Here is a 144,179-nt window from a genome sequence, read left to right as displayed (position 1 = left end):
AATCAATAAACCCAACTGATAACACATCGGGATCATCCACCAACATGTTACATAAATCGGTCCATAACCTAGCTGAATAAGATAGCATTAGGTATGGACCCAAATCCAACAGCACCAATCAACAGGAACATGAACAAGATAACCAACAACATCCCGAAAGCCATCTAGAAGCCGCACCAACACCACTTATCACATGTATCAAAAGACCTTCAACAAAGCTTTGCCAATAGAACCCTTACCAGTGACCAAAAGGCTTACTAGAACAAGTGATAGCTCCTGAGTCATCAAATCTTGAACCAACTGATCGTGATACCCATCTGAATAGAATGAATGATAGATCTAAACCAAATCCATAAGTCAAAGCATACCGGATCATATTAGATCAATATTATAAACCAACTGTACTACCGGAACCTATTGGAAGTCGGTAAACAACCAAAAAAACTGATGTTGCCATCGATGACAAAACATCAATGCGATACATAATCAATTCCTCCAATTTCCAGCAATCTCCCCCTTTGGCATTGATGGCAACACTAGATGTGAAAAAAATCCAATGAAGTTAACAATGAAGTTAACAAACTCCCCCTGTGAATGATATCTTTGTTAAGCTCTGATCTCTCCCCTTGACTGATATTCTATTAGGCTCTTTTTTTCACATATATCTCTCCCCCTTTGACATCAATGCCAAAAATATGACATGAACATCAAAGAAAAATCCTGAATCCACTACACCACACAACTGACTACTCCCTTTGAGTAGTAGCACCAACACATCAATCCAAAATGAATAGTATCTTTGTAAGTGCATGCCGAACTGATGCCAATGAGCATCATTTAGGTCTTTACCGGAGGAGCAAAAACCCGTAATTTGTCTCTGAAGTACTCAAATGATTTCTTAGGAAAAGGTTTAGTGAAGATATTTGCAATCTTCTCTTTAGTATTCACATAAACCAATCTGACTTCATTTTCTTCCACCTTCTCCTTCAAAAAGTTATACTTGATAGATATTTGCTTTGTCTTAGAATGAAATATTAGATTCTTTGATATATCAATTGTGGCAGAATTATCACAGTGAATAAATACCCATTCATTACAATCCACCCTTGTATCCTTCAACATTTGCTTCATCCATAGAACTTGTGTATAGTTAGTAATAGTATCAACATACTTAGCTTCAACGGAGGGTAAAGATGTACATGACTGCTTCTTGCTGATCCAAGAAACAAGTTTCTTTCCAATTAAGAAAGCTCCATTAGATGTGCTCTTTCAGTCATCAACATCTCCATCCCAATCAACATTTGTATATGCACATAGTGTAAAATCATTATTTTTAGGATACCACAAACCAAATTCAGTTGTTCCCCGCAAATACCTGAAAATACTTTTCACCGCACTCTCATGATTCTCTCTAGGATCACTCTGATATCTTGATACAATACAAACTGCATTCTTTATATCCATTCTAGTTCGAGTCAGATATAACAAACCTCCAATCATAGACGTGTACCTTGTAGGATTTATTGGTGCTGATGCATCTTTCTTAGTCAACTTCTCACTTGTAACCATAGGCATACTAACTGGTTTAGAATCTTCCATACCAGGTTTATTCAAGAACTATCTATCATACTTAGTTTGATAGATGAAAATACCTCTATCAGTCCAAGTAATATACAAAACTAAGAAAAATTTAATTTCCCCAATCATAAACATCTCAAATTCAATCTTCATGTTTTCAAAGAATTCCATAATAACTTATCCTCACCTCCAAAAATGATATCATCAACAAAGACTTCAACAATCAATATGTCATCATTAATGATCTTATAGTATAAATTAATGTTAGCATTACCTTTAGTGAAACTAAGCTTCAAAAGATATTTATCCAATCTTGCATACCAAGCTCTGGGGGCTTGTTTTAATCCATATAAAGCTTTCCTTAACCTAGAAACCATGTTTTTGTCATCTAAAAGTGAAAATCCATCAGGTTGATCAATGTAAACTTCTTCTTCAAGATCTCCTTTTAGAAATGCACACTTAACATCCATCTGATAAACCTTGTAGTTCTTATGGGAAGCATAAGCAAGAAATAATCTCACAACTTCAATCCTAGCTACCAGAGCAATAGTTTCATCATAATCAATTCCTTCCTTTAGAGATATCCTTTACAAACCAATCTAGCTTTATTCCTTACAACTTGTCCATCTTTATTCAATTTATTCCTAAAAACCCATTTAGTTCCAATAACATTCTTATTTTAATGCTAGGGAACTAAAGTCCATGTGCTATTCTTTTCTATTTGATCTAATTCCTCTTCCATAGATTTCATCCAACTTTCATCTTTACATGCTTCAATTATTGACGCTAGTTTAATCTGAGAAATTAAACATACCTCATCAGCTGCCAACCTTCTTCTTGTCTTGAATGATTTGATCTTTTGAATGATTCAACCTTACATACTGAGGAGTCTTCTGACTTTCTGTTCCTCTCATCTGATCTTCAGTTACTGTTGATTTTTTTGATACTACCGGAGTAATTGGTTCAACATTCTATTCTGATGCAGGTGCTACTGGTTCAGTTATGATCATCTCCATTTCCGGTTCTCTCTCATAAGTTATGATTTGATTTCTATTTTGCTCTTCCACCTTGACATTAGTGCTCTCCACAATTCTCTGCAATCTTTTAATATAACATCTATATGCTTTTCTTTCATTAGAATAACCAAGAAATATCCCTTCATCACATCTAGGATCAAACTTCCCAATGGAATCATCTCTTTTGATATAGCATTTACTACCAAATATTCTGAAATACTTAACTATATGTGTATGACCGAATCATAACTCATAAGGTGTCTCATTTGATATGAACTCTATTGAATATGTATATCGTTGTGCTCACAACTTCTCTCCAGTAGATATGAGGCATATTAGCTTCCACCATCATATTTCTAGCCGCATCCAAGATAGTTTTGTTCTTCCTTTCCACAACTCCATTTTGTTGAGGTGTCTAGGGTGTAGATAACTATCTCCTTGTTCCATTCTTTTCACAATAACTGTTAAATTCACCGGATGTGAATTCTCCACCCTGATTTGACCTTAAGCATTTAATCTTCAATCCCGTCTCTGTCTCAACTTTAGCTTTAAAGATTTTAAACTTTTCAAATGCTTTAGATTTCTCCCTTAGAAAAGTAACCCGCATCATTCTAGAATAATCATCAATGATTGATAGACTTATAAAGCACTGAGAGGGGGCGTGGGGGGGGTGGTGAATCAGTGCCAACAAAAATAATACCACTTCAAACACAAACTGGTAAAAGCAAATAACCAATTTACTTAAAACTATGTAAGCAATCTAAAGTGATATTAAATCATCCACAACAAGTAAAACATCCACCATAACACATCTGTTTATACGTGGAAAATCCAATTGGGAAAAACCACGATGAGATGGGACTCACAAGTTAACTATCTGCAGAAATAGGTAATTGACCGGTTAAGGTCTACAAAGTGCTTTGCTAGGAGTGAATCTTGTTAAAGATCCCAAAGCCCTATTAGGAGCTATACCTGGTTAAAGGTAGTACCCTGTTAGGAGTAACCTCAATAGAGGATTTCAAACCCAAAATAATGGACCACCTGGTTAGAGGATTTGTACAATGAAGCTTGTTAGAGCTTACCCGGTTAGGGGATTTAATTGTTGTAGTGATTAGAAAACAACAGGATGGTGTGATCTAGAAATAGCACATCTTGCTAGTATAGACCCTCTTCTACTTACTCAATATTTCATCACTGACATACTGCAACTCCTTCAGTAAATCACATCAGCTCATCACTTGTATCTCACATCATGAAAAATAGTTCATCACAATGTCATTATATAGACATTAGATTTCATGTCGGCTCAGGAACCTCATCACAATTTCTTAGGTGCAGTGTATTTGGATAATATTACATAACACATCATATATTTCCACCAAACATGCTGGTTAGGGATAACTCATCACGATGGGTGATAACTCATCACACAATCAGTGAAACCGGTTGGAACACCGATATCGGTTAAGAGTTAACCTCTTCCAACTCATAGACCGATTGTCCTCCATTCACTTCCTTGTTGAACTCTACAATATCTCCAACCTGGTGTTAGTGAAAATGGCCAAAACTAATTGTCATTCCTGCATATATTGGTTGTCTACATATATCGGTTAGACACCTTCAAACCAGTTGGACTTCTTCTACAAATGATACTGGTTTTCATTACAAAGAATTAAGAGTAGTACCAGTTTGTCTTGAATAAGATGACTATGACAATGTGAACATATGTGTGTGTGTATATGTGCCATCAATGACAACGGATAAAGTCATCCATTACAAAAATCATCATCAAGCCAACAATCTCTGTCTTTGGCATTGATGGCAACACTTAGAAAATTTTACAACTTTACAACTAAGTGTGCTTACAAAAAATGTATATATATATTTCTACTCCCACTTAACAGTACATACACAAATTTTCACAACACATACATATTTCTACTCCCCGTTTGACAACAATGCCAAATTGAAAAGTAAAAGACATATATATTATATCAAAATTTGCATTAAAAAAAACTACATATACATAAATATAAGAGGTTTTCAAGGAGTGTTCACTGCAATTTTTAAGAAAATGTCACTAAAAGTAATCTTCATTTGAGTAAAATCATTATCCCATGTTTCCAATAATGTTTCAGTGATCTCAATAGTTGTCATAACATGTGCAACTAGTTCGTCCATTGCATCCAATGAGCTCATCTCTGAAGTCGCCAAAACCGCTTCTGAATCCTTGTAGGCTCTTTGCAAGATGTCCAATTTTGGACTCAACTGGTTCTTTAGTTCTTTCAAAGATCAGAGTCGCTTAGCCTGTTGAAAATCATAAACATCTAACCGATGTTGCAAAGAATCAACTCATTTGCCAAATGCTAAGGCTGAATCCTATAAAGGTATGTAAGCAGTACATATCCTCTTCAGATCCTTTTTTGTTTCTTCTTGCCTCTTCTTTAAATCACGATAGAAAAATGAAACGTTAGATGTATAAGCCAAAATCCTTCCTCTAGTTTCAACATCATTTCTCAAAAGATCTTTATTCAGAGATAAACCAATCTTCCCTTTATCAATATCTATCAAAAATTGCTCTCCCCTCTTCTTTTTGTAATTATTTTCAGCTAAGGTATGTGCTACTTCTTTAAGGGATTTCAATTGGTTAGTAGCATCAACAACCAACTGGACAAGCTTTCCGATAGGGGTAGTCAAATTGCCAGTGTCAGTCTCTGGTAGGAGACTTGACAGAATGTCAACAACAGTTTGTATAGTTTCTGCTTCTTTTCTTTTCTCTTTTAGCCTTTTCTTTTGAGCCTGAGATTGCATCACTGTAGAAATCTACATGAGTTCAGATGCACTGATATTATTTACATATATAGGTCCTTTAATGCTTATTGAGTCATCCTCATCATCAGTTTGTTGCTTTACCTTTGCCTTTTCCTTTTCATCTGTTTTCTATGCTATCTTCTCCTCTGTTTTCTCTTTCTGTTCATCATTTTTCTTTCCAGTATCCTTCTCTTCAACCTCTTTCTCTGGTTTCTCTTTCTCTGCCTCTGTGTGTTTCTCCTGCGTAGCTATAGTAATTGGTGGCAGTTGATTTTCAACTAAGAGGTGCTCTTTTTCTAGTGGCGGTTGAATATCCACACTAGGTTCGTTGACCGGTGCTTCAGCTACTTCCTGTGTATCAGTAATGTCTGGTTGCTGTACAGGTTCCTTAACTGGTTTAATGATATTACCAATTGTATAAATAGTGTCCTGGATTTCTTCAATATCACCTACAAAGAAAATAACTGGTGGAGAAGTTGTTGGCATTATGTGAACCAGTATGAGGACATAATGATATTATATGTTGTCATTGATGTCAATATGTGATATGAAGTGAACCGGCACATGTGAGAAGAGAGAACCGACATATGTGTGAACCGGTATATATGCCAAAGTGAAGCGGTATATTTGTTCATGGTGAACCGGCATGTCAAGGTGAACCGGCATGTTGTTATGAGAACCGATACATGGAACCCTTGTGTGACTACCGGTTGGTAGTGTTAAGGTTTCCGGTTGAAGTGCCTCAAGCCTATGTGACTCAATCAATAATCTTTGTGTGATGAGTTAGCATGGTAACGAAGAACAGATCATGCTGCCACGTAAGCCTTGTGCACGTGAAGAATCTTGCATGAAGAATACTATCCCTATCTACCTTGGGAATGTGTGAAGTTTGTAAACGATGATAACGCTTGATGGGTTATCAGCCGCCATGAAATCGGTGGAAAATGGACGATGGAGGAAGTCTTGAGATTGGATCAAGAACTGTTGCATTTAATGCAGTATGCTCAATGGTCAGGATTGAACCGTTTGAATTGCTTAACCTAACAGGTTTAGGGTTTAGGGTTTATGCTTCTGACCTGTATGTTTCTTATAAGGTCGATGTTGTGTTTCTTTCTAAAGTTGTTGGCAAAAGTTGTGTGTGTGTATCCAAGAGAAAGAATACGTGATTCTTGCCAGACCAGAGGAGAGAAGTGATACCTGCAGAGTGTAAGTGCAGAAGGTGAAGAGGAGCTTAAGCAGATCTGCATTGGCATTGAGTGCTATCATCAGATCATTGTTATACCTATTGATCTTTAACCACTTCAACAGTAGTGAAATCCCTTAATAGGGTAGCTTTAACCGGCTTGCTGTAAATCCTTTAACAAGGTAACTTGAAGCTATTGAGTTAGTGAAGTCCTTTAGCTATTGAGTTTTTGAAATCCTCTAACAAGGTAACCTTTAACAAGGTTTAACCCTTAACCAGGTATTCTAGCCATCCCTTAACCAGGTGATTCCTAACAGGATCAGTTCCTAGCAGAACCTATTGTAATGTCTTTAACAGGACAAGGCTCCTAACAGAGCGAACTTCTAAAGAGTTCAAAAACAAGCTTGTGGGTATTCATCCCCACCGTGGTTTTTCCCAGTTGGGTTTCCATGTGAAAAATATGTGTGTCATGTGTGATAATTTTATCTTGTGATGCTCTGTTATTGTCTGTCAAGCATGTGATGGTTCTGTGTTTTATGCCTGTCAATAAAACATGTTGAACTAGTTGTTATTATGTTTTTATGATAGATTACCTGTTCATGCATAAGGGTGAAATGGCAGTGTTGTTTTGAGTTGAGTGGAAAGCTAAGTGATCAACCGGTTTATGCCTGTCTCTATCACTCTTAGCCTTACCAGTTTCACTTTGTTTCAAATTGGTATCACTCTTTATCAGCTATTTGAAGTATCTGTTGTCAAACCGGTCTAAGACTATGTTTTTGTCTGTACTGATTCACCCCCCCCTCTCAGTACCGGTTTGGTACTATTCATTCATCATTGAGTTATCAGAAGTTGTGTCATCCTTATTTTTGATAGGATAGACAACATCCAGTGTAATAATCTCTTCAGCATCTAACTCTGGTGGAGCTCTAGTCTCTGTTTGGTTAAGTTTATTTTTATGATACTCTAGTTGCTCATTCATGCTTTGAATACCTTTTGCTATCCGGTGAGTATTAATTTCAATAGGTTGAACCTTTCCAACCAATAACTTCAATCGTCTTGACTTAGAATGTGTGAGATTTTGCCAAGATCAAGGGCACAATGAAAAGTATAAAAATAGAGACAAAAGAATGACAAGAACAAACTGTATTCTCATCAATATGAAAATGATCAACTGGATTCACCAATACAATGAATATAGGCCTTCTTATATAGGCAAGGCCATATGGATGTACAAGCACACAATCATGACATGTGGCTCAATGAGAAACAAGGGTAGGTAAGAAATACTAGGGGTAGGTAGGAGAAATAATATAATATTCCACAAGAGGTGGATGACCACCGAATGTGGAGTGTAACAAAAAAATAAGACCACAAAAGGTGGAATTTCTCCTACAAGCTCTATCCCTATGTGCACACTTCCCTAAGTGTCTCAAATCCAAACTACGAAGAAATGCATTATCCTAAGTTAACTTAAGTAAAGTGTAATAATATCCATAATGGATATTTATTTACACCAACACCCCCCCATAAGTGCAACTTAGGGGAATGAAGACTCAAGTCAACAATGCAAGATGGGTCCCGGCTACTAGGCCATGATAGGTACCCATGTACAATATGCAAATGCAAGCAAAACTATGCAATGCAATCTCTCACAAACGGAGAAAGGGAGAAAACCTAGTGCGAAAAAACTCCCCCCCAAAAGAGAGATGAATGTACAAAAGACTCTCAAAGAAGAAGGACAAAACCTCAAAGAGGAAAAAGTCCCCCCCATAAGAGAGGAAGGAAAAGTCAGCTGACCCCCCCTAATGACACATCCCGCACCCCCAAGAGAGCTCGCAACTGCTGGAACTTACTCTCGGTGAAAGGTTTGGTGAATATGTCAGCAACCTGCTCCGCTGTAGGACAATACTGCAAATCAATGACCTGCTCCTGAATGAGCTCGCGGATATAGTGCATATGAATCTCAATGTGTTTGGTCCGCTGTTGCTGGACCGGGTTCTTCGAGATTGCAATAGCACTCTGATTGTCACAATGTAGAACTGTCGACCGTGGAGTGGTGAATCCAAACTCTATGAGAATGTGCTGGAGCCAAATGGTCTTAGTCATTGCGTTAACAACGCCTCGATACTCAGCCTCAGTCAAAGAGAGAGCAATAGCATGTTGCTTCTTGCTCTGCCAACAAATGGGGCCTGAACCAAGGTGAAAACTATAACCAAAAGTAGACTTACGATCATCAAGATAGCTAGCCCAATCGGAGTCTGTGTAACCAACCAGACAAAGTCTTGTGCCTGCTGCATAGTGAATCCCTTAGTGATGTGTACCCTGGATGTAATGAAGGATGTGTTTGGCGGCTTTCCAATGAAGCTCATGTGGTTCCTGCATGAAGCGGGAAACCATGCCAACTGCAAATGAAATATTAGGGCATGTATGGGTCAAGTAGATGAGACTACCCACAAGATGACGATACAAAGTGACATCAACTGGTGGAGAAGAACACTGAGCCTCAAGCTTGACTCCTGAAAGAAAGGGAGTTGGGCAGGCTTACAATCAACCATATGAAAGCATGCAAGTAGATCAAGAGCATAATTGGGCTGCGATAGTGTAATCCCGAAAGGTGACTGTGAAATATTTATCCCAAGAAAGTAGTGCAAAAGACCCAAGTTAGTCATAGCAAATCTGTCATGCAAAGCAGATTTGACCCTGCTAATGATGGATGTGGTACTCCCTGTAATGGTCAAATCATCAACATAGAGCACAAGTATCAAGTGAGAGTCATCCTGTTGCAAAATGTAGACATTCGGATCGGAATGACACCTGGTGAACCCTATAGAGAGAAGAAAGGAATCCATCTTGGTGTACCAAGCCCTGGGGGCCTGCTTAAGGCCATAGAGAGATTTCCTTAGTCTGCAAACCAAGGAAGTATCCTGGATGAAACCCTATGGCTGCTCCATATAAATCTCCTCATCAAGATCACCATGAAGAAAAACACTCTTCACATCCATCTGATGTACAGCCCAACCATGAGCTGCAGTAAAAGCAAGTGTCAAGCGAATGGAGTTCATCTTGGCTACGGGTGCAAAGGTCTCAGTATAGTCAACACCTGCTACCTGGGAGAAACCTTTCGCAACAAGCTGAGCCTTGTGCTTATCCTCACTACCATCTGTTGCGTACTTGGCCTGATAGATCCACTTACATTGAACCATCTTTCTCCCCTTAGGGAGACGGACTAAATCCCATGTGTTGTTCCTCATCAAGGAACTATACTCTTCCTCCATAGCTTGGTCCCACTCAAGAACCCCTGATGCTTCCCGAAATGTTTGTGGATTGGAAGCAGTAACAATGAATGCATGTGGAAGATCCTGATGTTGTGATTGAGTTCTCCATGTATCTGAAGGATCCCCAACAAGAGAACCCACAGACTCAAGTGTCTGTCGAGCCCAACGAGGTCTAGGTGGAGGTGGAGAACAAGGCTCCTCAACTGCAAGTGGACCCTGCGGAGGTGTGACCCTGCGAGTCGGAGTTGAAGGAGTCTCATCATCTAAATCACTAACATCACTATCCACAATGGAGTAAGGTGGAGGAGGTAGAGAGGCTAAGCTAGGAGAGCTTTCCTCAAAGTGAACACTCCTCTCAATGAACACCTCATGTGTCTCAGGATCCATCAATCCATATGCCTTAACACCCTCAAGATATCCAACAAATATGCAAGGTCGACTCTGTGGCTCCAATGTCTTGTGTTTCTGCGGAGGTATGCGAGCCCATGCTGGACACCCAAAGACTCTGAAATGTCTCACAATTGGTTTCCTACCAGCCCAAGCTTGAAAAGGAGTAATACCTTGCAAAGCTTTGTGAGGAACCCAATTTTGGATGTGTGTGGCACAACTGATAGCCTCGGCCCAAAAGGCGGGATCAAGAGAACATGCATGAATCATACAACTAGCCATTTCTTTGAGAGTTCTATTCTTGCGTTCTGCAACTCTGTTCTGCTATGGAGTGTATGCTACAAAATGCTGAAGATCAATCCCCTCAAATGTACAAAAATCCTCAAGTCTCTTGTTCACATATTCCCTTCCATTATCTGTACGAAGAATCTTGACCACTTTCTCGGATTGCTTCTCCACACGAGTCCTGAAGTCGTGAAATCTATCAAATACTTCACTCTTATGAATAAGAAAGTAGACCCAAGTGAAGCGGGAGTAGTCATCAATGAAGGTGAGGACATAGCGGGCCTTACTAAATGAAGGTGCTGGAAATGGACCTGCTACATCGCTGTGAACAAGTTGAAGAACTTCTAAAGCTCTCCAAGATTTCCCTTTATCAAAATTTTCCTTGGGATGCTTGCCCATGTGATGTAGAGCATCATGGACCCTCCCACAATCACATTACAACTCATCATTCTTTCTTCTTGAAAACTCAACTCTTCTTGTTTCACCTTCCTTCACTAGGCTTCACCAAGATGCCCAAATAGAACTCTCAACCTCACCAACTTGTTCCAACACATCCTAGGGTCTCTACATACCCTATTCCACTTTACCCAATAGGCTTCACTCACTCTATCAATTGGTTAAATCACAAACCCTTACCTGGGTCCCTAAATAGGCCAATTCCCTAGTAGCCCTGTTCAGTGGGTATTCTAACCTTTACTCACAATAATACCATAAAAATTGAAAAATAAATGATATATCTAGATACCCTTTTGGAAGTTACACACCATATGTGAAAATCAACTATTGATCTTTTGGACGAAATACTCAGACCAGCACCCTGCTACACACCAACTAGGCCCAATTAGCCCTCTTTTTCAAAGAAAGTACCAACAAATGGTACGACCACAACTCCAAACCAAAAAAATGTCTTGAAAAATGTTCCAAAACTATAGATTTTCCAGGTTTCAAGACAATAAACATTGATTTGATAGGTTAGATACTAAACCCCCCTTTTTAGGCCTAGAAAACTAGAACCTCCTTGTTCAAACCCCAAAACTCACTTCCAGATCTTGAAACTTGTTATTCACCATGGATTTACCATCCTCTAACACTTTTTCACATTAAAAAACTACCTCCTTAAGGTAGATCTTCTGCTGCTATACTCATGCCCCCATTTTCATGCTTTTTCTCACTCAATCTCTTAGCCTAGGGTATCAACACTTCATCTCCACATTATTCCTTGCACATGTAAGGTTAGAGACACATATAATACAATATTACTGACCCATTCCAAAAGAAACAACCACCACATAAAGTGGAATGGGTCACATTTGCATTGTGACTCTCAAAACTTCCCAAAAACAATCACCTACAACAGATTTTAGGACAGCAAATAGAAGTATATCAGATTTGAATGTAAAACCTTCAATAATAGTATAAAATGATAGTAAAAACACTCCTCTACATTTCCAAATTCATTTCCAATAAAAAATGAAGCAAAGAAGAAGAATTTCAGACCAATAAAGTCCAAATTTTAGACCAAAATTGCAAGGAAAACCTTGTATTTTTATTGCCAAACTCCAAACTCTTACAATGCCCAGCAAATCCGACCCTCTTCCTTCATTTTGGATCATTACAAACATATTTAAACCTCTTCCCTTCATGGAAACTGAAAACCAACTCTTAACCACCCATACAACCACTTTTGGGTGTTTACAACTTTAATTTATTGTCAAATTGACACTTTTAGTTGTCAATTGACAAGTTTTTAACTTTTTTGCATCTTGAAACTTTCTAATCAATTTTATTACATTAATATGGTCACACAAGACCTTATGAAACTTAAAATTCTTATTAAAAACCTATTCTACCCATTCAACCCATTACATTACTCATTTTGACATTATTTGCCCAACATGGCAAGTTCGACAACTTATTACAAAATGACTCATTACATGAGTTTGATGACTCCAAATGGCATTATTATCCATGTTTAAAATATCAAATGGTCATTTTAACCTCATAGACTTAATTATCTCATAAATATTCATTATGGCCTCATGGTGGCCAATCTTGTCTTGGGTGCTCCTGCACCACCATGGAACAACCTGAACATACACACTCTGAAAAACTGATTCGAGGTAGACCTGTGACCATGTCTTTAGTGCTGAGCTATTGAAGATAGCAGTAGTTGAGCTGACCAAACCGGTCATTCAATAGCTTACTTTCTAAATTTGAATGAGTAAGCAAGGCCCTAGAAGGTGAACTTGGCACAAAGTGGGATAATGAATAAAGCCTTGAGTTGTCATTGACTTGTCCCACAGCTACCAAGGCATCATCATCAAGTTCCTTTACCACAACTGAATCTGGTGTAAACTCAACCTTTTTCCCATTCCCATAGTGAGTGATTTGGTAGATAGAGAGAAGGTTGGTAGACAAGTTAGGAACATAGAGAACATTCTCAAATGTTCCATCATCCATGTCAACTGAACCTTTCCCTTCAACCTCTACTTGTGTATCATCACCTATGTAAATGTGAGGTACCTTAGATGGCTCCAATGAAGAAAACTGCTCCTTTGTAGAACCCATGTGATATGAGGCACCTGAGTCAAGTATCCACTACTGTGAAGAACTTGTTGTAGCCACAAATGCTTGCCCTGTGCACCAAAACCAGAAAATAACCACCCCACTGCGAAGAGCACGAAAAATTAGCCCAAATCAAAAAAAAATTGCACCCAAAAAGGAACAAAATTGAACAAGTTATGGGCTTCCAAAGTTGACCCAAAAATCCAAACTGCTCAACGGAGAGGGGTCTAAAAATTTCCAAAGAAAATGCTGACTAGGCGCTGACTGGGTGCTGCTGACTGGGCGTTGACTATGCATTGCTGACCAGGCAGAAGGTACAGATCCCAAAAATAATTTTCAATTTAAAAAAAAGAAAAATTCAAACTGGAAAATAATTTTCAGAAAAAAAATAATAATTTTTTTTTTGGAAAAAAATCTGAAAATTTCGTACCGTACTGCCCGAATTGGGCAGAAAATTTCCTCCACACCTAAAAATCGATTTTCGCCAAAATAGGTTGAATTTATACTCGATTTTTATGGAAACAGCCTCCTGGATGCAATGGTGAGGTAAAAAATGCTCCAAGATGCCTCTAAAAAGTGCAGTTCCTCAGATCCGAAAATAGAAGCCTTCCACAATGTCTCCAAAAACCAATCAATGAAGGCCCAATGGCTTTGATACCATGTGTGATTTTTCCAAGATCAAGGGCACAATGAAAAGTATAAAAATAGAGACAAAAGAATGACAAGAACAAACAGTATTCTCATCAATATGAAAATGATCAACTGGATTCACCAATACAATGAATATAGGCCTTCTTATATAGGCAAGGCCATATGGATGTATGAGCACACAATCATGACATGTGGCTCAATGAGAAACAAGGGTAGGTAAGAAATACTAGGGGTAGGTAGGAGAAATAATATAATATTCCACAAGAGGTGGATGACCCACCGAATGTGGAGTGTAACAACAAAACAAGACCACAAAAGGTGGAATTTCTCCTACAAGCTCTATCCCTATGTGCACACTTCCCTAAGTGTCTCAAATCCAAACTACGAAGAAATGCATTATCCTAAGTTAACTTAAGTAAAGTGTAATAATATCCATAATGAATATTTATTTACACCAACAGAATGAAACTATCCTTTGAACTTTTCAATCAATGCTGATAATTCATCTCTAGATAACTCAGGAAAATATTGAATGAAAACTCTATAAATAATTTCTTGATCTTGTTCTACAACCATTTTCCATTGATTTGCAATAATAGAATACAAAGAATCAGAAATGTCCTTTTCAATATCTTGAGGCAACCGATTGTATTTGTTGGCATATGTGCAGAGTTTGATGACATGATGATATTGTATTATGTCATTGATGTCAATATGCTGAAGTATGAACCGGTATATTGAACAAAGCAAACTGGCAAGAGAACCGGTATGATGGTAGGAAGTGAACTGGTATGATGATGTGAACTGGTATATGTGAAAAGGTGAACCGATATGTTGGAATGTGAATCAGTATATGCAAAGTTTGTATCGGGGTTTTCATTTGATATGACTACCGGTTGGTAGCCTTGGCTTTAGGGTTTCCAGTTGATGCATTTCAAGTCTGTGTGATTCGACTGACAACATCCTGTGATGAGTTAGCATTGAAATGAAGATCAGATCATGTTGCCACATCAACCTTGTCCGTGTGAAGAATTTCCTTAAGGATATTGGATGAAAGAGATTGATCCTATCTACCTCGGGAATGTGAGAAGTCTCAGTAAACGGTGGAGTGCATGTGATGGGTTATCAGCTTCTAGAAGTGGTAAAGAATGAATGACGAAGAATGTCTTGAGATTTGTTCAAGATTGTTTTACATTTTGCAATGTGATTGAACGGTCAGGATTGGACTGATTGTATTGATAACCTAGATGCTTAGGGTTTTAGGTTTTGGCTACCGACCTAATTGTTGTCTATAAGGTCGATGATGATTTGCATTGTGAAGTTGTTGGCAAATAGTTGTTTGTGTATCCAAGTGAAGAGATACTTGATTCTTGCCAGACTGGTGTAGTGAGTAGAGACCTGTAGAGTATGATTGCAGAAGTAAAGGAACTAAAGTGGATCTGCCTTGGCATTTAGTGCTATTATTAGATCAGTGTTTTACCTATTGACTTCTAACCATTTTAGCAGTTGGAAAATCCCTTAACCGGGTAGCTTTAACAGGCTTTTTGTAAATCCTTTAACAGGGTGACTCAAAATCATTGAGTTCTTCACTTCCTCTTGCGAGATAACCTTTAACGGGGTTCTAAACTTTAACTGAGTATTTAGCCATCCCTTAACAGGGTGATCCCTAATAGGATCGGTTCCTAGCAGAACCTGTTGTAAAGTCCTTAACCAGACTAGGCTCCTAACAGAGCGGACTTCAGAAGAGTTCAAAGAACAACTTGTGGGTATTCATCCCCACTATGGTTTTTCCCAGTTGGGTTTCTAGGTGAAAAATCAGTGTGTTATATGTGATGCTTTTTCATGTGATGTCTTAGTGTTTTCTATTAAGTGGCAAAGCATGCTGATCCAGTGGTCATTATATTTCTGATGATGTATTACTTGTCTAAGCATATGGGTGAAGTGGAAATGAGATATTAGGCTGTGTGAAGATCTAAGTGTTACCAGTTTATGTCTTTCACAGTCTCACTGTGTTTTACCGGTAGTGCCTTGTTTTAGATCGGTGATACTGTTTACTAGTTAGTGCAGTCTTTGCAGTCAAAGTGGTTTAAGGAAGTTTTTGTCTATACTGGTTCACGCCCCCCTCTTAGTATTTGTTGAGTACTTACTGTTCATCATTATTCATCAGTATTGACACAGATGGTTGATTACCTCCTGAACAATTTGTTGTTTATGTCCTTCATCAAATGAATCAAAATACTCTTTCACATTATGAAACCATTTCCTCCCTAATGTCTTTAATGTACTCTCAAAATCAGTCATAGGTTTGTATGATGTAACATTGATAGGAGTACTTTGCTTTGAAATGTCTCCTACTAGTTTGGATTTCTTACTAGTCACTTTCATCTTCTTTGGTTCCTCTTCAGTGTCAGTATCCTCAGATTCTTCTTGAAGAACAGGTTGTCTACCTCTCTTCTTTGTTGCAGTTTGCTTCTTTGCATATACTTTGGGTACCTATTCCTTTTTAACTTGAATACTTCTTGTTACCCTTGTACCAGTGGTCACTGAAGGTGCTTGCTCAAATTTCTTCTTCTTCTCTTTGGCACTACTAGGTTGAGAAGGTGCAATTCTTTCTTGGTAAGTTCCCAGTATTTTCTTCTTCTTAGCCTTAGGAGATGCCAAAATTTTGTTGGCATAACTGATTAATAAGTCATAGTTGACTTCATAACTCATTTCTTCCATCTTTTCTTCCCTGGGTTCAACGACCTCCATAAGGAAAAAGTCAGTGGTTACTGTGAAACAAATGTCTTTTTCAAAGTGTTTCACCACTTCATCAGGTAGCCTTAACCTCATTCTCATCTTCTTTTAAAACTCATTAAAATATTTGTTCATGGCAATAGGAAATGTGTTCTTCACAGCCTTAATACTATTCTTGATTTGATCTATAACCAGTATGTCCTTTGACCATTGAATGTCACCAATTCCTGGTAGGAAATTCTAAAAAATAGAAGAATAGACCAATCAACATTTGACCATACTTGAAATTTTGACTATTGTCATTCTTGATTGATTTTAAGTTCAGTATCAGTTGGCTCCTCATTGCCTCGCATAAGTCATAGTCTGCATTCTCTACAATCATCCTGTAGGCTGCATGCACAACAATAGATGACACAGTGTTCATCATATTGGAATGGAATATCCTATAACCAATGACCATAGTTGCAAATTTGACTGCTTGATCTGCAATGTTCTTGATCGATATTGCACAATCATCAGCGGTGGTCTAAGTCAGTGCAATCACAATATCTTTTGAAATTATCCTCAATTTTGGTACTTCACCGGTTTTCCAGAAACCAGTCACTTCATGAATTGCTTCCTTCGTGATTGTGTGCAACCTATCAAGATACATATTCTCTCCATGCACATGACTAAGGATAATCCTAACATGCTCTTCCTCAAAATATTCAAGAAAATATGCCGCATTGTGAAAACCCTTTTCATAAACCCTAATGTATTTGGGTTTGATTTTCCCGCTCTTATCACGCAAAGATTTGAGTTGTGAATAGATTGACAGTGATCCTAGATCCTCAATTTTATAGTTTATATAACTAGATAAATCACCTTTGATCATAACACCATCAGGAAATTGAGACAATGCATTATAAGATTCTATTTTGTTTGATTCTATAGACTCCATAGCTTCAACAGTAATCATAAGTCTCTTTGCTTGTGTAGACGATGATGCCATTCTAGATAATCTTGATTTGAGAGAGATTAATAGAAGAATACCTTATTCCCTTCATGTTGGGCAGGGTTTCTGGTTGGTCTCTCAAATGCACGCCCATTTCATCTTCTCTCATCTTCGAATTCGATTCAACTTTCGATCTGCAACACAAATCCATTCACAATCAACTAACAATTCTCTTTTTCACTCTGCAGGTGCTCAAAAAATATTCTTTGAATGTAATTAGGGTAAAAGTACCTTAGTAAAACTTTCTTTTATAAGCTTACCCACTGCATTAATTGCACAATCGATAAGGTAACAAACCCTAATATATCTCTTTTATAAACTCACCTATACTGATAGGTATATAACCAGTTGGTAATCATATAGAAAACCGATAGGCAATGATATCAAGAATTCTCATAATACAACTCAAAATTGTAAACGTCTCTTACCATAAACTCTTCAAGGGGTCTGGAAGTAGATTTATTGCTATGCTCCCCTTAGGCTTGTTGAAAAAGCTCAGTTCACTAGTGCAGGATTCTCCTCACTAGGTGAAGGGTTATATTCTTCTGCTGTCTTGTCCTCACTCTTCTTCTAGATTCTGTTCATCTCCACTCTGGTTTCTTCAACATCGACCTTCTGCTTACCTTTCTGATCTTTAGAGTGGTTAATCGGTTTGATCTTCCCAGTTCTACAAAACTTTTCCATGTGTCCCGGTTTGTGACAATGATAGCAGGCCATCTCAGATGCTCTCCAAGGTCTTGCATTACCTCTTCCAGTTCTCCTTTTGCAGTTCATATCCACATGTCCATAATTATTGCAAATTGTGCAGATCATATTTGTTACCTTTTCCATTTCATATGGACTAAACCGGTTGACATAGGGTTTCTTCCAGTACACGTAACTCTGGTTTTCATAGGTACTTCTCTAGTCACCGATAGGTATTGGATTCATGTGAGGTGTCAAATTGTTCACTCCATATTTGCATTCATCTGATCTATGCCCATACATGTTGCATGTGTAACAATGACCTTCAAATCTTCTAGACACATATCTAGCATTAGCATTATAGCTCATGTTCTCATTAGGTCTACTTCTACACACATTAGCAGTTTGTCTAGGTTTGTGATAGATAAGGAAAACAAGTTTGAAAGCTTTCTTACCAGTAGGCTTGTTATCCTTAGGAGAAGTTTTACCTTTGTGCATGTTTCTCTTGGTATCAAAAGATTCTCCTTTCTCAGATGTATTGAAACCTAGTCCAGATGTGTCACCTTTCATTCTCTGAGATTGGATTTTCTCATCTAGCATATAATAACTCTTATTGAACTTTTCAAGCTTCCCATTAGCCTCAGTAATCTCTTTGGTAAGATCTTCATTGTGCTTTGTCAAAGTCTCTCTTAGAGACATTACCATTTCAAGATCTAACTGTAAAGATTCTTTCTCTTCCTTCTCCCCATGTCAATGTTCATGCAAAGTTGCATTCTCCTGTTTGATCTTAGCAATCTTATTATCTCTCTCTTTGATTAGGTCTTCATCTTCCCTCCTTGCTTTAAGTTCTTGGCTCAAACAGATTGTTAGGGCTTCAAGTTCTCTCCTTAGATTTAGCTTTTCACCATTAATTTTTTCCACTTCTTTAGCTAGTGCATCAATGTTGGCCTCATCTAAAGAACTGTTGTCAGAGATATCCAATAGTTGCTCAGTTAGTTCTCTCCTCTTAACTTGTGAAGTGCCATCAATGACAATAGATAAAGTCATCCATTACAAAAATCATCATCAAGCCAACAATGATTAGCATAAAATATCTATCACCCTGAAAACTTTTGATTCTAGCAGGACCACACAAATCAGTATGAATAAGATCAAGAACATCATTAGATTTGTCTTGTATACTTTTAAAAGAAGTTCTTACTTGTTTTCCCATTTGACATTCCTTACTATTAAATGCGATATATTGAGGGAGAAAAGTTGTAACAGATCCAAACAACTTGGAAAAGTGCCCTTTCCTAGGGCTTCAACTTCAATTTCCCATTTCTTCCAAATCCACCATGGGAAAATTATAAAACTTGGTGAAATGGAGGATTTGGGAGTTTATTTTTATATCCAAAAGGTTTCAAATTGAAAGGATGCATTTTGGGTGATATTTTATTAAATTTGGCCAGGCATCTCTATGTGACTGGTTGTGGGAATTGAATAGAATTCATGGACAGTCCCCATAACTTTAGTTTTAATGCAAACCAGAAACTATAACTTGGTATTTGGTGATAATTTGGGTACCCCAAGGTGTTCCAATTTCTTCCCTTGATAAATTGCAGGTTTTGAGGGTAGTTCCTTTGTTAAGTGCTTAAATTAGCCCTTCTAGTCATATATGAGGGTTCTTTAGTAATGGTACTTGCAAGAGGTTCCAAAACTTGTCCTTTGGTAGAAAGTGCTGCCCCAGGTTGGTGTTCAGTAAAATCAAATAATCTTGGCTTGTCCTTTGGATTTTTTTGGTGGGAAGCCAAAAAGTGAGTTTTGAAGGCTAATAGGTCTAAGGCGCCAATTTGCACTTTGTGACTTTTGGGACTTGAGCAACCAAATCAGAGGATTGTTTGGCATCATTTGAGTTTGTAGGAACCTATCAAATCTATCTTGAGCCTTTGTTGGCCTATAAAACCATTTGGAGGGGTTGTGAGCAATTTGAGCCATTTTGAGCACTTTTGCCTGTGGGGTTTGAAACCAAATATTGATAACTGTAGACGTATAAAAATGACCATATTCCTAAATGAATATTTTATTTTCATTTCTCTATTTAATTAAATCTAATTTAATTGAATCACCCACATTCTTCTATTTAAATTAAGTAGATTACTCAATTTATTTAAATTAAATTCACTAGACTTCTTTTTACCATTTAATGAATAAATCAGTTTATTCAATTAAATCCCTTGTATCCACTTTTAATTAAATTCAAATTTAATTAAATAGTTATCCTAAATTGAATAAATCAAATTTATTTAATTTCCCCAAATTGCAACCAAATTGAAGTAAATTCATTTTATTAAATCCTATTATCCCTCCATCCACTTGCAAAATCCTACATCTCCCACTTGCCTCCTAAATCCTATTCCTAACCCCCTTCTAGACTCTTCTAAACACTTCTAATTAGCCTAACCCATCTACTAAACTTTGTCACATCCCTAAGCAAGTTGAGGTCACTTCTCAAATCCTCAAAGTCTTTGAAAACCTTTAAAGGCTTCAACCACTTAACTTTCCAAGTCTCCCAAACCATTAATGGTTAACTCAACCCTCTAGCATGATTAAAGAATTTCTTCTAACTCAACCTCCATGTAACCCAAGGGTCTCATGAAGAATTCATTGCTTTGACCATGGTTATCCCTTAATCATTTGCACAAGAGTTTATCCTTTGATTAAAACTTAATCCAATGGGTAACCCTAACTTAAGCTTAACCCTTATCCCCTAGGATAACCATGAGGTCTTCTCAAGCATTTAATGCCTCCAACACCTTTTCTCAACCCACCCTATGTTGACATTTGTCACCATTTCATTGGTACCAATTACAAACATGGATCCCCAACTTTCAAACTTAGCCCTTGATTAACTCTTTCAATCCTGACCATCCATTGCCCTGTTTTTGCTATAAATAGAGCTCTCATTCCTCCATTTTAAGAACTAAGTCTTTAGCATCATACTTATGCTCAAATACATTCAAGATTTCATACCATTTTATGCTCATAATTTTAGCCTCTCTTTTAGATAGAAATTATTCTAAATATGCATGTTTAGAGTACTTTCTTTATCATTTGGCTTAAATCAGGGACTAATATAGTATGCTAGGATAGTCTTGTTTGCTAACCTTGTCATCTTATAACTAGTTTATTGCATTTATAGGATCATGCATAGCTTAGGATGCATCTCATCTTAAAATCAACAAAAGCATCCCTCGTTCTTGCATTTGTCATCCCTAATAATACTGGCACCATACCCCTTTCTCAAGAAGAGCATAATGCAAAAGATAGACCTCTTGAATTTGGACTGCAACATATCTATGACGCCAAGGAAAGCGAACAGAAGCATTATGAACAATTCTATATGGAAGATAATACCATTGAAGACCTTGACGAAATCCTTGACTTCTTTAAAAACAAAACCAATTACGCTGAAACCTCTGTCTTGACACTTATAGTAGCAGAACTTGATCCACCAAATGATTCCTTACCACTTGTCTTTCCTGACCTCGTTGACTGGGACGAACCTGAAATACATGATATACCATTTTTCCCAGATGATAAATCTATTATCCATTACCTATGTACCGTTAAACCGGAAACAGGTTCTACCAATGAACAAAGTAACGATGTCTGCAAACCAGAGAGTGCCAAGTCTCTCAATCGCAAAAATGAACCAAGTAAAAGATCTGATGCTGAAAACCAATCAATTGTAGCTCTAGATCACAAAAAAGTAAAAATAAAGGACGCATTTGAGGGTGAAAACCTTTTCAAGGCACCTAAAGATGGGAGACTTGACACTCTTCAAGAGCACTTTCATGAGCAATCACCCATATTGATTGAGCCCACTCAATCAATCAACATTGGTACCACAGAAGCAGTCAAAACATACACCTGGCAGAATCCCTGATAGAAGAGGAAAGATAGGCATTTATCCTTTTTTTTAAAGAAAAGCAAATTAATTTTGCCTGGTCATATGCCGATATGCCCCGAGTTTATCCACACTTAATCATGCATCACTTATCCATCTCTCCAGGAGTTAAGCCAGTCAAACAAAAGCTACGAAAGATGAATCCACATGTTGCACTCATGGTCAAAGCTGAACTCAAGAAGTTATTAGATGTTGGATTCATCTGACCCATTGACTATACAGAATGGATTTCCAATATAGTACCAGTATCAAAACCAGATGACAGTATCAGAATCTGCACTGATTTCAGAGATGTCAACAAAGCTTGTCCAAAAGATGACTTTCCTCTTCCCAGTATCGACATCATCATAGACCTCACAACGGGCCATGCAATGCTCTCACTAATGGACAGTTTATTAGGCTATAATCATATCAAAATAGCCCTGAAAGATCAAGACAAAATAGCATTCACCTGTCCTTGGGGAACGTACTGTTGGAATGTTATGCCTTTTGGCTTAAAGAATGTAGGGGCTACCTATCAGAGAGCAATGACAACAATCTTTTATGACATGATGCACACATTCATGGAAGACTACGCAGACGATCTACTAGCTAAGTCATTCACCAGAGCAGAACATCTCGACATCCTAACAAAGATCTTTGATCGATTGGAAAAATTCCAAGTTCGGCTCAACCCTAAGAAGTGTGTCTTCGGGGTTACATCAGGAAAGTTACTAGGCTACATTGTCTCAGCTAAAGGTATTGAAGTGGATCTAGCAAAGGTACAAGCCATTATGGAGATGCCACCACCAAAGAATATTAGTCAACTCAGATCTCTACAAGGATGACTTCAATCAATCAAGCGATTCATTGCTCAATTAGCTGATAAAAGTTTACCATTCAATCATTTGCTCCATAAGAATGTACCTTTCCAATGGGAGACCAAGTGTGCAGAATCTTTTTATCAAATCAAACAGTATCTGATGAATCCACCAGTTCTAGTACCACCAGTAGTAGGGAAGCCACTTATCCTCTATATTTCAACAACAAATGTATCATTGGGGGCACTGTTAGCACAAGAAAATCAACAAGGAAAGGAACGGTCTATTTATTACATCAGCAGGACATTGAATGGCTATTAACTCAACTACACATTCATTGAGAATGCTTGTCTAATAGTGGTCTTTGCATCTCAGAAGTTCCGACATTATATGCTAGCACACACAATTAAGCTAGTAGCAAAAATTGATCCTCTCAAATACCTACTCAGCAAAGCAGCTCTTACCGGATGATTGGCTAAATGGGTCATGATTCTCAGTGAATTCGACATCCAATACACAGAAAGAAGAGCCATCAAAGGAGAAGTAATTGCAGATCAACTAGTTGAAGCACCGCTACCAGGAAAACAAACTATGGAGATTGAATTTCCAGACAGGGACATTCTTGCTATTTCTACCATGCAATGGACTCTATACTTTGATGGATCCTACACCCAACACGGTTCAGGTGCTAGCATTCTTTTCATCACTCTTGAAGGACACACTATACCAAGATCATATAGGCTTATGTTCCGATGCACGAATAATGTGGCTGAATATGAGGCATTGGTTATAGGCATCAAAATGGTCGTAGAATGGAAAATCACAGAGTTAATGGTCTATGGAGATTCACAACTGGTCGTCAATTAGATCAACAATGACTATCAAACAAAGGATGACAAGCTACTACCCTACAAACAAATGGTGGATGACTTCAAATAGTATTTTGTACACATCACCTTCGAGCAGATACCAAGGTTGAACAACAAAGCAGCCGATGCCATGGCTACTATTGCTTCATTACTACAAATTTCAGAGCAACAGTGTCGTTACGAGTTCCTGGTAGAGCAACTGTTCTCCCCAGCCTATGACCACTCTGAATCCCATGTCATCTACACTTTAACTGGTTCGGATTCTCCTTTATATGGACCGATATATGATTATCTAAAGAACAAAATCTTACCCATTGACCTATCCCATAACCAAAAATGTAATTTTATCCAACAAGCCGCTCGGTATACCCTTACTGCTGATACTTTATACCATCGAGGTCTAGATGGTACTCTTCTTCATTGACTTGATCATAATGATTCTGATTCTACTTTACATGAGCTTCATGAAGGTATTTGTGGAACACATTCAAGTGGGACTACTCTTGCTAAAAAGCTTCTAAGGATGGGATACTACTGGCCTATAATGGACAAAGATTCTTACCACTTCGCCAAGAAGTGTCCTAAATGCTAGATCCATGGCAATCTGATACATGCACCAGCATAGGAACTGTATCCATTTACAACATCCTGGTCCTTCTATCAGTGGGGGTTAGACTTGGTTGGCAAAATTCATCCTTCATCTTCAAATGGACACAAGTTCATTATAACTGCAACAAAATACTTCACCAAGTGGATAGAAGCAGTCCCAATGACCACAGTAACTGGAAAGCAAATTGCGTCTTTTATCCTAAACCATCTAATCTGTAGATATGGTATTCCAAGTTCCATCATCACCGATAATGGACGCCCATTCAAAAACCAAGATATCCGAGAACTATGTGAACAATTCAAAATACAACATCGGCTCTCTACACCATACTACCCACAGGGGAATGGTCAAGCAGAAGCATCCAACAAAACCATACTGAAGATTCTCAAGAAAACAGTAAATGATGCAGGCAAAGATTGGCATATCCAACTCAACCTAGCACTTTGGGCATACAAAACTAGCATCCGTACACCTACAGGAGCAACACCTTTCTCATTGGTCTATGGATCCGAAGCTATTTTACCATTGGAGGTAGAAATTTCATCTCGTAGAGTCTCTTTAAAAGGCTTAATCCCAGATGAAGAGTATCGGGTCAACCGACTGCAAGAACTAGAACTATTAGATGAAAGACATCAGGATGCTTACACTCATCTCAAAGCATATCAGCAATGCATGTGCAGGAGCTACAATCACAAGGTCATCCCTCACAACTTCAAAGTTGGTGATCTAGTCCTCAAAGAAAATCCAAGAAATCAGCAAGATTGAGAAAAGAAAGGGAAGTTTGAACCTAACTAGTTGGGTCCCTATGTCATCATCTTAGTCTATGGATCAGGTACCTATCAGCACACAACTTAGAAGGAGATGTGCTTGAAGAACCAACTAACAACATTCATCTGAAGAAATACTACACTTGAGTAGTACAAATGTACAAAAAAAAAAAGAAAAAAAGAAAAAAGGGGTACAATAAAAGCAACTAGTGAAGACCTAGTAACAGGTGCTATTGTGAAAGGACAACTCCTCTATCTATATCCACATACTTATCTTCGCAATAAAGCACTATCGGCCATCGCCCAACACTTAGCAAATATCCATTCAGGACATACTTAGTGTAGTCATTATCCTGGTCTATCCATATATCCTTTTACCACATTCCACCATGACTTGGTAATCACTGAACGTATCCACATCAAGAGGCACACTCAGCTAGGGGCAATAAATTGTCAACACTTGCAACACGTTCAAGACATCAAAACTATTTGCAAAACTCAGAAACATCACATCCAGTGACCAAAACTTCACTCCATTGCAGAGCAAAACATTGGATCACTAAAACAAGAATCACAAACATGCTAAGATGGATGATTTTCTGAAGTACTAAATGTTGCATTATCGCATAAAGTCTTGACTATTTTTGCATTTGAACTTTTTCAATTATTGGATTCTCTACATTTTCTCACTAAATGCTTCAAAGCTAGAGATCATGGGGAAACTCCAATATTTTTCTTAGTCTTCTGTCTGGGAAGCGATCATTTGTACTGTGTAAATACTTGTCTCGAGACGTGATACATCGAATATCACTGAAGACATGATTCCACTTTACGCCTACAAATGGTTTAATCTTGTCTGTTTATACACAATCCGCACTCTAGTCGTCCTGGTTCAATTATACCTTGACGCTTGTGCTATCTTACAAAATCAAAAATCATGTAAAGTTTTCTTAGGTCATTATGGTTCAATTATACCATTATGCTTGTATAAATTTTCAACATATCCCAAACAAATCAATGCTCAATGATGATACTTATCTCAAAAGCAAATAACATATGGTTATATCAGGATGACAAATGCAGAATGAGGATGCTCCAAAAACATAGTTGCACATCATTATCATACATCTCATTTTCAAGATACATCTCATAAATAAAGCATCATAGCACATATTCATCATGCATTTACATCTATCAAAGCATTAGATCATCATAGAATAAACAAATATCATATAGAAAGCATGAATCCATAACACATCACATGAAGATCAAGGAAAATGGTGTCGTCTATGTATATATATATATCTCCAAAAATGATCACAATACAACATATGTCATGTCTCTATCAAAAACAAATACAATGATCAAAATACAACAGAGACAACATCTCTCAAGTATGACTATCTCCTGACGGAGACAGTCTCGCTACAGAAGTCCCCGCCCTTGGATCTCTAGGAGGATCATGTCTCGATGGCCCTGTCACACCTTGGCTCCCTGACTCTGACCCAGTCTCTTGAGATCGACTGGATCTCGACTGTGTAAAGCTCTGTACTCGGTGATCCCTAGGTACCACAACCTCATAATGATGATGGTAGTACTCTGCCTCCTGAGATCTCAAAGAAAGCTCTCTCAGGGTGTCTCTCATCGGACCACTTGTTGCTGCCCTTGCACACTTGCTGCAAGCTCCTCCGCTCAACCCCGCCGCTCTATCTCCATGTCTCGTTCAGTGGTCAGCTAAGCAATCTACTGCTGATGCGTCAGTAGCTGTGCCTACAACTACTGTACCATCATTTGTAGGGTCATAATCTGTGCGTCCTCCACATGAGTAGGGATTCGGACCCGTATGGGTACCTGCAAAGAGGTATCCCCTCTCCCTCTTCCTTTCCTTGGTGTTGGAGGTGGTAGCACATCAGTCCTCCTCCTCTGAACTAGCCGTGTCACCTCGTCAATCCCTCCCACTACAACTATCACCTCCCCTACCATGCCCTCACCACCTGCTCCGATGGTCAACCCTCCTCTCCCTCTATCCATCACAGCTCATCTAACTGCTCTCTCCAACCCTCTGTCTCCTCTCCTCCCTTTGTCTTTTCTCCTCTCCCTCATTGTCCTCCTCCACCATGTCCATCATCCTCATCATCTCCACCTCCCTCATCCTCATCATCATCAAACGCAGGCCGCATCTCCTCCGGATCTGATATCCTCGCCACCACCTGCGCTGCAAACAATCTGGCGAACTCATCTGTCATCCTAGCATCCAAAATCTCTAGGGCATATTCCCATATCTGGCCCGCTAAGCTAACAAACTCCTCTACAACCACTGCACTGTCAATAGTCAGACCCCAATCTGATATGTCCTACCTCCGACGTGCATACAAGCAAGTCTCCTGTGGTATACCCTGCTGCTGACCATATTGCGGTATACCAGTCTGGTGACCACGAATCTCTCAATCACAAATAGGGTCCTCCCTATCAGGTATCGAGTCATAAAAACATAGGGCATCTCCAGCCCATCCTCCGCCCATACCTTGCAACCTGTATATGGTCGCCAAACGACCGTATCAATGTCGTCCAAAACCCTCCTCCAATGCTCCAGTTTGCCCAGCTTCCGCTAGACAACTAGACCCCTGTAACCATATGCATAGGCATGTCCAATGGGCCTATCTCTTTCTACTAATGGCTTAGCTGAAGGAATGTGCTCCCAGCACCATACCTGTAGGAGCATCATGCCAGCTGACAAACTGCCGTAACCTAGGTATACCACCTCATGCAAATCCCTGTACAGATGGGCTAGCATAGCCGATCCCCATGCAAACCTGCGGCCCTGTGTCACCATATCCTCTAGTACCAGTCCCCATCCCATAGATAGTCCCTTCGACCTGTGGTCGAGACATAGAAAACCACCTATAAACCCTGCCAGTACTGATGGAAGAGGTGCATAATCCAAGTCCAAGAACTCCTGCCAGGGGATCTCATATCCACAAACTATCTCATCCTGGAATATACGGTGAAGTGCCTCTGTCCCGCCCTCCTCTGACTGCTCATAAGGTAGTAGTGAACCTACTACTGGTATGCGCAGGATCCTGTAACAGTCCTCTGGAGTAACTGTCATCTCCTCGATGGCAAAGTGAAAGGTGTTCGTATCGCTGTGCCACCTCTCTGTGAGCACTGTAAGTAGACCCTGGTTCACAGTGAACCGGGGCATATCCAATAGCGAAGTCAGGCCGCATCTCTCAATAATGTCAAGGTCAGCCTATGCCAACCGTGGTATCAATGTCCAAGGTCGAGGAAACCGCTCGCGTGACTGAACCACTCCTAATCGTTCCTATCAAATAGAAAAACAAGTCCAATATCAGTTTCCTCATCAAAACATAGATATCAAAAATTGAAATCACAAAAACTTGAACACTTTGAAAATCTAATCAAGTTCTACATCATTTCCAATCCATATCAACTTGTAACACAACTCAAGTTTTCAAAAATCATATCAAACTTGTAACACAATTCAAGTTTCCACATCACATCAGCTTGTAAAACAACTCAAGTTTTCAATTCATATCAGCTTGTAACACAACTCAAGCTCCACAAATTCATATCAATTTCACATTAATATCTATGCATAACTTGAAATATCACAAATCAAAACAAGTTATATCAACACTCATATTGGACAAACTAACAAACACCATGACAACAGACACAACAACGAACAAATTACACCTATCCTAACAAAACTGGCCTTATCCTATCAATTTTTCTCATTCACAAAATCACCCTATCTCACAAAATTTTTCTTGATGCGCTAAAACAGATTGTCTATGCGTTAAAACACATCCACGCACTAAACTGTTTTCTTCATGTGCTATCCTATCCACCCTATGCGCTAGACTAACTCTACGCACTACCCTTTTTTCTCCATGCACCATCTAACCTATCCTATGCACTAGGTCTAACCTACGCACTACTTCCCCCTACCCATGCGAGCCTCTGTGTAGCCTATGCGCTAGGTTAACCCGACATGCTAACCTTTTCACTTTCTGCGCTACACTGTGTCCCTAATGCGCTAATCCATGACCATGCACTAACCTAATAACCCAAGGTGCTAACCTAGAAAACAGATGCGCTACCCTAAAATTTCGGACGCACCCAAAATTTAAACCCCCATGCACTACAACATTTTTCGTATGCGCTAACCTAAGACCCCTATGCGCTAAAACGTTGAAACCGAATTTCCAAAATAAAAAACTGACCAAAAATGACAAAACAAAAAGTCAAGAAGGGGTCAAAAAGGTTGACTTACTGGTGGTCCATATGCGGCAGGCCTCCAATACCTCCGAATGTGCTCAAAACGATGCCTGGAATAAGGAATGGGCATTTTTATTTCTCTCCAAAAATCTCTTTCTCAAAAGTCAACAATGCACAAATGAATCAAATCAAAACACTTTTCCCCTTTTATAGGAGAAAAATGAAATTAGGGTTAGGGAAATGAGCATGTAATTTGCTCGCGGTCTCCCTCATACCCTCAAGCACGTCAATTATCAGGAGATGAATCAATTTACACATTCCACCTAGTCAAAATTTTACAATGTAAAACAATTATCAAATCTAAAACAAATTTTCTAATTTTTTTTTTTTGATTCATCTCTCGAGGGGGCATTATCTACATCAATTACCAAAACTGGGGCATGGCATATCTAAAAAGGACATAAATTTTTTATTTGATCATAAATCACAACGACACATCATTTTATTTGAATTAACATGTGCACACACGTCACTTCAAAGAGGGGCAAAATGTAGACGTATAAAAATGACCATATTCCTAAATGAATATTTTATGTTCATTTCTCTATTTAATTAAATCTAATTTAATTGAATCACCCACATTCTTCTATTTAAATTAAGTAAATTATTCAATTTATTTAAATTAAATTCACTAGACTTCTTTTTACCATTTAATGAATAAATCATTTTATTCAATTAAATCCCTTGTATCCACTTTTAATTAAATTCAAATTTAATTATATAGTTATCCTAAATTGAATAAATCAAATTTATTTAATTTCCCCAAATTGCAACCAAATTGAAGTAAATTCATTTTATTAAATCCAATTATCCCTCCATCCACTTGAAAAATCCTACATCTCCCACTTGCCTCCTAAATCCTATTCCTAACCCCCTTCTAGACTCTTCTAAACACTTTTAATTAGCCTAACCCATCTACTAAACTTTGTCACATCCCTAAGCAAGGGGAGGTCACTTCTCAAATCCTCAAAGTCTTTGAAAACCTTTAAAGGCTTCAACCACTTAACTTTCCAAGTCTCCCAAACCATTAATGGTTAACTCAACCCTCTAGCATGATTAAAGAATTTCTTCTAACTCAACCTCCATGTAACCCAAGGGTCTCATCAAGCATCCATTGCTTTGACCATGGTTATCCCTTAATCATTTGCACAAGAGTTTATCCTTTGATTAAAACTTAATCCAATTACAAACATAGATCCCCAACTTTCAAACTTAGCCCTTGATTAACTCTTTCAATCCTGACCATCCATTGCCTTGTTTTTGCTATAAATAGAGCTCTCATTCCTCCATTTTAAGAACCAAGTCCTAGCATCATACTTATGCTCAAATACATTCAAGCTTTCATACCATTTTATGCTCATCATTTTAGCCTCTCTTTTAGATAGAAATTATTCTAAATATGCATGTTTAGAGTACTTTCTTTATCATTTGGCTTAAATCAGGGACTAATATAGTATGCTAGGATAGTCTTGTTTGCTAACCTTGTCATCTTATAACTAGTTTATTTCATTTATAGGATCATGCATAGCTTAGGATGCATCTCATCTTAAAATCAACAAAAGCATCCCTCGTTCTTGCATTTGTCATCCCTAAACCATTTTGCTCAGTGGTCTGAGAGAAAAAACATTGGTTTGAGGGACCTTGTGAGATAGAGAACCATGGAACTAACCTTGGGAAGCTGAGCCATACTTCATGACTCCATAGCTTGCACCAAGAAGTTTTGTGGGTGTGTGGACAAGTCTCCCTAGAACTCCATTTTTCACATTTTTAGTTCTATCCACCCAATTTTCCCGCATACAATAACTTTGCACACTGTCCCATTGTGGGGTTAAGGGGATGGAAATAGGTGAGATGGGATGTTGAATTTATGCTCGTAAAGGTGTGAGGCTTGGTTGGAGTGAATCCTTAAAAAGGAGGGTTTTTTGCTTGGTTGAGCAAGTGAGTAACTTGGAACATTTTCAAGTTGTTGGAACCATACCTCTACATCAATTGGTATTAGAGAAAGTGTGATCCTTAGGAGAAGGATTGTTTCATTTTAGCCATGTTAGGGGAAGAAGAAGAGGGTGAGTTGTCCTGAAGGATGACTAATGCACAAATAGAAAAGTTTTTGAAGGATCAAAACTTGGTTCACAAGATTGATTCCTTGCAGAAGGAGGTTGATAGACTTAATGGGGAACTTCATAAGAAAAGTGGTGGAAAATATGATGTTGTTGAAGAGGGGAGTGATGAGGAACCCCTTGAGCAAGATGAGGAAGAAGAAGTGCCTGCTGATTAGAGACTACTTGTGAAGACCCTGAAGGCCATGGAGAGAAGGACCATGTATGTTAGGTTGGACCTACCTTCCTATGATGGAAACTTGAATCCAGATGCTGCTGTGGATTGGATTGATGCCCTCACAAGCTTCTTTGAATGTGAAGACATACTTTAAAGTCAGAGAGTTAAGATTGCTAAGTCTAAGTTGAAGGGACCAACCCTTACATGGTGGAATTTCACTTAAGATGATAGGGTGAAGGAGAAGAAGAATCCAGCGACCACTTGGAAGAAGATGGTTGCATTGATCAGGGATACATATGTTCTTGATGATTATGAAGTCCAACTGCATAAGAGGAGAATGAGTTTGAGGCAAACAGAGATGAGTGTCTCAGATTATACTCAAGAGTTCCATAAATTGGTGATGAAGTCCAATGTGGTGGAGCCTAAATGTGTGAAGCTTGCAAGATATTTGCAAGGGTTGAGAATTACCATTCAAGATGAACTTAGTCCAAGCAGCCCTCCCACAGTCCAAAAATGCTTTCAACTTGCTTTGAAGGTTGAGGAGAAACTGAAGAGGAAGAGTGATCAGAGTGGTAGAGGGAGAGGACAAAAAGACTTTGGAAATAGGGGCAAAAATATGTCTCAAGGAAGAGGACAAGGTTCCAAAGACCTTGGTGAATCAAGTCAAGGAAGTGAACAAGGGGAAGGCAGTTCTAGAGGATCTTTCAGAGGAAAGAGATGAAACTTTAGAGGAAGAGGTGGAGGAAGAGGCCTAGAAGGCATAAAGTGCTATAGATGTCATCAAATGGGGCATGTTGCATCCAAATGTCCAGAGAAGGAAAATAAACAAGGTGAAAGGAGAGCAAATTTGGTGAGAGATGAGGACACACATAGTGTTCACTCTCATGGATCCTTTGTGTAGCCTGAACAACGAGAGATCATGATGATGAGAAGGACATTGATGAAAGCACCCAGTCCACCAGAGCCACCCCAAAGGAAGGCACTTTTTAGAACTACTTGTAGAAGTGGTGACAAAGTATGTAGTGTGGTGATTGATTCAAGTTCTACTGATAATTTTCTATCCATTGAGGCAGTAGAGCAACTGAAATTGAAGAGGATTAAGCATCCAAGACCCTACAAGGTATCATGGCTTACAAAGGGGCAGCAAACCATCATTGAAGAACAAGCATGGGTGGAGTTTTCTATTGGCAAGTACAAGGACAAGGTACTTTGTGACATTGTACCCATGGATGCATGCCATTTGCTGCTTGGAAGGCCATGACAATATGACATGAAGTCAAGGCATGATGGTGAGAAGAACACATACACCATCTGGTATAAAGGTGAGAAGGTAACTTTACTACCCCTACCTAACAATGGTGAAGAAGAAAAAGACTCTAAAACCATGTTTGTAGGTGAGAAAGAGTTTTTAGAATGCTTGAAAGAGGAGGATACTCCTTGTTATACTTTGGTTGTGTTGCCAAAAAAGGAAGAAAAGAAGGTGCACAAAAAGAAGGAAGAATCTAGGAGGGTAGGACCAAAGGAGGTGGCTGATTTGCTTGAGACCTACAAAGACATTGTAACCAAGGAGTGACCTGATTCCTTACCTCCTATTAGAGAGATTAGCCATAACATTGATCTAATTCTAGGGGCTACACTTCCCAATAAGGCTGCCTATAAGTTAACACCCCAACAGAATGAGGAAATGGCAAGAGAAATCCAGGAACTCTTAGATAAGGGTTTGATTTCTAAAAGTATGAGTCCATGTGCTGTTCCAGCCATGCTAGCACCTAAGAAAGAAGGTGCATGGAGGTTATGTACAGACTCAAGGGCCATTAGCAGGATCACTATCAGGTATAGGTTCCCTATGCCTAGGATTGAGGACTTGTTGGATCATCTAGGGGTTGCAAGGTGGTATTCAAAAGTGGATTTGAAGAGTGGGTACCATCAAATTAGAATAAGGGCTGGAGATGAATGGAAGACAACCTTTAAGACTAATGAAGGCCTTTATGAGTGGAGAGTGATGCCATTTGGCTTGTCCAATGCACCTAGTACATTCATGAGACTCGTGAATGAAGTTCTAAAACCTTTCCTTGGTAAATTTATTATTGCTTACTTGGATGATATTCTTTTTTTCAGTAAGAATAGAGATGAACATATGAAACATTTGAATTTGGTCCTTAAGAGATTGCAGGAAGAAAAGGTCCTAATCAATGTGGACAAGTGTCTTTTTATGTAGGAAGAATTGGTGTATCTTGATTTCATAGTTTCAGATGGGAGCATCAAGATGGATCTTGAGAAGGTGGAGAGCATCTTGAATTGGCCTTCTCCAAGGTCAATGACTGAAGTTAGAAGCTTCCATGGCTTGGCTTCCTTTTACAGGAAGTTTATAAGAGGTTTTAGCCAAGTTTGTGCACCTATCCTAGAAACAATCAAAGGGGCGCATAAGTGCAAGTTTGTCTTGACCAAGGAGGCTGAGGAGGCTTTTCAAAGTCCCAAACAAAAGGTAGCAAAGAAACCTGTACTTGCTTTTCTATATTTCCAAAAGGTTTTTAAAATTGAGTGTGATGCATCTAATGTTGCTATAGGGGTTGTTTTGAGCCAATAGGGTAGGCCCATTGCATTTTTTAGTGAGAAACTCAATGAGGCAAAGAGGAAGTATTCCTCATATGATTTGGAAATGTATGCCTTAGATCAAGCCTTGAAAAAGTAGAGGCATTATCTCCTTCCAAAAGAATTTGTTGTTTTTACTAACAATCAGGCACTTAGCTTCTTGAATAGCCAGGAGAAGTTGAGTCACAAGCATATGAAATGGGTAGAATCTATCCAAGCATATACCTTTACAATCAAACACAAAAAGGGAGTTGCAAACAAGGTGGCAGATGCCTTGAGTAGAAGATCCTTAACAGTGCAAGAGGTGAAGTTGCAAAGTGTGGGGATTAACTCCTTGAAAGGTATGTATGAAGGTGATGAAGACTTTCATGAAATTTATAATGTTTGTTCTGATTTTTCTGAAGCATACCATGTTGAATATGCTGATTACTTGATCCAAGATGGTTTATTGTTCAAAGGACATCAACTATGCATTCCTAGGTGTTCAATGAGAGAGAATATTGTGAAAGAAAAGCATTGTGGAAACATGAGTGGACATTTTGGGTTGGATAAAACACTTGAGCAGGTAAGAAGACATTGTTTTTGGCCCAAGATGCAAAGTGATGTGAGAAAATTTGTTGAAACATGCACCATTTGTCAAAAGGCCAAAGGTACTTCCACCAATGCAGATTTGTATCAATCATTACCCATACTTACAAGGCCTTGGGAAAGTTGTAGTATGGATTTTGTAATGGGATTGCCTAGGACTCAAAAAGGCTTTGATAGCATCTTTGTTGTTGTAGATAGGTTCAACAAGATGGCACATTTCTTGCCATGTAAGAGTACAAGTGATGCAACCTATGTAGCAAATTTTTTTTTCAAAGAGATTGTAAGGATACATGGACTTCCTCTAACAATTGTGTCCGATAGAGATGTGAAATTCATTAGCCATTTTTGGAGAACCTTATGGAAGAGGTTGGAACAAACTTGAACTTTAGTTCAGCCTACCATCGACAAATAGATGGGCAAATTGAAGTTGTGAATAGGTCCTTGGGAAACCTATTGAGATGCTTGACAAAGCAATATGGAGAGAAGTGGGATGTTGTACTTCCACAAGCTAAATTTGCATTCAATGATTCTGTGAATAGGAGTACATGAAGGAGTCCATTTCACATTGTGTATGGGCAGAATCCAAGAGGCATCTTGGAGTTGAGAGACCTTCCACATGATGCGCAAACAAGTGCTCATGGTGAACAATTTGCTGATAGCATGAAGGAAGTGCATGATCAAGTAAGGCTAGCCCTCCAAAAGAGTTCAAAAAGGTACAAAGAACTTGCTGATAAGAATAGGAGGGATGTACAATTTTAGATTGGTGATATGGTGTGGGTGTACCCGAGGAAAGAAAGATTAACAAAGGGAAAGCATACAAAGTTACTCATGAAGAAAGTGGGTCCTTGCAAGGTTTTGAAGAAACATGGGTTGAATGCCTATGAGATATCTCTTCCCTCTAACCTTGGTATTTCTCCTATCTTTAATGTATGTGATCTAACACCCTATAAAGGGCATTTTGTTGTAGGTACAGACTTTTAGGTGGAGGAGATTCAAGAGGACATTGTTGATATACCTCCTCATGCACCAAGGAAGCTTGAAAAGATCATTGATGAAAGGGTCATTAAGAAGACCAGAAATAAAGAATACAAACAATACCTAGTGAAATGGGTAGGACAACCTATTGAAGAGGTAGTATGGATGGATGAGGCATAAATTCTGAAGCATGGTACTTCATTGGACCCACTTATCTCATGTGGAAATGAGATCAGCCCACCCTAGGAGTATGGTGCAGGGGCACAAGCCTCAATTTAATAATTTATTGATTGAAAAATTAATTTTTTTGATAGAAAGGTGTTGGGAAGGATAAAATAATCCTTTGTTTATGTTTTGTTTTGTAATAAGGTCCTAATTGTCCATTTTGTAAGGCCTAGTGGCCTAGGGTGCATTATAAACCCTATGGTCAACTATGGTCAAAGGGACTTAGGATGAGTAGATTCAGGGAGTCAAGGTTTTTTTGGTCTATTTATATCTATTTAAATTTGTTTAGGTCCCTAGGTTGATGATAAAATTAGTTTGAATGGCAAAATGCAAAAATTGTCAAAAATTGTCAAAAATTGACAAAGTTGTCAATTGTAAAACAACTTTTCAAAAAGTTGTTGTAATTGGTTTCCCAATGTTAATAACCATCTAAAATAAGTTTTAACATTTTGGGAAAACTATAAAATTCCTCAGCAAACTCGTGTGAGGGTGGTTATGGTCGAAATTTGTAAAACTTGATATTTAAAATCAATAAAAAAACTGTATTTTCCAGAAAATTTGCTGTTCTTTTGGTTGGTACAGAATTTCATGACCTCCAAACTGAAAAATTATTTCATGGGGAGTTAGAGGGGTGAAATAAATTTATTTTTAATCCAACCAAAGGTCTTGAGGTGGAGTATTGAGGGAGAAAAGTTGTAACAGATCCAAACAGCCCGGAAAAGTGCCCTTTCCTAGGGCTTCAACTTCAATTTCCCATTTCTTCCAAATCCACCATGGGAAAATTATAAAACTTGGTGAAATGAAGGATTTGGGAGTTTATTTTAATATCCAAAAGGTTTCAGATCGAAAGGATGCAGTTTGGGTGAGATTTTATTAAATTTGGCTAGGCATCTCTATGTGACTGGTTGTGGGAATTGAATAGAATTCATGGATAGTCCCCATAACTTTAGTTTTAATGCAAACTAGAAGATATAACTTGGTATTTGGTGATTATTTGGGTACCCCAAGGTGTTCCAATTGCTTCCCTTGATAAATTGTAGGTTTTGAGGGTAGTTCCTTTGTTAAGTGCTTAAATTAGCCCTTCTAGCCATATATGAGGGTTCTTTAGTAATGGTACTTGCAAGAGGTTCCAGAACTTGTCGTTTGGTAGAAAGTTCTGCCCTAGGTTGGTGTTCAGTAAAATCAAACAATCTTGGCCTGTCCTTTGGATTTTTTTGGTGGGAAGCCAAAAAGTGAGTTTTGAAGGCTAATAGGTCTAAGGCGCCAATTTGCACTTTGTGACTTTTGGGACTTGAAAAACCAAATTAGAGGGTTCTTTGGAATCATTTGAGTTTGTAGGAACCTATCAAATCTGTCTTGAGCCTTTGTTGGCCTATAAAACCATTTGGAGGGGTTGTGAGCAATTTGATCCATTTGGAGTACTTTTGCCTGTGGGGTTTGAAACCAAATATTGATAACTTTGCACACTGTCCCATTGTGAGGTTATGGGGATGGAAATAGGTGAGATGAGATGTTGAATTTATGCTCTTAAAGGTGTGAGGCTTGGTTGGAGTGAATCATTAAAAAGGAGGGTTTGTTGCTTGGTTGAGCAAGTGAGTAACTTGGAACATTTTCAAGTTGTTGGAACCATACCTCTACATCAAAGAGGTCAATTGTGATAAATCTAAGATGCCCCATAAGGATGAAAGGAAAATTGTGAGGGACACTAGATGTTTGCTACTTGAGGGATGGGACCTCTTCTCTAGTATTGTATTACATGCTATCATAAGAGATTCTTTTGAGTTTTCACAACTTTGTCATTATGGAGCAAGCCGATGCAGATGCAAGGGTTAGACTCATAAAGGTCAACTCAACATATGAGCTTCTCCAAGAAAATCCTTAATGCAACTCACTTGGACATGTTCATTAGTTTTCCACCATGGTTCATTAAACAAGGCTTAGATTTATTTCTCATGAATATTGGATAGCGAAGAGGCTTATCATAGGGTTATAATATAACTTATAGAGCCATGTGATGTTTTCATTTGGTGGTCTATAATATCCATTTCCAAAAACTTAGGACTACACTATTAGGATTGACAACTAGGAGACTTCCAATCCTTGGCAATCGGGTAAAAACAAAAGGTTATAGTTCCTAACCTTAATGTTGATGTAGAGTAATTCACAATGATAACCTAAATGTCTTAGGGAGACCTCAACACACTCTCAGTGCAACATTTCAAAAAGTGACTGTTCATTGTGTACTAGAAGTGGCCAACGCTGTCCTAAAAGGATAGTCACAAACAAAGACAACAAAATTTGTTTTAAACTTCAAATTCTAGAGGGGATGTGTCCCTAGGTATATTTCACACTACTTGTAAGCCCTTGAACAATAATTTATTTCTTCTACAACCTTGTTTGTAACATGTATATGAATGTTCATTATGACTGTGACAGTCAAAGTGTCTAGGACAATTACTCCAAAGTGATATTAGTCCTACTTGTTATGCCTCCCAACCAATTGAGAAAGGTTGCATAGGGTCCCCACACCTCTCAGCTAGTCACCAATCACTTGTGAAGGCCATCACTTTTTCCTTCAACAAATTCTTCAACCTCACTATTTTCCTAGGTCTAATATACTCATAAAATTAGACCAATCAGTCCTCATTTGCATGTGTCATTTGATTTTGGAGCCCTACAACCATAGATAAATAAAAGAAAACATTAAAAACACCTTCCCACCCATTTAGGTATTTTTTTTTATGGTGGGACGTGAAATTATACATTTATTTCTCTCTCAGCGAACCCTACATAGGTTTTTGACAGTTTTTTAGAAAAATGAAGATAACTCCTTCAAATCATGATGAAATTCAATGAAAAAAAGGAAACATTTCATGGATTAATTGTTATATCATGCAAAATAGGTTTCAAATGCAAACAAGAATAATTTCGTAGTGAAAAGTAATGAAAATTAGACTGCAACGCATTGAAATACACAAAAAACTCCAACTTCATTAAGAAAATCTTCCAAAAATTCATCAATCGAACCTTGGATGGTGTGAAAAAATCCTATGTATTCCCATCCAATAGGTTTTCAAGCTCCAACCACAATAAATTAACCTTTCAACCATATTTTCAAAAAGTTGTTGCAAGCTTGCAAAAATTGTCATGACAATAATGACAACTTCTTACAACTTTTACAATTTTTGCCCAATGGACCTCAAACCTGCACAATTAGGTCAAAATACATAAAAATGGACTCAAATGGCCTTAATTAAAAAAAATAAAACAAAAAAAACCAAAAAATCAAGTTTTGACCCTATTGGCCAAAGCTAGGCCTCTAGGGTGCTCCTGCACCATACTCCCAAGGAAGAAAAACTCAAGTTCCACTTGAGTTCAGACCTGCAATAGTACATCCATTATAAATAATATCATTTTATGACATCCAAGTGGCACCCTCCATGGTAAGACCTTTCCTCTTGACCAAGTATTGGTAGTAAATCTTCTTCCTTGTCTTTTTGAGCTCTTTTGTATCAATGATGGCCTCCAACTCCAAAGGTTTGTTGGGTGGGAGGTCCTTGACCCATTCTTCATATGAGCATTGAGGAACCCGCACTATCATCTTCAACAATATCCAATTTATAAGGGTATAGATCACATACATTAAAAATAGGAGAAATTGTAATATTGGAAGGAAGCTCTATCTCATATGCATTGTCTCCAAACTTGTGCACCACCTTACATTGGCCCATCTTCTTCATGTGTAAGTTATATTACTACCCCTTAGGAAACCTTTTCTTCCTCAAATGAGCCAAAACGAATCCTCCAACCTTTTAGTGAACATCTCTTCTTTTTAGATCAGCATGATACTTGTACTTGTCCACACTCTTTTGGAGATTATCTTTGACTTGTTGGTGGATCTCACTCACATCTCTGAGTTCAAACACACCCCTAGGGTGCAAACCATATGCAATGTCAAAAAGACTCTTTCCAACACTCCTATTCACCAAGTCATTTTAGGCAAAATCAGCTTGAGGAAAAATCACATCCCATTGGATTGAATGCTCTTTTGTGAGACATTTGAGAAGATTGTCGAGGCTCATAATAACCACCTTAGTTTGCCCATTAGTTTGGGGGTAATAGGAAAAACTGAAACTGAAGTTAGCACCAAGTTTCTTTCACAAAGTTCTCCAAAAATGACCAACAAACTTGCTATCCCTATCCAAAATAATATTCAATGGTAAACCATGAGTTCTTACCACTTCCTTGAAGAACCAACCTACAACATATGAGGCATCATTGGTGATTTTGCATGGAATGGAGTTTTCCATCTTTGAGAACTCGTCTACCACAACAAATACTGAATCAAAACCCCTTTGTGTTTTGGGTAACCCCATGACAAAATCCATACTAATGGACTCCCAAGGCCTATTTGGAATGGGAAGAGGATGGTATAGCCTTGCATTGGTGCTACATCCCTTTGCTCTCTGACAAATAACACATTTCTCTACAAACTTCCTTACATCATTTTGCATCTAAGGCCAATAATAGTGCCTACTTACCTACTCCAAGGTCCTATCTAGACCAAAATGACCTATAAGACTACCACTATGCTTTTCTTTTATCACATTATCCCTCATTGAGCACTTAGGCATGCAAAGTTGAGCCCCTTTGAACATTAAACCCTCTTTGATCATAAAATTAGAATTCTCATGAAAAACCCCATTAAATTGAGTACAAGACGTATGTATATCCTTGAAATCATCATCATCATCAACATACATACCTTTTAGGGCTTCAATACCCACAATTTACAATTGAATTTCTTGGACCATTAATACTCTCTTGCCCAATGCATCAACCACCTTATTGGACTGCCCCTTCTTGTGCTTGATGGTAAAGGTGAAGCTTTGCAAGTATTCCATCAACTTGATGTGTCTATGATTGAGTTTGTCCTGATTATTAAGAAATTGAAGAGCATGATTGTCAGTATACACAATGGATTCTTTAGGAAGGAGATAATGTCTCCACTTCTTGAATTATTTCACCATGGCATACATCTTCAAGTCATAGGATGAGTACTTCTTCTTGGCTTCATTGAGTTTGTCACTGAAAAAGGCAACCGGTATGCTCCCTTGGCTTAGGACAACACCTATGGCAAAGCCACTTGCATCACATTCTATGGTGAATGCCTTGTTGAAGTCAGGTAGAGCAAGGATGGGTTGCTTTGCAACCCTCTTCTTCAAATAATGAAAATTCTTATCAGCCTCATTAGTCCAAAACAAACTTTTTTCTTTTATCCCCATTTATAGTATCTATGATTGGAGCACACACATGACTAGAACCCCTTATGAATTTTCTACAAAAACTGCCAAACCATGGAAACTTCTTGTAGTCACATAAATCTGTCCATCTTAATTAAATAAATATTTCGTATTTATTTGATTAAAAATCCACTAACCATCAATTAATTAAATTAATATTTAATTAATTCATCTCCAAACATTCTTCTATTAATTAAATAAATTATTCAATTTATTTTAATTAATTCATTAAATCAAATTCCATTCAATTAAATAAATAAAATCTATTTATTTAATTAAATCCCCCTATTCCTCTTTTAAATAAATTAAATAAAACATTTATTTAAATCATTATCCCCACCCCACTTGCATTTTCCTACAAATGCAACTTGCACACATTTTGAAATAAATGAATTTTTATTTTAATATTTTTCCTCACCCACCAAATCCACTTGCAAAATCTAATCCCCTTCTAGATTCTTCTAACCCCTTCCTAATTAGCCTAATCCATCCCCTAAATATTGTCACATTCCTAAGCAAAGGGAAGTCACTTCTCAAAATCCTCAAAGTCTTGGATAACCATTAAAGGTTTTCAACCTTCAACCACTTAAATCCTCAAAGTCTTTGATAGCCATTAAAGGCTTCCAACTTTCAACCACTTAATCCCCAAAGTCTCCAATAACCATTAATGGTTAACCCAAACCCTCCCACATAGTTAAAACATTTGTTTTGACTCAACCTCTACCCAACCCAAGGGTCTCATTAAGCCTTTAAAGCTTTGACCATGATTATCTCTTAATCATTTGCACAAAGGTTTATCCTTGCATTAACTCCTAATCCAGTGGGTAATCCTAATTTAGACTTGACCCTTAGCCTTTAGATAACCATGAGGTCTTCTCAGGCCTTTAATGCCTCCAACCTCTTCTCTCAACCCAATCCTGTGTTGACACTTGTCACTATTTTATTGGTGTCAATTGTGCACATGGATCCCCAACTTTCAAGCTTGACCCTTGATTAAACCCTTCAATCCTGGCCATCCATTGCTCCATTTTTCTTATAAATAGAGCCTATTCCTTCATAATCCAGATCCTGAAAACTTGTATGCATCTAAGCTATAGACATTTTAGAGAGCATTCTTAGCATAATCAATCTAACATCTTATCATTTTGGTTAAAATATATCATGTTAGCATCACTAGCATAGCATTAGCTTTTTATTTCACATTCAAAGCTCAATACTACAATCTCAATCCTCCATAAGCATCCATAGTGCAAAAAGCTGCTGAGAGCTACACTATTTTGGAACTTGGAGAGGAGAGGAACAAGGGAGAAGAAGCTAAGGCCATGCTAAGAGGTAGTTGGAGATGTCTCATGATCTTTGTTTTACTTATTAGATATATTAGCATGTCTCTTTGTGTCTCTTTTGGAATGCCTTCATATGTTTAGTTTTAGATTGACTAACACTAATGTTTTGTGTGTTTTTGTGTTCTTTGATCTTAGACTAACCTTGTGCCATTTAGGAGGGCGTCACTTCTTACCTCAAAAAATGATTTTGGAGTAGGCCAATTCAATATGGCTTTGATCTTGCTAGGATCCATCTTGAGTGTTCCCTTGGTGACCACAAAACTGAGATACATCAACTTTGTCTTCGATAACTCACATTTATTCAAATTTATCATTAGCTTCTCTTCATTCAATCTCCTCAATACCAAATCCAAATAATGTAAATCCTCTTCCTTAGTATAACTGAAAATCAAAATGTCATTAAGATATACTACTATAAACTTACTAATGAAAAGCTTCGAAACCTCATTCATGAGCCTCGTGAATGTACCGGGTGCATTGGAGAGGCCAAAAGGCATTACCAACCATTCATAGAGTCCTTCATTTGTCTTGAAGGATATCTTCCATTAATCTCCTTGCCTAATTCTTATTTAATGATAGCCACTCTTCAAATCTATCTTGGAAAAGTAGGCTTCTCCACTCAAGCAATCCATGAGGTCTTCAATTCTTAGTATGGGGAACCTATATCTGATTGTAATCTTATTTATGACCTTAGAATCAATGCACATAGTCCATTCGCCATTATTTTTAGGGGCTAAGATAGTGGGAACCGCACAAGGGCTAAGGTTCTCTTTGATCAAGCCCTTATCAAGCAACTCTTGGACTTATTTCTTAATTTCTTCAATCTATTGTGGGGTCATCTTATAGGATTCCTTATTAGGTAGATTGGCTCTTGGTATGAATTAAATACAATGACTAATATCCCTCATTGGTGGTAGGGAGTTTGGGAGGTCTTCTACCACAATGTCCTCATACTTGTTCTCTTAGTGTAGTTTTTTTAATTTCCTTATGTTAGGGGGTATTTATGTTTCCTACACTTATATTATTAAGCTTTCTTAGGTTATCAGGAGTGGTTAATATGAGGACACATGTTGAAATACTTCACCCACATGTGTAAATATCCACCTCACATGGGTAGTTGAGTTACACACCCTCTTTTGGCTTGTTGTGCCACCTCTCATAACCATTATTTTGTCATTTCCTAAGTGGGTTATGGGGTAGTTGGGTTTCTCACCCACTTTTGGCCTTATGTGCCAAATTTCTCAACTCCTTTCCTATCTTCATGTAATGAGGTTATGCCACATGTTTTGGCATTTATCAAGAAGGTAAAACCTCCCACTTTTTATGGGGAATAGGAGTTAATGCACCCCTTGGATGTATATGCTATTATTTTTCTATATAATAAGAACTATACTTTCACCTTCACTAGTTCAGTGATAGCTCGGTGAGAGACTTCTCCAAAATTATCTTCTGTCTCTATTTTTTCTCTCTCATATCAGATTTATCTTTATTCATCTATTTTGATCTTTGATCATTTGTTGCTTGGAGTTGCATGTGATCTACGACCAACATCAGATCCTATCTCATTTCTCGCTTCTCAAAGAATCTAACATTTTCAACAAATTTTGGATCTCCATAGGAAGATTACATTCCTTTTCTATTGTTATGACAGTCCTTGGTTTGATCATGACTTCAAATCCTACCTTCTCCTCCTTCATGGTCTTTAAAAACTCCTTTTCTCTTACTAACATCACACTAGGCCCCATTTGTTGTGTTTTGTCTTCATCTTTCAAAGGTGTGATGGTGTATGAGACTCAATATTTCTCTATAACATTTGTGTTCTTTCTCCCATCATATTTGGCACTCCTATTATATTTCCATGGTCTACCAACTATTAGACGAAAAACATCCATGGGAATGGTATTACATAGGACCTTATCCTTGTACCACCCTATGTGGAACTCCACCCAATCTTGTTCATTCACCAACACTTGCTGCCCTTTATTCAATCAATAGACATTGTAGGGGGTGGTGTGAGCCATCCTCTTCAACTAGAGCTTCTCTAAAATTTCAACAGAAACCAAGTTATCAGTACTACCAAAATCATTAACAACTTTACAACATTTACCCTGGATTTTGTATGTGGTCCCGAAGAATAAGTTTCTTTGTGGTGGTTCTTTCTCCATTGGCACTTTGATCAAGGTTCTCCTCACCATGAGGGGTTCTCCAACTTCTGGATCAACATTGTGTGATGGAGAGTTAACACTCGCACTATCTTCCACTTGTGTTATCTGATTTCCTCTTCGTCCTCTAAATGAAGTAGTGAACTAGTTTTTAGGGCATTGTCATGCTTGATGGCCTACAAATTTGTAGCACTTACCAATAAATCCACTTGATCCTCCTCTTTGACCTCCAAATCTGCCCCTATTTTTGGGTCTTCTTCCCCTAAAACTGCCCCTTGAATTTGATTTTTGTTCTTGGGAATCATTAGTCTCTCCTTGAGACCTTTAGAACTGTCCTCTACCAGCAAATGTTCCTTTTCCTCTGAAGTTTGTTCTTCCCCTACCTCTACTCTTCTCTTACTTCCTATGCAATTTGATTTTAGTCTTCAAGGCTAATTGGTAGCATTCTTCTATTGTTCTAGGGTTAGTGAGGCTAAGTTCATCTTGGAGGTTGTATCTTAACCCATTTAGATATCTTTCCACCTTGTTAACATCCTCTTCCATATGGCCCAATCTAATGCTTAATTTGTAGATCTCTTCAGTGTAGGTTTTTACATCCATATCTTTTTATTCGAGGTTATGTAGTTTCTGTACAATTGAATTGTGTATGTAGGAAAAGTGGTTCAATGAAACTTAAAATGAGAAAATTTTCAAAGGACTTGTCCACACACCCATGGGACTCTTGGTGCAAGTTATGGAGTCATGAGGAATGACTCAACTTCCCAAGGTGGGTTCCATGGTTCTCTATCTCACAAGGTCCCTCAAGCCAATGCCTTTGCTCTCAGATCACTGAGCAAAGTGACTTAGGGATGAATAATGCAAGAACGAGGGATGCTTTAGATTGATTTTAACATGAATGCATCCTATTTATGCATGATTCTACAAATGAGTTAAAATAGATTATAAGATGACAATGTTAGTAGCAATAATATCCTAACATGATATACTAGTTATATGATTTAAGCTAATGATAATAGAAATTCTCTAAAATGCTTATTAGATTAATTCCTATTACAAAGAGAGGCTAGATGTATGCTGAAATTGAGTATAAGTGTGATAATAAAATCTTGGATCTTTAAAATGGAGGAATGAGGGCTCTATTTATAGGAAAAATAGGGTAATGGATGGTCAAGATTGGAGGAGTTTATCAAGGGTCAAGATTGAAAGTTATCAATCCATGTTTACAATTTCCACTAATGAAATGGTGACAATTGTCAACATAAGACTGCTTGAGACGAGAGGTAAGAAGCATTAAATGCTTGAGAAGACCTCATGGTTACCTTAGAAGGTAAGGGTTAAGGTTAGGTTAGGGTTATCCAATGGATAAAGGTTTTACCCAAGGGGTAAACTCTTGTGCAAAGGTTAGAGGGATAACCATGGTCAAAGCAATGAATGCTTGATGAGACCCTTGGGTTAGATGAGAGTTAAGTTAGGCAAAAAGTCTATAACCATGCCACTAATGGTTAGTTAACCATTAATGGTTTGAAGACTTTGGGGACAAATTTGTAAGAGTCCTTCCAAATTTGGGGGTATTCAACAAGTTATCTTGTTGAAGGCATAAAGGCTTTAATGCCTTTGGAAGACTTTACTCCAAATTTGAGAAGTGACCTCCTCAAATTTAGGGAAAGGGGATAATTGATGGGTTTAGGCTAATTGATTAGGATTAGATGGGTTCTAGAAGAATTAAGGAAGAGGGTTAGGATGCAAGTCGGAGATGTAGGAAAATGCAAGTGGATGAGGGATAATAGGATTTAATTAAAATAAATTGCTTTATTTCAATTTGGTTGCAAATTGGGGATTTAAATAAATTAGATTTATTTAACTGGGGTGAACTATTTAATTAAATGTAAATTTAATTAAAAAGTAGAGAGAAGGGATTTAATTAAATAAAATGATTTATTCAATTAAATGATATAAAGGACTTAAGTGAATTTAAATAAATAAATTGAATAATTTATTTAATTAAATAGAAGAATGATGATGATTTAATTAAATTAGATTTAACTAAATAGAGGAATGAGAATAAAATGAACATTAAATATTCATTTAGGAATATGGTCATTTTTATACGTCTACATTTTGCCCCTCTTTGAAGTGACGTATGTGCACATGTTGATTCAAAGAAAAATGATGTGTCATCATGATTTGATTATGATCAATGTGATGTCATGTTGAGATGTTCATGTCATGCCCCAAATTTGATAAATGATGTTGATAATGCCCCCTTGGGAGATGAATCAAAAATTTGAAAATTTGGTTTGAGTTGATAATTTTGATTGCATTGTAAATTTTTGTCTATGTTGAATGCGATAAGTTGATTCATCTCCTGATAATGATGTTTAATAGGGTTATAAATGAGACCACAAGCAATTTACGCAACCCTAATTTTCATTTACCCTATAAAAAGGTAAAAAGTGATTTATTTTGTCTCATTTGTGCTTGTTGACTTTGGAGAAAGTGACACTTGGAGAAAAAGTCAAAATGCCAATTCCCTTTGTTTCTCATCGATTCAAGTGCATTCGGAGGTATTGGAGGCCCGCCACGTATGGACCACCGGTAAGTCATCATTTTTGACCCCTTTTTTATTTTTATTTTGTTGTTTTAGGCATGTTTTTGAATTTTTCCACACGGATTTAACGGTTTAGCGCGTCGGGTAAAAACTGTAGTGGATACGATAAGAAGTTTAGCGTGTAGCATTTGGTGAACTAGGGTAGCGTCTAGGTAGGTTAGGATAGAATAGGGGTGGGTTAGGATAGTGCATTGACATAGGTTAATGCATAGGGAGCACAGGGTAGCGCGTAGGGGAAAAAGGGTAGTGTGTAGGAAAGACTTAACGCATAGGGTTAGCAGGGGTTCACATGGGTAGTGTAGGATAGCGCGTAGGAATGACCTAGCGCATAGGGTTAGGTTTGCAGCGCAGGGCTAGGGTAATATAGTACATAGCCTAGAAGTAGCGCAAAAGGTATTTTAGGTGGCGCATTGATAGGATAGGGTAGCGTGTAGGTGTATTTTAGCGCCTAGGGTTAATGGTGTAGCGCATGCCGAAGGTTGGATAACACATAGCTAGCAGGTTAGCGTGTAGATAAATTAGTTTAGCTCGTGGGCAAAATTTTTTGGGTAAAGTAGGATTTTGGTGAGGATTTATGAGATGAAGAAAGATATGTAGGTGTTTTCCAGTTTTGTCGGGATGGGTGTGATAGTTAGTCTGCATGTCTGCTGTCATTTGTTTTGACATTTTGTTCAATATGAGTTCCATTATGGTTTGGTTGATAGATACTTGATTTGATTTGTAATGTTTCAAGTTGATGTTGATTTGATGTTGATTTGATATGATGTGGATTTTGATATGGATGTGTGATATGAACTTGATTTGATATTCATTGTTTCAAGTTGATAGATATGTGGAACTTGAGTTGTTTTACAAGTTGATATGAATGTGGAACTTCAAATGTTTTATAAGTTGATATGAATGTGGAACTTGAGTTGTTTTACTAGCTGATATGATTGTGGAACTTGAGTTGTGTTACAAGCTGATATGATTGTGGAACTTGAGTTGTGTTACAAGTTGATATGATTTGATATGGATCTAGATTTGATATGATGTGGAACTTGATTAGATTTTCAATGTTTCGAGTTGATATAAATTTTATTTTGATATAAATTGATATGATGAGGAGACTGATATTGGACATGTATTGTTTGTGACAGGAGCACATTGAGGTTGTTCAGTCGCGAGAGCGGTTTCTGAGACCGTGGTCATTGATACCATGATTGACACAGGAAGATAGGGATATCATTGAGAGGTGTGGCCTATCCTCTTTGTTGGAGATGCCTCTGTATATCATTAACCAAGGTTTGTTGACAACTTTGGCTGAGAGGTGGCATAGTGACACCAACACCTTACATTCGGCGACAGGTGAGATTACAGTGACATCTAAGGATCACTACCTAATTTTGTGGATTCTCATGGTAGGTACACTTTTACCCTATGAGTAGACCAAGGAGGGCACGATAGAGGCTCTTCGTTGGATATTACAGGATGATATAGTTTACAGATACGAGATCCGCTGGAAGGAGTTCATTGATCTAGATTACGCTCCTGTACCATCTGTGCTAGCAAGATTTATAGGTGGTTTCTTATGTCCCAACCATAGGTCAAAGGGATTGGTAGTAGGATGGGGGTTGGTCTTGGAGGACATGGTGACACAGGGTCACCGATTCCCATGGGGGTCTGCTATGTTGGCCCACTTTTACAGGGATCTGCATCAGGTGGTTTACTTAGGATACAACATTCTATCATCTGGGGTTACACTGCTACATATATGGGCATGGGAGCATATTCCGGCAACCAGACCACTTGCGGACAAAGATAGGCCTGCTGGGTGTGCTTATGCCTATGGATATAGAGGGATAGTTGTCCAGTGTGTTGGTAAACATATTTTTCTTTAACACTCTATTTACTTTGGATACCCTTAAGACCAAGAAATGAAAGAAAAATTTCACCAAACAGTTGGAAAATCATTATATTGATTAACCTCTGAATTAAGGTACAACTCCCTCTAGCAAATATTCAATCAACTTCAAATTACACACAACCAATATTATACTTTTCACCAGAAAGCATAGAAAAGGTTATTGCATTCACAAGTCAACACCAAATGAATGCAAGCATTGATTTATATATAACTCTTTGTATAAAGCCGACATACTTCACATGTACACTAAAACAAAATGAAAAGCTTATAAGGTGAATCCCGCTGGTAATTTTCTACGCACATAGAAAGAAATAACAGATCTTTACTTGAAACAGATTCTCATAGAAATCAAATTTTAGACATCAAACACACAGATTCAAAGTCAAAGATAATTGTTATTTGATTTTCATTCATAGATGATTATCAACCTTCCATACATAGAGTCTTTTAGCAAAATCCAAGAGATAGTTTTTCAAAAACTTAGTGAACCCACATAAAGTCATTACAAAACATATAAATAAGTCGCCAGACCAATATTTTGAACCAAAGATAAAATTAACTCGAATGAGTTAATGAGAAACTACCCTAATTGCATAACTGAAATTAAAACAAACGGCTAGACTCGCTGGCAGACAACTGCCAGTAGTGCTAGTCATGTCGTCGATTCCATCTCAGTTGGATTGCCCGGGTTATTAGTTTGAATCAACACCATAATTGCCTTTTCCACACTCCACTCTCAATGCACCTTTGAGAACTCCTGAATTACTATTACGTGCGGCAGGCTGATGTGTATTACTCTTTGCTTCCAAAGTTCTTTCTTCCTCTTTACCATCTGTATTTTGTCCCTGTGTGAATCCAAGTGATCCAGACAAACTGTGAGCATCAATTCCACTTTGGAAATCCTCGTAAAATATTCCACAGCCAAGGATTTCTCCACTTTAATTTGTTTAATGTGGCTGCTGAATTAATTGATCATCTCTGCAGTATCTTCCAAAGTCTTGCTATCTTCCTTAAGCAATTAAACATCTATGCAATGCAAATCCTTTTGCATGGTTGTTCTTAAGGCTGTTAGTTCACCTCGCAGATTGGTGGATTCGCTATGACCTTGTTCAATGATTTGGTTGCGCCACTCTATGCTTTCCCTGCATATAAACATTATGTCCTCATTCAACCCTGGCACTTGTCTTTCGACAAGAAAATTCATCAAGCCATAGTGCTGGATATCACGCATTTGCTTTGAAATCACCACCCATTTAGCCTTTTCTTTTTGCCATGATATTAAATCGACATCTAGTTCCTTGGTAACTTCATTAGCATCTTTGAAAATCTGAACTAAATCTGATATGTAATTGGTTCCTTGATGCACGATCGAGGTGAGCCATTCAGAGAAAATCTCTGCGATCATCTTGTTTCGTTGAACCTCATCAAAGAACTTCTGATTCCCTGGGGATTGTGAACTAAAGGGGATTGAGCTCTGAGACATCGACAATGAACTGTTCTATAGAGCATGAATATATTGGGCCATTTGCATTAAATTTTGCTTTAACTCAGCCTTGTCCTTCTCATCCTTCCAAGTGTGGGAGATAATCCGTTTGGTCGAAGTCTCCAAATGTTTCACATCAACTGCTCTGGTTCTGACCCCCAAATCAACTCGCTCAATGGTATAATCTACCTCTGAAGCAGTGGCAGCATCCTTATCAGATGTAGGTTTGGCAATGTTTGCAGTCTAGTGCTTTGTGGCTTCGTCAAAACCAATCATTGTCTCCATTTTTAACCTCTTTGGCTTCATGGATCTTCCCAAGAATTTACTTACAGCATCTTCCATCGACACCAAAATAGGAACCACATTTCTTTTCCTGGTAATTGAGTCATTTAACCATTTAGGAGCCAGGGTCAGTTCCTTAGATTGCATAGCTCCTGAAGGTGGTTGTGTAGCATTGTCTGCATTAGACCGGATATCAAGCACATGTGAATCTTGAGCAGTAGTATCCGAGTCAGCTAAGACCTTATTAGCATCCGAAAAAGGGGTTTCCATATCACACTATACTTCCTCGACATCCAAATCAAGAATGAGATGAGAAACAGGTGGCTGAAAGTTCTTCTTGTACCTTGACCTGGTAAGCCGACCACCAATAGAAAGTGCACCTTCAGTGTCAAGTTTCTCTTCTTTAATCCTAGCCTGCCTTTTTCCTGCAATAGAAATATGGATGTTAGTTAAAATAGTAGCTTTGTTTGCAATCTTCTTCTTTCCATTTTTGTTTCTTGAACTGGTTGCCCTCGTCAGATGAAATCGGAGACTCCTAAGACAATTTTCTATTATGTGAATTACGCTGAAAGTGCATGTCTGAATGCTATCTTCCATCTTTTTACTCCAGTCAACTTCTGGGAGAGGTTCATTATGTACTCATCTCATAAACTGTGAATCCAATACATCTTCATTATTAGTAGTGACACCTGAAGTATCCATTGGTAATTTCATGTCATGAATCTGTTTCAAAGTCAACCTGGACCAACTCCTCTTTCTCACTTCAAATTCATTTAGGTAATCCTCCCAATAATCCTCCAACTGGGACACATGTTGATCAGGCACTATCTTTTTCACAGATTGGGCAATAAAACCTTTACTATCAAAGTTATCCCTTTTCACAAAGGTTTTCAAATGAAATCTCTTAAACTCTAACTCAAGATTTAGTGCATCAGAAATAGACCTACAACTATAATGGCCTAAATCAATAGGAAAGATTCCACTTGTGCTAGAGTCTTCACCATAATCCTTTGCAACATAGGCTAGCTTCTTGGAAACTTCAATCAAAATACAAGAGTCTGAAGCATATCTAGGTAACCTAAAGGGTTCACCTTTAAAACCTCCAACCCTTATGTAAGTGAAGTGATTAAACTGTGTAAAGAAACTACCATATATTTTTACTAGTTCAACCACTTCTGCAGACATTCTCCTATGCAAGTTATCTTATAATTCAAAGGTCAACCTCCCAGCAAAAATGTCATTCCAGCGAAGGTAATTATCAACACGTCCTTTTAAAGTCAAATGGGGGTGATACTCATAAATTTTAATACCTTGAACCCATTTAGCATTGAATAATCTAGGCCACTCCCTTATACAAGCTAGCATATATAACAGGTATGAAGACATGTAGAAATTCGGCATCCCAAGATAATTGCTCAAACCCTCATGCAATCTTTCTGCAATAACGGTTCCCCTGTCAATGAATCGATTTTTGTCTAGAGTGACCTGGATGAAGAAATACATCCAGTCTTCCCAATAGGAGTGTGAATTTCCCTTAACTCTTCTCAACAATATTACCAAATCTCTGATTGCAGGAATCAAATGCTCACGGGTTAAGGGTCTTGGCAGCCTTGAGCCCCCTTTTTGAAACCTCAAAAGCCAATTTTGCGTAATAACGGTTCTGTAATACTGCTTTTTCTTAGAATAAATTCCATAAGATTTTCCAATAGTCCAATCTTCATAGGGTCCCCGAAGTGGGATACCCACGGAAGCCATTACCGTCTGTCTATCAATGGACAACAAAACCTCACCATTATTTTTCCTTATGCATATGTTAACTTTATCATAGTGGTTCATACATTCTAAAACCAATTCAGGGCAAGGAGTAGTTGTGGGAAATGCAACTGCTTCTAATAAACCGCTCTGTGCGATATCTCTCATCATAGGATCAACAATTGGGTTCCGTACTCTTTCTAGGAAATCATCTAAATCTAGTTGAACCAAAGCTGTATCACCCAACTCTAGTAAGAAAATTACAAGGGAAGAAGAGTTCACTAATTTATGCAGAGTGGGCCTCATGCTTAGCTCGTGATTTTCTCCAATCAACCTAGACAAAGAAGAAAAGGGAAAACAGAAACAAACAACTAACAAAATACCCAGATCTTTTCTAAAACAAACTGTAACAATTAGGAAATTTGTTGAACATACCTTCCTCTATCATCTGCAAACCCCTGTCACAGTCTATTTCTTCCTTTCACAGTCTATTTCTTCTTGCTCCAAAAAATCTTCTTAACACTTATCCAAAAAAATGATAATCTCGACATGACAACTACTCAATTTAAAAGCCGATAAAATCTTACCCATGATTACCATGAACTGTCCTCATTACTCTTCACTCATGCGACCTTACTCTGAAATGATCACATTTGAGCATGCATTAAATGCTAAGTTACTTCATATCTGACAATACGGATCCCCACACCACACTTGCTATAAACGACAGATTTCAAATCATTAAAGAAAGAATATTCCTCTTCTCTGCTGCCATTTATCATATCTTAAAATCCATGCCGCCACCTCATTCCAAGTCACATGATCTCCAAGAAGCCTAAACATCAAACTCTGAATCTTGAGGAACAATCACGACACAAAACATAAACATGAAAAATCTTGAACTTTGAACCTTGAACCAAAAAGGTTCAAATTCAAGGTTCAAACAATGCTAAACACCGACAAGGACTAGGGAAGACTTAAAACTATGTGGGAGGAACAACTTTTAATACGACGCCCGTTGAACTTTGAACCTTGAACCAAAAAAAGGTTCAAGTTCAAGGTTCAAGTTCAAGGTTCAAGTTCAACACAATGAAACTTAAACAAGATAGCAATGAATGGATTACATGGGGAATTCTAAGCAAATGACTTGACCAACGAACTAAATGGGGGCATAACTCAAACAAGGAGACATATAGAATGGAAATTTTTATATGTGCCACCAACAGTGGCTCTACATGGGGACTAGAACTGTAAAGTACCAAGCAAAGAACCTCATAATTTTTGGTTTCGCAAAATGACTTAAAACAAAGGCTCGACTCACCACAAAACTGACACACCTATACTAACACAACAAAATTGTATGTACAAACTAACAGGGGATGCCTGTTTACAATTGATACAATTTTAAGTCCTGCCCATTGTAGGATAGGGGTAGCTCAAAGCCATCCTATTAGGCAAGTTTAAAAGAATTGGGGCCCCTTACTTCATAAATTACATAAGGTCCTTTCCACAATGACCCAAATTTGCCATGAGCGCCTTTCAACTCTCTCCTTTTATCCCATAATAACACCAGGTCACCTTTCATGAACTTCTTGGGTCTCACCTTCTGATCAAAAATCTTTTTAACTCTCATCTGATGTTCCATAATCCTGTCAACCAACTTTTCCCTCTCTTCCTCAATCTTGGTTAAGTACATAACTCTCTTTTCAAAGGAGCTCTAAAAAAATGCATCTTCTACTATAGTCTGCAATCTGGAAGCTGCTAACTGTAAAGGAAGAGATATTTGAGCACCAATGCCATATACTAACTCAAAAGGTGACATCCCTATGGCTCATTTTGGTGAAGTTTGTTTTGCCCATAAGGCTTCATGTAACTTCTTGTGTTAGTCTCTGAAATTTTTATTAACCACCTTCCTCATGATATTAATCAAGTTTTTGTTACTTGATTCTGCTTGGCCATTACCTTATGGGTAATAATCAGAAGTGTGGCCATTAGGTCTCTGCAGTTATCAGTGCAGCATCTATAGACACAACTACTAGTGCATCAATGACAAATTACACACCTGACCACTGAGTGGGATACAAATTTGGAGCGATTGGGTCAAGCCGAGGCTTGAGCAGAGACTTTGGAGACAACGGCGTCAGGTGGCTCGATGAGAGACACCCTGAGAGAGGTGGCTTTGAGAGCCAAGGAGGCAGAGTACTACCAAAGGCATTATGAGGATGCGGTGCCCAGGGAGCGCCGAGTTCCGAGTTTCACAGCTTTGAGATCCAGTCGATCCAGGCAAACTGGGTTGAGGACAGAGAGCAGAGGTGTGACAGGGCTTGCTTGTCAGGATCCACCTAGGGATCCCAATGCTGGGATATCTGCTGTGAGACCGTCACCCTCAAGAGATAGTCATACCTAAGAGACGTTGTCTCCATTGTATTTTGATCATTTTGTTGTATTTATGGGATAGACATGACATATTTTGTACTTGATCATTTTTTGAGATATATATACGACACTATTTTCCTTGATCTTCATGTGATGTGTTATGGAGGATGCTTTCTAGATGATTTTGCTGCTTCTATGATGATGATGCAATGCTTAGATGTATGTGATTTGATATGTGATGAATATGATGTGTTAATGCATGATTTTGTGAGATGTATCTTGAAAATGAGATGTATGATAATGATATGCTGTGAGATGTATCTTGAAAATGAGATGTATGATAATGACATACTGTGAGATGTATCTTGAAAATGAGATGTATGATAATGATATGGTGTGAGATGTATCTTAAAAATGAGATGTATGATATGATATGCTATGCTATGAGATGTATCTTGAAAATGAGATATATGATAATGATATGTTGTGAGATGTATCTTGAAAATGAGATGTATGATAATGATATGCTGTGAGATGTATCTTGAAAATGAGATGTATGATATGATATACTGTGATATGTATCTTGAAAATGAGATGTATGATAATGATATGTTGTGAGATGTATCTTGAAAATGAGATGTATGATAATGATTTGCAACTAATTGTAAAATGATATACAACTAATTGTAAAATGATATGCAACTAATTGTAAAATGATATGCAACTAATTTGAGCATCCTCATTCTGTGTTTGTCATCCCTGTATAGTCACATGTTTTTGCTTTCTTTGTAGGTATCATCATTGAGCATTGATTTGTTGGGATATGTTGAAAATTTATACAAGCATAATGGTATAAGTGAGCCATAATGACCTGAGAAAAATTTACATGATTTTTGATTTTGCAAGATAGCATAAGTGTCAAGGTATAATTGAACCAGGATGACCTGAGTGTGGCTTGCGTAAAAATAGACAAGATTAAACCATTTGTATGTGCAAAGTGGAATCACGTCTTCAATGATATGCTTTGAATCATGTCTTGAGACAAGTATTTGCACAATACAAGTGATCGCCTCACAGACAAAAAACTAAAAAATATTGGAGCCCCCATGAATTTCTCTATCTTGATGCATCGTTGAGAAAATATAGAGGATCCAATAGTTCAAGAAAGTTCAAGGGGAAAAATAGTCAAAACTTTATGCAAGCTACAAATATTTGATACTTCAGAAAATCATCCATCATGTGTTGTGAATCTTTTTAAGTGATCAATGTTTTGTTCCCGTGATTGCTGATTTGTTCTGATTAATTGAAAAACAAGTTTTAAGGACCTGAAACCATTACAACATAGTTAAAATAAAAAGCTGAGAAAATATAGTCCTCATACAAAGCGAGTAGTCCAAAAAACCAGCAAACAGAAAAAACAGCTGAACAACAAAAAATAGCAAAGAACCCAAGGAGACACTACATAGTAATTTTCTTCAGCAGATCCTCTACCTTAGTCACCAGCTCATCATAGGTCGCCCCAACTACTTTTAGCTCCTCTAGGTCCTTATTCACTTTCTTTTCCTTCCTCTTTCCATAGGTGCAAGTTCTGGGACCTTGGGCTTCCCGAGTTCCTTCTACATCTAGGTCAATTTCCTGGGTTTCCTTTTCATCATCGAGCTTGCTGATGAGTGTATGGGTGTTGTTGGCTGAGATTTTCAGAATGCTGAGACTCTGCTCCATAATTTGTTTGTTGGATATGATGTTTGGAGTTTGCTGCAAGTTTTGATTGAAGATGAAATTTTGATAAATGCTACCCCTAGCTGAGTTTTCCTCTTAATGTGGATATGTACAGTGATTACCAAGCCATGGTGGGATATGGTGAAATGATATTTGGATAAACTAGGATAGTGGCTACGCTAAGTATGTCCTGGATAATGCAATAAAATGTTGGGCGATGGCTGATGGTGCTTGACTGTGGGTACAAAGGCTTGTTAGTAAAGATAGATAGAGGAGTTTTCCTCTCACAATAGCACCTATTGCCAGGTTTTCACCAGTTGTTTTTATTGTACCTTTTTATTTGTGTTTTCTTGATTTTTGATATATATATATATTTGATATTTTTTTATTTTTTCGTGCATTAGACTACTCAAGTGTAGTATTTCTTCAGATGGATGCTATTAGTTGGTTTGTGGAGCACATCTCCTTCTGAAGTTGTTAGCTGACAAGCGCCTGATCCATAGGCTGATATGATAACATAGGGACCTAACCAGTTAGGTTCAAATTTCCCTTTCTTTTCCCAATCTTGTTGATTTCTAGGATGTTGATTTCTAGGATTTTCCTTGAGTACTAGATCACCAATTTTAAAAATTCTAGGGATGACTTTGTGATTGTAGCTTCTGCACATACGTTTTTGATATGCTTTGAGGTGAGTATAGGCATGTTGGCATTTTTCATCTAGAAGTTCTAGCTCTTGAAGTTGGTTGACTCAATACTCTTCATCTAGAATGAGGCCTTTCAAAGATACTCTGAGAGATGGAATTTCTACCTCAAGGGGTAAAATTGCCTCTGATCCATACACCAATGAATATGGCATAGCTCTCGTAGGTGTGTGGATGCTAGTTCTGTATGCCCAAAGTGTTGGATTGAGTTGCATGTGCCAATCTTTGCCTGCATCATTCACTATTTTCTGTAGGATTTTCAATATTGTTTTGTTGGATGCTTCGACCTGACCATTCCCCTGTGGATAGTAAGGTGTAGAGAAACGATGTTGGATTTTGAATCTGTCACATAGTTCTTGCACATCTTGGTTCTTGAAAGGTCATCCATTATCTGTGATGATGGAACTTGGAATGCCATATCTGCAGACTAGATAATTAAGAATAAAAGAGGCAATTTGTTTCCCAGCCACTGTGGTCATGGGGACCACTTCAATCCATTTGGTAAAATATTCTATTGCAGTTAAAATGAACTTGTGCCCATTTGAAGATGAAGGATGTATTTTGCTGACTAATTCCAGTCCCCGCTGGAAAAAGGGCCAAGATGTTGTGAATGGCTGCAGTTCTTGTGTTGGTGCATGTATAAGATTGCCATGGATTTGGCATTTAGGACACTTCTTTGTAAAGTGGTAAGAATCTTTTTCCATTGTCAGCCAGTAATATCCCATTCTTAGAAGTTTTTTAGCAAGAGTAGGACCACTTGAATGTGTGCCACAGATACCTTTGTGAAGCTCTTGTAAAGAAAAGTTAGATTCATTACAATCAAAGCAACAAAGAAGAGTACCTTCTAGACCTCGACGGTAGAGAGTATCAGCAGTGAGAGTATAACGAGCGACATGCTGGATAAAGTTGCATTTTTGGTTTCAAGATAGGTCAATGGGTAGGATATTGTTTTTAAGATAGTCGTATATCGGTCTGTATAACAGAGATTAAAAACCGGTCAAGGCATAGATAACATGGGATTCGAAATGGTCATAGGCTGGGGAGAACAATTTCTCTACCAGAAACTCATAACGACTCTGTTGCTCTGGAATTTGTAGTAGTGAAGCGATAGTAGCCATTGCATCAGTGGCTCTGTTGTCCAACCTTGGTATTTACTCGAAGGTGATGTGTACAAAATATTGTTTGAAATCATCCACCATTCATTTGTATGGTAGCAACTTGTCATCCTTTATCTGATAGTCATTGTTGATCTGATCGATGACTAGATGTGAATCTCTGTAGACTTTTAATTATGTGATTCTCCATTCCATGGCCATTTTGATGCCTATAAATAGTGCCTCATATTCAATAATGTTATTTATGCATGGAAACATGAGCCTATATGATCTTGGTATGGCGTGTCCTTCAGGAGTGATGAACAGAATGCCAACACTTGAGCCATGTTGAGTATATGATCCATCAAACTATAGGGTCCATTGTTTGGTGGAAATAGCAAGAACATCCCTATCTGGAAATTTGATCTCCATTGGTTGCTTTCCATGTAGCGGTGCTTCAGCTAGTTGATATGCAATTACTTGTCCTTTGATAGCTTGTCGCTCTGTGTAGTGGATATCAAATTCACTGAGAATCATGACCCATTTAGCCAATCTGCCTATAAGAGCTGCTTTGCTGAGTAAATATTTGAGAGGATCAATTTTTGCGACTAGCTTAATTGTGTGAGCTAGCATGTAATGCCAGAACTTTTGAGAAGCAAATACCACTATTAGACAAGCCTTCTCAATGAATGCATAGTTGATTTCATATCTATTTAATGTCTTGCTGATGTAATAGATAGCTCATTCCTTTCCTTGTTGATGTTCTTGTGCTAATAATGCCCCTAGTGATATATCTATTATTGATATGTAGAGAATGAGTGGCTTCCCTGCTATTGGTGGTACTAGAATTGGCAGGTTCATTAGATATTTCTTGATTTTATAGAATGATTCTGCACATTTGGCTTCCCTTCTGAATGGTACATTTTTATGTAGCAAATAGTTAAATGGTAGACTTTTATCTGCTAGTTGAGCAATGAATCACCTGATTGATTAGAGCCATCCTTGTAGAGATCTAAGTTGGTTGATATTCTTTGGTGGTGGCATCTCCATAATGGCTTGTACCTTTGCTGGATCCACTTCAATGCCCTTTGCTGAGACTATGTAGCCTAAAAATTTGCCTGATGTTACCCCAAAGACACACTTATTAGGGTTGAGCCTGACTTGGAATTTCTTCAATCTGTCAAAAATCTTTTCTAAGATGCTGAGATGCTCTGCTCGGGTAAATGATTTAGCTATTAAATCATCCACATAATCCTCCATGAAGGTATGCATCATGTCATGAAAGATTGTTGTCATTGCTCATTGATAAGTTGCCCCAACATTTTTTAAGCCAAAAGGCATGACATTCCAACAATACGTTCCCCAAGGATAGGTAAACACTATTCGATCTTGATCCTCTGGGGCTATCTTGATTTGATTATAGCCCGAAAAACCATCCATTAGTGATAGCATTGTATGGCCTGCTGTGAGGTCTACAATTATGTTGATACTGGCCAAAGGAAAGTCATCCTTTGGATAGGCTTTGTTGACATCTCTAAACTCACGGCATATCCTGATACTGCCATGTGGTTTGGAAACTGGCACAATGTTCAAAATCCATTCAGCATAGTCAATAGGTTGAATAAATCTGACGTCTAATAGTTTCTTTAGCTCAGCTTTGTCCATGAGTGCTTCATGTGGATTCATTTTTCTCAATTTTTGCTTGACTGGCTTAGATCCTGGAGCAATGGACAAGTGATGCATGATTAACTGTGGATCAATCCCGGGCATATCTGCATATGACCAAGCAAAGTTGATTTAATTTTCTTTGAAAAATTGGACAAACTCTGATCTTTCTTCCTCTGTCAAAGATTAGGCAAGGTGTATGTTTTTGACTGCTTCTGCTGTACTAATGTTGATTGATTTAGTGGGCTCGATCAATATGGGTGATCGCTCCTGATAATGTTCAGGAAGAGTGTCAAGTCTCCCATCTTTAGGTGCCTTAAAAAGGTTTTCACCCTCATATGCATCCTTTATTTTTACTTTTTTGTGATTATTGCTGCCATTGACTGGTTTTCAGTAGTAGATCCTTTATTTCGTTCATTTTTGCAACTGAGAGACTTGGCACTCCCTTGATTGCAGATGTTGTTACTTTGTTCACTGGTAGAGTATGTTTTTGGGTTGACGGTGTACAAGTAATGGAAAATGGATTCATCATTTGGGAAAATGGGTATGTCATGATTTTCAGGTTCATCCCAGTCTATGAGGTCAGGAAAGATAAGTGGTAAAGAGTCATTGGGTGGATCAAGTTCAGCTGTTGTAAGTGTCAGGATGGAGATATCATTGTGATTGGCCAAGATATTAAGTAAGTTAATGATTTTATCGAGGTCTTTGATGGTATAATCTTCTGTGTAGACTTGCTCGTAATGTCGTTGCTTATTTTCCTTGGCATCATAGATATTTTGTGGACCAAATTCAAGTAATCTAGGTTTTGTGCCTTGTTCTTCTTGAGAAATGGGTGTATGACTGTCATTTGCAACAATATCTTCAGTAACATTAGAACAACTGCCCCATTCATATTCATTTGAATCAGTCCCAGAGGTATTATCCCAGATTCTTGTAGTGTTGTGGATTGGTATGTTGTAGGGTGAAAATAGGTCCTTGATGATGGATACAAGTTTGATAGTTTTCTCTGATTCTGTATCAGATCCTGCTTCCACTCTTTGCATTTTCTCATATACTGTCTCTCCTCGAGTAGGAATGATTTTATCAGGAGGTGATTCCTCTTTGTTGGTGATTGGTTCTTGAACATGATGTACTTCTACAGTAGACATTTCCTTCTTTTGATTGATGGGCTTCTCTTGATGTTGCTTTTGTTCTTGATATTCATGTTCTTTGCGTATTGTGTTTGCTGAATCAAATAGTGCCTCCTACCATGAGTCATCCTTGTATTTTTTCTTTGCCTTCCACTGAGGTTTTGTGTATTTTCTTGGTGTCTTCCTTGGTGGTAGAGTGTGTTCATAGCCCAATCCTATTTTGTTTTTACAGAATTGTGAAGGAGGATCTAATGGTTCTGTGACGTCTTCCTGACGTTTGCTGATAGGTCCTTTGCCACTGTATCCCATTTGTTGCATGATCAAGTAGCCTTTTCCATACAGGTGTGTGGGTATAGCTACTTCCATAGTAGTCACTCTGTCTTCTTCATCATCCATGGATAGCATGTAAAGTTCTGATGCCAATAGCTAACAAGATGAAAGGGGGGGGGTGAATCATACAAACTTAATCTTCCATAAAATCAACAGATTCAACCTCTGTAACTTATATTTCAGCAATATAACCAAAAACTACTAAACATGCTAACTCATAAACATATAATCATCATAACATATATAACACTAGATTTAACGTGGAAACCCAAATAGGGAAAAACCATTGTGGGATTTTGGACCCACTAAGAAATATACTCTTCTAGAGTATGCTCGGTTAAAAGAAAATCCCATTAAAGATTACAAACACATTGCTAGATGTGACCCAGTTAAAGGATTTCCCTCAGATCTGTTAGGATCTTCACTTTGTTAGAAGTGACCTTGTCAAAGGATTTCAAACACTCAAATAGAATGTTACCTTGCTAGAGGATTTACAAATAAGACTGTTAGGTCCACTCGGTTAAGAGATTTTCTGTCACTTTACAAAATAACACTAATACAAATATATCTATAACTTCACATCTAAAATGCTAAAGCAGATTCTTATTTGCTCAACGTTGTCTAGTCATAGGACTTATCTTGTCCCTCTGCTAGGCTCCCTACTCTGTTATTCAAATAGGTCTTCAAGCTTCTGTGCTCGGTAATCACTATGTAGCATCCCTATGCTTACACTTGCCCGCATCCATTGTTCATCAATAATTTCTTATTTATAAACAATTTGCTAACCATTGAATCTCCTTGATCACATTTCCCATGATCAATCATAGCCATCAGATCTTCAATCTTGACTAGGTTCAATGTATCCTTCGATCTGAAAAATGTTTTACTTCGCCTAGAAACTTGCATTCTATTCTTGGAACTTGTGCTAGGTTAAGCAGCTCAATCTGTGCTGTAGATCTAGCTCCTAAATTTTCAAAGCCGTAGATCCTTAACAAATTTCTTGCACGTCATATCAATCATTTAATCAACTCTAGCTAATCAGCTTCCTTCATTAAATAACACTTTCATTCCTTCAATGCTGTCTGACATAACTCGGTTGCAACTTGGTAAATACTAAACTTTACTTAGTAGACATTCCGCCTTCATTAACCGATATCGATAACCTTAGGGTTTACCGACTATGTTCGTTAGGGTTTACCGACTAGGTTCTTTGCTCGGTGACATAGTATAGTATTAACCTTACAAGCAACAATATATGTAGGATATCAAAACAATCTAAACATCATGATCTCATCATTGTCTAACTCGGTAATAGTTGCCCATTGAATAACTTATTTCTCTCCTTATTCATCACATACTTTCTGTGCCTTTTACGGACATCTTAATTCTCTTCAAATCATTCTTCTCAAGATATGGCAACATCATACTGAATCAAAATATCAATTTCATGACATCAATGACAAAATAATGTTACAAAGATAGTTATCATCCTTCTTCAGTTATATCAATAATCTTCAACAACCTTCTCAATATCCTTAATGAAATATCAACAATCTCCTTCTATTGAAATGCCAACAATCTCCCCCTTTAGCATTGATGGCAATACCAACTTTTAAATGGTAATACCAACAAGATATTTAAATTGATTCGGATTTAGATTGCTGTGGAGACTTCTCTTGTTATCCTTGAGTTGTTTTCTTCTTCTAAAGTCTTCTAGGTTTTCTCCCTTTTTCTCTGATCTTGCATTTAGTCTTCTCCCTTTTTCAGTAATCTTCTCCCCTTGTCATTAGTCTTCTGTTATCTTCTTCATTTAGGGCTTTACCATTTAGTCTTTTCCCCCTTTGACAACAATGCCAAAAAGTAAAAGAACTAAATCATTAACTCTTCTGCTTTGAAGTGATTGCTTTTGCTGAGTTACACATGCAAATGTAACATCTAAAACTCGATCAGAGCAATCTTTCCTTCAATACTATTTCCTGTATCATGTTCCTTGTTCACGTTCCTGCACACCTTTAGAAAACTTCCTAAAGTGTGTAAATCAGCATGAATCCACACATAATATTCTATAGATTCATCGAATTGATGCTTTCACCGAACTCTGTCAGTGAGTAGAAGATAGGGGTAGGACCCCTAACTTGCTTCAGAGATACTCAAAAGTGTCTCTTGGTAGTGGCTTTGTGAAGATGTCTACAATTTGCTGCTTTGTGCTAACATATTCCAACACAACTTTCTTTTCTTGAACTTCTTCTCTGAGATAATGATACTTGATAGAAATATGTGTTCTCTTAGAGTGCATTACCAGATTTTTTGAAATGTTAATGGCACTCGTATTATCACAGAATATAGTTACTGGCTCGGTAACCTTTTCATTTATACCTTCCAACAGTTGTTTTATCCATGCTATATTAGTGCAATTCAATGCTGTAGCAACATATTCAACTTCTGTTGTTGACTGTGAAATACATCCTTGTTTCTTACTAAGCCAACTCACTAGTCTTTCTCCTAAAAAGAAAGCTTCTCCACTTGTGCTTTTCCTATCATCAATGTTGCTTGCCCAATCAGCATCAGTATAAACTTTTAAATCAAAGTCATTTCTCTTTTCATATACTAAGCCATAATCTTCAGTGCCTCTCAGGTATCTGAAAATTCTCTTGATTGCTATCATATGGGTTTCTTTGGGATCTGTAGAGAATCTTGCAACAATACCTACTGCATGTGCTATATCCAGTCTACTATGCACAACATATTGTAACTTTCCAATCATGGATCAGTAAAGTGTCTCATCAACAAATGCAGATTCAAAATTCTTTGATAGTTTACAGTTGGTAGTCATAGGAGTACTTACTGGTTTTGAATCCTTCATTCCAAATTTCTTCAAGATTTCCTTTATGTACTTGGATTGAGTAATGAAAATCTCATCTTTCATTTGTAGTATTTGTAAACCTATAAAATACTTTATCTCACTGATTAGTGACATCTCAAATTCTTTGCACATTTCATTACCAAATTTTTTGCATAGAGAATCATTTCCACAAAATATAATGTCATCAACAAATATGGCTGAGATCAGTATTCCATTGTCTTCATCATTCTTCATGTACATATTGTTGTTTTCACTTGTTCTTATAAAACCAATCTTGATTAAGTAAGAGTGCAATCTCTCATACCATGCTCTAGGTGCTTGTTTCAGACCATATAAAGCTTTGTTCAATTTACATACTTGATCTTTATTCTTGTCTTCAACAAATCCTTCAGGTTGTTCAATATAAACTTCTTCTTCTAGTATACCATTCAAAAATGTAGATTTGACATCCATTTGATATACCTTGAAATTTTTGAAAGAAACATATGCCAACAATGTTCTTACTCCTTCAATTCTAGCCACAGGTGCAAAGGTCTCGCTATAATCTATTCCTTCTTCTTGAGCATATCCTTTGCAAACTAGTCTTGCTTTATTTTGAATGACCTCACCTTTTTCATTTAACTTGTTTATGAAAATCCACTTTGTACTGATTACATTTTTGTCCTTCGGTCTTGGGACCAGTGTCCATGTGTCATTCTTCTTGATTTGATCAATCTCTTATGTCATAGAATTTACCCAATCTTCACTGTTAAATGCCTCTTTTACTATTCTCGGTTCAAATTCAGATATCAAACATGTGTTCTGTCTCAGTTTGTTCCTTGTCATCACTGGATCATCCTTATCTCCTATAATTTGACTTGATGCATGATTCCTTTTGACATATTTGGCTAATACAGGCTCGATAGGCTTGGTATGATCTTCTTCATCACTCGGTAACTGGATATTCTCTTCATTTTCTTCAGTAACTCTCTCGGTAGGACTTGTCAGTTGAACATAGACAAATTCTTCATAATCTTCTGGTTCCTTGGAATTTCCTTCATCATTTCTTTCTGCAAATTCATCAGTTTTCACATTTGCACTTTCTACTATTAGGTTAGATGATTTGATCAGACATTTAAATGTTTTTCTTCTAGAAGAATAACCTAGAAATGTTCCTTCTTCACTTTTCTGATCAAACTTTCCATTTCTCTCATCTTTGTGTACAAAACATCTACTTCCAAAGATTTTAAAGTAACTTACATTAGGTTTCTTGTCATACCAGATTTCATATGGTGTCTTCAAAGTTCCTTTCTTCAGTTGTACTCAGTTCAGGGTGTAAACAATAGTGCTTATTGCTTCTCTCCAAAATTTTTGTAGCACTCTCTTTTCAGTCATCAGGGTTCTGGCACAATCCACAATAGATCTATTTCTTCTCTCAGCTATCCCATTTTGCTGCGGAGTTCTCGGTGCAAAGACTTGTCTTTTTATACCATGATCATTGCAGAATAAGTTAAATTCATCAGAGGTGAACTCTCCTCCTCTATCAGATCTAAGACATTTTAGTTGTCTTCCTGTTTCATTTTCAACTCTTGCCTTGTACCATTTAAACATTTGAAAGGATTCTGATTTTTCTTTTAAAAACATAATTGACATCATCCTTGAATAATCATCCACAAATAATATGAAATATTTATCACCATAATAACTCTGAACTTTCATAGGACCACAAAGATCAGTATGCACAAGATCTAAAATTCCCTTAGAAGTGTAGGACTTACTTGTAAAGCTTGATCTTGTCATCTTCCCATCTAGCATCCTCTGCATATAGCATTCTCAGGTTTCTCCAAACTCAGTAGACCTCTTACTCGGTGCTTCTTACTTATTTTGATCAGATTATCAAAAATTACATGACAAAACCTTTTATGCCATAACCAGGTATCATCTATCTTTGCATAAAGAGACTTGTTCCGAGTTGAGTCAACTTGAAATGTGTTACCTTTTGTTTGAGTCCCGGTAGCTGCTAACTTTCCATGCTTGTCATAAACTTTGACAATTCCTTTCTGAAATTCTATTTGGTAACCTATTTGTTTAGCTGTGCTACACTCAACAAATTGTATTTCAAACCTTCAACCCAATAAACATCATCACATTTTGCATTGTCAAGAAGTGTGATAGAGCCTTTACCTTTTACCAAACATGGTGCATCATTACCAATTCTTACATAGCCTCCATCATAATCTTCTAATTTAACAAATTTGTGTTTATCACCTGTCATGTCATGTGAGCATCCACTATCTATGATCCAAGAATCATTATTATTTATGTGAGATATTAAGGCTTTTTCTTCATACCTTTCTTCATCAGATCCATCCTTAATAGCCACATAAACAACTTCCTCTGTGTCCATTTCATCAGATTTATTATCATTGGATTCCTCATTGACAATTAGGCATGTCTTTCTATCTCTCCTTCTGAAATCTTGGTATCCTCTGTAGTGATTGTCTTTTTGTCTATCATCTCGGTATTCTCTATTTTCACTAGATTCTTTATCAGGGCAGTTAGAGGCCATATGTCCTATTTTATCACAATTGAAACATTTCAAAGGTAGCTTTCCTTTATACTTACCTTTGCCTCTCGGTAACCTCCTGGCCAACAATGCTTCAAACTCTTCTTGCTTTCTGATTTCCTCATACAGTTTGTGCACTTCTTCCATGTTCTTATGAAATCTTTCACTTTCTCCACTATGATTCCCTTCAGAATACTTACTCATTCTATCATTGTAATCATTAGATTCACCAAGATGAAAAGAACTGAATGCAGATTCAACTTTATTTACCAAAGACCCACTGTTATCAAAATTACTTAACTCAAATGCATGTAGCTTACCAATAGTAGCATCTAAAGAAACTGGCATGTTAGGTACAAACCTCAATTCATTGATTGCAGAGACTTGGATTGCATAAGCAGGTAGAAGGGTTCTCAATAACTTACTTGTGACATCCTTCTCTTCAATAGTTCCTCCTGCTCCTTTGATTTGATTGACAATTTCCTTTAGTCTTGTACTATACCAGGTTATGTTCTCTCCTTCATTCATCCTCATAGATTGAAGTTGTCCTCTTAAACTGTCCACTTTTGCTCTTTGTACATGTTCATCATCTCCATAAACAGATATAAGCTTAGACCACATTGCCTTTGTATCAATATATCCTTCTAGATCATTAAACTCTGAGTCAGTCAATGCTAATGATATTTCAATCATTGCTTGAGTGTGTTCTTGCTTCGCCCTTATCTCTTCCATAGTCATCGGGTAGGTGATCGGTGCAACATAATCATTCTCCAGATAGTATGTAGCATATTCTCCAATTCCTGATAGGTGCAGCTTCATCCTTTTCTGCCATGTGGAAAAAATTGACTTGTTCAGCTTTGGGGCATCCCTCTTATACATCTTCGAATCTTAACTCAAGTACCTTCAAACTTTTCTTCCAGAGTCCAAAGATCTGATACCAATTGTAAAGTTCTGATGCCAATAGCTAACAAGATGAGAGGGGGGGTGAATCATACAAACTTAATCTTCCATAAAATCAATAGATTCAACCTCGGTAACTTATATTTCAGCAATATAACCAAAAACTGCTAAACATGCTAACTCATAAACATATAATCATTATAACACATATAACACTAGATTTAACGTGGAAACCCAAATAGGGAAAAACCACTGTGGGATTTCGGACCCACTAAGAAATATACTCTTCTAGAGCATGCTTGGTTAAAAGAAAATCCTGTTAAAGATTACAAACACATTGCTAGATGTGACCTGGTTAAAGGATTTCCCTCAAATCTATTAGGATCTTCACTTTGTTAGAAGTGACCTTGTCAAAGGATTTCAAACACTCAATTAGAATGTTACCTTGCTAGAGGATTTACAAATAAGACTATTAGGTCCACTCGGTTAAGAGATTTTCTGTCACTTTATAAAATAACAGTAATAAAAATATATCTGCAACTTCACATCTAAAATTCTAAAGCAGATTCTTATTTGCTCAACACTGTCTAGTCATAGGACTTATCTTGTCCCTCTGTTGGGCTCCCTACTCTATTATTCAAACAGGTCTTCAAGCTTCTGTGCTTGGTAATCACTATGTAGCATCCCTATGCTTACACTTGCCCGCATCCATTGTTCATTAATAATTTCTTATTTATAAACAATTTGCTAACCACTGAATCTCCTTGATCACATTTCCCATGATCAATCATAGCCATCAGATCTTCAATCTTGACTAGGTTCAATGTATCCTTCGATCTGAAAAATGTTTTACTTCGCCTGGGAACTTGCATTCTATTCTTGGAACTTGTGCTAGGTTAAGCAGTTCAATCTGTGCTGTAGATCTAGCTCCTGAATTTTCAAAGCCGTAGATCCTTAACAAATTTCTTGCATGTCATATCAATCATTTAATCAACTCTAGCTAATCAACTTCCTTCATTAAATAACGCTTTCATTCCTTCAATGTTGTCTAACATAAGTCGGTTGCAACTCGGTAAATACTAAACTTTACTCGGTAGACATTCTGCCTTCATTAACTGATATCGATAACCTTAGGGTTTACCGACTATGTTCCTTAGGGTTTACCGACTAGGTTCTTTTCTTGGTGACATAGTATAGTATTAACCTTACAATCAAAAATATATGTAGGATATAAAAACAATCTAAACATCACGATCTCATCATTGTTTAACTTGGTAATAGTTGCCCATTGAATAACTTATTTCTCCCCTTATTCATCACATACTTTCTGTGTCTTTTATCGACTTCTTAATTCTCTTCAAATCAATCTTCTCAAGATATGACAACATCATACTGAATAAAAATATCAATTTCATGACATCAATGACAAAACAATGTTATAAAGATAGTTATCATCCTTCTTCAGTTATATCAATAATCTTCAACAACCTTCTCAATATCCTTAATGAAATATCAACAATCTCCTTCTATTGAAATGCCAACATAGCCAACTAAGGATGTCCTTTTCCTCTGATTCATGTGCTAGAGTGGCTAGTTGGATAAATTTGCCATCAAACTTGGTGATGGGCTGTGTTTCTTGATGTGTTGATGTTGTAGGTAATCCATGAGATTTAGGCGATCTTGGTAAGTTGGCTAAACACAAAGGTTCTAAAGAGTATTCTCCCATGCCTTTCTCTTTGATTTTCATTTTCTGCTTGAAATCCATAGATAGTGATTTAGACTTTTCTTGTTGAATATCTAATGATGAGGAACTTTGTTTTTCTCTATTATGTGGAACCAAAATGTCTTGGGCTGCCCCCATAGTATTACAATGTTGAAATGGGTTGTGATATGCTGATATAGAAATCTCCTATCCATTGTAGGGGAACTTAACACACTGGTGATAAGTTGAAGGTACAGATTACATTTCATGTATCCAAGGTTGACCCAATAAGATATTATATGTGAGGTCTATGTCTAAGACCTGGCACATAGTTTCCTTTTGTATTGGTCCTACTTGAATTGGAAATATTACTATTCCTTTGGATGATCTTTCTCCATCATCATATGCTTTGATAGTGATCTTTTTGCATGGATCAATAGATTGCTCAGAGAAGCCTAATGCATGGATAAGTTTCAAGGTACATATATTGAGTCCAACTCCCCCATCTATTAATACTCTTTTGACTCGATGCTTGTAGACCAAGACTTCAATGTGGAGTGGAGTATTGTGTTGATGGCTTAATGAGATATTATCATACTCAGAAAAGGTAAGGCTATGAGGCCCTGTCATGTGAGCCACCATGGCTTGGAATTTTTCAACATCCAGATCTTGAGGTACATTTGTTTCTAATAGTGCTTGTTCCAAGATATCTTTGTGTTTTGGTGAAAGTTTTAGCAACTCCAGTATAGATATTTGAGCAGGAGTTTTGCGCAGTTGACTAACTAGATCATATTGAATCTTGGGTATGGTGTTTGTTGTTGACGTATGCCCCTTCAAGACATATTTTTGAGCTCTGGTGGTTACATTGATGGATTCATGTTCACACTTGTCTTTGATTGTATTGATGTTTACTCGATTGTCCTCAGCTGATATATGATTGATGGTGTTATTGTATATGTGATTGGTACGAGCTCCACGTGTATCATTTGAGGTTGAAGCTCCATCCTTGTTGTAGTTTGGAAGAGGATTCTTGAAGGCTCCATGTCACCATTTGTCTTGAGACCATCGACTGTTAAATTTCCTCTATCAATCATGTCTTGAACAATGTTTTTTAGTCTCATGCAATCATTTGTTTGATGACCTTTGTTTCTATGAAAATCACAAAAGTGTGAGTCATTCCACCAAGTTGGTTTGATTTGTGGTTCAAAGTTGTTGATTGCTGGTAAGGAGATAATTTTGTTTTCCAGGAGTTCTCTAAATGCTGACTCCAATGATTGCCCTAATGGTGTGTAGACGTGTTTTGGAAAGTTGTTGTTGTTACCTCATGAGTTTGTATTAGGTCCTCGATTGTTGTTATTGCTTTAGGTATTTGTTTGTGTTGTTTGTGTTGAGATGATCTTGATTGGTAGTCGGTGCATAAGTGTTAGTACCTTGGTTAGCACCTTTTGGATTCTTTGTAGTTTGAGGATTTCCTGATAAAGATAACACTAGTTGCTTGGATTTTACATCATTTGATTCGTTTCCTCCTTCATTTCTAGTGTTTTTGTTTCTGGTCTAGAATCTTGATTTGTCTAAGTTGTTGTTATTTTGGTTGTTGTAGTTGGATGAATTTGTTCCTTCTTTGAAGAATTTCAATGTTCCTTTCTTGACACATGCTTCCTCTACTTGGATGCCATTTTCAATCAATTTGGCAAAAGATGGTATGCATTGAAGTTTGAGTATGTAACTCATCTCACTATTCAAGTTGTCGATGAGAATTTCCATCTTTTCCTTTTCGAGCACATCTCGAGGATATCTCAAAACCATACGTCGCCAACGTTGAAGGAATACCATGAATGTTTCATTGTTTTTTTGCTTGGTGTTACAGATATCTAGCATAGTGATAGCATGTCAAAGTCTTTAGGGAGTTTAACTCCTTTGCTTGTGAGAATGAGTAGGTATTTCTCTTTGTCATTTTCCATGATTCTTTCCACAAGTTTCTGAAATGAAGCGCTTTCTTGACACTCTTGGAGGAGTTCCTCCGAAATTTCAGTGTCTTCTAGATTTGGACATTCGAAAGGATTTGATAATCTTCGATCCATGCTGGACTCTGGTTGTGTTTCGCTTTGTTTGTTTTGTTGAGAGCGAATGACAATTGGAATCTAGTAGAAACTTTCTATGACAAAGGGAATGAACTCCTCTTCGATGTGTTGCTTAGGGGTTGGTCATTCAAATCAAGGTATATCATAAGTGATGCACACTTCGGGGAAGAAAGCCAGATTGATCTTTCCAACTTGATTTAGGCATTGACTGAATGCAGATTTTTGACATAATGGTCTACTCCTCAATGGTTCCTTGTCAAATTGATTTTTTTTTTCTTGAAGATACAAGCGCATATGACAGAGGAATGTTTGATGAGATTTGAAGAGTTGGTGATTGATGTATAAAAATCTATTTTGTTTGGAAAGTTTCACAGAACTGGGTTGTTGTTTCCTCAACTTAGTGTTATGATAAATACTCTTTCATCTTAGAATATGATGATTAGTCATGCACAAGTGATCAATGGTTTCCTTTTCTTTGTTTCGAATTTAGTTAGCTTGTTTGGAAACTCAAGTTTTACTTTATCAAATGAAGGTTTAGATGCCCCCTCACGACAAAGTGTGTCAAATGATATGGAATAGGAGTTTTCTTGATATGGAAACTCAATTTGACAACTTGGAGTTTAAAACAAGTATGTTTTTGGATAAAAATCCATTTGATTGAAGGACCTTTTGATACGTGTGATGATGTTTCCTAATTTTGATAGGAGAGATGTGCTTTATCTTGCAACTAGTTTTCAGATTTTGACAACTTTGTTTTACAAAGAACTTGACTTGGGAATAGTTTTTGATATTCTATTTTGATTTTCTATTTCAGGAAGTTCAAGGTGAGGAAAGAAGGCTTCCTAAACTGTTTTTAGATTTTTCAAAAATAGCTTCTGTTTTTCCCCCTGTTTCCTCAATTTCTGCTATGCGCTAAGCCAGAAACCCAATGCGCTACTGAATTTCTTCAACGCGCTAGAGAATGAACTCCACATGCTAAGCTGCCCTCTGTGACGTGCTAACTAGTTATTTTGAATTTGTTTTGGTCTAAAATGTTATGCACTAATATGGGCTGCCAATGCGCTAACTTTTGGTCTCGACGCGCTAATTCTTGATCCCCACGTGCTAAGTTGTTGCTTCAACATGCCAGAATGTTTCCAGAAAGCGCTAAGTTTAAACTGCTAATGTTGGATTTGATGATGTGCTAAATTTCACAATGAATGCACTAAAGTGGAGCTCAAGTGCGCTAAAGGATGATTTTGAAGTGCTAAGAAGTTTCTCTTACATGCTGGACTGCCCTGATAGTTTGATTTGGTGGTTTTCTGCAATTTTTGAACTTTGTTTTTAATAATGATGGATGATTTTCTGAAGTAATAAATGAAAGCACGTCACAAAAGAGGTAACCATTTTTCTTAGTCTAAACAATGAGTGTATGTTCTACAAGGATGTGTTCAAATCCCCAATGTTTTAACAGGTTTAGATACAACAACATACAATTCAGCTAGACTCTTTATTCAAGGGTCATAAGTAATACCATATCCCACTAGTCTCGATACTCCGTCAGCTCAAACAGCCTTGTCACCCCTAGGGGGCACCCACTTTTTTGCCTTCTACCAGAAATTAACCCAAAGTGAATTGCTTCACAATTGAGTAGTTACCTTGGGAGATATATGGTGAGCGATCTTGGGGGAAGATTCTTCCCCACCCTTGCACTATGATATTACAAATATTTGGATACTGACTTGGCTCAAAGTTTCTATGATAAAGTTTGTAATCAGGCTTCCCATTTGGCCGTCAGTGATAAACTCTCTCAGGAGGCTTCCCAACCTTTAGAACAAAGGCTTTACGTATCGTAAAGATTCTAGGGGAAGGCTAATCACTGCACGCAACCATTGAAAAGGACTTTCATCACTTTCCACTTTTGATTATAGTGGGTTGGAACACTTGGCGTCAAAGTTGTTTCCCACTTAGGTCATTCCCTTCACACCGGCCAAAGAATGGCTTTAAGAGTTTTTCAACCCCTTGAGAAGGCAAGCCTGCTAAAAGATTTAATGCAATAAATGCTGAAAGTGTAAGAGTGGTCTGGCTTTTTGATCACCTAGTTAAAGGGAGAGCATATTCCTTCCACTTTCGTAGCAAAGCATACAAGTGTTTGTTTTAACTTTTTATTACAATGATTTGGTAAAATCTATATGGAGATGTTGCTCCACAAAAACATGGTGTTCTTTTTATTTCTTCAAATCAATGATTATCTGATCTAGGAAAAGAACCTCGTCAACAAAGAAAAACTTCAATGTTTGGTCAACAAAAGAAATCGACTAAAGGGGAAGAACTTCCCTCTTTACCTTGAAACAAAAATTTAAACAAGCGTGGTTCTTTTTCCTTGCAAAATTTGAAATTTGATCCTTTTATGCACTATCTTCCACTTTTGTTATCTGATTTCTTCTTTGTCCTCCAAATGAAGTAGTGAATTGGTTTTTAGGGCATTGTCATGCTTGATGGCCTACAAATTTGTAGCACTTACCAATAAATCCACTTGATCCTCCTCTTTGACCTCCAAATCTGCCCCTATTGTTGGGTCTTCTTCCCCTAAAACTACCCCTTGAATTTGATTTTTGTTCTTGGGAATCATTAGTCTCTCCTTGAGACCTTTAGAACTGTCCTCTACCAGCAAATGTTCCTTTTCCTCTGAAGTTTGTTCTTCCCCTACCTCTACTCTTCTCTTACTTCCTATGCAATTTGATTTTAGTCTTCAAGGCTAATTGGTAGCATTCTTCTATCGTTCTAGGGTTAGTGAGGCTAAGTTCATCTTGGAGGTTGTATCTTAACCCATTTAGATATCTTTCCACCTTGTCAACATCCTCTTCCATATGGCCCAATCTAATGCTTAATTTGTAGATCTCTTCAGTGTAGGTTTTTACATCCATATCTTTTTATTTGAGGTTATGTAGTTTATGTACAATTGAATTGTGTATGCAAGAAAAGTGGTTCAATGAAACTTAAAATGAGAAAATTTTCAAAGGACTTGTCCACACACCCATGGGACTCTTGGTGCAAGTTATGGAGTCATGAGGAATGACTCAACTTCCCAAGGTGGGTTCCATGGTTCTCTATCTCACAAGGTCCCTCAAGCCAATGCCTTTGCTCTCAGATCACTGAGCAAAGTGACTTAGGGATGAATAATGCAAGAACGAGGGATGATTTAGATTGATTTTAACATGAATGCATCCTATTTATGCATGATTCTACAAATGAGTTAAAATAGATTATAAGATGACAAGGTTAGTAGCAATACTATCCTAACATGATATACTAGTTATATGATTTAAGCTAATGATAATAGAAATGCTCTAAAATGCTTATTAGATTAATTCCTATTACAAAGAGAGGCTAGATGTATGCTAAAATTGAGTATAAGTATGATACTAAAATCTTGGATCTTTAAAATGGAGGAATGAAGGCTCTATTTATAGGAAAAATAGGGCAATGGATGGTCAGGATTGGAGGAGTTTATCAAGGGTCAGGATTGAAAGTTATCAATCCATGTTTACAATTTCCACCAATGAAATGGTGACAATTGTCAACATAAGACTTCTTGAGAGGAGAGGTAAGAAGCATTAAATGCTTGAGAAGACCTCATGGTTACCTTAGAAGGTAAGGGTTAAGGTTAGGTTAGGGTTGTCCAATGGATAAAGGTTTTACCCAAGGGGTAAACTCTTGTGCAAAGGTTAAAGGGATAACCGTGGTCAAAGCAATGAATGCTTGATGAGACCCTTGGGTTAGATGAGGGTTAAGTTAGGCAAAAAGTCTCTAACCATGCCACTAAGGGTTAGTTAATCATTAATGGTTTGAATACTTTGGGGACAAATTTGTAAGAGTCCTTCCAAATTTGGGGGTATTCAACAAGTTAGCTTGTTGAAGGCATAAAGGCTTTAATGCCTTTGGAAGACTTTACTCCAAATTTGAGAAGTGACCTCCTCAACTTTAGGGAAAGGGGATAATTGATGGGTTTAGGCTAATTGATTAGGATTAGATGGGTTGTAGAAGAATTTAGGAAGAGGGTTAGGATGCAAGTGGGAGATGTAGGAAAATGCAAGTGGATGAGGGATAATAGGATTTAATTAAAATAAATTGCTTTATTTCAATTTGGTTGCAAATTGGGGATTTAAATAAATTAGATTTATTTAATTGGGGTGAACTATTTAATTAAATGCAAATTTAATTAAAAAGTAGAGAGAAGGGATTTAATTAAATAAAATGATTTATTCAATTAAATGATATAAAGGACTTAAGTGAATTTAAATAAATAAATTGAATAATTTATTTAATTAAATAGAAGAATGTGGATGATTTAATTAAATTAGATTTAACTAAATAGAGGAATGAGAATAAAATGAACATTAAATATTCATTTAGGAATATGGTCATTTTTATACGTCTACAAATTGCATAGTCACTAGGGAGGAATTTTCCCTTCAATTTGGCCACCATCCTATCCCATGATGTGATTTTTGGTTTTCCCTTCTTCTTCCTCTCATCTTGTGTGTAGTTCCACTATAGGGATGCATGTCCCTTTATTTTGGTCCTTTCCAACTTTACTTCTTTCCCCTTAGGTATCTCCTCTAAATCAAAATATTTGAACATATCTCTTATCCAATCTAGGATTTCTTCTCCATTCAAACTCCTTGAGTACACTAGTAGGTCCATCTTGATCTTAGGACCCTCATTCTTAACAACCTTGAGAAGTCTTTCCATCCTCAACTCTTCAACATCTCTCTCTTCCTCTTCTTCTTCTTCTTCTTCTTCTTGGTCATTCACATCTCCTGTGATCACTCCTCTTCGCTGATTGGTTTCAACTGCATCAAGTTTGGCTTGAAGGATTTCTGTCAACTCCCTCATTTCCCTCATCCCTCTAGCATGCTTCTCTTTCAACTCACTCACCTCTTTGGCAAATGGATTCCATTTTGGAGGCATTTTCACTTCTCTTATACCAACCTTTGATCTGATACTAATTTGATGCAGAGGAAGGGGTTAGACTCACAAAGGCCAACTCAACAAATGGGCTTCTCCAACACACTCCTTAATGCAACTTACTTGGACCGGTAAAAGTACAAACCCGTGTCACACTTTTACAAAGGAAAAAGCTAACACAACAATAACTGTTCAATTTCGTCACCATAAAAGTGTCATTTGCATTTTGAATTTGAAGATGAGGTAAACAGATGAACTGTGTAAAATTTGTTGAAGGTTAAGTCTACTATTTTTTGAAAAAAAATTGTCAATAATTTATATGTTTTTTTTAGCTTTAAAGTCCATTTTTTTATTGCTGAAAAACGCTGAAAAATAGGGGGTTTGGTTCCCACCTCAAAAGTAAATGTAAATCAACTTTTTTTTTCTCATTTTGATATCAGTTATAGATCACATATTTATATAGTGCATGAAAAATAAAAAATAAAAAAATTGATGTATATTTTCTTTGTAATAGCATTTGGAAGTCGAATACACCAGAATTTGATAGTTTTTGTCTCCCACCACAATTTGTCTATTCAATTTATGATAATCCAAAAACTAAAAATACCCTTTTGGAGAAGACTCTCTCTTCTAGTGAACCATATTTTTTTCAATTTTTTTTGAAGTGATTTGATATTTTTTTTTTGTTTTTCAAAGCAGACTCGTATCGAACAAAAGAATACCTAGTTGTAGTATTTTTAATTTTTTATATATTAAATATAATCAAAACATTAAAAAAATTAAATGAGTAGAATCGTGACTTCGATCTCTAAAAATGGGTATTTTAAATTTTTTAAATAAGTTTAATTTACCTATTGAATTTTATTGCTGAAGTGACAAGTTTGAGAAAACCATCATTTTTGTTGATGTGGCTGCCACTTGGCATTCCACATAAGCCGTTCCGGCCAACGCGACTGATCGTACAAGCGACCGGTCACTTGAACCACATATAAAAAAAATTAAATTTTTACATTAAAAAAACCAAATGAATCAAGTGCGAAAATAATAAGAATTATTTTTGCAAACAATCCTTTTTTTTTCCAAATAAAGTGGCATTTTGGAGCAAGTAGGAAGATTATAAAGGGGCAAATATTTCTAATTTTGTAAAGGGGCCAAGATTTTGAATTTTTTTTCGGAAGGTGTCTACCTTTTTCAAGTATGTTATTTGAAATTATTTTTTCAATCATGCTTAATTTAAAATATTAGATATTTTTTTGGAAATTAAATATTTTTTAGATTAACCATATTCTTTAGTCACTGCGATACGACGATAACCATTTCTTGGCCATATATCCAACACTATTTAATACTAAATTATATTATATTTTATTTCCTAATACTTGACTCAAATTCTCTATATATATTAGCTAAGTGATTTAAAACAATTAATGTTATTAAATCACATTCATATGTACATTGCATATAGTCAAATGGATCTAATTGAAGTGTACTCTATTTCTTACTTTTTATCAATGCTCCTAAATTTCTTGAGCTTTTTTTTTTCATTTTCTCAATTATAGAAATTGGACTTCAAGTCAAATGATCTAAATGGATGAAATTTACAAATGTTAAGTTTAAGAATGCAAAATTATTTATACATTTCACTAATTACATTTATTGTTAAGAACCGATGAGAAGTTATTAGATATATAACCTTTTTAGTTCAAAGAACTAAATTTTGAAGATATGCATATTTGCAAGTGTTGTTTTTAGGTTCAAAGCACAAAATTTTGAAGATCTAAATATTTTTTGCAATGGGGAATACGAGAACTAGATCAAGGTTGTATGATCATAAAAGGGACGATAAGATGAAAGGTCATACAAATGTAGTCAACAACAATTTGTTGTTGTTCAAGATCAACCTGGTGATGTTCAAGAAACATCTATTCAAGTACGAGATGATTTTTTTTCTGGTATGGAAAATTTGATGGAAATGGATGAAGATAGTCTTTTCAATGAAATTCCATCTAAAGATATGATACCTGAAAGCACATTAAAATTGCATTGTAAGAATTTGTGGGACGATTATTTTAAAAATAAGTCTATTGTTGGAAGAGCACAATTATTTGCTAAGTTATTTAGGAAAAGGGAAATGAAACCTGTTTTAGACTTGTTGGGTGTTGGTAATAAGAAAAGTTCTAGTGATACATTAGTAAAAGAAACTATAATTGAAAATTTACAAGAAGCATTGAATTGTATTGAGAACACAAGTTGAGGTGTTGATTTAAGTGTTGCACATAGAGCATTGACGACTATGATTACTAGTAAGGAATTGACTCGTAAAAAACAAGCTAATGCAATTTATCAATTAATGAATGTATCTAGAAGAACTGTTCAAAGATACATTAGGAAGAGAAATATGTTGGATGAAAACATCGAAAAGAATTGGGTAAATATCTGTAGGGTTCCTAGAAAAGACATAATTTCTGAAGATGTAAAAAGATAGGTCATTGATTATTGGACCAACCAATCTCATGTTTCTTCCAATAAAAGGGATACTATACAGATGATAGATGAAGATGGTAAAAAGATTACACATCCAAAACATTTCTTAGATACAACACAAAGTGAATTGTTTGAAGCATTCAAGCTAGAATTTTCAGATGTAAAGATTTGCCAAAGGTTGTTTGAGAGATTTTGTCTTTGCATTGTATGCATAGGTATGTGAAACTTCTTGTTGTCGAAATCATGTTAAATTTCATCTACACTTGCAATCATATAAGAAGTTCATGGCAACAATTAATCCAAATCTAGTCATTCCTACAAGTACAACACAATTTGTGAAGTCTATTTTATGTGATAAATTAGAATATTCCGATGAGTTCAAAATACAATGTATAAAAGGTGAATGCAATGATTGTGGATTTTTGAGTAAGTTTGTGTTGCAAATGGAGAATTTTGATATTCATGCACTAGTTATATGGAAGAGATTTGAATATGAGACATACCAAAGTAAGTCAGGAACTGAATCTAAAAAAATTATGTTGAAAGAGAGTGAATTGCCTTACATTCAGTTTATAGATAGATTTCGTAATATGATATATCCACATATCCAACATTGTCATGGTGCAAGATGGTAGGCTAAACAGTTTCGTGATTCAAAAAATTGTTTTCCACTAGGTTGTATTCTTTCAATTGTAGATTTCTTCGAGAACTATACATTTAGTCCTCACATAGAAATTCAAAGTCAATATTATCATTCCGATCAAGTTGCAATATTTGTACAAGTTTTCTATAGACATGCACAATTTCACGTGGATACTATAGAGAGTACTGAAAATGAACGCATTATCATCAAGGAGGTCTATTTCTATATCAGTGATGATACGTGTCATTATATGAGCTATGTAGCACATTGTTTTGGAATGTTTTTTGAAGATATTAAAGATCGTGGGATATAATGTACACAAAATTGGATTTGGTCGGATGGATGTGCTGGTAAGTACGTTAGATTTGAAATTGATTATTTAATTTATATATATATATATATATATATATATATATATATATATATATATATGATTTGATTGTATATAACAGGTCAAAATTTTAAATATATATATTTAATATATATGTTATTCATGTCAATACAATTTAAGTCTGCAAAATCTTTTAACTGGTTATCCCTACAACATGCTCAATGTAGCATAAAGTTTTTGTGGAACTTCTTTGAGAGTGGACATGGAAAAGGAGAGCATGATGGAGTAGGAGCATGTGTGAAGCATATATATATATATATATATATGTATGTATGTATGTATGTATGTATGTATGTATGTATGTATGTATGTAGTCTAATTTTCTAAAGAAAGAGCTTTTGTATAGGTAACACCATACGTAATTCTAATGATATTATTGAATGGTGTAAAAATCATTTTGTTGGTTGTGATACAACTTACAACAAGCGTTATTTTTGGGAAGTTAAAGGTATATATATATATATATTCTTAAACATTCTTGGTGTTCTTGAATTTTTTTAAAAATTCAAGTGTATATATATATGTGTGTGTGAAATGAACTAAAATTGACTAAATAATTTTTGTACATTATCAGATATTGATCAATCAAATCCTTATAATTGTCAATCAATTAATGGTATTAGAAGTTTTCATCAAGTCATGACTACGGGATTTAGCAAGCCTCGTGTTATTCTTGCAAGAGGAAAATAATGCTTTTGTATTGATTGCATTGCGAACAATAGAGATACTCATTGTCAAAATATTGCTAATGGATATGTTTTGCAATGGGATATGAAAGATTTTATCACAATGCCTCCTTAAGAAGATAGTGACATTATTGATATTCACGATCCTCTATATTCATCTGATTATGAACGAGTTTCTGATTTAGTTGTTATAGGTGCGTGCATGCATATTTTGTAAATTACATATATGTACATGTACAAATTTTTAAATTCTTCATTAATTTAAAAATGTGTAATGAACAAATATTGCTTGTAATATATATACATGCATGGTCTATTTTCATAGGTGATAATTTTGTAGTGATTGTTGATCCTTACAATACTGAAAGTGTAGATTATTATCTACTGAGATGCACACAACCAAAATGCAAGTTATTGGAATCAGTCAGTGATGACGATGGGCAACAATATCCCACTGGTTCAGTTATTGTTGAAGGCACCTATTATCAACAAATAAAGATAGATACAAATGGTGTAACATTCATTGATTATATGCTTGGCCAAAAAGTTCTACACTACAGTCACTTGGTAATAGCGACAAGATTGTAGTTGGAGACATTGCCAAAAAGAGGGCATGGCAACCAAAAGTGGAGGTTGCCTATTGAAGATCATGAATTTTTTTTAGAAATTATAAAAGATAGGGAGGATCTAGATTATATGTACCACAAGCTTTAAGTTCACTTGTCATGTTTGAACAAGTAAAATATATTTGATAGGTCAAGTATTTTGATAAACTCATATATATATTTAGATACTTCTAGACGTGTAGCAATTTGGATAACTTGTGGAAATTTAGTTTTGTTGATGCATTTATTTTACATGTTTTATTCATCTATGTATTCATTTAATTTTGATTTACACATTTTTAGTTTCATTTAATTATGTTGTATATATAGTTATGCATGTATATAGAGTTTCACTAAAATGAGCAACTAAATATGTTGTCTTAAGGTGTTTTAAGTGGTCTTAAGGGCATTTAAGGGGATATTTGTGTCATTGATTCTTTTTATATTTTTACACATGTCATTTTATTCATCTATGTACATTCATTTCCTTTATATTTAAACATATATATTTTTATTTAATTAGGTTGTTTGGATTCATCTAATTATGTTGATCTAAGGTGTTTTAAGTGGTCTTAAGGGCATTTAAGGGGATATTTACGTCATTGATTCTTTAATATTTTTACACATGCATGGATTCGTTTTATTCATCTATGTACATTAGTTTGATTTATATTTACACATATATTGTTTCATTTAATTAGGTTGATTGGATTCATCTAATTATGTTGATCTAAGGTGTTTTAAGTGGTCTTAAGGGCATTTAAGGGGATATTTGTGTCATTGATTCTTTTATATTTGTACACATGCATGGATTCATTTTATTCATCTATGTACATTCATTTCATTTATATTTACACATATATTGTTTCATTTAATTAGGTTGTTTGGATTCATCTAATTATGTTGACCTAAGGTGTTTTAAGTGGTCTTAAGGGCATTTAAGGGAATATTTGCATCATTGATCCTTTTATATTTTTACACATGCATGGATTCGTTTTATTCATCTATGTACATTCATTTCATTTATATTTACACATATATTTTTTCATTTAATTAGGTTGTTTGGATTCATCTAATTATGTGTGACCTAAGGTGTTTTAAGTGGTCTTAAGGGCATTTAAGGGGATATTTGTGTCATTGATTCTTTTATATTTTTACACATGCATGGATTCGTTTTATTATTCTATGTACATTAATTTCATTTATATTTAGACATATATTGTTTCATTTAATTATGTTGTTTGGATTCATCTAATTATGTTGTCCTAAGGTGTTTTAAGTGATATTAAGGGGATATTTAAGGGGATTGATTCTTTTATATTTTTACACATGCATGGATTCGTTTTATTCATCTACGTACATTCATTTCATTAATATTTACACATATATTGTTTCATTTAATTATGTTGTTTGGATTCATATAATTATGTTGTCCTAAGGTGTTCTAAGTGGTCTTAAGGGGATTTAAGGGGATATTTAAGGGGATTGATTCTTTTATATTTTTACACATGCATGGATTCATTTTTATTCATCTATGTACATTCATTTTAATTTATATTTACACATATATTGTTTCATTTAATTATTTTGTTTGGATTCATCTAATTATGTTGTCCAAAGGTGTCCTAAGTGGTCTTAAGGGGATATTTAAGGGGACATTAAATTTTTGAGGTAAGTTCATTAAACATGTACATAAACACTTAACTAAAATGAACAACTAAATTAAATTTTAATGACTAAATTTGTTTAACAATGAACAAAGTCAAAATAGACATAAACACTTAACTTTCACATACACATGTACAATTAACTAAATTCAAATGACTTAGATATTCTATCATTTAAACACTTAACTTTCAAAAACGTAATCTATCTATATATAAACGTGCAAAGTAGTATAAAATGTAGATCTATCTAACACATACACATATATGTCTATGAAGTGTACATCTATCTAACACACACACACACACACACACACATGAAATATGGAAAATAAATATCTAGTACACATACGCATATGAAATGTGTACAATACACATGTATGAAATGTCTAGTACACTTGTATAAATATATATGAAATGTCTATAAAATATGCACACACACACACACACACACACACACACATATAAAGAATGGGTCACTCGAGGCCCTGTCCTGAAGCATGTCCTGATCCATGCGCCTGCAATAGAGTATGCACGCATAAAATCATACATTAAACATTTAATTTGAATGTACTAAAGTAAAATATTTTAAGTAACATAGATTATGAGCATTTGTACGTAGAAAAACATACCTATGAAGAGTCTCTAACATCACCACCATGTGCATGCAGGATTATAGGATGTCTATGTGATGAGGAGCTCAACCTGCGTGATAGTGGTGCATCCTGCAATATTGAAATTTTGTTAGATATACATGTGTACACATATATTCATAACTTGCAAACTAACCCTTAAAAAATAGAACTGAAATATTTAAGATTCAATTAATTTAAAGTTATAATGTATGTACCTATGTCTCATGATGAACAGGGTCGATGGTAATGTGCAAATCCTCAAACATCGCCCCCTGCACTTGCAATATAAATTACACATGAACTTGAACATGTCCATTATTTAAACATTCATTATTATTTAAATATAATCTACTTGAACATGTACATGTACACGAGGTTGTAGATAAACATACCTCGGGGTCTCTAACACCTCCATCGCGAGCATGTTGGACTCTAGAATGTTTGCAAGATGAATGACTCATCCTACGCAAAGCTTGCTCATCCTAGACAATGCACACATTTTGTTGAATATATATATATATATATATATATATATATATATATATATATATATATAATTTTAACCGATCAAGAAAATATTTAATCAACACCTAGATATTCATTTAAATAGAACTTAAAAATGAAAAAATAATAATTTAAACTTTACATATACCTGTGTCTCCTGATGAACAACTGGGTTAGTGGCAACATCCAAATCTCCATACATCGACCCTAACATGATACGCTATATAGTTCAAAAAATACAATCCAATATATATATAATTAATTTAATCTATGCAGTTCATGTGTACAATCAAGTAGCTATATAAAATATCTAAATTAAAATTAGTAAATTATATATTATATAATTCATACCTCTCTTGCAACATGTAAGGCTCGTCTGATCCTGTTGATGTCAGAATCATGCAAGGATCCCACTACAACATGATCCCCCTCACTGTTTGGATCCATAAGCATGGTAGTGAACATCCCCGAAAATCCAATATCAGGTACTATGGTTCAATCAACTGATGTATAAACAGGAGGAGGAGGTGTATCCTGACCAACTGCTATATGCTAGGGCGGGGCAGTAGGATGTGCAGTAGCAGTAGGCTGAGAATATGTTTTCTCACAACCACAGCTAGATGCACCCAATCTACCAAGTGCATGCCTAACAAATGATGGGGCATCCTATAGTGAGATCCCATGATGCATAACAGTGACTTGATATGCATCCAAGAGATCACTGGATAAGCATGCGCTCATCTGCCGTAAAGGATCTATGTCATGCATGCGTGCAACATCCATCGACGATGGTATGTCTACTCGAACATATGGATCATCACTTGCTGATGCATCATGAATGCTAGTATGAGAGCACAACAAATATCCACCCACCCGATCTAATGTCATCTCATCCACCTATGTGGCTATAGTAGCAATACTGGAAAATATGGACTGTCGAGTGTTATCTGGCACACTATCTGCAACATGTGTTAGGTCTGCACTCTTGGGAAGAACCACAAGGTTTGGACCAATCAATACCCATTTATTAATGGGTGGGGGTGCACCTAGTCATCTAAACTTATTTGACAATCTGCCCTTCCCTTGCCCCACATGTTTCAAAAAATTGGTGTAATCAACATCATGCAACAAATGAAACTCTACAAACAATTATTTGCAGAAATAAAGGGGCAAATCATCCTTTTGGGGCCACCTATGATGAGTGGCTAACCATCTAGGATAGATAAATGGTGCTACTAGTGTATCCGTGCACCTGGAAGGCATTTAGCCTTTCACCCTACCAAAGGCCTGATAATGAGGAAACATGGTTTTCACATTAGCTATGGAAACCCTATCATTCACCGTGTCCCATTTCACAGTACCACGTACATTGCGTGAAAGGGATCTATAGAATTCCTCTACGTTGACCTCGTCATATGGATTATAATTGTCGATGAGGTCAATCATATGAACTAGCTCATGTCTAATAGTCTCACCCCTTTGTTTATTTGTGTGATCACACATGTTTTCCAAAGTGATATTTAAATGATCTAAGGCACATTGGAGTGCCTCAACAATCTGATTGCAGAGTTGTTGTCTCTCCTGTGGAGTTGTTGTAGACCTATGTGACGTCTGCTCACTCCCACGAGTATGAACACTAGGCTCAGAAGTACTCATGTTATATGATCCAGGCTCGTGAGACATGAAGTTCTACATTATATATATATATATATATATATATATATATATATACACACACACACGTGCATGTATGTACTACACATTAAACAATAATTAAAAATGTATACATACATTTAAATCATTTTAAACATATTTAAAAACATGTAAATTAAAGAAATTAGATACATACATTTTAAAGAAATTTAAACTTTATAAATGCATACTTGAGTTAAAATTTTCTAGATATAAAGACAAATTTAAGACAAATTTCTAGAGATCTATGCACACAAGAAATTTAAACAACTATAAATTTAATTTTAAATTTCAATATATGTCTAATTTACAATTACATATATTTCCATATACAATAATTAATTTGAAAATTAGTCAAATTAAGACCCCAAGTTAAGTCAAATTAATTTACAATTAAGTAAAATGAATTTACAATTAATTCATAATTTTGCATATGTACAAATTAATTAATAGGTCCTAATTTGGTCTTATGTGGTCCTAATAGGTCGTAAGTTTGGGGTGCAGGTAAATTTTATAAAAGAAACCAAGCAGGTCTACATTATCTTGAATGACGTGGAAACAAGCTCATTAGCTGCCCAGAAGAGAGCAATTGGAGAAAAGTAGAGGAAATTGTTAAAGGGTGATAACTACATGTATAGAGAGTATGCAATACAAACAAACAATGTCTAGAGTGTGTGATGTGGTCTCTAATTTATGTCCGAAGCCTGATTAACTGGTTTTGGAGTTGGACGGGGAAGCCTATTGGGCCACGCTTGGAGGAAATCAATGTGTTCATGCAAGGGCCACCTTTTTCTATAATGAGAATGATGCTTTTGCACTGAAGGATATTTGGAAGACAATATCCAAAAATTTCTATGGTGTGGAGCTAGAGTTGGTGGACTTGTTGAAGTAATTTTCAACTTCCAGAAGACCAAAGAATTATGCTTTCAAAATTGCCCTTCTATTGGGAGATTGTGTACATAGCCTCTTGGTCTTCTAAGATGCTGAAAAGTGTACTTTGATTCCACCAACTCTGGTTCCACACCATAGAAGTTTTTGGAAATTGTCTTCAAAATATCCTTCGGTACAAAATCATCATTGTCATAATAGAAAAAAGGTGGCCCTGGCATGAACACAATGATTTCCTCCAAGCATGGCCCAATAGGTTTCCTTGTCCAACTCCAAAACTAGTTAGTCCCTCTGGACATAAATTAGAGACCACATCACACACTCCAGACATTGTTTGTTTGTATTGTATACTCTATGTATTTATAACCCTTTAACAATTTGCTCTTCTTTTCTCCAATTGCTCTCTTCTGGGTAGCTGATGAGCTTGTTTCCATGTGTCACAAGGGGCCTTAAGTGGTCCTAAGGGGTGCACATGTGTTGCAAGTGGCCTTAAGTGGTCCTAAGAGGTCACGCATGTGTGACCCCTTAGGACCACATATGACCCCTTGCGATAACATTTGGTCTTTTGTGGTCCTAATAGGTCCTAAGGGGTGCACATGTGTCGCAAGGGGCCTTAAGTGGTCCTAAGGGGTCACACATGTGTTAGAACACATGCATGACCCCTTAGGACCATATATGACCTCTTGCGACAATATTTGGTCTTTTGTAGTCCTAATAGGTCCTAAGGGGTGCACATGTGTCGCAAGGAGCCTTAAGTGGTCCTAAGGGGTCACGCATGTGTTCTAACACATGCGTGACCCTTTAGGACCACATATGACCCCTTGTGACAACATTTGGTCTTTTGTGGTCCTAATAGGTCCTAAGGGGTGCACATGTGTCACAAGCGGCCTTAAGTGATCCTAAGGGGTCACACATGTGTTAGAACACATGCGTGACCCCTTGGGACCACATATGACCCCTTGCAACAACATTTGGTCTTTTGTGGTCCTAATAGGTCCTAAGGGGTGCACATGTATCGCAAGGGGCCTTAAGTGGTCCTAAGGGGTCACGCATGTGTTAGAACACATGCATGACCCCTTAGGACCACATATGACCCCTTGCAACAACATTTGGTCTTTTGTGGTCCTAATAGTCCCAAGGGGTGCACATGTGACGCAAGGGGCCTTAAGTGGTCCTAAGGGTTCACACATGTGTTCTAACACATGCGTGACCCCTTAGGACCACATATGACCCCATGCGACAACATTTGGTCTTTTGTGGTCCTAATAGGTCCTAAGGGGTGCACATGTGTTGCAAGGGGCCTGAAGTGGTCCTAAGAGATCATGCATGTGTTAGAACACATGCATGACCCCTTAGGACCACATATGACCCCTTACGACACCATTTGGTCCTATGTGGTCCTAATAAGTCACACATGTGTTGCAAGGGGCCTTAAGTGGTCCTAAGGGGTCACACATGTGTTGCAAGGGGCCTTAAGTGGTCCTAAGGGGTCACACATGTGTTATAACACATGCATGATCCCTTAGGACCACATATGACCCCTTACGACAATATTTGGTCTTTTGTGATCCTAAGGGGTGCACATGTGTCGCAAGGGGCCTTAAGTGGTCCTAAGGGGTCACGCATGTGTTCTAACACATGCGTGACCCCTTAGGACCACATATGACCCCTTGTGACAACATTTGGTTTTTTGTGGTCCTAATAGGTCCTAAGGGGTGCACATGTGTCAAAAGATGCCTTAAGTGGTCATAAGGGGTCATGTGTGTGTTAGAACACATGCATGACCCCTTAGGATCACATATGACCCCTTGTGACACCATTTGGTCCTATGTGGTCCTAATAGGTCCTAAGGGGTGTACATGTGTCATAAGGGGCCTTAAGTGGTCCTAAGGGGTCACACATGTGTTAGAACACATGCGTGACCCCTTAGGACCACATATAACCCCTTGCGACAACATTTGGTCTTTTGTGGTCCTAATAGGTCCTAAGGGGTGCACATGTGTCGCAAGGGGCCTTAAATGGTCCTAAGGGGTCACACATGTTTTCTAACACATGTGTGACCCCTTAGGACCACATATGACCCCTTGCGACAACATTTGGTCTTTTGTGGTCCTAATAGGTCCTAAGGGGTGGAAATGTATCGCAAGGGGCCTTAAGTGGTCCTAAGGGGTCATGCATGTGTTAGAACACATGCATGACCACTTAGGACCACATATGACCCCTTGCGACACCATTTGGTCCTATGTGGTCCTAATAGGTCCTAAGTGGGGCACATGTGTCGCAAGGGGCCTTAAGTGGTCCTAAGGGGCCATGCCTATGTTAGAACACATGCGTTACCCCTTAGGACCACATATGGCCCCTTGCGACACCATTTGGTCTTATGTGGTCATAATAGGTCGTAAGGGGTGCACATGTGTAGCAAGGGGCCTTTAGTGGTCATGTGTGACCCCTCAGGACCACACACGACCCCTCATAGCATGTCCTGAGGTGTATGTTTGTCCTAAGGCTTATATAATTATTTTATGTGTATTTATGTATGTATGCACGTATGTATCTATGTATGTAGACATAGGTATGTATGTGTATGTATTTTTGTGTATGTGTATGTCCTAAGGTGTACATATAATTATTTTATATCTATGTATGTACATGTATGTAGGTAGGTATGTATGTTTGTATGTAGGTTTGTATGTATGTGTATGTAGGTGTATGTATGTATGTGTACGTATGTATGTAGGTTTGTATGTATGTGTATGTAGGTGTATGCATGTATGTGTACATATGTATTTAGGTTTGTATGTATGTATGTATGCATGTATGTGTATGTTTGTGTATGTATTTACATATGTATGTGTGTATTTATTTTCTAATATTCTAAACTAATATGATAGAATATATACAAAATATATATATATATATATATATATATATATATATATATATATATATATATATATATATATATATATATATATATATATATATATATATATATTTTTAAAACTTAAAAAAAATATATTTTCTATTAAAAACGATTTAAAAAAACAAACAATATAAATTAATATGTTAAAATAAATACATTTAAAAAAAATTAAAAAAAGGTACTTACTACCAAAACCCTTTCGGCCGGATCTCTGAGACTTTTTGCACCCTCCTGCTTAACTCCAAGTTGCTCAATGCAAAATGAGCATCTTGGGTGGATTTTGACACCTATATAGGGCAAGGGGTTTCCGGTCGGAACCGTTTTGACTGGAAACCCCTTGCCACAACAACGCAATGTGGCTACCGAATGGGGCCAAATCGGTTCGGGCAGAACCCTTCCAGCCATAATAGGCATTGTTAGCCTAAAGTGTGACACAGATCTATATGATCACTCAGACATGTTCATTAGTTTTCAACCATGGGTCATTACACAAGGCTTATTTTTATTGCTCATGAATATTGGATAGAGGATGGGCTTATCATGGGCTTATACGATGACTTATAGAGCTATGTGATATTTTCATTTGGTGGTCTACAATATCTATTTCCACAAACATAGGACTGCACTATTGGGATACACAATTAGGAGTCTTCCAATCCTTGGCGATAGGGTAACAAAAAAAGGTGATAGTTCTTGACCTTAATGTTGGTGTAGAGTCATTCACAATGCTCACCTAAATGCCTTATGGAGACCTCAACACACTCTCAATGCAACATTCCAAAAGTGACTATTCATTTTGTACTAAAAGTGGCCAATGCTATCCTAAAAGGATAGTCACAAACAAAGACAACAAAATTTGTTCTAAACTTCAAATCTTGGCTTGTGCATTTTGCGTATTCAACTTTAGGTTGTATTGTGAGAGGCAATTACATGACAATTTGCAGGGGGTTTGAACACCAAACCACAATACTACTAATTGGAACTACAGACTTTCCACACACTTTCTCTATAAAACCAAAATCCTTTCTCATTGTTAAGGACAAGGAGCTCCTACATGCAGAAAGATGTCCCAATAAGGACACAAGTAAATATGAGCGAGAAAAAGAGATTAGTTGATGAGAGGAAATTGCAAAATAGTTGAAGGTAGAATTTTTTTCATAGGTAAGTATGAATAAATATTTGACCAAGAAATATTGCAAAATAGTTGAAGGAAGAAGAATTTTTATAGGTAAGCATGAATAAATATTTGGCCTAGAAATATAGTTGTTTACACATTTATTCATTTATTTACATTTTTTTATTTTTGATGAATTTGAATGTGAATAAGGTTTTCACCTAATTGCATTCAAACCATGGAGTAGAGGTTGTGATTGACCATGTAGTTCTTAGCTCACATTAATGCCACATCTTTTGTCTAAATTTCACATCAAGTCTATTGCTTATGGTTCAAAAGAAATTAACCCTGCATTTTGTCCCTCAAGAAAAAAAAGTGTTATATGGTAGTTCAATTTTTAAACTATTTCATGATATATTCTAAAGTGTCTACAATATTATTTTGTTTGTTCTTAAACCATAATTATTTTCATTCCATTTAATGATATCACATTGAATTATATATTACTTTAGTTCTATGAGTTTTGTTTATGTCCTCCTTAAGTAGATTGACACAAGAGGGTACTCCCCTCCAACACTCAACTTCAAAACTCAAAACACATAACTAAAATAGAGACTCTATTCTCAACGAAACCTTAAATTGCAACAAAGAGTGATAATTTTATTCATATCAAATTTTAAAACACAGTTTTGACATCATTGGCCAGTTAATGGCCTCTTTCGTCCTCAATAACAATTTACTCTCCCCTATTATGATTTACTCCCTCTACACCTTCTCACCTCTTTTCTCTTTCTACACATTCAAATATGAATTTAAAACTACATCATTTAATATTTTTAAGTTTGGTTTGGAGTCTCCACTTTTACATTCACATATCAATTTAAAACTACATCATTTAATATTGTTTAAGTTTGGTTTGGAATCAACACTTATAATGCTCTCTATTCACTCCCCTTGCAGCCACACACAATTTTCCATTTTTTTTTGTGTTAGCCTCTTCCTTGGTCGATGCTCAATATAAGGTACCCCCTCTCTTTACACAACCCTCTCTACATAATTGGTTGATTCCTATGTTCTCCCCTTTGTTATCTCTTAGTCGAACACCACCCCCCCCCCCCAATGCCACTTTGTTATATGACTCAAGTTTTTCTTAAAACTGTTTCAACTTCTTGCAATTCATTTGGCTTTAGTATTTGTAGACACCTAAAATTGTCTTTTTACTAAATAAATATTTATTAAATTATTTTATCCTAATATCTTCTATTAATTAAATAAATATTTGTATTTATTTAATTAATTCGTTATCATCTTCTTTCTATATAAAAACATATTTATTATTTATTTAATCCCATCTGTCTTTCCCAAATTAAATAAATATTTTATTTATCTAGCCTTTCCTAAATTAATGAAATAAATACTTTTATTTATTTAATTAATTCATTTATCTTTTTCTTCTTATCCACATGACAACACGTCTCCTTAAATTACATACTCTTTAATCTTATCCCTTCATTTCAATTCAACCTCTTAATTTTATTCGCCCTTGTCTTTTACCTTTACACCTCTTAATCTCTTCCCTTCATCTTTACCAACTCTCTAATCCTTTTGATTCTCTTTCATCTATTTGATCTTGGTAATTCATCTTTTAACCTCTTAATCTAAGCCCTTGATTCTCTTTGAAATCACTATAAAATAGGCTTCCTCCTCTCATTTTCCATATTAACATATCTTGAGCATACCTACATTCTATCAAAATCAATCTAGTGTACTTCATCACAAGCATACATCATCACAACCACATCCATTCTTCATTGAGCTCTTGTGCAAGTGCATACAATTATGAGAGTAGCATTATCGAATACAAGATCATGGAGGATAGGAGAACAATGGAGACAAGCCTATCATGAATGTGAAGGTATAATCTTGTTTATTTCATTTTATTTACATTGCATGATAGTTCTCTTTTGATGTTGTGTTGAGTTAGTTTATAGATATAGGTTAGTGGTTGGATCTCTTTAGGGTTTACAAATAGGATTCAAATTCAACATAAATAGTATCCACTCCCATGTGACATTTCATCTTTGTCAATGCCTATTATTTTCCAATATATTTGATTGGCTTCTATTTTTTTATTCGATGGCTTTATCCTTATAACTTCTCATCACATTTCATATTTTGCAGTTACATTGTTCCTTTTCTGTGCATCCATTCTCTCCCTTCATTTGCATTATCTCACTCACTTACAACTACACCCCCATATCTCATTCACTTTCAAATTGCACATAATTTTATGAGTCTTGTTCTGACTTTCCATTAGTTCCTCACATAACTTGATTTCCTCTATTTTAAGACCTTATGATTTTCACCTTCTCTTCCTTCCATTACTTACATATCACTTCCTTTAACTATGTACTCCAAAACCTTCCCTTGCTTGGTGTATATGTAGGCTTCTTTCATGAAGTTGAGCATCTTTTCTTTTGTAGCCAATCGAGCCATTAATGATGCAAATATATTACCAATAAAACTTATTGTGAAGTTGATGATGAGAAATCTTATGATACAAAGAAATTTTTTTCAGTCAAGATACTTCCCTCCTCCATTTGTCAATGCAATGACCATAATTTGCTTCCATAACCCATGATAAGGGACATAAACCGCAAAAGAATTACAATCTTTTCTTCAAGCTTGTTGTATCCAAATATCTTCAATCGCCCATCCACTTCATTAGAGTTTAAAATTTCCCTCGCACATCTAATATTTTCAAACACCTCCCCAATGGGTATGCTTTTCTTGTAACATGCCACATGGATACTTGTGAAGTGGTTGAGAATGGATTTCCACCAACCAATTGCATTTCCTTGATAAGGGATTCCACATAAACCCCAAAAATTTTACAATTTTTTCTTCGAGCATGTTGTATCCAAATATCTCCAATCACCTGTCCACTTAATTGAAGGTTTAAACCTTCCCTGGTATATCTAAGATTTTCAAACAACTCCCTAATTGCTATGTTTTCCTTGTATCAAGCCTCATGGATACCAGTAAAGTTGTTGAGAATGGCTTTCCACCAACCAATTGCATTTCCTTGAAAAATGTACTTCATGAGTCAACCATGACCCTAAGAATCAATGAGATCATTGAAAAATTTAAGAGGTTTAGGCATTGATTGCAAAGTTTAATGGAGAGATGCAAAAACTAAACAAACCAAAACTATAAACCAAACCAAAACTAGAAACCAAACCAAAACTAGAAACCAAACCAAAACTAAAGACAATGAGCTAAAAATATTTTTGGTTAATGTTGATCATCAACTCACTCAAGATGCTCCTACATCAGACACAATGGGTAGAGAAATTTTGTGAGTAGAACTCACAAAATGGATTTAGGTAGTAGAATTAGCCTTCTAGATTGTAAAAAATGTGCAATGAACACCATTGCTATGTTAGGTACACAAATAACTTATTTTTCCTTCTCTTCCAGCATCTCAGTAGAACAATCATCGTCCTCCTCTTGCAAATTTACTCACTACTCTTCTCTCCTCATATGAATTTTCATCTACCATGTATCATTCTGCTCGACCAAAGTCTATCTCCTCTACTCTTGTACTTTGTGGGATCAAACCCACCATTAACTGACCTCCTCCACAACATAGTCTCTCCACTCATCTCCTCTTTCGTTGGCTTTGACCCACCACCTCCACCAAAATCCACTTGTACTTTTCTCTATTGCTTCCACATGCAAACATGCAACCTTCAAACACCAATCTACAAAATCCTCTTGTACTCTCTCCATAGCTTCTAGATGCACACATGTAATGTTTACTTGTACCAGGTCATTCCTATTATTCTCTTTTTCACAAAACTTAGGAAAATCTATAATTACCTTTACTGTAACATCCTCTTCAACTTATTTAATCTTTTTGTTCTCCTTTCCAAGAAACACACCATATTCACCAGGCCCTCAATAAATCTCTATTGCAACCTCTACCTTTTGAACCTCTTCCTCTTCTACTACATCAACCTCTGAGATAATATCACCTCCATCACATATTTTGAGTTCATTCACCAATTGATGGTCTTCCATAACCATTATCTCCTCTCTTCTCTCTTCATATATCACCTCATTTATTTAATTATTTTCACTAGTGTGGGCTGCTCTCACTTCTTTCAATTTATGGCTACAACTATCCTTCTTCAAAGGATTGTTCCACATCCCATAACTTTCTTCCCAATATCATTCAAAAAATGAAATCATCACAAGTCTCTTCATGACTCACCTCATCTTCCTCTTCAAACTCACCCTCTTCTAATCTATTGAAATTCTAGACACCTAAAATTGTCCAGCCTAATTTAATTATTTTATCCTAAGCCTTCTATTAATTAAATAGATTATTTATTTATTTAATAATTCATTAATCCTCTTCTAGCCTTTCCTTATTTGAATAAATATATATTTTTATTTAAATTATCTTTTCCCTAAATTAAAAAATTATTTTATTTATTCGATTGGTCCCACTTCCTCTATTAATTAAATGATTATTTATTTATTTAATTAATTCATTATCTTTTTCCCTTCTATGACACATGTCATTTATATTTTAATTTTCCTCTACCTACCCTCTTCATATTTTATTATTTCTTCTACCCACCCTTTAATCCTAGCCGACCATTTATTTATTTCACCTCTTATTCTTATCCCTCCATTTTTTAAAGTGTCTTCTATATAAGAGGATACTTTCATTCTTTCACAACCTTAGCTAGCTAATGCATCTATCAAGCCTTCTATTGATCAAGCGACTTCACAACCACAATCCATTCTTTGTTGAGCTCTTGTGCGCATACAAAAATCTGAGAGAAAATATATCAAACAAAATTAATGCAGATAGGAGACAATGGAGATCAAACCCTACTTGGCATGTGAATGGTATTATTATTTCAATTTGTTAATTTGTATGTTCTTAGGTTTCTTCATTGGTGTATGGTGAATGTTTTTAATGTAGAAGTAGGGTTTGTTGTGGTTAGATCTTTGTGGTTTTGCAATAGTTTGTGTAGACGCCTAAAAATGGTCAATGCTTGCGGAATCATACTTTAACATTTGTGCATTGCCTCATTTTAGGTTTTTGCATCGTATTAACATTTCTCCTATGTCACGCACTTGGTTTTTATCATTTGCGAGCATCGAGTCATTCTTCTACATTCTTCATTCATCTCACCTTCGAATTTGGTCTTGTCGACAACATTCTTCAGTCATGATTTTGGTCAATCGTATCCTATCGCATCAATGTGCATGCTCATTTGTCATCATTTTGGACATTGTCAATCCTAATTAGGGTTTTGTCCTCTTATCAATCTTATCATCTAGCGATCGATTTGTCATCAATCCTTATCATTTTCAATCTTGTCGTTTTGTGATCGATTTATCATCGATCGTGGTCATTTTTCAATCTTGTCATCTTGCAATCTATTTTGTCATCGATCCTTGTCCTCTTGTCAATTTTGTCATTTTGCGATCAATTTGCCATCAATCGTTGTCTATCTCAATTATGTCATTTTGGATCAATTAGTCATTGTTCCTCGTCAGTTGCCACATTTATCAATCAAATCATTTATCACATTGGTCCTTTGTTAATCAGAACCATGATCGAGTCAATTATCTTCAATCAAGACCTAATTGTCATTCTTGCATTGCTAATTCATCTTCTAGGGTTTCGTGATTTAATCATTTAACCTTGTATGTCATTTCTTCCTCTAGGATTAATAAATTATTTATTTATCCTAAGTCTTCTCATCGCAATTAAATGTTCATTTAATTGGCTAATTATTCCTCTTTTTGTGAATTAATTAATAAATGACAAATTATTAATTAATTTACCTAATTTTCTAATTTCCTAATTTTCATCAATTTCTAATTCCTAATTTCTTAATTTCCTCATTTTCTAATTTTTTAATTTCTAAATCATCTAATTTCAATTCTCTCCTATTTTCCTCCTAGTTTCATGGGAATGACATAGCAATTTGTCATAATTTGTCATAATTGACAATCAATCAATTTTGACATAGAAATTTGTCATAATTTTGTCATAATTATCAATCAATCAAATTTTGCATAGAAAGTGCATAATTTGTCATAATTGACATTTTTGATTTACAATTTCCATTCGAATTGAATCATGCTAATTTGATCATTTCTCCAATTTGTCTATAAATTGGATGAATTTCTTCAATCCCAGCTAATAATCACTCTTTCTAATCACTTTGTCGAATCAATCACACTTAGAGTATTCTTGCACCACTATCTTGTCTACTTGCTTTCATCTCATGTGTATGCACGTGAAGGTGAGATCCACAAACAAAGGCTATTTGAAGAAGAAAGAAGGACAATGGAGCCGCATGAAGGAAACATTCAAATCTGCATTTGGTTTGCTTAGTTTTTAATCTTGAATGTTTTGCTTTCATGTCTTTATTGAGTGTGATTAGGATTGATCATTGCATTTGAGCTTTTGTGATTGAGCTAGATTAGTATTTTGATTTGCGTGTGATGATTTCTGATTTCCTAGCTACATTAATTGGTGAACCCGACGTGAACTAACCATCTAACCATGTCTTGAGTGCCTTTTGAGTTGATTTGCAGGTCAAAAACCCAAGAAACAGGGTAATGCAGGGCTTTCTGGGAACTTCTGCGCTTGTGTGAGACAATCTGTGCCTATTTCAAGCATTCTGCACCTGTGTCAAGGACATTTTGTGCCTGTGTCAAGCATTTTGCGCCTGTGTCATGCATTCTACACCTGTGTAAGTCCAGAAATAGAGGTAAAAAAAGCAGTGTTTTTACTTGAAAATTGTTTTGTTTTGCATTCTGTTTTCTGCTTTTTGTTTTTTTGGTACTGATTCTCTATGTAGCACCTTGGCATATGCATGGCAAAGACAACAAATGAAACTACTAACATGTTTTATGCAGGTTCGATAGTCAAAGACTAAACATATCAAACTTCTGACTTGGGTTTTGCAGGTTGCCTTGGACTACAACTAAACTTTGTGTTTGCAATTAATATTTAGGCACCTAGTATGATTTCTAAATAGGTTGGAATGAATGTATGTTTTCTTTGATTGTTGAGCTTAACATTGGAGTAGGAGAGTATGCTCTCATCCTTCTTAGGGTGATCAGAAATCCAAATCTTCGATACCATGGTCATGTTTTTGATTGTGTGTCACCTTTAGAGGGCCTACCTTCCCGACCATTTGCTTTTGCAAGCAAGTGATAATCGTGAGAAGGGAATGACCCAAAGTGAGTACGGCTAGAATACCTTGGCATTCTAACTCACTATAAATAAATACCTGATGAGCGAAAGCTTTGAAGGAAGGGTTACATGGGAATTGTAGTTACTTGGGAAGTGATGACCCTTGAACTCTTTCTCATATCAACATCTAAGTAGGACCTCATAGTCTAAATTGTGCTTGTGTGACTACATTTGTTTGGTATCTTGGTGGGCTTAATGTCTCAATCACGCTTGCGTGACATCAAGGAGTAACACTTAATAGAAATCCTTACTAAACACCTTGTTTTTAGAGGCCAAAAACCCTTCTAGTTTCTTGAGAAGGACAAGTTCGGATACTTGGAAGAGATACTAAGTTCGCCATGGGGATATTTCCATGGGGACTGATGCTTGGCTGCCTTGATAAGTGAGTGCCATGGAGGGGAGCCTGTGGGGTCAAGCATCTATGTATTCTCCTTGAATCTCATAATGAGTCTACCTCTCAAGTACCTACTGTCCTTACCTACCATAAGAAACATGTGAATGAGCATGATTGTCTTGAGTCTAAGTTGAAATATCTTGTCTTCTTTGCTTGTCAAAAGTTGAGTTGTGTCTCATTTCAAAAACAAGGCAAATTGATTCAAAACAAGGTTAAACCCAAGAACATTTCATCCAACAAAGTTCAAAAAACCTTCAAACATGGTTGTCAAACATTTTTCAAAATCTTGTCTCAACATTCATGTCACTTAGATTTAGGTTCATCCTAGGTTTTGCATTTTGCAAATTCATTGTCAACTACCAAGGTTAGGTTTCATCTAGGTCATACTCCTTTTCATATCAATAAGGGTCATCCATTTTGCATGTGTCCTCTTGCATTAGAGTAATACCATTTCATAATTCAAACTTAGGTTGACATTGTCATACATTTGCATCTGCATACCCTAGGTTTCTTCATTAAGCTTAGGTCATTATCATATCATATTAGGGTCACTTGCATAGTAATTGTCCCTTAGCATATAGTGTCAAAACTAGGTTTTGTCATACTTGAGTAATCCAAATCTTTGATAAACCCTAAGTCATTGTTAGGAGGTCTAGACCTTATCAAACCTTTTCTCTTTTTGTCATCAATGTCATTTGGTCAAACCTAGCTTAGTATCCAAGCATATAGGGGAGACATTGTCATTTTGTCCTTTTGTCACTTGGTCCTTTTTTCCTTTGAGGTCTAGACATCATTTCAATTTCCTAAGGATCTCATTTTTAGAATTGCATTCATGAGTTTGTCAAAATCTTGAAAAAGAACAAAAACATTAAGTTGCATTGTCATCCTTTAGGTTGCATTTGTCAATCCCATTAGTTGCATTGCATAGTGACATGTCTGTTGAAATGAGGTCTCAACCTTCTTACAAAGCCATGTCATCACAATTGAGAAATCAATCATGTCAATCCAATCTCTACATGTCTCAGAACTTGGATCAAACTTTTTATGATGAAACAAGTCTCCAAATACAAAAAATAGAGGAGAAACTTGCTCAAGAAGAGGAGATATTGGAACAAAGAGTGAAAAACATTGAGAAGAATAGATCACAAATGTCCAAAATGTTTCAAAAATTTCCAGGTCAAAATCCAAAGATTGAGCCAATTGATGTAAGATCTCTTCTTGAACGATTAGACATACCAGCTCTCCTCCCACAAATAGAGATGATGAAACAATTTCAAGAAAAGAGACAACATCAATTTCAACAACATTATGTGCCTTCACAACAAGAACAAGAAGGTGTTTACTATCAATCATATTTTCAACCATCACAACCAATTGTTCAACAGTTCGAACATTTCCAACAGACACAACCAACACAACCAATGGTCCAATTTCAACAATATGTCCAACCAACTATACAATGTCAACAAATAGTTCAACCAATGGTGGAATATCAATGTCAACAACTACAACCAAACATTCAAAAACAAAGGTTGCAGCACACACCAACCCAAGTTTCAAATATGTCAGAACAATTGAACCAAGTCCAATATCAAAACATGACATCAAACCAAGACCAAATTTTTGCCAAACAAGTTCAAATTCCAGATATAACTATGTCAAAACCTCGAAAGAAAGGTGGCTTTATTGCAATGATCTTAAGGAAATTACCAAGTGAGTTCTTTGAAGAAGATAAAGATAATACACTTCTATCTAGCAATGCCTCATCCCCCCGCAAACAAATTGACTATCTAGTGGCATCTATCCCTACACCTTTAGAAGTTTCCCAAGAACCTTCCACATTGTCCTCATCAAACAATACACCCAAGGATGAAATTATCCAAGAGCTATCCATAATTGATTGCCAAGATAATCCAATTCATGATGCACATCCTTTTCATGTTTCAGAAATACAAGACCCAATGCAACCATGCACTTTATTTCCATTACCTATTCTAGAGGACCCCATTCGAAGTCCCTCTTCCTCATGTTCAAGCATTGATTCCTTGTTAGAATCCATCACAAATGTTCAAAGTGCATTTCCTTCATGCCAAAACATCGATTCCTTGTCAGAATCCTCCATGCATATCCAAAGTCCAACCTCATGTCAAGAGGATAGTTTAGAGCATGAAGAAACGTGTCTTGAAACAGATCAAGATCAAGATCCTGAAACCTTATCATCCCATCCAATTGTTGACCAGGATCCCATTTCCCCAGACACTCGCAATGATTCCATTATTCTTGTCCATCCTATCCAAAGACCTATTGACACTCCATTCCCTGAGCAAGATCAAGATATCCTAGTCCATCCAATCCCAAATGACCCCCTTCCATTCCAAGAACACAATATCCTTTCAAATCCCATTGACATTCCACTTCCTAAGAAAGGTCAAGATATCCCTTCCATCCTTTCTGATGATCCCATTGAAAGTCAAGAGCAAAGCACCTTTAAAGAGGATTCCAATGATCTTCCTCCTTGTCAAGATCAAATTATTCCTTTAAATCCTCCACAAGATCCTTTTGTTCCTCCATATCCTTGTCTTAATGCTCCATATACACTCCAAGATCGTGTTTCTTTTGATGATCCCATTATTTCTCCCATTCCATCTCTTGAAGAGCTTGTCATTGAACCATGCCCACTACACAATCCTAGTCCCCCTCATGATCCTAATCCCCTTCATGATTCTAATGTGTCAGTGCAAGATGTTCATGAACCCTTGACATGCATAATGGGTTCTTCCACTTTGGTGCAATCCGATCCACTTCAAGATCTCATTATTCCTCTCATATCATATCCACCTCATAATGGACTCGCGTCTTCTTCCCAAAGAAAAGAGTATCCTACACGTCAAGATATTCATAAAGGAAAAGGAGTAGATCTTCATAAGCAAGAATCCCTTCATGTTAAAGAAAATATTAAGGGTCATGTCTACACAACTCACTCTCAAGACGTTGGTATCCCTCCATCAAAATCAAAACATACACCTTCCCCATCATACTTTCCATCCATCTTAGGTCCTTATATCCCTTTGTCCTCTATGCAAGGTCATCAAAGGCACACATTCTTGAGTAAATTTCATCCATGCAAAAGACCTCCACTTCATTCATATCCATCCATGCATTCCTTTCTCCCTCCAAGCAATTTGGATGCCAAATATAAAAGTCATAAGTCTAGAAATCCACATGTATTCAAGGATCAACATGTCCAATATAATCAACATGTCAAAACAAAGAAAAATTTGATCTATAAAGAAAAAGAAATATCCAAAAGGCCACAAAGGCCCACTGAGCAAAATAAAGCAAAGTCAAAATATATATGGGTTCCTAAATCCCTTGTGCAAGCATTGCACTCCAAGGAACCACAAAAGCATGAAAAATCAAAAACCATGTGGATCCCTAAGCGGCTCCTTGAAGCACAAAAGCCTAAGGAAACATCCAACTTGGCATCCAAAGTTTCTATTCTTCCATCCAACCCTCCCAAGTCTATTTCTCCACCACCTTCTTCATCCGTTTTGGGCCCTTATGTCCCAAAATCCATAGCCTTCCCTCCGTCAAAATCTCAATATCCAAAATACATCTTTCCTCCATCAGTCCATCACCCCTCAAGGTGTGTGCCAATGTCAATCTTGCTTTCACATTAGGTTTATGCACTTGAAGGTGAGATCCACAAACAAAGGCTATTTGAAGAAGAAAGAAGGACAATGGAGCTGCATGAAGGAAACATTCAGATCTGCATTTGGTTTGCTTAGTTTTTAATCTTGAATGTTTTTCTTTCATGTCTTTATTGAGTGTGTTTAGGATTGATCATTGCATTTGAGCTTTTGTGATTGAGCTAGATTAGTATTTTGATTTGCATGTGATGATTTCTGATTTCCTAGCTACAGTTTGTAATCATCATTTTTCACTTCACATATTTTGGCACACTCGATAGGACATGGATTTCTATTAGATCTATGTTTTTCTTGTTTTGCATGGTTTTTCTAACCCTATATTGTTGTTTTGTAAAACGATTTGGAGAATAACCTTGTGCAACTAGAGTTTTAGACACAAGATTAAGATTTTGGAAAGATTTGATCAGATCTCACAAACAATTGGGAATTTATATACCGAATTTGTTTTGAAAGTTGAAAATGGTATTAGGAGTGTTCAATCCGAAATTCAGATTTTTTGGATCAGATTTGAATTATTTATGATTTTTCATAAAAAATATAATTTTGAGAGAAAATTAACAATTTTTTTGGATTTTCTTATATTTCTGGAAAGGTCTTGGAATTATACATAGGGTTTATTTTTTATGATTTTAATTTGGATGCAAAATAATTCGCAAAAAAATAGATCTTTGAAAATTAGGGTTTTGCAATGATTTGATCAGATCTCACAAACAGCTAGGAATTTTTGTATAAATATTTTTTGTAGGTTAGGAATGGTATCCGAAGTGTTCAATCCAAAATTTAGATTTTTTGGATCAAATTTGAATTATTTATAATTTTTTTATGATTTTTCATAAAAATTTAACTTTGGGAGCAAATTAGCGAATTTTTCAGATTTTCTTACATTTATGGAAAGGTCTTAGAATTCTACAGGGGTTCTATTTTTTATTATTTTAATTTGGATCTAAAATAATTCACAAAAAAATATATATCTTTGGAAATTAGGTTTTTTCAATAAATTTGCTTTCTAGGGCTCAAATCAAGGTATTTTCCTGCAAAATTACATTTTCAGAAAGATTTCAGAATTTTAGCAGGGGTTTGTGCTTTGTATTTCAATTTTTGAGGTAAAAATAATTACAAAAAGAAATCAACATCTTGTTGAATAAAAAAAAAAGTATTGTCGAAGGCCCCCTTTTTCACATTTGGATTTGGATTTTCTAAAATTAATCTAATGAGTGTTCTTGTAGGTGGGGGTAATTTATCACAAACTACTAATCATTTTGTTGCAGGGGTAATCTAGGTGTGTCTCTTTGCATTTATATTCCTAGTCTAATTAGGGTTCACATCTTTTTCATTTGGGGTTAAAGAACTTGTTTGAATTTTTTGGTGTGCTTTGCACGCTTTATGTTTATAACCCTATAGGTGATATCAAAATTATCCTCTCCCCTCACCTTCCATTGGACCTTGGGTGTAAGATAAATTTGTATCATCTTCTTTTAGGTAGGAGGGTCTGTCTTCTGAGTAGCTCATAAGTCCAAGTGAGAGAGCACGACCTAAGCGGTACTTTCCTTTGCCCACTATATAAATTAATATGTTAGGTGAAAGCTGCAATGATTTTGTGATGTGTATCTACACCGATGGTTCTCTCTAGTATCCATATTGGATGCGTTAACAATCCTCTTTGAGGATTAGAAGTGGGTTCTCAAATGAGCCATCACCACATGGGTAGACACTAAGAACCGTAAAAGTTCCCCCAATAGACACATTTTATGTTAGAGGCAAAAAATTCCTAGATTTGATGGTTCAGGGAGTGTGGATCATACCCCATAGATACCCCTCATGTACCCTTTCATGTTGAGACATGAATCCCTCATTTGATCTTTGGTCTTTTGAGGTAAGAGAATCTAGTATGCCCGAGAAGTGAGTGTCATGTTTGGGGAGCCAGTGCTACCAGAATCTCTAGTTGTCTGCTTGTTTGAGGTATTTCTAAGTTGCAGGGGGACCATTGAATGGTTTCTCTTTCTATCCTAGGTTGCACCTATTTTCAAGTGTCTTCGATTTGTGTTATACCCGTGAAAATATTTTGAACATACACATAAAATTTTGGACAAAACACCTTCAAACATTGTGTCTTCATTGTTTGTTGTGTTTTCTTGCCATAAGACATTCAACAATAAGATCTGTTCACAATTGACAAGTGAAAAATCTGGATAGATTATAAAACTTTGCCAAAAACACATTTGTGACAAATGAAATTATGTCTTTTTTATTGAAAAGTGTCACTATTAGCAAGAAAAACACACTTGTGCTTTGAGATCATAAGAGCTTCTAAGGCATTTTCATATAAGGCTTCATTTTTAGTCAACCAGTCTTTATCACGACTTTGTCAATCATTTTCACTCATTTGCAATCCTTCATTCATACCTTCTAAGATATGAGTCAAAAGGTTGCTTTATGGTCCTAATCATATCTTGCAAACATACTACAACATATCACTAGGTGGTTCCCACATCACATCGATCATCTTAGGGTCCCACTTGATCCTCTTTAGTCAAGGTAAACTTACCTCATTGAGAGATCTATCATCTCTTTGGAAGTCACACCTTACTTTAGATCACACAATTCTTGGACTTACATGTTTGGACATTGCAAGACAACCCTAGATTCATTCCATCTCATATTGCTTCTTGGTCTTTCATATTCTTCACATTTTCTTCAATCGCTCATTTTAGCCAAGGTTTAGTTCACGGTTGAAACCAGTTCATAAAGTTCTAGAAGAGAAGACGAGGAATCTCTAAGATCTCTCAACATGAGTACCTATGAGGTTGATGGAGATGAATTTTATAACCCATTTGAGAATAACAGTAATATACCAAACAATGACAATGAGAAAATTAATGATAATGGCAATGCATCTATCACTTCCGCAAACATTGAAAAGACTATCATAGATCCAAGGTTCAATACATTGGTTGAAGAAATTATGAGAAGACATAGACAATAATTCTTTCAAGTCATGGCACAAAGTGGAATAATGGTGGTAATAAGAGAAAACGCATCATGCCTAAGTCACCCTCATCCTTATTTAAAAAACCATAAGTAACCAACACTCATACTCAAACCAATTTTGCTAGGAACTCTCATGAACAACCCCGCAGTCGTCCTCTTGTGTGGAGAAGAAATGCTAATACACATGATCATACTGTGAGCTCAGATTATGGTACCTACATGAGAGAGGAAAACAACACAAACACACCAATGGGACATTATGTTAGAGATCAAAGTCATTAGAATAATAAATGGAGTAAAGATCTTAAGCGTGTCTCATTGTTCTCTATCTCCAAGGATCCCTCAAATCAAGGTGGCTCTCAGCTTGGAAGAGCACTTGACCTATAGGATGACAACCAAAAGAATGAGGGATATGTGATGATTCTAAGATCAAAATGGAAATGCAGTTAAGATCTTAGTGATGATTTAGATATGAAACTAGATGATGGTAGGATGCAAGATATTGATATAAAGATAACTAGCATGAAAATGATGATATTAATACTAGCATATAAAATGAAGCTAACATGATATTGCTAAATGATCTAATTACTATTATTAAAGAGATTTTAACAATTCTTGATTAAATGAGACTATAAGTTTGATGCACAAAGACTTGGATATCTGAAAATGAAGAATGAGAGCTCTATTTATAGGAAAAATAAGGCAATGAAGGGTTGAGATTGAATAATCTCAACAAGGGCTAGGATTGAAAGTTACTCAATCCATGTTTACAATTTTCAACAATGAAATAGTGACAATTGTCAACAAGAGGTTGCTTGAGAGGAGATGTAAGAGGCATTAAATGCCTGAGAAGACATGAAGGTTACCTTAGGAGGTAAGGGTTAAGGCTAGGTTAGAGTTATCCATTGGATAAAGCTTTTACCCAAGGGGTAAACTCTTGTGCAAGGGTTAATAGGATAACTAGGGTTAAAGCCATAATAGCTTGATGAGACCCTTGGGTAAGATGAAGGTTAAGTTAGAGAGAAAATCTCTAACCATGTGGGAAGGGTTGAGTTAACCATTAATTGTTTGGAAGACTTTAAAGGTTAACTTGTTGAGGACATAAAGCCTTTAATGCATTTCAAAGACTTTGAGATATTTTTGAGAAGTGACTTCTCTTAAGGAATGTGCAAATGTTTAAGAGATGGATTAGGTTAATTAAGATATGATTATAAGAATCTAGAAGGCTCTAGAAGAGGTTTAGGAGGCAAGTAGGAGATGTAGGATTTTGCAAGTGGGTGGGGGAAAATAATTAAATTTAAATAAAATTAATTTATTTTAGTTTTGGTTGCAACTTGCATTTGTAGGATTTAAATAAATATTGATTTATTTAAATGTGATTTTTAATTTTGCAATTGGGTGCTTTTAATTAAATCTAAATTTAATTAAATGGGCTAGGGGAATTTAATTAAATGTGAATTTCATTAAAATGGCTAGAAGGAGGATTTAATTAAATGTGAATTTAATTAAAATGGCTAGAAGGAAGATTGAATTTAATTAAAAAGGGTTAGAAGGGGGATTTGATTAAGTGTGAATTTAATTAAAAATGGTTAGATAGAAAAAGGGAAATATTAATTAAATATTTAATTTGATTAATGGTGAAAATAGAAGAATAGGGATATTAATTAAATCTTAATTTAATTAATTGGAAGAATTAAGAATAATTAAATGAATAAAATTCACTTAATTTGTTGAGCAACTTTTAGGTGTCTACACATACCAATGCATAAAATTACATTCAAGGGAACATTCAAAATCATGACACAAGGAGACCCTGGGGCAATATCCAATATCATTATTATGATACCTCATAGGCCATCAAAGGCTCCAAGAAAATACACTTTATTGGGAGAGTTAATTGAGACAACATTTAAGAAATTGGTTTCAAACAATCTTATAACAATACCAGACAATCCATCTTATGAACCAAAAGTGAAACCTGCATGGTGGAATGATGACGAGTATTGTGAGTACCACAAGAGAAAAGGGTATACAACTAGCAATTTTCACATATTGAAGAACATTATATAAGACCTTATTGACTAGGACAACATAGAAGTTGATGGTCACACTTCCAATGAGGAACATGCGATGTTTAAAGAACCATTTCCTAAACATGATAAAGGAAAAGGCAAAGTAGATAATCAATCTAATTATGCTAAGATGTCCTATGATTATGATTATACCATTAACCACATTCCAATGGACAATCATGTTTTTACTATTATTATAAAGGACAAAACTCCTGAAAGTTCTACCAAAAGGAGTAAAGTTGTTTTGAAAGGCCTTGGACCATCATCTTCACCATCCCCCGAATGCAATGCTACAACTCGGTGAGGCAAAGTCACCTTGGAAGGTGTTCCATACAAAACCACAACCTCATCATCTACCAAAAATGAGTATGACCTTGTATATCAGTTAGGGAAGACACTCGCCCTCATTTCTATAATTGAGCTTTTGCATATATCCCCTTCACATAAGGCTATTCTTGACAAAGCATTGAGAGAAGCCTTTGTTCCCACTAATCTAAATTTGGACCAGTTTCAAGATATGGTGGGATATCTTTCCACTCCACATTTCCTTACATTCACAGAAGTTGATGACGCATCTCCATGCCAACCACACAATGCACCTCTCCATATTGAAGTATTTCTCCTTAAAAGATGCATCAAATGAGTCTTGATAGATGGAGGAGCTGGTCTAAACATTTGTACATTGAATACTATTAAATAATTGGGATATTTCAAACAAACTATGAATTCAAGAAATAAGATCTCCATTAAAGCATATGATGATGAAGAACACTCATTCAAAGGAACAGTCACGCTACCTCTAAGAGTTGGGCCAATCATGAAGGATGTGGTTTTCCAAGTCCTTGATCTAGATCTCACATATAATATACTCTTGGGACATCCATGGATACATGAAATGAGAGTAGTACCATCAAAATATCACCAACGTATTAAATTTCCACACAATGGAGTTGAAGCGATAATAAAAGGTGATCCAAACCCATTCATATATTGCAACATCCTATGATAAAGAATAGAAACAATAGTCTTAGTCAATTGATAGGATATGCCTTCTTCAACATATGTTGATCCTGAATCCTTGAAAGCTTCTACATCAAAACAAGTAGATCTCAAAGAAAAATTCAAGGTTAAAGACATGGGATGTGGTGAGTATATCTTTCATGTTGATCAACTCCCATTATCTCCTAAGACATTTAGTCGACAGGAACAACCTACAAACAATTTGCAATGTCAAGGAATTCAGTGTGAACCACCTAGTGTTGTGGCTACTAATTTTGAATGCAAATCTCTTCTAGTGGTGCAAACATCTCTTGATATTAATAGTCCTAAGAGTGGTTCCAACAAAGAATTTGCTGAATATATTGCCAACCCTTTTCAGAATTCGTATATTCTTACTATTTCATCTACTTATTCCATTTCCACTCCGCTCCTAGAATTGGATCAACAAGAATCACAAGCCCTTACTCATTGGGGATAAAAAATCAAGCTTTGAAATTAATAGAAAAATCTAAAAGTAAAAAATAAAGAGAAGTCCTTTAGTCCAAATCAAAATAAAAAGCTATTGGACTCTACAAAATCAAAGTCAAGGATAAAAATCCTATAGAGGAAAAAGAACAAGAGTTGATCTCCCCTAATATAAAAATAACTAGGGGAAAAACTTCTAAAATTTTAAGTCAAAAGTTATACTTGTTGATCCTATGTCAACATCATGCCATGCTACTGTCACTTCTTTTTGCAATCATAAGCCTTCATCCCTCATCCACTTGTTCCACACATCCATCCCCTTTTGGCAATATATCATATGGATGGACCTTTATTGGAACTTCCTTGAGGGACTTTGTTGTTAGGGTTGCCCAAACTTCTTTAGGTGCCTATGTAGTTCACACATTAGTAATTATACCTTAGTTCCTTCATCAAGGAAGAAAATCAATGGAGCAACACATCATTCAATTAAGGAACGAATGAGTCAAAGATATAATCACAAGGTAAAGCCTCACACATTTAAGGTAGGTGACTTAATGCTTAGAGAGAATCCTAAAAATCAGCAAGATAGAGAAAAGAAGGGTAAGTTTAAACAAAATTGAGAAAAATTGCCTTTTTCGAGGAGATGGCATGAATTATGGTGATATTTTGAAAAAATGGTGATCTTTTTGGATTCAATTTTTTTTTTTTTTTATTGTTTTTTTTAAAAAAAAATTTTGGATTTTTTTGGATGTTTAAAATTTATCGCCTAATAGATTTATTAAAAAGGATATGGAAAAATGGAGTGAAGACCATGTGGGTATAGTGCGTACATGCCCCATACATCCACTGAGGCATCACAATCGCTTGCGTCAACATGGGTTATATAAGCCTCCAAGGGTCTATTTCTACCTCATTTGCACACTTGTCTTGGGAGCATTGGAGCTTGGAGGAGATAGAGGAGATGGCACCCTCTATCACTGTGACCGTTTCGAGTGAGTTCATCGATTTGAGAGGCCAACAGAGTATGGCCCACCAGTGAGTTTGATTTTCTAACCCTGCCTTTTAAATTTTTAGCTTAGGTTTTAGGTGTTTTTGCAAGATTTTTTAATTTTTCGGGCTAGCTAGGGTTTTCACACATTTTTTTTTGCCTATGTTTTCGCACATATAATTTTTCTTTTAGTGCATGCGATAAATTTTATTGCGCATTTGACAATTATCGTAGCGCATTTGGTTTTTCCTTTTGCACATATGATTTTTTGATTAGCGAATAGGAGTTGTAGATTAGCTCATATGTCAAATAGTGTTGCACATATAACATGTATTTTAGCGCATTTGATGAGTTTAATCACGCATATGATGGATCAAATAGCATATTTGATGATTGTTTTGGTGCATATGAGACAGTGAGCGTTTTGTGTGGTTTTTGAAAAAAATTAACATGTGCAATTTTGATTTTTTATATTTGTTATAAAGTTTTGCACCCTGTCAAAGTGTCATTCGGAATCAAATGTGTTGATTTCGGTCATTAATTGATGTTTATCATTATGAGTCTTTTGTGTCAATTTGATTGTTGGTCTCGATCAATCTAGGTCAAAGTCGATATGGTTCAAAATCAATATGAGTCTGTTTGCGATATGAGTTTGATTCGATATGAGTTTTTCTGTCGTTATGAGTCATTTTTTGTTATGGGTCAATTTTTTCATTATGGGTTAACTGGTCGTTATGGGTTAACTGGTCGTTATGGGTGAACTAGTCGTTATGGGTCAACTAGTCGTTATGGGTCTTGATTCCATATGGATCTAATTCAATATGGGTCTGATTTCGATATGGGTTTTGATTCGATATGGGTCTTGATTCCATATGGATCTAATTCAATATGGGTCTGATTTTGATATAGGTTTGATTTTGAAATGGGTCTTGATTCGATAAGGGTCTTGATTCGATATGGATCTGATTCGATATGGGTTTGATTTCGATATGGGTCTGATTTGATATGGATCTAATTCGATATGGTTCTGATTTCAATATGAGTCAATTGTTGTTCAATATGAGATGAATTTGATTGATCTGTGATATGAGTCTGGATGGATTGGAACTTGATTGATTTGTTTTTGAGATCAATTATCGTTATGGAACTTGGTCATTTGTAAAATGGTATTTGATTTTTGATATGTGTGTGTATGAAAAGTGAATCAGTATCTGCAAGTTGTAAGACACAACACTTCAATAAACCATTATTTGCATGGGTGAGTTAATCAAAAATGACAAAATAAAATCCATTGCAAGTTGACTTATTGCCTTCTAGTAGATGCGAGTTTAGATTGCTCATCAGATTGCTAAGCTATCTAGTGACTAGACAACAACTAAACGAAGGATTTTTATCTATATGAGCATAAGATTGAGCTAAATGAATGTAAGATTTAAGCTAGATGAATGCATGATCTGCAAGATTTAATCTAACATGATTTAAGCAATATATGAATATTTAAGCTAAATGATGTAACAAATATGCAATAATTAATATGCAATATCTCAATGCAAATTCTCAATGAACCTAGAGCAAAAACAACATAATAACAATATATTCTCTCGAATCTTTGATTAGGAGATGAGAGCCCGAATTTATAGAAAATTTAGAAAGAAACCAATGGCTGAGATCAAATGATGATGAGTGGTCAAGATTTTCCCAAAAGAAGGACAATCTAGGTGAATTGATGTGATTGGCTTCTTTTCTCAGTTTTAAAAGAAATTGAACTAAAATTAAGATAAAATCAGGAAAACACTAGTTTATTCTCTATTTCATTCAATTTTGAGATTTAATTATTTTAATTGCTTTTCTGAGATTTTTTTCAAAATTTTATTTGATTTTCAAGATTATCTCCATTTGATTTCTTTTCTCAATTTTTAATTTTTTTTTCTAATTAATTTCTTTTTTTTATTTGTTTCCATTTTTGAAGATTTGTGCTCATAATTTCCAATTCCTATTTCTTGATTTGTTTCCTTTTTTGAAGATTTGTGGCAATTTTTATTTATTTTTCGAATTAATTCCTCTTTTTGATGATTTAATGGCAAATTGATTTATTTAATTAAATATGAAAAAGATATTTAATTAAAATAAATAAGATAATTGTTTAAAATGATTTAATTAATTAAATAAATATTTAATTAATATTGAGTGATTAATTTTGCCATGTGACATTGATGATTTTAGAAATTAACTGTGTGCTCAAGATTTATTTAATTGCCTTTGGTTAGGACCTTGGTGACATCGAGATTAGGGGCTCATGGTTTAGATGACCATTTTGAGGGTATTACATTTTACCCACTTTGAATTAATGTGCGAGCAACGTGTTGGTTCAAAGAAAATTTGATGTCTAGGAGATATCAGTTCTGAACTTGATTGATCATGAACCAGATGAAGAGTGAGGTATTCAGCTTATTTTGAAGCGATGAAACTTAACAGAGTTGATTAAAGTGAAACCGATCCTGAACTTGATTGAACTAGGACCGATGAAGAGTAAAGATACCGAACTTGAACTTGATTGATCAAGAAGCAGATCTTACTGATCTACAACTTGATTGAACTAGACTCAATGAGCGAAGAGAAAATCGATCTTGAACTTGATTGATCAAGATATGATGAATGAAGATAAACTGTCTAGCTTGATTCGATGCGATGAAACTGAACACATGCTTAGATTGAGTGTGTGATCGAAGATACTCTTTAAACCCTTGATTGAGTTTAAACAAATAATCAACTTGATGAAAAGCTATGAAACTGATTAATGTTAAGAGACTAGTTTAGACAAAGACAATGTTAGCTTGATATGATGTGATAAAATTGATATGCCCCTAGAGATTGATTTGATGAAGCTTAGTTGTTCGACCTATAATGAAGATTTTTGAAAGAAATTCTCAACTTTGAGGTCACAAGTATGCCCCCTTGGGAGTGAAATTGAAAGATAGCGAGGGTTGCACAATGATTTTAAGCATTTATTTTGAGAGATTATAAGTTATTTGAGCACAAAGATTAATGTTGAAGATTAATATCAGAGTTAATGTGAGAATTAAATTGAGATTTAGTGTTGATTAACGAGAAATTGGGCACAAATTGAAGAAGAGAATGAGCAGTTAATGAAAGCACTAAGTGGTCAACGTTGTGAAATTTCGATGAGAAAATTGACGTCAGATTTCGATTTCGATCCCAAAAATGGACTCAAGACAACCGATTTATGAGCTCTTGATTTGATTTCATCGTACTTGTGTTGATTGATTATGAGATGTTGTTCTATATGCTTTATTCTATATGTATGCATATATTTTTAGTATAGATGAATGAATGCAAATGGAATATGGATGTTTATTTTCTATATTTCTTTTCATATGCAAATAAATGATGAAAATGAGTAATGAGTAATGCAAATGTTTATTTTTCTTCATGCAATAATATGAATGCAAATAAGTATAAAATTAAATGTATGGATCTATAGAAGAATCTCATGTATGCAGCTAACATCTCAATACACAAGTACTCAATCGGAGAAACGATGATGAAAAAGAGACCACTTAGCTGAGAAATGATGAATGCCTCAAACTCTCATTCAAAAGATAAAGAGATCATTGTTATCATGCCAAAATCACTCGAAATGCATAAAATTTAGAATCAATGTAACCTAAATGTAGTCACTGGATTTGGAATGCTTAATTTTCATCACTGAGCGTTTTACAAATATAATAGGCAAAATAAAATTCCTTTCTTTTCATATGCAATATTAATTATCTTGTCTGCAATGACCCTTTTTTCATTCATATCCTTGGACAAATCAGGCATGCATCTAGATTGCACATTTAAGAAATTCCCTCAAATAGACAAATAAATAACTCCAACCTCCCTGTAGAATACAAATAAGCGGAGTCAAGGTATGTGTGGAGATTTCACCTTGATGTGAAGACAGTTATCACAGACACCCAGCTGATTAGATGTTTCCAGATCATCAAATTCATTCCTACAAGTAGAAAACAAAGAAAAGTATTATGCCCCCAATCCTTTCTCCTCTTAGTCAAGATAGACTTCCTCGAGTTACTCAGGGGGATAATAAGTGAAAGCCAATGTAAAAGACAACACACAAAGAAAATTTCATACATATCTTAAACAATTTAGTGATTGTTTTCAGTTGTCTTATTTTGCTTGTTTTCTCAGTGATAAAACTCTTCAGTAGTTAGGAGACAAGTGACTGAATCAGAGTGGATGGCCAGGTACCATTGATTAAAAGATGACTTGGTTGATACTGCTTAGGACATGTAAATTGATCAGTTGATTACCCTAAGACTAGGACAATGATTGGTTTCAAGCCACGAGGGTCCCAAAAGAACCAGGATGTCACGAAAGTGACTAAAAGATATGTACAAGCTAAAGAAAAGATGCAAAATTTTAGTACAAGAGATAAGACTACCCTGGACAAAATCCAGTAGCCATACTGATCTAGTTTCAAGTGTACCCTTCCTTGTATAAGCAATGTTGATTTTTGATAGAGTTTGATAGATTGATTAACAAGACATGCGATAAGTTTGATCGCAGACATTGAGAGTTTGTCTGTGGCTGATTTGGTTTGAAGGATAGTCTGTGCTTTCTTGCTTCGATTTTTTGAGTTTTTATTTTTTTTTATTTTGAGTTTTTTTTTTTTTTTTTTTATGATTTTGTTCAGGACATTTTATGATTTTTTGAAGTTTGTTCAGAACATTTTATGATTTTTAGGAATTTGTTCAAGACATTTTATGATTTTTGGGAGTTTGTTCAGGACATTTTATGATTTTTTTTAGGATTTTCTCAGTTATGCCCCCAATATGCAGACCTATATGACATGATGATCTGTAGAATGCATGTGGAGACAATGAATTTTCAATATGACCTATTTTAATGCAATATGCATGAGGAACATGCATTTCCTATTTGAACAAGGATGATCATGTTTGTTTAGCACTTTGTAATATATCAATTGAATTGGAGGTACAAAACATTTCATAGATAAGCGGCCAATTGATCCTTAAGGTCCCTTGGAACATCCAAATTAATACACTTAGTGACTAGGATTTACAAATGGAGACACAAAAAACTTTCCCCATTGGTTCTTGAAACTTTGATCTTCTTTTGCCCATGTGATTACAAATGAGTTAATTCCTACTCTTGTGTTCACTAAAGATCCTTAGCATCTATGTGACTAGCTACATGGATTATCCTAACTTAAAAAGCATCCCAAATAGAGCCTCGCTTCTAGAAAACTTTTAGACCTCTGACAAGGTTATAGACTGTAATTTATCGAATATTTTTCCATTGCTAGTAGGCATTCATAGCCCTGATGGAGTTACTCACATGTTCCCATAGTCAAGATTTTTGTCGCACTTGTATGCGTGATATTTCAATTATATATCATTTCTCTTTTGCCTTGAGATGAATATTTTGCATAACACTTTTTTTTTCTTTTTTCTTGCATTGACTTGTAAGTAATGAAACCTACTTGGGTGTGACAATTACAACGACGCTGAAGTAGAATGTTAGATTTTTCACTAGTCATATGATCATCTAGGTGTCTAAAATGAATTAGAGCTTTTATTAATGTGTTTGAGATATAGAAATTGATAGATTTTGGGTTAGCAAGTCTCAAATAGTGAAATCACTACCCAACCATAAGTAAAGCGTCGTCATAGGGAGATGGTGAAAATGAATGACCTTATGATCTCAAGGACTTCATGTCTAAATATCTAAGAAAGGAGATGACCCTTGTTTCTCTTTAATGCAAACAAATGATAAAATTGGACAGTTGTCTTGTTTTATTGATGCTGCTATATGTAAATGCAGAAATTGTATGAATGAGATGCATTTGAAAAAGCAACTATATGTTATGCAATGCTTTTAAGAAAATGATATGCAGTGCAAAAAAGTAAAACCGAAACTAACCCAAACCTTAGATATATGTCATTTAAGGTGCATGTTGTTCATAGGGTCAGGGAGTTTTCTATAGGTAGGTCATTCATCTAGAATAAAGATGTCTTTCCAAGAAGGACTCAACTAAGTGTACATGTCCAGCATCTCCAATGTTGATTTCCTTAGTTTTCAGATTTTGTGATGAAACTAGGGTAAAGTCTTATGCAAAGGATTGGATAAGGGGTATGGAAGGATGAAAAAGGAGGTGCTTGATAATGGATCAGATATTGAAAGTTTGGTGCATGAATGAATGGAAACCTTTGCAGGATCACCATTGGCACACATCTTGAGGGATGGTGGATTGATCGAGGAAAAGTGGATCTCACATTTTGAGATTTGGATGGAGGAACAATCAGGGATTTTGGGACATAAGGATCCAAAATGGATGAAGGAGGTGATGGAGAAATAGATTTGGAAGGTTTGGATGGAGGAACAACAATCTTGGTTGTTGATTTGGATTTTTATTTAGACTATTGTGCTTCAAGGAGATGCTTAGGGATCCACATGGTTTTTTAACTTTTCATGCTTTTGTAGTTTCTTGGAATGCATTGCTTCTACAAGTGCCTTAGGAACCCATATAGCTTTTTTTTTTTCTTTCTTTTGCTCAATGAGTCTTTGTGTCCTTCTAGATGGATGGAAGGTATGTGAAGATGTACGCCTTTGTTGATCTTGCACATGGGATGGAGGAATATAGGGTCCTAAAATGGATGGGAGAGATGAAGGGGAAGGTGTGTACCTGGATTTTGGTTTAGTAGGGATACCAACATTTTGAGGAATGTCATTAAGACCATGACTCTTAATAGTTTCTTTAACATGGAGGGATTCTTGCTTGTGAAGGTCTACTGGTAATTAGAAACAAAGCAAGATTAGTATGTAAGGGATATTCATAGAAAGAAGGGATTGATTACAATGAAACTTTTGCATCGGTGGCTAGAATTGAGGCAGTCAACCTTTTATTGGCTTTTGCAGCACACATGAACTATAAAGTATATCAAATGGATGTTAAATGTGCATTTCTGAATGGAGATCTTGAAGAAGAAGTTTATATTGAACAACCTGATGGATTTTCTTTGACAGATAACAAAGACATCATTTGCAGGTTAAGGAAAGCTTTATATGGATTGAAACAAGCTCATAGAGCTTGGTATGCTAGATTGGACAAATATCTTTTGAAGCTTGGTTACACTAAAGGTAATGCTGAAATCAATCTATACTACATCTTGGTTATTGAAGTTTTTGTTGATGATATAATCTTTGGAGAAGAAGATGGCTTGTGTAAAGATTTTTCTAACAAAATGTAGCAAGAATTTGAAATGTCTATGATTGGAGAGATAAAATTCTTTTTAGGATTGCAGATTTCACATATTGATAAAGGTATATTCCTATATCAATCTAAGTACTTGAAGGAATTACTAAATAAATTTGGCATGGAAAACTATAAACCGGTAAGCACACCTATGACTACAACTGATAAACTATCTTTGAAGGATGAATCTACACCTCTTAATCCGACTAGATACAAATCTATGATAGGAGGTTTACTGAATTTGATACAAACAAGACCTAATATTATGAATGCAGTATGTATTGTTTCAAGATTTCAGAGTAATCCTAAAGAAAATCATGAATCAGTAGTGAAAAGGATTTTCCGGTACCTACAAAGCACTACAAATCTTGGTTTATGGTATCCTAGAGATGAAAATTTTGACTTATGTGCATACACAGATGCTAATTGGGAAGGAGATGTGGATGAAAAAAAAACCACCATTGGCGGAGCATTTTTTCTTGGCAACAGACTAATTTCATGGTTGAGCAAGAAACAAAGTTGTACAAGTCTATCAATAGCTGAATCAAAATATGTTGCAGCAACAACTAATTGTACACAGGTATTATGGATCAAGCAAATGTTGAAGGACATAAAGGTAAAATGGAAGGAACCTATAACTATCTACTTTGATAATATGGCAGCAATTGATATATCAAAGAACCAAGTATTTCACTCTAAGACTAAACGTGTTTCTATCAAATTCAATATTCTAAAGGAGAGTGTTGAAGCAAAAGAAGTGAAATTGGTTTATGTGAATACTAAAGAGCAGATTGCAGATATTTTTACAAAGCCTTTGCCTAAGGAAACATTTGAGTATCTCAGAGAGAAACTTGGAGTCCTACCCCCACTGGTAGAGACTTAGACAGTTGATGTTTGTCATCAACCGACATAGTTAATAGAGAAATTTTATTCCGGCTTTGATGAGGAGAGCTACTTCTCAAGGGGAGTAGTTGGTATAATAAGATGGTATTTTGTATTTGGTTTTGTATTGCTCTGGCATTTGATGTCAAAGGGGGAGAGATTGATATTGAAAAACACATTATCCTTTGGGGGATAGATTGTTACTTTGGGGAGAGATTGATGGAGAGATAGATTACTCTTTGTATCTGTATTTTGATTTCTGGGAGATTGTTAGTTTTTGGTTTTTGGCATTTATGTTTTGGCACTTTGATGGTTTTTCCATCTTGTGTTGCCATCAATGCCAAAGGGGGAGATTGTTGGAATTTTGGATATGTTGATATGGTTTTGTCATTGATGTCAACACTTGTCATCGCTTGTCCACACTTATCAACACTTGGAGATTTTGGTTATGTTCACCGGCAAGTCAGAGACTTATGCACAGTCATCGGTATTTAGTTCACCGATAGATTATATTGTTCACCAACACTTGGAATGACTTGGAGACTACTTGGTTATGTCAAAGACATTATTCAATCACTTGGTTTTGGTGATTTGGTTAATTGTTTATTCATATTTGCATATTTGTTGTTACCGGAAAATAGGTCCAGGATATGCACCGATAGGTATATCTATTGCAAATCAGCACGACACGTTATGGAGATGATTTATTATTATTGTAAATACATTGAACCAACATCATGCATCAGATATTGATTTATTTGTAATTGATTTTATTGTAATATCTTTTAGTGAGCCGACCTATTCAAATTGGTCTTAGGTTATGGAATAAATGTAAGATCTCATTTGTGAGATTGAAGTGTGAATGTGAAAAGGATTGCAATAAGGTATATGCGAAAATAAGCAGAGCTATACATGCAGACATCATTTCAAGGTTGAAGGAAGGATTTTGTGAAGGCAATCAGAACAAAACCAGTACTGAATCCAGCATATGAATATGCTATTTTGTGCAGTACATTATCATTGGATTTAACCATCCAATTGTAGTTAGTGTGACTCTCATTTTGTGATTGAGCAGTGAGCTCTAGGTAGCTAGCCTTTCTACATGTGCAGAATCCATATTGTGCACACATACTATCTGAAGCAGTATCATTTGATTATGGGTAAGGCTTCCCATCATGTTTTTTCCCCTTACAGGGTTTCCACGTACAAATACTTGTGTTATGTGTTGTGGATGTTATTGTCTTTCTGTTTCATGCATTAATCTTTACCGGTATTGCAATTAACTGTTAAGATTGTCAAGACAACATAAAGTTTGGTTTACCGGTATTAAGCATTAAGTTTTGGTTAAGTTAATTTTGATTGAATTTATTGGACAACTGATTCACCCCCTCACTCTCAGTTGTCTCTGGGAACTAACAGTAGGCATGATGGATCCTTGAGGTGAATGTGGAGGATTATGATAAGGAGATGAAGGTATACTTTGATCTTGACATGGAAGAGGACCATTGGATAGGGTGTTTGACTCTTCATTTTGAATAGGATCGTTTGGAAAGGTGGAAGATGAACCATGATCTTCCATAGGAAAGATGCTTTTCTCTTGAGATGGAAAGGGACCATCTTGGAATAAATGGAAAGGTATAAGGGAATCATAATGGGATTCTAGGGAGATGGGATATTTTTCAACCATTGGATGGGATGGCCCTTGAGATAGCTCTGGAGGATCAACATGAGAAGTTTCATCATTAGGTTCACTATTTGAGGGATATAATATGGATTGTTGTTCAGAAGACTTAGGAGATAGAGGCACCATGGAAGAGATGGAGGTGACATGTGAGCCATTGCTATACATAGGTTCATAATTTTGATCATACTTGGTAATGACATCTAATTTCTCTTTAGGTGAATTATTATGATCGTCAATTTCAATAACACCATCATCAAGGAGGTCTTGAATTTTATGTTTTAATTCCATACACTTTGAAGTCTTATGTTCATTTTGTCTATGATATGCACAATACTTACTAAAAAATTCACATCCCCATGTGGTCTTTTTAGGCAATATGATAAGATTGTGCTTAAGAAGCTCTTCCAAAGGTGACTCAATAGATTGCCCTAAAGGTGTAAACTGTCTATCTAGAGGATATTTGGAGGAAATGTCTTTATATCTTGGAGAAGGTGTCTTGTGATCTTGTATGAGATTCAACTTTTGATTTTCGATTACTTTTTGTTCCATCTTATGTAATTGTTTTAGCATTTCTTGAAGTCTAGTGTTCTTAATATCATGATTTTTATCTCAAGAGGGGTCATTGAATATTTTTGTTGGGCTTGAATGTTATATATTTCTCTCTTGAGATATTGAATTTTTTGGGCCAAGGTAGCCATAGACTTCTTACTCTTGTCAGAATTTTTAGAAGAGCTTCTAGTTTGAATAGGCATTTACAATCAACGGGACTGAGAGCTAGATGTGTTGGAGAAGTCAAGATCAAATTGTAGCTAGTTGTTCGTTTAATGTAGTGAATAAGAGAGTAACTAAGATCTGGTCTAGTTTCAGGAATGATCTATCCTGTGTAAGATGTTATCTAAGTTAATTTAGGTTTGATAAGATGTTGATTGAACTAGCTGGAAGATGATCGACAAAATCGTACAATGCAACGACAGGGGTACACTATCGAGATTGTTTATGCTCAAAATTATGATAACCAGTTTTATGCTTGTTGTAGACTGGTTTGGGCAATTTTGACTATTTTGACTGACAAGATCAGGAATTCGTATGATAGAGTTTTCAGACCCAGATGACAGTTTATCTATTTGCAGATGATAAAGACAATTTTTCGTATGAGTTGTTGCCTAATTTCGTACGACACAGTTTGTAAAGCCAGACGACAAACTATTAGGATCAATGAAAGCTCGTATGATAAAATGTATGTAGTAGGATGACAATTCAACAAACTCGTACGACAAAGGACTGAACAGAGATGAAATTCTAACAGGCATAATTTTTTAGCAACTGATGAGGACTAGTTTTTGGACACAGATTGATGTTTAGATGACTCACCCAGACTAGTATTGGACACGGACAAAGTTTACCACTGAGTTGTTGATTTGTTTTCTCCAGTTTTAGTATTTCAGATTCAGTTTCAGAGATGAAAACACAGAAAACATGCAAGATATATAATAATTCATTCACAACACGCTAACCCTACAGAAGTTGAGAAGAAAATATTTGCTTGCTGACTTAGGTACACACCCAATAGCTAATCAAAATATGACCGTTGAGTCTCACACAATGGATTCTCAATGTCATATTAGTTGACTCCAGATGCTAATGGGGACACAATATGGCAAGTGTCTTGGGAGAGTTACTATCTCTCTTGCACAAAGATTATCCCCCTTTTAGAGGTGAATCAGGTAGCCTCTATCTTATAGTTTTTAGTAAGGGTTTTGTTTGTAAGGACCGCCTGACTGTCACGCAAGCATGATTTAGATACAAAACCCAGTAGGATGTTGAAACCATGTAGTCATGCAAGCGTGATTTAGACTGCAAGGCCCTAAAAGATGTTCAACATGAGACACTCCTCATACCAGAAGCATTTTATTATAGTGAGTTGGATTCCTGGCTTTGGGCGGACTCACTTGGGTTGTTCTCTCTCACCAAGCCTTAGAGGCTTCTCGGGAGGCAGGCCCTCTAAAGTTTTCAGCAAATGTCAAACTCTAATAGAAAAAACCTCAAGGTCTGGACTGCTGATTGTCCAAATGGACAAGAGCATACTTGCCTACTCTAGATTTCTCCCAAAACACGTAAAAAAAAAGTTCTTTCCCTTATAGAAATTGAAGTGTTCCTAAAAAGATTAAGAAGACAAAATGTTTGTTTGTATCTCCGGAGGCAACCTACAAAACAAAGATATCAGTAGTTTGAGTTTATAATCTTTGGCAAGCGTATGTTTAATAATTGAATTCTTTGTCAAGTGAACCTACAAACATTAAAAGCCCAAACTTAGTTTCCAAAATAACATTAAAAAATCATCAAAAGAAAATTCTAGCATGCAAACTGTAAATTAAACTAATCTAACAAGAATTTCCAATTTTTATGACTATCCTAGTTATGACAGTTTTGATATTACTGCAATTTGTCATTTATAACTTTCAAACTAGACATAATTAGGAAACTCTCTTCAGTAGACATGTGGAAAACCTGAATTAAAATAACAAATAAATTTTTTGTTTAGATCCAACGGTTAAATAAAATGTTATGCCTTCCGAACAGAGACCATTTTTGACTATCATAGAAGAATGAGGAAAACGATAGTACTGCACTCTGTCATTTATAACTTTCAAACCAAAAATCCTTAGGAAAATCTCTTTGGTGAGAATGTAAAAAACTTGGTTTTAAATAATATATAAAACATTGGTTTAGATCCAACGGTTCAATAAAATATTATGCCCTCCAAACAAAGACCATTTTTTACTATCACAGAAGAACAAGCAAAAAGAAACATTTTTATTTGCAAATTTAGCACATGTTTATTAGTTATAAAAACCAAACATTAAATTTGTTCAAGAAACATTAGAAATATTATAGTCGTGGGTTCAAGCCCCACGGTAGGCACCAAAAATGTGTGTGTGAAAAGTGAATCGGTATCTGCAAGCTGTAAGACACAACACTTCAATAAACCATTATTTGCATGGGTTAGTTAATCAAAAATGACAAAATGAAATCCATTGCAAGTCGGCTTATTGCTTTCTAGTAGATGCAAGTTTAGATTGCTCTCAGATTGCTAATCTATCCAGTGACTAGACAACAACTAAACGAAGGATATTTATCTATATGAGCATAAGATTGAGCTAAGTGAATGCAAGATTTAAGCTAGATGAATAAATGATTTGCAAAATTTAATCTAACATGATTTAAGCAATATATGAATATTTAAGCTAAATTATGTAACATATATGCAATAATTAATATGCAATATCTCAATGCGAATTCTCAATGAACCTAGATGAAAAACAACATAAAAACAATATATTCTCTAGGATCTTTGATTAGGAGATGAGATCCCGAATTTATAGAAAATTCAGAAAGAAACCAACGACTGAGATCAAATGATGATGAGTGGTCAATATTTTCCTAGAAGAAACACAATCCAGGTGAATTGATGTGATTGGCTTCTTTTCTTAGTTTTAAAGGAAATTGAACTAAAATTAAGATAAAATCAAGAAAAAACTGATTTATTCTCTATTTCATTCAATTTTGAGATTTAATTGTTTTAATTGCTTTTCTGAGATTTTTTACAAATTTTTATTTGATTTTCAAGATTATCTCCATTTTATTTCTTTTCTCAATTTTTAATTCTTTTTTTCTTATTAATTTCTTTTTTTATTTGTTTCCTTTTTTGAAGATTTGTGCTCATAATTTTCAATTCCTCTTTCTTGATTTGTTTCCTTTTTTGAAGATTTATGGCAATTTTTATTATTTTTCAAATTAATTCCTCTTTTTGATGATTTAATGGCAAATTGATTTATTTAATTAAATATGCAAAAGATATTTAATTAAAATAAATAAGATAATTGTTTAAAATGATTTACCTGGAATGATTTAATTAATTAAATAAATATTTAATTAATATTGAGTGATTAATTTTGCCATGTGACATTTTGCTGATTTTAGAAATGAATTGTGTGCTCAAGATTTATTTAATGGCCTTTGGTTAGGACCTTGGTGACGTTGTCGAGATTAGGGGCTCATGGTTTAGATGACCATTTTTAGTGTATTACAATATGCGTCTTGTTTCTATATGGTTATGATTTTGATATGGGTCTGATTTCGATATGGGTCATGATTGATTGATTGGATCCTTGATTTGATGATTGCCAAATTGCGTAGGATAGATTTATCTGATAGGATGATATCCATGTATTGATATAGGTCCATCAAGGATTGCTCATGCTTTGGGAGAAATTCCCGAAGACTTTTGTGATGTGAGAGCGATTGAGTGCCGATGATTTGGCAGTCATAGAGGCTTGCAACCTTATCCACTTGTTACACATGTCACCCCATCGAAAGAATAAGGCACTACTCACCGTGTTGGCCGAGAGATGGCACAACGAGCATAACACCTTCCATTTACCGATAGGTGAGATCATACTGACGTCCATTAGATTCTGCAGATTCCGATCATAGGTGAGCTTGTGGAGTATGATATGGAGGAGGTTGATGGGAACGATAATCTATGGGAGGTGTTTGTGGATCCTCACATTGCAGGTTACTCAGTGGCATGACAAGACATTGTAGACATCTATGCCCCACTCCCTTCAGTTTTGGCAGGTTTGATTGGTAGCTTCCTGATTTTGGATAGGAAGGCACACAGTTTGTCAGTTGGATGGGGTTGAGTGCTCTGACAGATGGTGTAGGTATAGACATGATATCCGTGGGGTATTTTTTTCTCACCCATTTATACCATGACCTCCATCAGGTGGTCTATAATGATGTGACCAGTCTAGCCTATAGATGCACTTTACTTAGGTTTGGGCAAGGGAGCACATAACTGTGACCCATCCACTTGGGTCAAGGTTCAACCACCAGGGGCACCATTTGTGATGATGTACATCTAGGTTTCTTCCTAGCTGATGCTTAGGAAGTTAGATTATTGGAGGTGAGCCCTGGATGATATGGATACAGTGGTGTGGAGGTCCTATTGGTTGTGTGAGCCATGGTTGGAGGATTATTTTGAGGTGCCTCCCTTATTAATGAGAAGATTCCTTTTGGGTCGCACCTCGTATGTGATAGAGCAGTTTATTCTTCCAAGGGTTTACCGACAGTTTGGGCACGTGCAGCCGATGCCATAGGGGATGACTGTGTATGCTCAGGTACACAAGGAGAGGATAGATTGAGGGCCCACTTTGGATTTTGTGATAGGCTGGGTTGAGTTCTATTCTTTAATTTTTTGAGTATGGAGCATGTATGAGGATATAGAGAATGCAAGAATGATTGCAAAGTATATGCAATACTTTTTGACACACAAGCTCCCGCGTTTGACAGGGCCAAGAGAGCCTATTCCTGCACTGGAGGAGGTTGATTATGATGATCAAGGCAGAGGTGGTCAAGGTGGGAGGAGGGGTAGAGGGGGGAGAGGTGGGAGGATTTCTCTGGGTGCTGCAGTTTGGACATGGTTGGGGAGGAGGAGGTGTCAGGGCAGGAGGAGGAGATGAGGGAGGAGTGGTGAGGGGTAGAGGAGGAGTGGTGAGAGGGAGAGGAGGAGGATTGAGGATGGGGGGTGTTGGGCAGAGTGGACTATTGTAGGCGAAGGATGTTGCTGCCATGGAGGCTGAGGAGGGATCAAATAGTGATAGATCTGAGGAGGAGAGTGGTGATTCTTCTGATGAGTACATAGAGTCTGAGGCAGTTGGTGGAGGAGTAGGTTTGATGGGATTGGTGAGCGTAGTAGTGGAGAAGGAGTCAGAGGAGGAGGATTTGCAACCATTGGCCTAGTGGAGGAGGATTGATATGCCCCCTTCTACCTTTTGATAGGTTGGTATGCGGGATCTGCAACCTTCACAGTCACAGGGTTTGTAGATTAGAGTGCCTCCCCACTAGTAGTAGGCACATATAACAACATTACAATCCTTGCTACATAGGGTACAAGGTCAGCTTACACAAGCCCAGACATAGGTTGCACAGCTATAGAGACAGGTGGTGATAGTGTTGCTAGAGTGGGAGACAGAGATAGAGCGACACAACTAGGAAGAAGAGACAGTGTGATCTTTGCAACAGGAAGCCGCACAAGGTGTGATAGGGGATACCACCCAGAGTCTCATTGAGAAGACAATAGGAAGAGTATTACAAAACTCTATACTTTTAGGTTGTGCCACTAGATTGACATGCTCCTACCTATGCTGCTAGTTCTCAGCACAGGGGTTCTCAGAGATAGAGGGGTAGTGAAGGGGTTGTGGGTCCTAGGAGGGATGCTCCTAGTAGTAGCGTAGATGCAGGTAGCTTGAGCTCTTGGTTGGAAGGTCTTGGAGGTGATCAGGCTGATCGTGCATCATGATCATGATCCAAGTTCTTGTACTTGTACCTTGATGTACATATATATTTTTATTTTGATGATCTCCTGATATGATACTTTGTTGTACTTTGATCTTATTGGTATGCTACTCAATGATGTTCTCATATGATGTTTTGATGATCTTTATTGATGTTTATTGATACTAATGTTTTGTGTTGTGATGAATATTTGTTATTGATATATATCCAGGGACTTTGGTCATTTGATTATTTCACTAATGATATGTTTCTGACGGATATCCTTGTTTTTCCTTTGGATGTTATGTTATGGATGCAACTACTTTGATTTTGATGAGCTATATGATATGCTTTTGATCTAGATGATTTTTGCAGATGATGTGATGTGTGTGTTGTGGGTGATTTATATGCTTTAGATGATGATTGTAATGTACTATATGTTTGGAAGGTGATATGCAGATGATGACTGGATTAATGATTGCAGATGCTTATGCTTTGTGCAAATATTGCTAACTTGTTTTGTGCTTTTGTGTGTTGTGGATAATGCAATCTATAATGTTGCATATGCTTCATATGATGATGCATTGTGATAATGATATAAATTTGATTTATAGTGATATGTTACCTAATCACGTCGTAAGACAAATTTGCATGGTAAAATGCTTCACTCCCAAACAACAAACAAAGAAAACATTACATTCCTTCCTTGCTCCTCTAGTCGTTGAGACATCCTTGAGTCACTTAGGAGATATGATAAGCAAAAATTAATAACCATAAGTAAGCATGCATGCCATTGGAGATGTATTCTTGTCAAGTAAAACATCTTGCAAATAGATCTTTTGTTCAATTCAAATCATTTCAATTCCATGATGTCTAGGCTTCTTGTATTGTCATTGTCATTTGTTGGTTGTTTTGATCCTTGTTGTCTTGCTACGTGTTTGCTATGATGTTGAAAACCCTTAAGGAAAAATGCCCCCAACAAGGTCACAAAACTTGTCCCCACTCTAGATAGTACTCAATATAGATATTTACACTGATCACCAAGCCATGGTGGGATATGATTTAGATTATCAGGGATAGTGACTACGCTAAGTGTGTCCAAGATGATGTGGCATGTATAAGTGTTCTGTGATGGTTGTGGGCTTAGATAAGATGGATCAAAGACATGATACAAGTACTGATAGATGGAGAAGCCATTCTCTCACAAGTGACACTTGTTTCCAAGTTTTAACCACTTGTTTATATTGCACTTTTTTATTTGTTTTTCATTTGTTTTGTATTTTTTTGATATTTTTTTTCTTTTTTTCTTTTTTTTGCTTGATTCATGCATTAATTGACTCAAGTATATAATTTCTTCAGATGGATTTTGATGGTTGGTTCCTCAAGTACATCCCCTTATGAAGTTAACAACTTATATGTTGTCGATCCATAGATTGATATGATGACAAATGGTCCCAACAAGTTAGGTTCAAACTTCCCCTTCTTTTCTCGATCTTGCTGATTTATGGGATTTTCCTTTAGGACAAGATCACCAATTTTGAAATCCCTTGGGATAACTTTGTAATTATAGCTTATGCACATTTATTGCTGATATGCCTTGAGATGGTCATAGGCATATTGTCATTTTTCATCAAGTAGCTCTAGTTCCTACAACCTGTTCACTCAATATTCCTCATCTGGTATGAGGCCCTTCAAAGATACTCAGAGAGATGGGATTTCTACCTCAATATGTAGAATTGCTTCTAAACCATAAACCAATGAATATGGTGTAGCCTTTGTAGGTGTGTGGATGCTCATTCTGTAGGCCCAAAGTGTCGGATTGAGTTGTATATGCCAGTCCTTTCCAACATCATTCACTATTTTCCTGAGGATTTTCAAGATTATTTTGTTTGATGCTTCTTCTTGGCCATTTCCTTGTGGATAGTATGGTGTGGAAAAGAGATTTTGGATTTTGAATCATTCGCATAGCTTTTGTACATCCTGATTTTTGAAAGGACATTTGTTATCTATGATGATGGAACTAGGAATGCCATATCTATAAATGAGATAGTTGAGGATGAATGATGAGATCTGCTTTCCAGTCATGGTGGTCATTGGGACTGCTTCGATCCACTTGGTGAAGTACTCCGTGGAGGTGATAATGAACTTATGCCCATTTGAAGAGGAAGGATGAATCTTTCCCACTAGATCAAGTCCCCATTGATAGAAAGACCAAGATGTGGTAAATGGTTTCAGCTCCTATGTTGGTTCATGAATGAGGTTACCATGAATTTGACATTTCCTAGCAAATTGATAGGACTCTCTTTCCATTGTCAGTCAGTAATATCTCATTCTCAGAAGTTTCTTGGCAAGAGTAAGACCACTTGAATGCGTACCACAAACACCTTTGTGAAGCTCCTGTAAGGTGGAGTTAGATTCATTACAATCAAGGCATCAAAGAAGAGTACCATCTAGACCTTGGAGGTAAAGTGTGTCAGCGGTTAAGGTATAGCGGGTGACTTGTCAGATGAAGCTTTGTTTTTGGTTGTGAGATAGGTCGGGTGGGAGAGTATTGTTTTTGAGATAATCATAGATCTTCCCATATAGAGGGGAATCAGAATCAGTCAGGGCACAAATGACATGGGATGCGGAATTGTCATAGGCAGAGAAAAATAATTGATTCACCAGATATTCATAATGATTCTGTTTATCTAGCATTTGTAGAAGTGAGGCGATAGTGGCCATTGCATCAACAACTCTATTGTCCAATCTTGGAATCTGTTCAAAGGTGATATGCACATAGTACTTTTTGAAGTCATCCACCATTCCCTTGTATGGCATTAGCTTATCATCTTTTGTCTGATAGTCATCATTGATCTGATTGATAACTAATTGAGAGTCCCCATATACTCTTAATTTTATGATTCTCCATTCGATACCTACTTTGATTCCTATTACCAGGGCTTCGTATTCAACAATTTTGTTGGTACATGGAAACATTAGTCTGTAAGATCTTGGAATTGTGTGCCCCTTCAGAGTGATGAATAGGATGACAATACTTGATCCATGTTGTGTATAGGATCCATAAAAGTATAGGGTCTATTGCTTGGGTGTGATAGTGAGCACATCAATATATGGAAATTCCACCTGTAGTGGGTGTTGGTCTAGTAGTGGTGCTTCTACCAGTTGATTTGCAATTGCATGTCCTTTGATAGCCCGGTGTTCTATGTATTGAATGTCAAACTCACTTAGGATCATGACCCACTTAGCTAATCTTCCTATGAGAGTGGCTTTGCTGAGTAGATATTTGAGAGGATCAATTTTTGCTACCATCTTGATTGTGTGGCCTAGCATATAGTGGTGGAACTTTTGAGAAGCAAACACCACTACCAAGCAAGCCTTTTTAATGAATGTATTTGAGTTCATATCCGTTCAAAGTCCTGTTGATGTAATAAATAGCCCTTTCTTTTCATGTTGGATCTTCTTGTGCTAGCAGTGCCCCCAATGATACTTTTGTTGTTGATATATAGACGATGAGTGGCTTGCTCACTATTGGTGGTACCAAAAATGGTGGATTCATCAGATATTGTTTGAGCTAGTGGAATGATTCTGCACAATTGTCTTCCCACCTGAAAGGTATATTTTTATAAAGCATATGATTGAATGGAAGACATTTATCTACTAACTGAGTGATGAATCGTCTGATGGATTTTAGCCTACCCTATAGAGATTGTATTTGGCTTATGTTTTTAGGAGGTGGCATCTCCATGATAGCCTGAACCTTTGTTGGATATACTTTGATTCTCTTTTTTGATACAATGTAGCCCAATAGTTTGTCAGATGTGACCCAGAAGACACACTTCTTAGGGTTTAATCTGACATTGAACTGCTCCAATCATTGAAATATTTTATCTAGGATGTCTAGATGTTCATCTCTTGTGAATAATTTAGCTATCAAATCATCTACCTAATCCTCCATGAAAGTATGCATCATGTCGCAGAAGATTGTTGTTGATGGGGAGGTATTCTCAAAGAGAGTTAATTCCTTATTTAAGGGCAGTCAAATATTATCCTAGTGGGATTCATTCATTGTTCATCTAGTCTACTAACCAATTTAGACACCTCAACTCTCTAAGAGTTCTCCCAATCCAGATGTGCTCACTGGTTGCTCAAGCATGGTTGAGATTCACAAGGGTAAATCAAACCTTACACTCTAGAATTCCTAACAAGTGCTTGCAGAGGTTGTAGTAGGTGTTTGAGATGTTTTTCAAAGGCAATCAGTTGGTTTTGAGTGAGAGTTTGATTCTTTTCCCCATCGCTCCTTCATTTTCCTATTTTCTAGGCCTAGTAACTCTAGAGCCCCAATTAGCCCTACCTAGCCGGGTTTTGTGGATTTTCTCCCAATTTCTCCAAAGACCCACACAAAATATTTGCTGATTAGGATACCCTTTTGGAATTAATTTCCAATTTCTAAATTTAGGAATCTCAGTCTGACCATACAAGTACAGAATCCAAGAAATGCTTATTTTAGGTGGTTTTAGGCTTGTTTTGGTCCTTTTCCAAGGGTTAGGTGATTTCCTTGTTCTACCACATCTCCAAACTCACACATATGTTCTTACACACATCAATTATTCATCCCAAATACTCTACAAATCCAACCCTACTCATTCCTGCAAACACTTGCATAATCCCGTTCACTTCCTAATCGGGCTATGATTGAGCTCACCTAGAAAATGATGCTCATAGGCCTTTCAATGACCTCCAAAGGAAAATGAAAGCTATATACATTGTAAAAATGCTCCATATCTCAAGTCCCAAGGGATATTGAGAAGAACTCAAAGGACTTCAAGTTGGAACCATGTTTGGGCCTCTCAAACCCTTACTCAAGCCGAGAGCTTGCAAAATGGAAAAATCAATTCAAACCTGTTACTAAAATAATTAAATTGATTCTTGAGCACTACAAGAACATATACAAAACAAAAAAAAAGGTACAATAATGGAAGCAATCCATTATATACAGATTGTTGCTCTAATTCTTGAAAAATGTAATGTAAAACTTCAAAAATGGTCACAAAATGTATTCCAATCAACTCTAGGCGTTCGAAAACCTCATTAAAATCATTATCATAGATTTTATATGCGATTTTTTTCCTAAATAACTCTCCATCGGTTTCCTAACCAACCCTTTGCTCAAATATGCAAAAAGTTGCTCAACGTTGCAAAAAGTTGTCAAGCAATTTTGACAACTTTTGCCAAAAAGTGCATTTTTTCCTTACATGCTTAGTTTTCTCCTCCAAACAATATAATATGACTAAAAACCATTACATTGACATGTCCCAATGCCAAACAAGTCTATTCAATTATTTTTTCATCAAAATGCAATATTTTTTCATAAATACACTGCCCTAAGGGCTTTCAACCTACCAAAGCATTACAAAAACATATTAAGACATAAGATAAGACTCTTATTCATCACTCCAAAGCAACCTATCAACAAAAAAACCAAGATGAAGAAACTGGACTCAAAACTAGGTACTCAAAACTAGGTGCTCATGCACCAGTTGTCATGGCTCTTTGATAAGTTGCACTAGCATTTTTCAAGCCAAAAGGAATGACGTTCCAGAAATATGTTCCCCATGGACATGTGAATGTAGTTTTATCTTGATCCTTTGGAGCTATCTTGATTTGGTTATAGCCAGAGAAACCATCCATGAGAGATAGCATTGTGTGTCCTACTGTTAAATTGACAATGGTATCGATGCTTGGCAAAGGAAAGTCATCCTTCGGACATGCCTTATTGAGGTCTCTAAAGTCTATACAAATCTTTATGCTTTTATCTGGTTTAAAAACTGGTACGATGTTTTAGATCCATTCGGCACAGTCTATAGGTCAGATGAATCTGACATCTAATAACTTCTTCAGTTCTACTTTGATTAATAATGCCACATGTGGATTCATCTTTCTTAATTTTTTTTTGATAGGTTTATCTCCAAGATCGATGGACAAGTGATGCATGATAAGATTCAGATCTACTCCTAGCATATCAGCATAAAGACCAAGCAAAATTGATTTTCTTCTCCTTGAAGAATTTGACAAAATCTGGTCGTTCTTTTATGTGAGTGATTCTACCAGATGTATATTTTTGACTGCTCCTTCAATGTTGATATTTATTGATTGAGTTGGCTCAATCAAGATTGGTGAGCTCTCTTGGTAATGTTTAGGAAGAGTGTCAAGTCTCCCATCTTTAGGTGCCTCAAAAAGGTTTTCACCTTCATATACGTTCTTTATTTTTACTTTTTTGTTGTTGTGATCTAATACTGCCATTAAATGTTTTTCACCATTAGATCCATCTTTTCTTTTATTTTTGTAACTGAGAGACTTGGCACTCCCTTGATTGCATATATCATTATACGGTTCACTGGTGGAACATGTTTTAGGGTTGACTAAGCACATGTATTGTACAACTGATTCATCATTTGGGAATATTGTTATATCATGGTGTTCAGGTTCTTCCCAGTCTATGAGGTCAGGATATATGAGCGGTAAGGAGTCATTTGGTGGGTTAAGACCAGCTGATGTAAGTGACATGATGTAAACATCATCATAGTTGTTTGAGATATTAGTGAGGTCTATGATATTCTCGAGGTCTTCGATGGTATTCTCTTCGATATTGCCTTGTTCGTATTGTCGTTGCTCGTTCTCACTAGCCTCATAGATATGTTATGGTTCGAATTCAAACAGTGGAGATCTTGAGCCTTGTCCCTTGTAAGAAATGGGTGTGTATGCTTGAATTGTATCCACCTCAATATCTTTAGTAATATTAGACCAACTAACCTATTCATACTCATTAGAATCAGTTTCAGAATCACTACCCCAAGTTACCTTACTGAATCTGATAGGTATAATTGACAAAAGTTTAATAGCTTGTTCTGATTCGGGATTAGTGCTTGTTTGTACTCTTTGAATTTGTTCATACATCATTTCCTTTCTTTTAGTAGCAATTTCCTTAGGTTGTGGCTCAACCTTGATTTGATCAGGTTCTTGTACATGATGTACTTTCTTATAAGAAGCTTCCTCCCATTGAATAGCAAGTTCTTCCGGTCATTTCTTGTTTTCTTCATGTTTTTGCTCCTTCCTTGTCTTTTCTACTGCTTGCTGTAGTGATTCTTTCCATGGGTCTTCACTATGTTTTTTCTTTTATTTCCATTGAGATTAATGATGGTGATTTTGCTTTTGCATAGGCGGAACATGTTGGCCATACCCAAGTCCTTTTTTGTCTTTTGCAAATTGTGAATGAGGTTGTATGGGTTCTATGATGCCTTCTTGGTGCTTGCCAATAGGTCCTTTCCCTTTGTATCCCATTCCTTGTATGATTTGGAACCCATTGCAATATTGTTCTATTGGTACAACTATTTCTAGGGTAGTAGCTATGATTTCTTCCTCATCCTTGTATATCCAACTAAGGATATCTTTATCTTCTGATTCTTCAACCAATGTGCCTATTTGGATAAATTTACCATCAAACTTTGTGATGGGTTGCGTTTCCTGATGTCTTGATGTGGAAGGTTGTCCATAAGACCTTGGTGAAGTTGGCAACTTAGATAGACACAAGGGTTCAAAAGAGTACTCCCCCATGCCTTGGTCCTTTATTTTCATCTTTTGCTTGAAGTTCATGGATAGGGACTTGAGTTCTTCTTGATGATTATATGATGAGGAAGCTTGAGCCTCCTTGTTGTGTGGAAACAGGCTATCTTGAGCTACCCCCATAGCATTGCAGTATTGAAAAGGGTTATTATCTACAAATATTGAAATTTCCTATCCATTGTAGGGAAACTTGATACATTGATGGTATGTGGAAGGTACAACTTGCATTTCATGAATCCATCGATGACCCAATAGTATATTGTATGTCAAGTCTATGTTCAAGACTTGGGACATGGTGTCTCTTTGTATAGGACCTACCTGAATGGGTAGTATCATAGTTCCTTTGGATGATCTTTCTTCATCATCATAGGCTTTGATAGTGATTTTCTTTTTGGGATCAATAGCCTACTCAGAGAATCCCAATGCATGGATAAGCTTTAAGGTACATATATTGAGACCAACTCCTCCATCTATTAATACTCTTTTTACCCGATGTTTATAGACTAAGACCTCGATATAGAGTGGGGTGTTATGTAGATGATTCAAAGACACATCATCATGTTCAGAAAAAGATATGTTATGTGGCACCTTCATATGGGCCACCATGGCTAGGAATCAATTAATATCTAGATCATTTGGAATGGCTATTTCGACAAGAGCTTGCTCCAAGATATCCTTGTGTTTTGGTGAAAGTTTGAGCAACTCAACTATGGATATATGATCAGGTATTCTCCGTAGTTGGTCGACCAAGTTATATTGAGTCTTGGGGAGAGTTGTTAATGTTGATGTGTTCCCCTTCAAGACATATTTATGCACTCTTGTTGTCATATTTATCGACGCATGTTCTTGTTTGTCTTTGATTTTTATGATATACATTTGATTTTCATATGCCGATATTTGATTGATGGTGTTTCCGTATATGTGATTAATATGAGCTCCTTTGGTGTTGTTTGACGTTGATGGTCCTCCCTTGTCGTAATTGGTAAGAGGATTTTTTAAAGCTTCATGGTCACCATTGGTTTTATGACCATCGATCATTAAGTCGCCCTTGTCTATCATGTCTTGAAATATGTTCTTCAGTCTCATGCAATGATTTGTGCTATGCCCATTGTTTCTATCATAATCACAATAATGTGAGTCATTCCACCATGGTGGTTTGACTTAGGGTTCAAAGTTGCTTGTGGCTGGTAATGTTATGATCTTATTTGCCAGTAGCTCTCGAAATGTCGATTCCAAGGTTTGTCCTAATGGTGTGTATATTCGTCGATACGGGAAAGTATTAGTGTTGCCTCTTTGGTTTGTGTTGTTCACCTTGTTGTTGTTGTTGCTTTGGTGATTCTTGTTGTTGTTTGATGTTGAAGCTCCTTGGTTGGTATTTTTTTGATAAGTTTTAGTTCCTTGATTAGCACTTCTTTGATCATTATTGGATGGTGGGTTGCGTGATAAAGTCAAGACTAGTTGTTTAGAATTTAAATTGTTGGCATCGATTACCCCATCATTAACAATGTTTTTGTTCCTTGTCCAAAATCTAGACTTGTCTGAGTTGTTGTTATTCTTTTGATTGTTAAAGGTCTTATTGTTTGACAAACTAAAACCTTCCTTAAAGAACTTCAAGGTTCCTTTCTTGATGGAAGCTTCTTCTACTTGGATACCATTCTCTATTAATTTTGCAAAAGATGATATACATTGTAGTTTGAGATGATAACTCATTTCACTATTTAGATTGTCTATGAAGATTTTCATCTTTTCCTTTTTAGACACATCTCGTGGATATCTTGCAACCATGTGCCTCCATCATTGTAGAAACACCATGAATGTTTCATTGTTCTTTTTTTTCGTATTACACACATCAAGCATGGTGATTGCATGTTGGATATTATAGGAGTATTGTGTTATGGATTTATTCACCAACTCATCAAATGATCTGATGGGAGGTGTGAGTTTTGACAACCACTCCATTGTTTTCCCTCCCAAACTTCTTGGGAATATTCTCATTAAGTATGTGGTGTTGTGAGCAAACTCCAAGTGCATAGTACAAAATTCTGGAACATGATCACGAGGATCACTCTTACCATCGTATTTGTCATACTTTGGTATATTTGAATTTGGGGGAAAAGGTATCATGTTCAATCTCCTATCAAAAGGATAAGGAAAAATTTCATCTAATGAGTATCGTATTGTGGTTCCTTTTTGCATGTCTTGCATTTGTCTTTGAAGTGTTTGGAGTTGTTGTGTAAGAAGAGCTAGGGGTGAATTTTTCCTTCAATGGGGAGCTTCCGCTCATTCATTAAGATTGTCTCGATTATGAGTATTGTCTTGCTCGTGAGTGTTATCTTATTCATGGGTGTGATCTTAGTTGCGTATGTTTTCTTGATTATGTGCTTCCTCTTCTCTTAGTGTTTCTTGATTCTAAGCATAGTTTTTTTCCCTTGTTCATGAAATTCTCTCATCTGTATTCCTTAAGTTTTCTGTGTCAAAATCCTCATGAATATTGACTCCTTTACTAGTTAGCATGAGTAGATATTTTTGCGTATCTTCTTCTATAAGTCTTTCTACGAGTTTTTGGAAAGCCACATTCTCTTGAAATTATTGGAGAAGCTCTTCAATAATCTTTGTTTCTCCCATATTTGCATATTCATCAAAAGGATTAGATATTATATGACTCATACTTAATTCTAGTTGTGATTCCTTCTTTTTGTTTTTTCTAAGATGGAGTGACAATGGGCATTAGTATATCTCTATAGTAGTAAATTCTTCCTCTCCTATTGGGGTTCTTGGTGGAGTTAGTGGCTCAGGTCAAGCTTCATTGTAAGTGATAAGAAACTTTGGAACCAAGGTGGGGTTAATCCTTCCTCCCCTATTAAGGTGTTGGTTGAATGTCACTTTCTAAATGTAAGCCTACTTGTCAAAGGTTCTTTGTCAAATTCATTGGTTTTTTCTTGGATACACAACCGCATATGACACAAGAATGCGTGATGTGATTTAAAGAGTTGATAGTTAATATAGAGAAATTTACTCCTCTTGATAAGTTACTTAGAACTAGGTTGTCTCTTCCTCAACTTAGTCTTATGATGAAGACTTCTTCTCAAAATGTGGGGAGTGGTCATACACAAATGATCAATTGGTGATGTTGATGTTGGATATGGATACTTTGTTTTGAATACTCAAGTCTACTTGTCAAGTAGAAGTTTAGTTTGATTTGATTCTATGACAAAGTGTATCAAATGATATGAGTCAAGTTTCATGATGTAGAAACTTAATTTGACAACTTGAGAACCTAACTAGGTATTTATTTGGATAGGATTTGTTGGATGGTGGAACCTTTGATCATTGTTTTGATACTCCTCAATTTTGTTGGAAGTAATCTTATCTTTTAAGATAGTTGAAGATTTGATACCTCTTTCTAAGGGTTCTTAGTTGGATTTGGAAATTTTCTCACTCTAAGGTTTTCTCTTTGCTCTTTGTTTTGAACTTTGATTGTTGTATTGGTTAATTTTGTAACTTGCAAGATTTTTAATGTTTATGACAAGAAGACATAGCACACATAAAAACAATTGTCGTTCCTATGCTAAACATTGAGTGTATGTTTTTTGAGGATATTTTCAAATCCCCGATGTTATCACTAGTTTGATTTACAACAAAAGACACATCAGATAGACTCTTTATTCAAAGATTATTAACAATATCATACCCCACTAGTCTCGATACTCCGTCAGCTCAAACAACCTTGTCACCCCCTAGAGGGCACCCATTTTTTTGCCTTTTGCCAAAAATTAACCTAAAGTTAATTGCTTCACAATTGAGTAGTTATCTTGGGGGATATATGGCGAGTGATATTGGGGGCGGATTCTTCCCCATCCTCACACTATGATATTACCAATGTATGGCAACTGACTTGGTTCAAAGCTTCTAATGCTAAGGTTCGTAGTAAGGATTTCATTCGGTGTGAGAAATGATAAACTCAATTAAGAGGCTCCCCAACCTTTAGAATAAAGGATTTTTGCATCACAAGGATACTAGGGGAAGGATATAAAATACACACTTCCGTTGGAGGGAATTTTCATCAGCCTCCACATTTGATTATAGTGGGTTGGTAAACTTGGCAATAAAGTCATTTCCCACTTGGGCATACCCTTCACACTAGCCTTTTTGAGGCTTCGGGAAGGTAGGCCCTCTAAAGGATTTAATGCTTGAAAGTAAATAAAGCAATGAAAAAGTGGATTTGGCTTTTTGATCACCGAATTAAGGGGAGAGCATATACCTACCACTTAAGACAAAGTAAAAAAAGTTCTTTTTAGCCTTTCCGAAGCAATATTTTGCTAAGTCCTATTTTGGAGATGTTGCTCCATCAAGAATGGAGTTATTTTTATCCACAAAGCAATTTGTTGTCTAACTAGGAAACTGAAATAGTAGTCAACAAAATGACAACACATTTTGCTTGAAAGTAAATTGCTTGGTAAATTGATAATTTGTGGCTTGTTCTTTTTAACTCGCAATAATAAAGTGGATTGTTCTTTTTATCTCTTTCCAAGAATTTGAAAATTTGTTGATTCCATTTAAGCCTGAATTTGAAGTGTGAATCCTAACTTGCAAGAAAGCAAAGTGTGATTTTGTGGTTCTTTTTACCTTGTAGTAAAGTTCTTTTTAAGCCCAAAGGAAAGTTTTAATTCATTTTAAGCCCAAAATTGGGGTGGGAAGTTCTTTTTATACCAATAGGAAGATGAGTTCTTTTTAACCAACTTAAAAAGAAAAGTTAGAAAAACAACTACTAAATCCTATCCTAATTCCTTCAAATCTGCAAGAAAATCATTAGCAAAATCTAAAAAACCTTAGGTGAGCTTCTACAAGTCTAATTTTTTTAACGCCAGATTACAATTTTTTGCCTTTGTTTCATATGCATAAAAATAGATATTATATGTGCGAAAACAGAGCTTATATGCGCTACAGAAATAGTTAAATGCGCTACAGAAACAATTAAATGCGCTACAGAAACAATTAAATGTGCTAGAAAAATAGTTAAATGCACAATAAAAATAGTTTAATGCGTGAGGAAAACAATTTAAACACGGAATAAAGACAATTAAATACACAATAATAGAGGTTGTATGCACTGTAAGATCTATTGTATGCATGAAAAGAACTGTCGTGTGCGTGAAAAAGAACCAGCGTATGCGTTATTTCGCATTTAAAACCTGTAGGTGTGAATCCTGTGGAAACAAATTAGAAATATCTTAAAAAAAGGGGTTTGAGCCCCATGGTGGGCACAAAAAATGTGAGCTCAGATTATGATACTTGCATGAGAGAGGCAAACAACACAAACACACCAATGGGACATTATGTTAGAGATCAAAATCATTAGAATAACAAATGAAGTAAAGATCTTAAGCGTGTTTCATTGTTATCTATCTCTAAGGATCCTTGAAATCAAGGTGGCTCTCAGCTTGGAAGAGCACTTGACCTATAGGATGACAACTGAAAGTGTTGGAAACCAATAACACTAAGAGGGGGAGGTGAATCAGTGTTATACCAGAATAGTAAATTTTAGCCTTATTAAAACTTGCATACACCAACCAGTATACTGGTACATACAGAATTGAAAGAAGTAAATAAACCAATAAGCCAAACACATAAATGAGAATCATAACATAAATATTTATACATGGAAAACCTAAAAGAGGAAAAACCATAGTGGGATTTGTGACCCACAATATCAATCCACTAGCCATATGAAGAGATATTATAAAATATGAAGGGCCTGCACTTACAGGAAGGCTTACAGCCAGAGCACACTGCTCAATCACAATAGGAGCCTCACTGACTACATAATGTTCCAAACTACAATTCAGAGAAGTGTGAATTGCTAAGATAGCATCTTCTATGACTGAGTACAGTTCTGGTTTAAGCTCTATTTGTTCCAGTCTGAAGCCCTAAACCCCTTACCAGAATAACCCTTACAATAATTTCCTCACATACATAATCTCTCTGAATAATTTCACATCATATTACATTGACATATCCATCACCATGTCTATATTTCTCTATCTCTCTATATCAAAATGATCTAATCTTAACTGACCTATATACCCTATACAACTTTATGCCTTATGTTGGCTCACAAAGATATATACAATATAATATTATATGTCGACCAGATAACATAAATGTATGAACATTAAAACAAATTGTCGATGCCAGATCTAAGATATGTTAGCCTCCAATATCGATAACCTTTACTATACTATGTCAGCCTTCATTGTCAGTGACCAAAGAAATCCTCTGTTGTGCCAGTATTGTTGTCGATGTAGAATCTGTGAAGTGCCTGCCAGTACACCATAGAATCAAAACATAAATCTGGAACACAAAATCATGTTTCCATCAATGACAACATAGTGAAACCAGCTAAGAGAGTGTCAATTGCCAATAATCTCCCTCTTTGGCATTGATGGCAACACTCATGTGAAAAATGGTCAAGGTTTCATCTGCGGGTTGCATCCTGCCTTGCTCCCCTTGAGTTTAATATGTAAAATACTCCATATCTCCAAAAACTCCAAAACTCTAAAACTCCACCTAATGTATACAACTCTTTTATTCTTTTTCACATCTATACTACTCCCCCTTTGACATCAATCCCATTAAAAATTCTAAAAAGAATGTCAAAGAATAAGAACTATACAATGAATATCCCCAAAAATGTCTTACCGGAGCTTGACCAACTTCAAAATTTCTAGATAAGCCTTCTCCAGTAACTCCACATAAGTATCTCAACTGGGTTTGAATGTGTTGGAAATAGATACAAGTCCACTCAATAAATGTGCAAAAGACTCTTTCTCATTTACCTCTGCCGGTGTAGGCTTTCCCACCATATCCATGCATTCTTTCTTGTGTACACAGAGTGAATCCAACTGGGGACTCACCAAGCCTCTCAGACTTCTGGCTCTTCAAATTATTTTGTCTCTTTCCTTTTCAAGAGCAGAAATTTGGTTCTCCAAAATCAAAATTTGAACATCAATTGATGTAGTCAATGAAATTAATCCATCAAAAGTGTTAGCAATTTTAATGCCCTGCCAGAAACCCTAAAGGAAAATAGTACATCTAGGCCACTAAAAGGGCGTAATATTTTTTTTTTTTAAAGATTAAGTGCATAATCAATAGCATTTTTAATGACACAATGGAAGTCTAATGTATGATCTCCTAAGGGTTACCAATGAAGATTACTTCATAGACTTTATTGACATCACGGTTAATCCTATTGTATAGCTAATAAGGAAAATTAAATGCTTAGGATAAAATCTACACATACATCTAAATTCCATAGCGAAAGAATCAAAGTACTCCAATGCATTCATTTCTCATAGATCATATATACAAAAGATTAAGGCAACTGAAATAACAAACATTCCAATGAATCCCTTTTTCAATTTCCATAAATACATGTTTACAAAAATACCGTGAATTACAAAGTTACAATATCAAGGTTACATAAAAGTTGATACAATGACCATGAGGTCACAACTGAACAATGATCACGAACATGAGCTGGTACATGAACCATGAACCCAGAAACACCAGCGAAGCCCTTCCTTGCCTGAAGATACATTCCAGAACATCCGATGGGAAGTGGCACTACCACCCGACCATGTGATCCCAAAATGGAACCACCCCACCATGCTACGAGATAGTAGAAAACCCTCAAGCAAGCAAAGTAAGACAAGTACGAAAGGACTACAAGACTCCACAAACATCCATGTGATTCAACTCACAAACACTTGTGACTCTAAGGAGAGAGTGTCATCACATAGCTTAAGATGGATACCATGGTACATCCTCCTAGGTCCTGACTTTCTGTCCTGGTAACCTCTCCTGACTTCCGGCTCCAACTAAGTCTCATGCTGACCCTACCAATCCTTTCATGAAGACAAGGTGTTAAGTTTTATATTCCAAGCCTTCTCGTAACATTATGAGCCCTGTACAAGCACTACACCTATGCACGAGGTACATTATCTTAATTAATATTTATTCTAACCACCCCCTAATCAATTATTAGGTTATCACTTTTTATCTAACTTTCGATAGGTTATCCTATCATCCACTTCGGGCACAACCCCCGCTCGAAAGCCACTCTCTCTCATAGGACACTACAGGAAAGGTCTCTCTACGAGAACTCTATGGCAAAATAGACAGCCATACCTAATCCTAACAAATCATGGGTGAAAAATACACAATCACTAACCAAAGATTGACCATTTGGACAAAACACACAATGGCTCAAATCAATAAGGTTATATATCAACACCTGACCAAGGAAATATAATAACATAGGACACAATGACAACTCAACCAAAATTGCAATAGAATTTAAACTTGACTGAAAACACCATTTACACAAGATCCTAATACAAGCAATCTTTTCTTAAAACAACAAAATGCATAAATAGCTTTCAAATTAAGACTTCCAAAAAATAAGAATTATAACTATATTAATACACTATTTAATAAGTCATAAACCTAATGTTTCATCTTTTTCGTAGTTCAATTTTAGAGTTTCTCTCTCTATCCTCTAACTCTATTTCTAAACGATTGGGTGATTTAATTTTCTAAGAGTTTCACTAAGTTTAATCTACCAACTTTCATGAAATATATCATTAATGCATCTATACTTGCATGATCGTAATAAATTGATTGATATTGTGACTCTAACTATTTCATAAATATAAATCTAGATCATTCTTATTCTCTTAAATCCTTTCAACAAAACATACTAGATTTGAGCCTACCTCAAGAAACACAATCCATGGCTATTATGATCCTTGATAACTTCAAACTATCTGCAATACATCCGGGTTCCAATACTTTCCACCTCGGCGCTCTTCTATCTCATGAGATCTCTATTCTGAGTCCTTACCCTTTCTATATTTTGAGAATTTCTCTGATAATAATAAATTAATTAACACTCATTCAAGAGCATAACCCCTAAGTTCGACACTAAATCGGAGATGATCATCATTGATCTTTTATGACTTGATCGTAAACACATCAAAATCTCCACTATTCCATTCTCCCTAATCCCTTGTCACTCTTGTACGTTCTTGCTCTCCTCTATCTTGCTCCCTTTTTCTTTATTTCTCTCTGCTCCAACTTTCTATTTGCTATCTTCCTCTATATCTTTTCCTACCTTCTCTTCTTCATTCCATTCTCTAATCCTTCATTGCATCTCACCTCCCCCTTCTCTCCCAACTCAATGGTCTATATATAGTGTTGTCATCTACCCTCTTTCCTACTATCGGGCTATCTCTCTTAGTCGTGGATTGATTCTAAATGACACCACTCAAGGTTTTATTGCAACATAATAGTCCTAAATGGTTTTGAATTCTTATGTGTTCACATGCAAAGTTATCCATTAACTTCTTATGAGACACCAGCCACCATAGTTGTTAAGTCCATAATTATAGATTATCCATGAGGCTTTTAACTCCAATACTAAGTTGTCTTTACTAAAAATAACTTCCTAAAAACATGCAAGTTAAATAGCTATCTTAAAAATGTCGATCACGGTGGATATCGGTGGTTTACGTGGGTTGGTGAACCACGTTACTTTCCAAATTAATCCCTACATTAATCCCTTCGATCACATAACATGAAAGATGTGGTTGCAAGGTCTGATTATCTTTAAACTATACGTGTTTGTTTGCATGTATAGTTGATACCAACCCAACAACTTTCTTCTCTTAACTCATTGTTCACTGTAGTCGTGGGATGCCAGTCTACTGATTTAATCAACTTCTCTACTATTTCACTATGGTTTGGGGAGTAATTGGTAGTATCGACTCCCTCCATTACTATACTTTCCACGTTAACTTTCCAACCATAAAGTTTAAGTGGTTGCACGTGGTTTATGTGTCTTGAAACATGGCATACTTAGCATTAAACTCCATGATTTCTAAGTTGCAACGTGGTTGGTGTTTACGCTTTCCTAAATTTAAATAACTTATCTTTAAGCCTACTACCATGAAGGATCTGCAACGTGGTTTATACTCCCTACGCACGCATGCACACATGTTTAGGCATATTGCAATGTGGTTTATTTGTATACAAAAAAGGAGGAGGAGTGGTCGTGGTAATACCGACCCCTCCCTTTAAATAAGGGGGGTGGTCGATATTACTATTGACCATCCTCATTAACATATTTATTTGCATTAATCCA

Source organism: Cryptomeria japonica, chromosome 10, assembly GCF_030272615.1.
Source record: "Cryptomeria japonica chromosome 10, Sugi_1.0, whole genome shotgun sequence".
Lineage (NCBI taxonomy): Eukaryota > Viridiplantae > Streptophyta > Pinopsida > Cupressales > Cupressaceae > Cryptomeria > Cryptomeria japonica.
This window is presented reverse-complemented; position numbering follows the sequence as displayed.